This window comes from Scyliorhinus torazame, chromosome 13 (assembly GCF_047496885.1).
Source record: "Scyliorhinus torazame isolate Kashiwa2021f chromosome 13, sScyTor2.1, whole genome shotgun sequence".
NCBI lineage: Eukaryota > Metazoa > Chordata > Chondrichthyes > Carcharhiniformes > Scyliorhinidae > Scyliorhinus > Scyliorhinus torazame.
This window is the reverse complement of record NC_092719.1, coordinates 48126220-48270398: the sequence shown is the minus strand read 5'-3', so window position 1 is coordinate 48270398 and position 144179 is coordinate 48126220.

Below are 144179 nucleotides of genomic sequence, written 5' to 3'. Positions count from 1 at the left end.
AGCCATCCAGGACGTTAGAAGCCTCCCGGACCTGCCACATATCACAGTCAGAGCACTGCACCCCTCTAACTGACATTGCGTCAATTAGTTAGTAAATTAAAGTTGAAAGTTTTTTTAAAATTTAAAAAGTTACTGTTAACTATCTGTTTCCTAGCACTTGATTCTATTATAAATGTGAAAGCTAAATATAGTACTCTCCGATCTCTGGCTTAGATACCCCTCTAAACTATAATTAAGTAATTATGTTTAATTAGTTACCAATGCTTAATTTTTTAAATTTAGTGTAGATTCCCAACCAGCCACTCAGGTCACAGCTTTTCTGTGATGTCACTCCAGTTCCCCCCCCCCCCCCCCCCGCCCCCCCACACACACACAATTTGAAAAGGTAATAAAAGTAAAAATGAGTAAAAATCACTTACTTACCTTCTCAGGGTCTCAGATGTTCTCAGGTTCTCTCCCTGCTGATTAAAAGTTACAGGCCAGAGGAAAGAGAGAGAGCAAAACAGTAGGGAAAAAGCACCTTCTTCCACTCTTCACCGAATTACCTCACTGCACCAAATTACCAAGTTTCATATTCTCACTCTGTCTGTGTCTCTCTCACTCAGGCTGTGTCTTCTTGACCTGCGCAATGCTTACTAAGTGTGCTTTCTGTCTGTCTTTTATACAGACTTTAAGATGACTCACACTACTTTAACTTCAAAGAGAAGAATACAATGTGTACCTTTGTGCCCTTAAACAGGCCTCAGGTGACTGCCAGATAACTGCCTCTCATGAATTAGGGTGGGGGCAGCTTCAGCCAATCAGACACTAATCTACGCTGCACTTTTAACTGAAAAACAACAAAATTAGATTCATCACTTACCTTTCCTGGTTACCTCACTGCACCAAATTACCAAGTTTCAAATTCTCACTCTGTCTGTGTCTCACTCACTCAGGCTGTGTCTCCTTGACCTGAGCAATGCTTTATGGGGTTTTGAAAGAGAATTGGTGGGTTCACCAAGTTACATGCTAATTGAAGGACCCCAAGACATCTCGTACCTCAGAGAATAACAGGATGACTGAAAATAATTAAATTGAATTCCTGAAAGCTGTGGTGCACCTTGGTTTAGTAACAGGAGAGGTGAAGGAACCCTTATGTTCCAGTAAAGTATATGGGAACTCCAGTGGAAATAAAAGTTGCATGGGGAGTGTCCTGTTGAGATTTTCAGGTTTAATGTATATGTGCTGACAGGAAACTGAGAAAGGTTTAAATGATCTATATTTGTGTTGTTAAATATTAGAAACAAGGTATTGCTTTAAGGGAGTTTAATTTAGTATTTTTGTGTAAGAAAAGGTACAATTCTAGCTAGATTCATGCTGGACAAATGGTTTGCGGGGTTTTGGTTTCAGTTCAAACTGTGTTTCCACTGTGCTGAGAGAGTTTATGACGTGTACAGTAAATAAGCTCTCTGGGAAAGAATGAGGTGTTGCTTTGCAACCAGGTGCTACTTTGAGGGAAAAGGCCATTCAGTTTAGTTTTAACTGAAATTGAGGGTGGAAGGAGCTTCACAGTTAGAGAGGAATCAGCTTTCAGAGTCCTGCTCGAAGCAGGAAAGCCATTTAATGGAGTAATGAGCAAGAAAGCAAGTCCGAAAGCTAAAAGGCAGTTCGTTCTAGAAACCAGGGAATAAAAAAGAAGCTTCGGGAAGTTTGAAGTCAAAGGAACAAAGAGGAACTGGAATTTGAGCAAGTTAAAGGAACAGAGGAAGCTGCCATTGGAACCGGGTAGTGGTCAATGAAGCTAAAGACAGAGCTAGAAGAGTAGACCTGGGTGAAGTTGGCTAAAGAAAGGCCAGACACCTGAAGCAATTGTAAGTTTGCTGTCCTTATTTCCAGCCTTTGGAAACAATAGTATTCTGTTGGGGTCTGAGTGCCTGAGTTATTGTATAGAGGTTTGGATTCCGTGGCAATTCAAGACAAAGGAAATACTTGAAAGGAGAGTTGGAAAACCTAGATGTGGATCCTTGCTAAAACAGTGGAGAGAAAGCCTTGTTTGAAAGGATAGTTGGAAAACCTGGAGGCAGATCTTTGATGAAAACAGCTGAGGGAAGGTATTGGTTAAACAAATATATTAAAATATGCCTTTTCAAGGGTAGAGTTTGGAAACACTCCCGAGACACTAATCTGGAGGGAATATGATGAGAAATCTGCAGACGATCGATTCAGTGACAATCTCTCTGGCCCCGGCAGCTGTCCCTGCATGCAGGGGTATGGTGGCTGGGCTACCCATGCCAGCTGCACGCTCTGCGGCCCCCATCTGGCACCCTCCTGTGGGTGTCGTGCAGTGGGCAGTCAGTAGGGTGTGCAGCAAGATTGCTGCCTTGTAGGTCTGTGGCAATGTTGGTCCATGCCTGGACACCACGGTCCTGGGGGCATCACCCTGACCCCACAGCATATTTCCTAATCCTCTCCGGCCGTGGCATGCGCCCCCCACCTTCTCAGCCAGCCTTGCCAGCGGCAGGACTAATAACCCACGATCACACCTCTGAGAACATGTCCTACCTCCTCTCTCCCTCAGCAGCCATGGTGCCCTGTTTCCCGATTTTTAAAACCACAAGTGAACCTTGCCATCAGTAATTCCTCCTGGCAGAGACGGAACATCCCAGGAGCCCCGGAGATAATCGGCTGGGGCCCGTTAATGATATGCTTTTGGTGTTTAATGTATGCGGGGAGTAGAATGCATTGACGGCACTGTCGAGGCACTGGGGCATGGCATTCCATTGGGACTCCAGCGGCGGCCACGATTTTCAGCTCAAGCCGGATTCTCCGCCCAATCCGGCGTCGCTGGATGGACAATCCTGCCCAAAGTGTTCCTGTAAGGTTGTTCAGACTGCTGCTGTATAAAGGCATGAAGTGCCAGAGTGGAGATGGCTACTTCCTTCAGTCACCAAGAAATTAGGGCCCTGCAGATGTGAAAAAAGGTGTAAGCTGTCCATTCAGCAGCACAGGAAGTGAAACCTGCAGGAGATCTATCTTACAGTTGCCATGAGACAATGGCCTCATCAGTTCCAAGAGGTTGACTTTGACAGCCAATCGTCTTGCCACACAGCTCGCATCTCGTTGAAACACTTGTTTCGGGTTAAGATTTTACACTTCCTACATTAGCAGCAAATCAATACTGTATACAGTAAAACACAAGATTGGTTTTGATTATACTTGTGGCTGCACTAACAGTTTGGGTTGGGCGATATCTCAAAGGGCTTTTAATGGAGTGGAGTGATTGATGTGCACAGGGAAGCTCCATATGTGGTGGGAAGGAGGGAGGATAGACACACACATGAGCTGTGAAATTCGATAAAGCCCAAACAAGGGTGTAGATATCATGATGTGTGATTGCTTCTGACACAGGCAGCAAGCAAACCTCATGCTGTGGGTTGATTTACAAGACTGCAGTGCACTGTCAGCACTAAGCGTGCTGTTAAGTGGCTACACATTTGGAACAGTGGGTGCAAAATTGTGAGAGGTGAGCACAAGTTCAAGTTCACGTTTGCTACTTAAACCAGCCTACACCACTTAGAACAGGAGGTGTAGTTTGACTGGAGCAGTTCCTGGAAGTCATTTTAGAAATGATTTTGACCCAGAAAAGAGAGAAGAGTAGCAAATCAAGACAGAGAGCGAAACCGAAGGTTCTCAGGCAGAGCACTGGAGGCCTTAGTGCAGGCTGTGTTCAGGTGGAGTAGAGTCCTCTATCACAGGGGACCAGTACACACTCCAGACAAATGGCAGTGGGAATACATAGCTGCTCTGATCAATGCCAGCAGTCCTGAGGACTTGGATGGAATGTCAAAGTAAGTTCACTGACTTCATATGAGCGTTCAGGGCCGTGAATGCATCTTCAAATGCAGCTGAGGGCTGGTTTAGCTCAGTAGGCTAGACAGCTGGTTTGTGATGCAGAACAAGGCCAGCAGCGTGGGTTGAATTCCCGTATCAGCTGAGAATTCTGAATTCTCCCGCTGTGTACCCGAACAGGTGCCGGAATGTGGCGACTAGGGGCGTTTCACAGTAACTTCATTGCAATGTTAATGTAAGCCTACTTGTGACGATAAAGGTTATTTATATTTTATTATTTTATCTTCCACCAACTGCACTATTAGATTCAACCACTGCTCAATTCGCCACATCCCCATCACTCACCAATCAATAATCTCTATCAATCATGACTCAAATCTACCATTCATATGTTTCATCCCGTGCCCACCTGCTGTAAGACTCACAGCAACTCAACTTGCACACAGAGTCACTATTCACCCACGACAGGCATATTGCCCAAGAACAGTGCGTAATATTCACTGACACTCTTCTTGCCCTCTTGCAGGCAAAGATGACATACAACCACAAACAGCGCCACCTAACCAGTGGAGTACAGCTACAGCTGTACACCCTCGCCCTCATAGAGGACACGGTGCTCGCCATCAGTGGAGTGGCAATAGCTGAGGCTGTGACCAGCGGTGAAAGTGAAAACATCAAAGATGACTCTATCACCATTTCTTGTGTTTTATAAATTTCAGATGGTGTAAACATGCACCAATTGCTCTCCCCTCAATGCCTTCCCACGTTGGTTTCTGTTTTTTTCAGGAACAGACCAGGCAAGTGGTACCAGAGAAGTGGAAGAGGAAGAAGAAAATGATGATGAAACTCCATCAGTCACTCTCACACATGCGACGACCTGGTACTGTGCATACTTCAGAGGCAGGATCTACACAAGGTGAGGCACCAGGTATAAATGGCCTGCAGCCAGGCAAGGGGCAAAGATAGTGCAGGTGCCAGCTAGCCAGAGAGTGAGGTTACTCACAGGTTTTGCTGCAGAGCAGATGAAGACTTTGTGGAGCACAAACCTGCTGATCTCCCTCAGGATGACAACATCCATGCTCCTACTCTTGCCACTATCAATGCCCTTGCTGCTGCCATCCACTCAGCTAGCCTAGACAGTAACTGCTCATTCTCAAAAAGTCGAGTTCTGTTGTTATCGCTTTCTAGACTAATACAAATGAAGCAGGAGGGACTGCACTCCTAAACAATATGCTGCCCCGAACTCTGCATCAGCAATTCTGGTTGCTTTTCTCTGCCAGCTTGGGCAAATCCAGGAGTGTATTCGGTTACACTACTCACACAGCCACTCTCCGTTGTGAAAATGATGAACCGGCGGCAGCATTTCAGATAGGGCTTCAGATTTAAATGATTGCTTTCAGCTGCTGCTTGGTACTGTTGATTCACTGCAGCTGCCACCTATCTCTTTCTGGACTAATGCAAATGAAGCTGAAGGCAGGCCTAGAGGTGGAACACAAGTCTTTAATTGAGACTTCTTCTTACTACTGCTGCACTTGTGTTTGGATTTTGAAATGTCACCAGTCTGATTGCCACCTCAGGCTTGCTGTAGTCATGTGAACATGCCATGAGTCTGCCTCTGGAGGCAGATATCTTAGGTCAGTTCAATGAAGATCTCTTTCTGATGAAGACTGCTGTCCTTCCACGTGAAACAATGTGCTGTAAGTAAAATGTATGCTGCAAGATGTAAAATTGCATCACTTACTGTTAGCGTATAACTATTTACATAATCACATGTGTAAATGAATGTACTTTACATAATAGCGAGCATGCTATCACAACATCAAGGCCAGATCCACACAAGGCCATCTGTAGTCTCACCAATTAAATTCAGCAGCCTGCCATGAGCCATACTACATTCACTGGGACGTGACAGTGTGAGGAGCACTATGATAGGTAAAGACATACGGGAGGCAGCATGAGGGGAATGCACAAGGGTGCTTCGTTAACCTCGGTGTGGAACATTGAATGGCTTGTTTGGTAAAGTTGGTTTGGAATGTTTGTTTTCTGGTGGCTTTTCTTTTGGCATTGTGGCCAAGAGGCCACTGTGATGGTCAGTGAGGTAAGGTGTGAGACTGTTGGTGAATATGGAATCAGATTGTGTTTACTGGTATTGCAGTCAGGTGAACCAATGACAATCAGCCCCACTAAAAAGTAGCTGCGTTGATTAGTGGCAGCCTTCCTTTTCCAACTGTGTGTCATATACTTGTGCCAGGGGCAGTAGCCTTGTGATGGCGAGGGTTTGAAGGATGCAGCAGACCGCGATGATCACGGCATGTGTTCCAGGGAGTTCGAGAGTGGTCCAGGCAGTGTAAGCATTGCTTAAGTACCCCAGTGGTCTGCTCAATGGCATATCATGCAGTCCATGTGCATATTGGTTATTCACTGGTGTCATTAGCCAGGTGGTCAGTAGATAGCCCCTGTCACCCAGTAACCATCCTCTCGTTTCTCATGGAGGCTCAAATGTGGATGATGTAGTGGCAAAGAAAAAAGGCATTATGACTGCCATCAGGAGATCGGACATAGACCTCTATGAAATGCACAGTATGCTCCCAAAAGCTGGGCCTTGAAGGAGTGGACACTCATTGGTGCATCAGTACATCTTTGAATTTAAGTACAGCATCCGCAAACAGGCATGTTTGCAGTCAGTGGCGCCTGCACCATGGAAATGCCTGAAATTCTGGTGAAGCTGTGTGTTTGCCCCAGTTACATTTCCCTGGTGAGAGAGAATGCAATTTAATTCTTTTCCTTTGCACTGAGTGTCAGTGACCTCTCTCATAGAGCAGTGGACAGAGAACTATGAAATATCGGAGACACTGCCTGTTCCAGCCTCCTCTAGGAAGGAGAAGGACATTCAAAGCCACAGCCACATATATAGTGATTGGCACTGCCATCTCAACCTTGTCTAATTGGATGCAGGCCTGTTTGCAACAGGTGGCAGATTTCAGTGAGTATCTCCTAAGTGACATTTAGAGGTCACAGATGCTGCTCCCAATTCAAGTTGACAGGGGAGAACAGTTCCCTGACCACTCGAGGGTGGTTCTGGCCTGCTGACGAATGTCCTTCCTTCTCCCCCTCACCCCTCCTTTTCCCTCTTTTAGCAATGTACTTTCCTCTGTATCACCTCTGCTCATTATCACTGCCACATTGCAGGACAAGGTGGATGATTGGGAACAAGTGGTGTGATTATCATAGAATTTACAGTGCAGAAGGAGGCCATTCGGCCCATCGAGTCTGCACCGGCTCTTGGAAAGAGCACCCTACCCAAGTCCACACCTCCACCCTATCCCCATAACCCAGTAACCTCACCCAACACTAAGGGCAATTTTGGAAACTAAGGGCAATTTATCATGGCCAATCCACCTAACCTGTACATCTTTGGACTGTGGGAGGAAACCGGAGCACCCGGAGAAAACCCACGCACTCACAGGGAGGATGTGCAGACTCCGCACAGACAGTGACCCAAGCCGGAATCGAACCTGGGACCCTGGAGCTGGGAAGCAATTGTGCTATCCACAATGCTACTGTGCTGTGAGTCGAATCTTTGAAGTGAAAACCAAGTCCATCAACACATGGCACATCACCCACTGGCGACTTTGACAACTTTAGGTAGCAGTACAATATTTATGGTTAGCCAAAATGGCATCTGGCATAGCCACTGTCAGGAGTGTGCCCATTCAATATTGACCACTTTAATGGCCAAGGAAACCAACGGTAGAAAGAGGAATATTTATTCTCCTCATAACAATACTCTGCCCATGGCGGTAACTATTATACAGCCCCCGTTGGGACAACCAACATGTCGGCCCCTGCTCGGGCCGGCTTTTATGTTCTGTTCTAATGAGCCCCAGCTGGGTGGGCCTCCTAAATTGATGGTTTCCCCGTGTGCCTCATGGGGTTTATGACAACCACGTTTTGGACCCCAAATAACACACACAGCACCTAAAATACAGGCAATGTGCAACTGAATTGTGCGATTAGGGACTTTTTTTTCACTCTAGCTCAAGTGTGATAGTGAAAAGAATTGTTCATTGCATCGCGGTGAAAGTTGTGTGCTCCATCCCTTTTGGAATATCACGTTTCTGCTTCAGTATCTTAACCAATCCAATTTACATTGGAAATCTTTTTTCAGCAAAAGACAAATGTTGTGCCATATTACTGAAAACTATTAGTGTAACTGAGAATTTTGACAAATGATTGAGTTGGTTTGGTGAATTTATTTGCAGATGATACAAAGATATGCAGAGGGGAAGGTAGTATTGAGGAAGCAAGGGGCTGCAGAAGGACTTGGACAGGCTATGAGAGTAGGTAAAGCAGTGGCATATGGAATACAATGTGGAAAAGTGTGAGGTTATGCACTTTGGTAGGAAGAATGGAGGCATATTTTCTAAATGGGAAAAAGCTTAGGAAATTACAAGCACAACGATCTTAGAAGTCCTAGTTCAAGATTCTCTTAAAGTTAACCTGTTGGTTCAGTCGGCAATTAGCAAGGCAAATGCAATGTTAGCATTCATATCGAGAGGGCTAGAATACAAGAGCAGGAATGCACTTCTGAGGCTGTAGGAAGCTCTGGTCAGACCCCCAAATGGAGCATTAGGAGCTGTTTTGGGTCTCATATCTAAGGAAGGCTGTGCTGGGCTTGGAAAGGGTCCAGAGGAGATTCACAAGAATGATCCCTGGAATGAAGACCTTTTCATATGGGGAGCAGTTGAGGATGCTGGATCTGTACTCGTTGGAGTTTAGAAGGATGAGGGGGATCTGATTGAAACCTACAGGATACTGAGAGGCCTGGATAGAGTGGATGTGGAGAGGATGTTTCCACTAGTAGGAAAAACTAGAACCCGAGGGGACAGCCTCAGGTTGAAGGTACGATCCTTTAAAACAGAGACGAGGAAGAATTTCTTCAGCCAGAGGATGGTGAATCTGTGGAACACTTTGCTGCAGAAGGCTGTGGAGGCCAAATCACTGAGTGTCTTTAAGACAGAGATGGATAGGTTCTTGATTATTAAGGGGATCAGCGGTTATGGGAGAAGGCAGGAGAATAGGGATAAGAAAAATATCAGCCATGATTGAATGGAGGAGTAGACTCGATGGGCTGAGTGGCCTAATTCTGCTCCTATGTCTTATTGCCTTATGGTCTTACATAAATAGAACATAGAACATAGAACTGTACAGCACAGTACAGGCCCTTCGGGTCACGATGTTGTGCTGAACTAGTCTGAAACTAAGATCAAATCAACCTACTCCCAATCATTCTAGTGCACTCCATGTGCCTATCCAATAACCGCTTGCAAGTACCTAAAGTGTCCGACTCCACTACCATAGCTGGGAGTGCGTTCCATGCCCCAACCACTCTCTGAGTAAAGAACCTACCTCTGACATCCCTCCTATATCTTCTACCATGAACCTTATAGTTATGCCCCCTTGTAACAGCTACATCCACCCGAGGAAAAAGTCGCTGAACGTCCACTCTACCTATCCCTCTCATCATCTTATGCACCTCAATTAAGTCACCTCTCATCCTCCTTCGCTCCAACGAGAAAAGCCCTAGCTCCCTCAACCTTTCCTCACAAGACCTACCCTCCAATCCAGGCAGCATCCTGGTAAATCTCCTTTGCACCCTTTCCAATGCTTCCACATCCTTCCTATAATGAGGTGACCAGAACTGCACACATACTCCAAATGTGGTCTAACCAAGATCTTGTACAGTTGCAGCATAACCTCACGGCTCTTAAACTCAATCCCCCTGTTAATAAATGCTAACACACTATAGGCTTTTTTCACAGCTCTATCCACTTGGGTGGCAACTTTCAGAGATCGATGGACATGAACTCCGAGATCTCTCTGCTCCTCCACATTCTTCAGAACCCTGCCGTTAACCTTAAATATGAAGAAAAGGTCAGGAGTGTATTTTCTGGATACAGGTCAGGGAATTTGCAGAATTTGTTTAAACTCAAGAGAAAAGTGTTAACAGAATTGCTCAGATAAAAGTCACTAGTCCACAAATATTTTGTTGCTGAAAATCTGCAGGCGTGTGAAATACGTTACGGCTGATTAGGTTGGCAACTGAGTTTTCATTTGATGTTGCAATACATACACCAAAGAAGCCCATTTCATTGATATAAAAAGTGCCAGGACTTGCCACTACAGGAGTTCCAGCAATTCCTGAATCTCAATAAAAGCAAGAAACTGTGGGTCTGGGAATCTTAAATAAAAATAGAAAATGCTGGAAAAACCCAGCAGGTATGGTAGTATCTGTGGAGAGAGAAATAGATGCTAACTGTGTTTCTCCTGAGTGTTTACAGCATTTTCTGGGGGGGTTTCCAGCACCTCATTAATTTGTTTTATTCATGCATGGGATGTGGGCATCACTGGCTGGACCCGAATGTATTGCCCATCCCTAACTGCTCTTGAACTGAGTGGTTTCCTGGGCCATTTAAAAGTCAGCCACATTGCTGTGGATCTGGAGTCACTTGTTGGTCAGACCAGGTAAGGATTCCAAATTCCATTCCCTGAAAGGACATTGGTGAACGAGATGGGCTTTTATGACAATCAAAAGTGGTTTCATGGGGTGGGATTCTCTGACCCCCCCACTCCAGTTTCTCTGGAGGATGTTGCCTGTATGGAGGGCATTAGCTATGAGGCGCGGTTGAATAAACTCGGTTTGTTCTCACTGGAACGACGGAGGTTGAGGGGCGACCTGATAGAGGTCTACAAAATTATGAGGGGCATAGACAGAGTGGATAGTCAGATGCTTTTCCCCAGGGTAGAGGGGTCAATTACTAGGGGGCATAGGCTTAAGGTGCGAGGGGCAAGGTTTAGAGTAGATGTACGAGGCAAGTTTTTTACACAGAGGGTAGTGGGTGCCTGGAACCCACTGACGGAGGAGGTGGTGGAAGCAGGGCCGATAGTGACATTTAAGGGGCATCTTGACAAATACATGAATAGGATGGGAATAGAGGGATACGGACCCAGGAAGTGTCGAAGTTTGTAGTTTAGTCGGGCAGCATGGTCGGCATGGGCTTGGAGGGCCGAAGGGCCTGTTCCTGTGCTATACTTTTCTTTGTTCTTTGTTCCCCACCCCACCCTCATCCATGATTCCTCCTGTGGTTCCCCTGAGTGTCCTCCTCATTTCCACCCCCTCTCCCTTTTCTAACTTTTAGTGTTGTGTATTTCTGTCTGCTCTTCCCCATTTCTCACTATCTCCCTCTTTCCCTAGTCGCTCTTGGTCTTGGGACAGGCCGACGAATTATCCCCAATTCCAGATTTTTACTGAATTCAAAGTTCAACATCTGCCGCAGTAGATTCAAACCCAGGATTCAAACCCAGAGCATTACCCTGCATCCCTGGTCCAATGCCAATGACAGTACACCATTGTCTCCCCTCAAACAGTTAGATGAATAATTGACAGTCAATATATTTTATAAAACAAAGTTCAGTTAGATTCCAGGCAAGAAATCTAAATGAGAATTCAAGTTTTAAGGATACATTTCTGTCACTTACAATTCGAGGGAAGAGGACATCGCTCTCTCCATTCCTGGAGATCGGAGCCCCAGAGCTGGCTATCAATACCACGACTTGTGATCTACTATCGGCAGGCTCCCGAATACTCGAGTGAAAAAGGAACCCATCAACAGGGCATAAATGATGGAAATTCTCTCTAACTCTACCAGAGTCAAGAGCGGGGTTTCTAGATGGCTATATTGAGACACTTGTGTCAAGATGCAGACCTATGTATTTTGGGCTCCCTAATTTTCAATTCATGAGATAGTGACACAGAGAGACGTTTTAGTTTGTGTGACAACCTTTGACCCGGAAGCTGTATGTTAAGGACATGTTTTAACTTCTTTAAAGGGCCAAGTGAATCTACAATTGTTATGAAATTGACTTTGAAGAGTTTGCATCAATTACAAAAGGGTTTTTAGCATTGTCCTATGCACTGAAAACAACATATGGCACAGTTACAGAAATCTCAACAGGTGCTATAATTGCACAGCATGCAAAATCATCCAATATTTCACCCCTTATTGAAATTTGACACTAGAAACACCACATGTACATACAATCTATTTGTGCTCTTTATTAATGTTTCAGTGGTTGTTGTGTCACACTTGTCAACCCGAGATCCAAATATGTACAGAATATATTTTATGCTTCACTGATTGAATATTTCAGAAAAAAGCTGAATTTATTGAAGGTCTGCTTGTATGTTTTTTTAAACATTTGAATAAAAATGGAAATCTAACCAAATCAAAATGTCTTACAACTAAGATAATTTGAAGTCACATTCCATTTATTAATTCGCATTTAGATTTGGAACCACAGAATCCCTACAGTGCCATTCAGATGGCCATTCAGCCCATCAAGTCTGCACCGACCCTCTGGAAGTGCACCCTACCTAAGCCCACTCCCCCGCCCTAGCCCCATTACCCCACCTAACCTGAAAATCCCATGACATTAAGGAACAATTTTGTCATGGCCAATCCACCTAACCTGTACATTTTTGGATTGTGGGAGGAAACCAGATCACCCGGAGAAAACACATACAGACACAGGGAGAATGTGTAAACGCCACAGTCATCCAAGGCCAGAACTGAATCCGGGTCCCTGGAGCTGTGAGGAAGCAGTGCTAACCACTGTGCTACCGTGTTGCCCATTGTTTGTGTTTAAGCAGCCCAATGTCATCCCCTCAAGGAGATGGAGACAGCTGTACCCCACAGTAGAAATACCCCACAGCATCTTTTTGCTTGCAAAACTGAAGGGCAGGAACATCTTGCCCGACACAGCTATGGGGCGGGATACTCCCAGCCCCGCGCCGGGCTGGAGAATCCCCGCAACGCCGGCACGCGATTCTCTTCGGAGCGGAGAATCAGTGACATTGGCGCCGGCGCATTTGGCGCCGCGCCGGTCACAGGCCGCTCTACGCGGCCGGCCCGCCGATTCTCCAGCCCGGATGGGCCGAGCGGCCGCTCTAAAAAGGCAGAGTCCTGCCGACGCTGTCCACACCTGGTCGCAGCCGGCGGGAACTCTGCGCAGAGTCGGGGCGGCACGTAAGGGAGGGATGGGGGCTCCGACCCTGGGGAGTGCCTCCGATGGGGCCTGGCCCGCGATCAGGGCCCACCGATCGGCGGGCCGGCCTCTCGCTCCCCGGGCCTATTTTCTTACGCGCCGGCCCTTGAACTCCCGCGCCATGTTGCGTCGGGGCCGGCACATTGAGGGAGGCCACCGTGCATGCGCGGGTCGGCGCGGCACACAGTTCACGCCGAAATGGGAGGTTGGAGCGGCGTGAACCGCTCCAGCGCCGTGCTGGCCCCCCATAGGGGCCAGAATCAGTACTCCCAGCAGCCCGTTCACGCTGTCGTCAAACGCGACAGCGTTTCCGATGGCGTGGACATTCTGCCGCCGAATGGGGGAATCCCGCCCATGGTATGTCATGCACATAACATAGAATCATAGAATCACTACAGTGCAGAGGGGGGTCATTTGGCCCTTCCAGTCTGCACCAACACTCGGAAAGAGCATCGTACCTAGGCCTACTCCCTCACCCAAGAGCGCCGTAACCCCATCTAACCTGCAGATCTTTGGGCACTAAGGGACAATTTAGCGTGGCCGATCCACCTAACCTGCACATCTTTGGAGTGTGGGAGGCAGTCGGAGCACCCGGAGGAAACCCACGCAGACACGGGGAGAAAATGCAAACTCCACACAAACAGTGACCCAAGGCTGGAATCGAACTTGGGTCCCTGGCGAAGTAAGGCAGCAGTGCTAACCACCATGCCATCATCCCAGCTCCTTATCCATTCATCATGCAATCACCGATGGAAAGGCAGGATAGAACACTGGCCTGAATTTTATGGATCTCATGGACACATGATCGGCAGAATCTGGAGTAGATGCGTGGTCTGTTCCTGCTCATGATCGCAGCCCAGATGCAGTTTCACACTGGCCGTCTAAATAATGGGGTGACTTTGGTCAGTGCTAGTGGTGGGTGGGGGTGAGGGGGGGGGGTGCCTTTCGGCACCATATCCTATGGATTCCCGGTGGGAGTTTCAAATAGAGTATGCGAGTTTGGGTCAGCCGTGTGCCCGATCCGACAATGTAAAATTCTAGCCATTGGTTATTCCTCCAAAAATAATCAAGCAGATTCTGGGACATCATGAGTGGGGAGGGGGAGCATGGGGAAATTCAAATAGCCTCCGAGAAACAGGCCGGAATTTTCCACCCTCATTCGTGGCTGGGATTTTCCAGTGCCTCCGAAATTGAGTTTTCGCTGGAAGGCCAAACTTTCCATTCCCGCTCACAACGGGGCCCACGATGGATGAGAGGGAGAATCCCGCCCACAGTCATGAATTTACCCAGAAATGTACTCAAGTCCCCTTTGGATGCTTGCCACAAATCTGCACTCATTGCATTGGAGGAATGTGAAAGGTTACAGGGATGAGACGGCGGAGTGGGATGAGGAGAATGCTCTTTCAGAGAGCCAGTGCAGACTCGATGGGCCGAATGACCTCGATTCGCAATGTAAAGATTCTGTGCTTCGGTGAAATGAAATCTGAAACTTCTCCAGAGATTCAGAATGAACTGTGAAAGGAATATCTCCCAACATCTGACCTCGTTCTGTGCTTACATAACGTACACTTAAATTTGTCACTCTCCTTAATCTACCGAGCTTGAATACCCTATTCACTTTATCAAGTGTAAACGTTTCATAATTTATGAAATGTTAATACAATTATCATGAAGTCTCTGCTTGTCTGAAGCAAAGGTCCTGACTTTTAATCAAGTTTGCGCCTTAGAACATTTTCCCGAATCTTGGTATCGCCGCAATGTGAAGAGCAGTGCGCTAATATTTCAGCCAAGGCCATGTTCAGACACATAGGGCAGGATTTCCCTTCCACTCCGCGGTGTGTTCTGCAGCACGAAGGGTGGCTCGCCAGTGGCCAGTGGCGGAACTTTCAGGTCCCGTTGTCGTCAATGGAGTTTCCTGATGAACACACCCCTCCCCTCACTGCCGCGAAACCCCCGGTGGGGGTGCGCCATCGGCGGGACTGTAAGATCCCATCACCGTGAAACAGCAGAAAATCCCACCCGTAGCCTTGCTTTGCATTTAATTGTTCAGGCAATACATCCTAACACTTTTTCAATAGCCTTATGATATTAGTCATGGAACCATAATAATGCACGCACTATTCGACCCAGGGCAGTCTCCTCCAAATTGCAATTTGATCTACTTGCAATCCATCTTTCTCGCAGAGCATCCTTGGATCCACACGTATTTTGAGAGCTTGCAGAAAATTTCCCTGATGCCTTCATCGCACAATGGTCCCAAAATCCACTCACAAAGCCGACACCATTAATAGATACCTACGCTTATTAGAATAATTCTTGGCTATTAATCCTTAGGAAGCAATCGGATTTGGTACCTTCCGTGTGACACCTGGTTAAAAGCTTTTTGAATATTTACCTATTTGCTCATTACCATTATGAACTACCTTTAAAATCACTGGTATAGCGAAAAACTAAAATATTTTATTGTAATTATAAATAAATTATAGCCAATCTTAATATTCAAATTCAATGTTATCTTCCAGGACATCTTTATTTTCACTTTTGCTCTGCATCTAAGATCTTTGGTGGAATCTTGTGGAGGGGAGAGAGGTTTTGGCAATTAGCTGGGGTGGCTTTGAGACCCCATGCCACCTCTTTTTGCAAAGATCACTACATATTGTGCCAGTCAGGCACTTGACAGGCTAGTGGTGGGCCTTCCACCAGGATCAAGGACCCTGGGGATAGAAGTCTGACCTACTGATAATTGCTGGCCCCATAATGGCTGCCGGTTCTTGTGTACTCACCAGCACCACAAATGAGATAGAGTTTGCTGCCGGTATAACACCCATCCAAGGCCTTGTATTCTCTGGTCCTGCTGGTAGCTCACCCCTTCCAGTGGTTTTCCCGAAGGCATATGGTGGGTTCAATGGGAGTTCCCATTGATAATAGTGGGAGCAGAGAACCAAGCTGCCAGCGAATGGCGCGCTGCCTCCCGCCGTCGAGAAACACAAGGCTGGGAGGCCGGAGAATCCCGCCGAGTGGGGACCTGTCCGTGATCTCCCAAACCTCAGTGCACAGGTGCATCCGCGCCATCACGGAGGCCCTATATGCCCAGGCGGGTCAATGCATCGACTTCAATGTGGACCGAGCTCAACAGGATGCCTTGGCAGTGGGGTTCGCCACCAGCGTCGGGATGCCCCAGGTTCAGGGGGTGATCGACGGGATGCATGTCTCCCTATAGGCACCTGATAACCGGCTGCTCTGCACAACCTGAAAGGAGTTCTACTCAAAGAACTCGCAGCAGGTATATGACTATCAGCTGCGCATCAGACATGTCTGCGCCCGATACCCGAGTATTGTGCATTACGCCTTCATGCTGGCACATTTGATGATTCCTGACATGTTTGAGCCTCACACCCCGGCTGGGGGGGGGGGGTTGGCTCCTGGGTGACAGGGGTTATCCATCATGTTCGTGACTGATGACACCTATCCGGAGGCCACAGACTGATGCGGAGACCCGCTACAACATGTGGTGCTGTGGCACCTCACCTGCGGGAATCACCAGCTCGGGCTCCATCACCACCTCCTCCCTCAGAGTGCCCTCTGGCCTCTGAGCTATTCCATCTCTTGAGGCTCCCTTGCCACCTACCATTGCCAGTCCTGGAGGCCCGCTCTGGTCTCGACCAAGGTCTGCATGCTCGCAGCTTTGGAGCACAGGAAGTGGACCATCACCATCTGGGAGTGTGCCACATCACGGTGCGACTGTGCCATTACCTTCTGGGTTTGTCTCACATCAGCCATTGTTGGAGCCATCTTCCTCTTGGACTGCGCCACCTCCCACTGTGTCTGTGCCACGTTGGTGAACGCCTGGGTAATGCTGCCAATGTTCCCAGGTGTGGCCTACTGTGACTGGGCTACGCTCAGGAGCTGCAATTTCCAGGTGGCTCTGGGCCACGGTCGTCTGAGAGGCGGCAACCCTGTCCTGGGCCTCAACCAGTGTCTGTCCAGAATGCCCTAGGCCTTGCACATGTTGATCCATGGTCAAAACCGTCGCCCCCAATCCCTCCACCGAGGATGGCACACGTACGGTGTTGGCCTGGGTGACACGTATTGTTGGTGCCACCTCCTGCTGCTGCACGCAGTTGGACTCCTCCAACTGCACCTTCAGGTGCTGGATGCTCACCTACAACCCCTCATGTAGTCCCCAGCTCTGCAACTGCATCTTCACTGAGAATGGGACTGTCGGTTCCAGAATCTCGAGAACCATCTGAACAGTAGCTAATTCCTGGGGTCGGCTTGCTCTCCAACCATCCACCCCACTGGGTGTTCCTACCTCCACCTGCTGTACCAGGTCAACTGTGTGGTGCGCACCAGAGAGTGTCCCAGGAGCCACTTCTCGAACATGGAGACAGCTGTGAGAGAAAATCACTGTCATACTCCGACCGAGCTCCGAGGTCTCCTGAGTCTCAGGCGGAGGGCTGGTGTCCAAACTGGTCTCAGCGTCACTGCTCAGCTCACGGTGGGGTTCTGGCTGTGGCACTGGCCGGGGGCGGGGACGCCAGATAGACCCACCCCAAACCCAGCAGGTCCTGCAAGACACAAGGCATGACGCATGGTTAGACCATAGGCTGCGTTGAGTGGGGATGATCGGGTTGAGGGTGGGGGTGGTGGTGTGGGGGTGATTTTGAGGTAAGGACGGTGTAGAGGTGCTGTGGGGATGAGGGTGGTGCAGGGTGAGGATGGTGTGGAGGCGGTGTGAGGTTGAGGGTAGTGTAGGGTGGAGGGTGGGGTGGTGTAGGATGAAGGTGGTGTGCGGGTGGGAGTAGGGGTGGTGCAGAGTGGTGGGGGTGGTGTGGGGTGGGGGGGTTGGCACACATGTCATGGGGAGCAGCAACTAAGCGAGGTCTCACTCCACCGCAGCAACCTCCCTTTCTTCTGGGCCACCGACCACATCCAGGGCCCTCTGCATGGCCACAGTGAGGGAGCAGATCCGACGGTCCCCCTCCTGTCTTTCCCCGCTCCCGGTGGTTGTGCGTGCCTTCTCCTGGGTGTGGTGTTGGGTGTTCTGACACACAGATGAGCCAACACAGTTGCATATGGTACAACGCTTCTTTATTTGAACTCACTATTTACAGCTTGGTCTTTGCACTCTGCACGTGGGGGGCTCCCTGCTTGTGGTGTTTCAACAGCTCTTTCTTGTTCCCTTCTCCCCAGACCTACTGACCACCAGGTGTCGTGCTCGTGCTTTTTATGTGGTTGGTGTTCTTTTCTGTGATTGGTTGTGGTGTTGTGTACTCTGATTTGCCTGTTAGTGTGTCCATCATGATGTGTGTGTTTGAATATCATGACATCCCCCCTTTTTACAAAGATATGTGCCTACGTGGTATTAAATATGATCGTGACGTGAGTGCATCTAAGAGTGTGTGCGTGTCGTGTGCAGCATGTGTCTATGACGGAACTATGTACATGGGGCGATGTCGAGTGCGTCACATGAATCCAGTTGTACCATAACATAACAGAAATGCGAACGAGAGAAGAAGAAAAAAAAAAAACTTGAACAGTTGTCCAGTCAGACGACATCTGGAACGATAAACAACAACAGGTTATCATGTAAAATTGTGCAACTTATTAAACATATGAACTGTATTATAAGTCCATTCTAATGGGTTTGCGACTAATTCGGGTTGACCGTCAGGGTGGCACACCACTCATCGGCTGGATTGATGGCATTGACCTTGTTGACATCAATGACGGCAACTCGGAAGGCATCCTGGTCATCTGCATCACTTAACTGGAAGTCTTGATGCGTGGGCTGGACGGTCCTGACTCGTGTGCGAGGTTGTCGAGGATGCGCCGGATCCATGGGTTGAGCCGCACGACAGCGGGCTGCGTAGTGGCCCATCATGGCACATCTGTGGCACTGTCGGTTTTTTGCAGGACATTGCCCTTTTAAGTGTAGACCTCCACAATTGCTGCACGTCATGACGTCACGGCGTTCGTTGCGCCACTGCGCATGCGCAGTGCGATCTTGCGGTGGGCGCGCCTGCGCAGTGCGTCCCTCGTTGTGGCCGTTATTTTTGGCGCGCACCTGTGCGGGAGACCGCGAAAAGCGCGGGAAGCGGCCGCTGTCGTCCGGGCCGTGGGGCGGGAAGAAATCGACGGCCTGGATGCGTTCGACGTCGTGGGCGGCCTGGCTTGCCGATTCGACGGCTGGGGACCCCCTCCGTGCCAACTCGGACGCCTGAAATAGGGCAAAACGGCAGGTAGCATTTTCATGGAGGACACAGGCTTCCACAGCAGACGCTAAGGTGAGGCTTTTCATTTTAAGAAGCTGCTGGCGTAGGCCACTAGAGGCAACGCCAAAAACAATCTGGTCCCTGATCATGGACTCTGTAGTGGTGCCGTAACCGCAGGACTGCGCTAGAATCCGGAGGTGCGTCAAAAAGGGTTGAAAAAGCTCCTCCTTACCTTGCAGGCGTTGCTGAAAGATGTATCTTTCAAAACTTTCGTTTACTTCAACTTGAAAGTGCTGGTCCAGTTTGAGGATGACCGTGTCATATTTGGCCTGGTTTTCGCCTTCTTCGAACACCAGTGAGTTAAAGACATCGGTTGGGTGCGGGCCTGCGTAGAAGAGGAGCATTGCAATCTTCGAATCATCCGAGACATTCTGTTTTTCGGTGGCACGGATGTACAGGTCAAATCGCTGCCTGTAGAGCTTCCAGTTGGTACCTAGGTTCCCCGTGACTTGCATCGGCTGCGGTTTGCCGGTGTGGTCCATGTCCAGAATGGCAGGTTAGTAGGCAGGTGTCGATCCACTCCTGTACCATGTGGTGTTGGGTGTTCTGACACACAGATGAGCCAACACAGTTGCATATGGTACAACGCTTCTTTATTTGAACTCACTATTTACAGCTTGGTCTTTGCACTCTGCACGTGGGGGGCTCCCTGCTTGTGGTGTTTCAACAGCTCTTTCTTGTTCCCTTCTCCCCAGACCTACTGACCACCAGGTGTCGTGCTCGTGCTTTTTATGTGGTTGGTGTTCTTTTCTGTGATTGGTTGTGGTGTTGTGTACTCTGATTTGCCTGTTAGTGTGTCCATCATGATGTGTGTGTTTGAATATCATGACACTGGGGGGCAGAAACAGAAAGCCACTGTTAAAATGTCCAACGCATGCAGCCAGAGGGTGGGTAGCTGGTGGCCTCGGTTACCAGGGCACCTGGCCATGGTGGCCGGTATGTATGGCAGAATGTAGGGCAGGGTAGGGGTTCTGCCACCCTTTGGCTGGGGTGGGGGAGGGGGGGTGGGGGTGGTTAGGGTTACGGATATGTGGAATGTGGTAATGCCAGGGGCACAGTGCTGCCTACTCACTCTGGCTGCTCCTGAGGAGGTGGTGCAGTTTCTTCCGCCACTGCTGTCCGTTCCGGACAGTGTTGCTGGTGGCGCTCACTGCCTCTGCCATCTGCGCCCAGGCACGACAAACAGTGGAAGCATGGCAGCCTCTTTCCTGAGCTGGGGTACAGAGTCACCTTCCTCTCCCCCACAGCGTCCAAGAGGGTCTCCAGTTCAGCTGCTCTCCTCGCTGCCATCTTGTTGGTTGGGATGGTGTGTGTGGGGAGTGTGGTGTGTATATGCGGCTGCAGCTTGTCAGCTTCCTGAGTGTCAATCGTTTCTCATTTTTTGATTGTGCGCCATGCAGCGCCGGTGCTAGCCCCTTACCGGTAGCAGAATCGATCCAGGTATGGCGCCAGCTTTTTTGTCATGAAAGTCCACAAATTCTGCGTTGGTGTCAATATTTGGGGCTGGATTGTCAGATTTTGGGGCTATGTCCAGAGCATGTGTCTAGTCTTACGACCAAAAAGTCAGCGCTGCGCCCTCACCGATGCACTCCCATGAAGTAATTGGGTTGGCTTCGATGGGACCAGGAGATCCCACTGATGGGACCGGCTGAAAAATCCTGCCCATTATCTTTGATGGGTTTTGCAGAAATGCCATCTCCAGTCCAATAGATGGAACGTAGAATGCAGGTTGATAGAAATTGGGTGGCCATTTTGGTTTGTGAATTCAGGTCATCTTTATTTTTGCATTTTAAAATGTCTGATTTTAAAAGTTCAATTCAACTTTCCAGCTGGTGGATTAAAAGTTTATTACTTGGTAAAGCACATCTTCATGACAATATGTTTTCCTGATATTCGGTCAGAGGAAGTTACAGAAGGAAACTTGTGCTATTGTAGAGATAAAGGTAAAGAGCAGAATTGATTGCTGGCTACATTGTAATAGGCAGCAATGGAACCAATGGATCTGGAACCAAAGCAAGTACATGAAGTTAAGATATAGCCAACCATGACCAAATTCAATGAAGAAATAGCCTCAGGGGATTGAACAATCTATTCCTATTCGTAAGTTCCAAGTGAGACAAATTCAGCTGGAGGAGAGATGGTGGAGGAGCAAGGAAAGACTGACCATGTTAAATGGCACAGAGAGAGGGAGAGCAAGGAGACAAAGAGTGAGAATGCCTCATGCTGTATCACAGAAGATGTTGGCCATAACATCCATAACATTTGGTCATAACTCCTGAACGAGTGTCATAAAGCTGAACTTCAAAATGCAATTGTGAAAGAGGAAGCTGTCAAGGACATTGGAAAGGACCTTTGATACGGGGGGAGTTTGAGAGAATTGATGGATCCAGTGCACATTTTGTTACTGAGGGAAGTGGAGACTGTTGACTTGAAGGAGAGTGGATCAGTGTCTGTACTGGGAGAGCTATGCACAAAGTCAAACATTCTGATTCAAGTTATAATGCTTTGCTTGGCCATTATTTGATTACAATTTCATTTGCAAATCAACATCATTATTTTCTCAGTTGACCCACAAATTCATGAATATATTCACATTAATTATATCTGGCTCAACGCCTAATCCTTTTTATACAAATTAGTTTTCTTTGTTGTGCACATTAAATTCCATAAAATCGAACAAAGAAAACATGCCCATGTGCTTAAAAGATGATTGTTCTTAATGATATTTACAGCAGTACTACAGATAACCACTAAATTAACACTTTCTTTAACAAACGGCAGTTAACATTTTCCATAAATTTCAACCATATGCTATTGGGGTCAATATCCTGACGAGCTGTAATTTTAACACTGACATGCCACCTTTGGGAAAAGACAATGGCCTGGATTTATACAGTGACAGTAAGAGCAAGGTTATCAGTGGTTACTGTCATGAGAGATTAAGGGCGCGATTCACACCGAAAATGTATCATTTTGGGAAGGCTTGGCGGCGTGATTCGTGCTGAATTTTTGGCGCGATCCAGACCAGCATTCAACCACACTTAGGCCGCGATCTAACAGCGGTATCGCGCCCGGCGCGGATCTGGGAGAGCTGGTTAGATAACGAGAAAGGCCAAAATCGAGATTCGCGCCAGGCGTGAATCAGTTTGCTATCTCACCGACCTGTTCCCGATGGCAAGTTACGGATCTCGCCCAAAGGTGGCGAGAAAATTGTAAACCGCAATTTGCATTCTTTTCAATCTCATTAGCGACATTAAAATCAAATCTAGCAGCCTGTCAAGATCTAACTGGCTCCCCAGCAAGAAATCACATCGGCATCGTTTAGTACTCCTTTCCAAAAACGTGAAGCTGGCGCAATGTCTGCTGAGAGGACCTGAGGACATGAGTAGCCATTTCCATTCGGGGACATGGAGATCAAGGGCACGAGAGTTGCTGCCCCAGTGCTCAGGTGGGGGGGGTTGGAAATAACCCAGGGGGTTGCGCTTGGTGGGACGGTTGAAGACTTCCATCCTGGGGCTGGAGTGGGGGGAGCAGAAGGCAACAAGAGGTGGGTAGCAGGCAGGCCTGCTGTGAAAATTAACATGACAGAGACCTCACAGGTTTCAGGTGCAACATGACGGTGCACACAATAGGCATTTCCACTTCCCCTAGCTATAGATAGTGGCATTGTCCCCCCCTCAGTGCTCCCCAGTGCCCACTCAGTGCTCTTGAATCTCCTTCATCTTACGTGGTTTAATGCTACAATTAGGTGCGTCCCCAGGATGCACATCAGAGTTGGAGGCAGTCTGCTGCTTTCCGTGCCCTGTGGTCTTTGATGCCCTTCATAGTTTCATAGAATTTACAGTGCAGAAGGAGGCCATTCGGCCCATCAAGTCTGCACCGGCTCTTGGAAAGAGCACCCCCCTCAAGGTCAACACCTCCACCCTATCCCCATAACCCTGTAACCCCACCCAACACTAAGGGCAATTTTGGACACAAAGGGCAATTTATCATGGCCAATCCACCTACCCTGCACATCTTTGGACTGTGGGAGGAAACCGGAGCACCCGGAGGAAACCCACGCACACACGGGGAGGATGTGCAGACTCCACACAGACAGTGACCCAAGCCGGAATCGAACCTGGGACCCTGGAGCTGTGAAGCAATTGTGCTATCCACAATGCTACCGTGCTGCCCCTAGAGGGTCCTGGAGGGCCCGGCTGACTTGCCGGTGTGACTGACATTGCCGTACCACCCTGTCCTGCCCACTGCCCATGAGATGTTCAGTGTGAGGAGGGGAGGGTTCAGAAGAACAGGAGGCCGACTGTCCATGGTGGAAGGCCCCGGGTTGGCCTCCAGTGCTTCTTCCTCCCTGATGGTGCCTACTGGGACCTGGGGGACTCCATGGAATGGAAGGGCATCTGGAGTGTGCTCCAGAGGCTTCTGAGTCATCTGATGCTGCCAGTCCTGGAGACTCACCATTGTCTCCACCACGGTGTTGATACCCTCAGCGATGCTCCTCAGTGACTGGGACGTGCTGTTGGGAGGCTCGGACATTGCCATCACTGACTGAGCCATTCCTTGGACACCACCACTCATGGCACGTACCTCATGCACCAGACTTTCCACTGTGGTTGCCACCCTAGCAGTGTTGGTCTTGGTAACACGCCGGGCCGGCAGCATCTCCTGCACCTCTAACTTTTGGGACTCCTCCATTCAGCTATGGACTTAGAGGAGTGTTGCTGACATCCCCCTCTGAATAGCACGGCTGCACCCTAACATCTGCATCAGCTCCCGGATAGCTGGCCCAGAGGCTCGGCATCAGACTGGGACTCAGCTGAGTGCTGGGGTACTGCAGACCTCCGACTGCAGACTCATTTGGATGTTCCTGCCTCTTCACCAGTGACAGAGTGCCAGGCTGCTTGGCTGCCACTGCCTGGGTGCAATGGCAATGACCTCCGAAACCTCCAACATGGCAATAATGCCTGGTCTCCGCTTATGGAGACCAGTGCTAATCTGGCTCGAGTGAGGCCTCACTGGTGGCAACCAGGAGCCGAGAGAATGTGGCCTCAAATGGGCTATGCATATTTAAATGAACCTAATGTAACATTTAAATATGATGCCTTGGTCATACCCAGCGAGGGCGATATACAAGTCATGCTGGGTTTACTGTGTTGACCGACCTGCAGTCGGCTAGGCACCCGGCATGAAACCCATTGTGGACCTCTCACACTATGTACATGGCGCAATGGCATCGAAGCAGTCAAATACAGAAATCCTAAAGTTGCTGTCTGAATTGCCTCTCTCTTCCAGAAATGTCACTCTAACAGTGGATTCTCCGTCCCGCGATATAGAACATAGAACATAGGGCCTGTGCCGTACTGTTTGTTCTATCTGAAGTGTGATTCCCAATGGGAGAGAAAATCGGGCACCGGGGGAATATTGGGATTGGCGCCGATCCAAATGCGATGCTCTGACCCCCCCCCCCCCCCGTTGGCGGCAGGATCAAGTTTCACGACCGTGTGGCAGCAGGAGGATGTAATTGAATGCAAATGGGCCTGAGTGACTCATTTGTGTCCATTTACACAAACACAGGACAAATGTACAAACTCCACACGGACAGTGACTCAGAGGCACAATCGAACCTGGGACCTCGGTGTCGTGAGGCAGCAGCGCTAACCACTGTGCCACCGTGCTGCCCTATAAATGGTTAAATTTAATGATTTATTTCACTCAAGTAAGATAAGTAAGATAAAGTCCACTTAACTACAACACGCTCCCCTTTGGAATTTAAACTTTGGCAAATGATTTTGAATTGGGCCACCCACCATATAAATGTCTCAAGTGACATGAGTCCGCTTTCTGGTATTGGGATCATTGGTGTGCTGGAGGTGGTCTCTGTGGCTTGCACTGTGCTTTGGGCTGAACTGAAACCAGAAACTGAGGACTACTGCAGTGGATGGAATGCGGCAGCTTTCATTTTGATATTGTCAGCGTGCATCCTGTGGGGATATTGACTCACACAACATCTGTACCTCAATGCCTTGGGCAATTTGTGGGATCAACACACAATGAGTTCAAAAAGCTTACAGTTTTACCGAGCAAAGAATACTTTATGGAGCAGGCCTAAGGATGTGAAACTGAAGGAGTATGTGATGGTCATTAATCCATGCCTTGATGGTTCGGGGGGATGTTGATCTGATTACTGTGCCAGTAGTAATAATACAATTGAAGAGCTGAAGTGGATCATCATCTAACCATGGCAAGAGAATCATTGGGAGAAACTGAGGATGCAAATGTCTCTTTTTGGTTCTCTGTACATAAAATTGGGTGTCTTTTGAGGATTGCTATTTCGTGCTAGCATGCATGGAATGTAAAGATCAACAGAATTGATTTAAGAGTTTTGAGTAAACCACTGTATGTTATAGTCATGTAGAGGCTTTGGAGCATGACGTACCGGAGTTCTGACAGTGAATCGTGAATGCAAAAATAAAGAACGGTGTCATTATGCCAGAATCATGTAGTGTGCCTGAGTATTCACGTTGTGTCGAGTAACATGAACAAATAAGGAGCTGTCTCTATGGATGTTCCAACTGATCTGGCTATTCTGGTGTAACTAAATAACAAAAAAACAATAGAACAGCAAAACAGTCCAAAGATCCCAACCACATGTAAATGTAATGTAAATTGCTTATTGTCACAAGTAGGCTTCAAATGAAGTTACTGTGAAAAGCCCCTAGTCGCCACATTCCGGCGCCTGTTCGGGGAGGCTGTTACGGGAATTGAACCGTGCTGCTGGCCTGCCTTGGTCTGCTTTCAAAGCCAGCGATTTAGCCCTGTGCTAAACAGCACATATGGACAAGGGTATTCAATACCAATGTTCTGATAAAGAGGAAAAGAAGGGATGTGATGGTGCATGGCACTGAACAATTTTCAGGAAAGTCTTTGTAGTCAGACCGAATTGCATGCTGCTAAAAAGTGAGCAATTGTGAGAAGTCAAGTGACTCTACCCAAACATGATGTGGAGATGCCGGCGTTGAACTGGGGTGAGCACAGTACGAAGTCTTACAACACCAGGTTAAAGTCCAACAGGTTTGTTTCGATGTCACTAGCTTTCGGAGCGCTGCTCCTTCCTCAGGTGAATGCAGAGGTCTGTTCCAGAAACACATATATAGACAAATTCAAAGATGCCAGACAATGCTCGGAATGTGAGCATTAGCAGGTGATTAAATCTTTACAGATCCAGAGATGGGGTAAAGAGGTGTGAATTGTATCAAGCCAGGACAGTTGGTAGGATTTTGCAGGCCAGATGGTGGGGGATGAATGTAATGCGACATGAATCCCAGGTCCCGGTTGAGGCCGCACTCATGTGTGCGGAACTTGGCTATAAGTTTCTGCTCGGCGATTCTGCGTTGTCGCGGGTCCTGAAGGCCGCCTTGGAGAACGCTTACCCGGAGATCAGAGGCCTAATGCCCTTGACTGCTGAAGTGTTCCCCGACTGGAAGGGAACATTCCTGCCTGGTGATTGTTGCGCGATGTCCGTTCATTCGTTGTCGCAGCGTCTGCATGGTCTCGCCAATGTACCACGCTTCGGGACATCCTTTCCTGCAGCGTATGAGGTAGACAACGTTGGCCGAGTCGCACGAGTATGTACCACGTACCTGGTGGGTGGTGTTCTCACGTGTAATAGTGGTATCCATGTCGATGATCTGGCACGTCTTGCAGAGATTGCCATGGCAGGGTTGTGTGGTGTCGTGGTCACTGTTCTGAAGACTGGGTAGTTTGCTGCAAACAATGGTTCGTTTGAGGTTGCGCGGTTGTTTGAAGGCAAGTAGTGGGGGTGTGGGGATGACCTTGGCAAGATGTTCATCGTCATCAATGACGTGTTGAAGGCTGTGAAGAAGATGACGTAGTTTCTCCGCTCCGGGGAAGTACTGGACGACGAAGGGTATTCTGTCGGTTGTGTCCCATGTTTGTCTTCTGAGGAGGTCGGTCCGGTTTTTCGCTGTGGCGCGTTGGAACTGTCGATCGATGAGTCGAGTGCCATATCCCGTTCGTACGAGGGCATCTTTCAACATCTGTAGATGTCTGTTAAGCTCCTCCTCGTCTGAGCAGATCCTGTGTATACGGAGTGCTTGTCCATAGGGGATGGCTTCTTTAATGTGTTTAGGGTGGAAGCTGGAGAAGTGGAGCATCATGAGGTTATCCGTGGGTTTGCGGTAAAGCGAAGTGCTGAGGTGACCGTCCTTGATGGAGACGAGTGTGTCCAAGAATGCAACTGATTTTGGAGAGTAGTCCATGGTGAGTCTGATGGTTGGATGGAACTTATTAATGTCATCGTGTAGTCGTTTCAGTGATTCTTCGCCGTGGGTCCAAAGGAAAAAAATGTCATCGATGTATCTGGTGTATAACGTCGGTTGAAGGTCCTGTGCGGTGAGTAGGTCCTGTTCAAACTTGTGCATGAAGATGTTGGCGTAACCAGCAACAGCTGGCGGAAACGGCCTTTGGTGCCCCGCCAGCTGGCGCGGAAATGACATCTCGGGGCGGCGCATGCGCGGGAGCGTCAGCGGCCGCTGACAGTTTCCGCGCATGCGCAGTGGAGGGAGTCTCTTCCGCCTTCGCCATGGTGGAGACCGTAGCGGAGGTGGAAGGAAAAGAGTGCCCCCACGGCACAGGCCCGCCCGTGGATCGGTGGGCCCCGATCACGGGCCAGGCCACCGTGGGCGCACCCCCCGGGGCCAGATCGCCCCGCACCTCCCCCAGGACCCCGGAGCCCGCCCACGCTGCCTTCTCCCGCCGGTAAGGTAGGTGGTTCAATTTACGCCGGCGGGACAGGCAATTTATCGGCGGGACCTCGGCCCATTCGGGCCGGAGAATCGAGCGGGGGGGCCTGCCAACCGGCGCGGCGCGATTCCCGCCTCCGCCGAATCTCCGGTGCCGGAGACTTCGGCAACCGGCGGGGGCGGGATTCACGCCAGCCCCCGGCGATTCTCCGACCCGGATGGGTGGGACTGGCCGATACACTCGAGAAGCCGCGCATACGCAGTTGCGAAAAGAGCGCACAGTAAAGGAAACCCAAATTCCTACGCATGATGTCACGAGCGTCATGATGTCAGAGGACCTGGACCACGCCCACTTAAAAGGGAAATGCACGAAGATGAACAAAAATAAATTTAAAGCTGCAAAACCCAATTTTCTTACCTCAAAACACAGAAGTTGAAAATAACTTTCACAACACCCTGGAATAAGCAATCTGCGCCACCCAAAGTGAAGAGCACAATGATAAATCCGAAACCAAAGAAGATGATTTGTTCACTGGACATGAAGAGAACGATAACTCCGAAACAAAAAGAGATGATTTGTCTATTGAACAATACACACAATACTACTCAGACATGGTTGAGTTATTCAGATATGCTGATCTCAGTATCAGCAACACGGTTGCAAAGCTCAACACAACTCTACTCATGGTAGATGATTCCAATACCATGATGCCATGGCAGATCGTCGATATATTGGATGACAGCAACCTGTCAAATACCCAAGAAGAAGACAACGCCACACTGAGAGCACAGAACGACTCCATTGAGAAAGCACAGATCGACTCTACATTGATAACACTGCACCACTCCACAGAGAGAGCGATGAAAGATTCCACAGAGAAAGCGATGAAAGACTCCACAGAGAGAGCGATGAACGACTCCACAGAGAGAGCGATGAAAGACTCCACAGAGAGAGCGATGTTAGCCTCCACAGACAGCTCGGTGACAGACTCAAAAATGGAAGCAAGCAAACACTCCATAGCGAACGCCATGCATGAACAAGACTATGAAGGCCTATCCACCTTATCTGCGCATCCAACAGCAGACTATGAAAGTCTACCAAGCTGACTTGAACAACAAAAAGACTATGAAAGTCTGCCCAGCTTATTTGAGCCACCAGAAGAAGACTATGAAAGTCTACGCAGCTCATTTTGCCAACAAGAAGACACTGAATGTCTATCGCTGTTTGTGAGAAGAGTGACAATGTGATTACAATTGACATACAGAATGTGCAGGATCACAGCGAGACTGACAGATCTCAGCTCGTTCTGTACAGAAGCACTCAACAATCAGAGGAGGGCTACTCATGAGTCCAGAGAGACCATGTCAATAGAAATCCTGAAGATTTTGACTCCAGGAAGAGGAGCACAAAGAGTTCAAAGAGACCACATCAATAGAAATCCTGAAGATTTTGACCCCAGAAGAGGAGCACCAAGAAACCAAAGGTGATTCAAATGAACCAGAAATAACTCCAGAAGAGGAGCACAAATCACCTCTTACTTTTCTAAACTCCAGCAGGTACAAGCCTAATCTGCCAACCTTTCATCATTCCTCCCATTCCAGGTATCGATCTAGTAAACCTTGTCTGAACCATTTCCAACACATTCACATCCTTCCTTGAAAAAGGAGACCAGTACACACATACTCCAGATGCGATTTGGATTTGGATTTTGTTTATTGTCACGTGTACCGAGGCACAGTGAAAAGTATTTTTCTGCGAGCAGCTCACCAGATCATTAAGTATATGAAATGAAAAGGAAATAAAAGAAAATACATAATTGAAGCAGAACCTCCCTACTCTTGTATTCAATTCCCCTTGCAATAAACGAGAACATTCTATTCGCTTTCCTAATTACTTCCTGTACCTGTTTCCTAGCCTTTTGTAATTTCCGAACTGGGACATCCAAATCTTTCTGAATCCCAGAGCACTGTGATCTCTCACCATTTAGATAATTAGCTTATTTTTTTATTCTTCCTTACAAAATGGACAATTTCACATTCTCCCACATTGTACTGCATTTGCCAGATCTTTACCCACTCACTTAACCCATCTTCATCCCTTTGTAGCCTCCTTATGCCCTCTTCACAACTTACCTCGCTACCTATCTTTGTGTTGGTACAATGCAGCGCCACTTTTCTTGTCCCATTGCAGGTTTAAAACTCTGACCACTGCTTTCAGCTCCAGCCACTCACTGCTGCCCTACTGGTACATCATGAAGCTGGAGAGAAGGTTGAGGGGGCGGGATAGGCCAGGTCAATGGAGGCTCAGCAGTGGCATCTGTGCCAGCCAGTTTCCACTCCCAAGAGTCTCTTTGCCACAAGGCACCTAGGCACCAACTATGCACACCTCTCAACAACCCCCCCCCCCCCCTCACTTCCCGCAACATCCTACTCCCAATCCTAAGCCTCCCTTGCCTTCACTACTGATTCAGGCCAGTGTTCTGGATCAGGTACGGTTCAGCATTTTCTGGCAGGCTCCTGGTGGAATTTCTGACCATATTTTGGAGCCTTCATCATGGGAGTCTGAAGTAGTCTCATGCAAGACGGAAGCTTTTATGACAACTGAAAATAATCTTTTTCTATACAAAGTTACTTTAGAGAAAATGGCCCCAATGTGAATCGTGCGCAATGTTTGATGGCTCTCATCTGGAGTAGTTAAAATGTAAGTTCCCCTTTCCATATCTCCGCAATACAGAACAAAGCATTCTTGATGTCCAGTACTGCTGTGGGGCATGTCATGGGGAAACCTATTGATCCAGATTTAGCAGTAAGAATAATAGCACTTGACACTCACCATTCTGAAGAAATAAATCAGGCAGCAAAAAAAGCCCACATAAGTTGTAAACTACCATTATAGGGCCAGGTTAAAGTCCAACAGGGTTATTTTGAATCACTAGATTTCGGAGCACTGATCCTTTCTCAGGTGAATCAGGAGCAGTGCTCCGAAAGCTAGTGATTCGAAATAAACCTGTTGGACTTTAACCTGGTGTTGTAAAACTTCTTACTGTTCTCACCCCAGTCCAACGCCGGCTAGGGACAGTTTAAGGTGGCATGGTGGCACAATGGTTATCACTGCTGCCTCACAGCGCCAGGGACCCAGATACGATTCCGACCTCGGGTAATTATGTGGAGATTACACATTCTCCCAGTGTCTGCGTGGGTTTCCTCCGGGTGCTGCAGTTTCATCCCACAGTCCAAAGATATGCAGATTAGGTGGATTGGACATGCTAAATTGCCCCTGCGGGTGGTGTTGCAGGAATAGGGCAGCGGATTGGGCCTAGGTAGGGTCGGTGCAGACTCGATGGGTCAAAAGGCCTCTTCTGCACTATAGGGATTCTATGATTAATAAATGGCTGACTGCAGAATCCCAATTATTTTGTAATGTATTCCCCTTATTTACACCAATATGCCTAACATTGGAAGTCTGAGAAATAGCAGATAGTTGGCATTACTTCTGAGGAACATTGTGCATGAGCTCTTTAAATTGTCCAATTCTAAACCATACTTTCTGTTGAGCTTACATAATGTCCCACTGGCTTTAAGGGAATGTTTCTAAATTTAATTTCCCATAATAAGTATATTTTCAGTTCCGAGTTTGAATCCCAATGGACATAAATTAAATATTCTGCAGCTTTGTTTTAATCAAAAGGGTCAAAGTTAATGAATCTGCTCGAGCAAAACTTTTGTGAAAACAATTGACTTCAATAGCCAATCCAGCAAAGCATTTTCCATTTACTTTGTCACTGTGATCAAGCTGGTGGAGTAACAATCTATTTTAGATCACTGGCTCTATTATATGCATGACAAGTTACTGACTGCACCAACAACGGCAGAACAACAAATACTTCTGTTCTGAAAAGCACTGAATGATAAGTGAATATATATATGTATATATATATGATATGTGTGTATGTGAATAGTCAGAAAGGCTTGCTGCTCACAAGGTCATAAGTTTAATATTTTTTGTTTAAGTACATATGCAAATTAAAGTTTATTCGGTGTTATGTTTCCATAGCTGCAGATTGTGATTACGGTTTTGAAACAAAATTAACAGTCAGGTTTACTGACACTTTGATAGGCTCACTGGAATATCCCAAAAGACTTGTTTTTACATATATACATATATACCACTGGCATATGTTTCAACTATAATTGCTAAAAAAAAGTATCAAAATATTTAAAAAATACAATGATATTATTGTACTAAATTAAATTTGATAAGCTTGGAACAAATGTTCACAGCAACAAAATCCATGTACCCAAAAACTATTTAATTGTATTGATATTGCTTGATTAAATTTGATCAAATACTAATTTTTCCAACCCATTAAAGCATACTGTTCAAAATACTTTAAAAGTTTATTAGATAATTAAATATTGCACACGATGACAAGTGACAAACCTGCCAAAAACGTATGAATTAATTATTGCAGTGAGATGCCTATTTTAAAAACTCTTCTATCGTTACTATTTATCGGCTAGGCAATTTTGTTTCACCAAAATGAATAGCAATTTACCCTTTCTGGCCTTATTACCCTAGTAATTGGAGTAGTTCTCATTTTCTTTGAAAAATCAGTTGAATAATATCAGTTTGAAGTAATAATTCCTGCCTTTGAATATATTAATTAAGAGGTTTAATGAGATAAAAATAGTACCTAACCATGCTATTTTTTTCTGAATAAAAAAAACATCATAAGCTGTGACCCAAGTCTCCAGTAATTGAATACATTATGGGTTTTCTAATTCAGAAGGCAATTTTCATGGGTGGTTTCATTTACAAGGACTATCACAAATCCTGATATGAAGCTTGTTGCGATTGTTGTACTGCACAATATAAATGGAGTGTCCATATATATTGAACATTTTCTTTTTATTAAACAATATCTGAATAAGCTATGTAGAGTCATGTTCCAATAACCTTTCAAAGGCAAAATCTGGTTTGTAAGGTTACAGGATGCTCAAGTGGCATTCATATACTAACAGAAAGTCACATACTTTTCACTTTGCACCTCAGTGCCATCCTTCTTCATTTTGTTTGCTCTAGGGGGCTGAAAGCTGGAGTGAATGGCTGCAGAAGGATCAATATGATGATCTCAATATCACAGAGTGGATAGTCAGAGGCTTTTCCCCGGGGTAGAGGGGTCAATTACTAGGGGGCATAGGTTTAAGGTGAGAGGGGCAAGGTTTAGAGTAGATGTACGAGGCAAGTTTTTTACGCAGAGGGTAGTGGGTGCCTGGAACTCGCTACCGGAGGAGGTGGTGGAAGCAGGGACGATAGTGACATTTAAGGGGCATCTTGACAAATAGATGAATAGGATGGGAATAGAGGTATACAGACCCAGGAAGTGTAGAAGATTGTAGTTTAGTCGGGCAGCATGGTCGGCACGGGCTTGGAGGGCCGAAGGGCCTGTTCCTGTGCTGTACATTTCTTTGTTCTATATCGATGCCTCCCAAAGTTCCTCAAATATCGACCATTGGCCCTTCATCTGTATGCTGCCTTTTGGTAATCTCATTTAGGGAAAAGGCTGGCTTTAACTCTTTGCCACGTCAAGCAGCCTCCATGTTATCAGATTGCCTATCAGGCATCAATATAACAATAGGAGTAGATTATTTAGCTCTTCAATCTGTTCAAGTTGTGAATAAATCAGAGCTCCAAGGTCATTGACCACAAAAACTAAAATTCTGTTTTCAACCCATACCACCAGTTTCACCCTGTTGTCCCAACTCCGTATTTCACTTCAGCTTAACCAGACTCAGCAAAAAAAAAAAGCATGCTTTTTGATCTTGATGTGAGCTGTAAATCCATGATAAAGTTTAGTTATTTTTCCTTCAACAACATTTTCCCTCTCCCATTAAAACCCTTACCCATGCTTTTGACTTTTTTAGGCTCAATTTCCCGATGTCACTGGCCTCCCATCCTCTCTTTCAATAAACGGGAACTGGTCCCAAATTACAGATACCTGTGTCCTGCTCCAAACTAAATACACTGCCTATCAATTCTATCCTTGCTAAAGCACATTTGGCTATATTTTCACTTAGTTGGGATGACTTCAGATTCTTTCCAAAAATGTTGCACAGGTCCTGATTCCAGGATTCCTGATCCCATTATCGGGCTGACTGATTTTAAGGTCTTCTTCTAAAGGGTGTGGGCTGGTTCGAGTCACAATCCTGCACCTGGAATTCCTAACCGAGCTGGATCCATTATAGAGATAGGAATGCCTTACCCCTCCTCAATTTTGATGGAGTCAAGCAGGGTATTCAAAGAGTTGTGGTTCGTGGTTCCTCAGAGGTATTGTGGACTATAGTCAGCATGTGGAGACCTTTTTAAAGGTTAGTTCAAAAGTATCTACTCCTGTCCATTCCCATGCCAAGTATAGGCCCCACACCAAACCTTATGACCCCTTGTGCTAAGCCATGGTACTGCTCCCACCCGCATGGTCCCTCATGCCCCCCTTGCCAAACTATGGCACTCCATTCACCACCCACTATGGACCCCCATTTCCCCCGATGGAAAGCTATGACACCCTATCACCCACACTAGATGAAGGGGTGTGAGGAGTGAGGGATGGAGAGTTTTTTATCTTCATTATAACTGGGATAAATGTCCACAGTAGTGAGGCAGGACTTTTAAACAACCTGCCTCCACACCTGGCAGCCCCTATTGCTAGCTACAAACTCTTTCCCTGGTCAACTGATCTGAATCCACTCACACCTGCCCCCTGGCAATGGAGATCCCATTTTGCAGGAACTTTTCCCCAAGGTGAGCGGGCTGAGACAGGAATTTTCCCAACTCCCGCTACCTGCCTCAGTGATAAAATTCCAGGCCATCATCAGAGTACCCAAAACTTTAATTTTAAATCCGGATCCTTATCTTCAAATCCAGTCGATTGCTTTACACCATCCGTTTATCCTCAATCAATTACAGTTTTCTCTCAAACACCTATACTATTAGACTATTCCTGTACTTCGTACATAGGTTGGTATCCCTTGATGTCAAATCCAAAACTCTGGAACACCACCCTCTCAACCCGCACTCGCTCTCCTCTTCATTGTTAAAAACATGATTAAAATACATGTTTCTAACCAACGTTTTCATTCCCTCCATTTCCTTAAACATTCCCATTACTCTTTTGCCCCTCCCTTGACAAACTGCATTGGGATATTTTCACCATTAAACACATTGGGCGTCATTCTCTGACCCCCCAGCGGGTCGGAGAATGGCCGTTGGCCGCCATGAATCCCGCCCCCACCGGTTCCCGAAGTCTCCGGTACCGGATATTCGGCGGGGGCGGGAATCGGGCCACGCCGGTTGGCGGGCCCCCCCCGCTGGATTCTCCGGCCCTGATGGGCCGAAGTCCCGCCGATAAATTGCCTGTCCCGCCGGCGTAAATTAGAGTACCTATTTACCGGCGGGACAAGGCGGCGTGGGCGGGCTCCGGGGTCCTGGGGGGGGGGCGCGGGGCGATCTGGCCCCGGGGGGTGCCCCCACGGTGGCCTGGCCCGCGATCGGGGCCCACCGATCCGCGGGCGGGCCTGTGCCGTGGGGGCACTCTTTCCCTTCCGCCTCCGCAACGGTCTCCACCATGGCGGAGGCGGAAGAGACTCTCCCCACTACGCATGCGTGGGAAACTGTCAGCGGCCACTGACGCTCCCGCGCATGCGCCGCCCCGACATGTCATTTCCGCGCTAGCTGGCGGGGCAACAAAGGCCGTTTCCGCCAGCTGGCGGGGCGGAAATCCCTCCGGCGTCAGCCTAGCCCCTCAATGTTGGGGCTCGGCCCCCAAAGATGCCGTTTTGGGCGCCAGTCGGCGGACATCGCGCCATTTGGGGAGAATTTTGCCCAAGTTGTTCTGAGAAACCGAAAAGGTTTTTGTTGTCTTAAGCAAATAAAACACCTGTTCGATTGGATCTGAGGAAAAATCACAGCCTACAAAACAATTCAGACAGTTTGATAGGATCTGCCAGTCTATAAACAACAAAGCTTCATGATTGTGTCACATGGCCCTATTCGAAATGAAAACTGATACATTAAAATGACAAGGCTATAAAATGGAATGACATTTCCTCTGTCAAAGCTATGCCCTCCATAAACCATGCACAACTCTTGCACAGAAACTTCATCCAGCTGTATGCAAATTGAAGTGTTTCAAAGCAGTTAAAGTTATTGACTCCAGCACAAGTTCCCTTTTCTACTGTTAAGAACAGGTTCTCGTTTAGATTTGGGTGTAATTCTTGGTTTGAAGAAAAACTGATGCTTTCAAATTTCACATTGTTATATCAGATTTGTAATTGTTGCAGAGCACAGGAATAGCTTTCTTCAATTATGTTTCTGAGATACTTGAATTCTTTTAAATCGACGAATAAATGTGAAGAGTTAAATCCAACAGTGTCGGACACGACCAAGAGAATCGTAAATGAGTAAGAAGAGAGATGAGGTAGATCAACAGGATGTAATAAAGAAATGCCAAGTTTGAGTTTTAAAAGCCTGAAGAATGTATAAAGCAGAAAAGGTGGAAGTTTTGAAGTTTGAAGAAGGAATAGATACATGTAGGAGACGTACTGGATTTTAATTTCAATGCAGCAAAGATTGGAGGAAAAATATATAAGGCCAGATCTTTTCCGCCTTGAATGGCCTGGTGAGGGATGTTCAGAGGGTCATATTTTTTATCCAATTACTGGATGTTGGCGTTGCTGGTTAGGCCAGCATTTATTGCCCATTCCTGGTTGCCTGTCAGGTGGCGGTGAGTTCCATACCTGAACTGCAGCAGTCCTTGAGGTGTAGGTACACCCACTGTGCTGTTAGGGAGGGAGTTCCAGGATGTTGCCCCGGCAAAAGTGAAGGAACGGTAATATATTTCCAAATCAGAGTGGTGAGTGACTTGGGGGGTTTCCCAGGTATCTGCTGCTCTTGTCCTTCTAAATGGTCGATTATCATGAGTTTGGAAGGTGCTGTCTAAGGAACCTTATCGGAATGCAACTTGTAGACGGAACACACGGCTGCCACTGTTCGTCGGTGGTGGAGGTGCTGAACATTTGTGCAGTCATCCGCAAACATCCCCACTTCTGACCTTGTGATGGAAGTGAGATCATTGATGAAGCAGCTGAAGATGGTTGGGCTCAGGACAGTACCCTGAGGAACTCCTGCAGTGATGTCCCAGAGCTGTGATGATTGACCTCCAACCACCACAACCATCTTCCTTTGCGCTAGGTATGACTCCAACCAGAGGAGATTTTCCCCCCTGATTCCCACTGACTCCAGTTTAGCTAGGGTGCCTTAATGCCATAGTAGGTCAAATGCTGCCTTGATGTCAAGGGCAGTCATTCTTACCTCACCTCTGGCATTCAGATCTTTTGCCCATGATTGAATGAAGGCTGTAATGGGGCCAGGAGCTGAGTGACGTTGGCGGAACACAAACTGAGCGTCCGTGATCAGGTTATTGCTGAGTAAGTGCCACTTGATAGCACTGTTGATGACTCCTTCCATCATTTTACTGATGATGGAGAGTAGACTGATAGGGCGGTAATTGGCTGGGTTGGATTTGTCCTGTTTCTTTCGCACAGGACAGCTGGGCAATTTTCCACATTCCCAGGTAGATGCCAGTGTTGTAGCTTTACTGGAACAGCTTGGCTAGGGGTGCTGGAGCACAAGTCTTCTGTACTATTGCCAGAATATTGTCAGGGCCTATAGCCATTGAAGTATCCAGTGCCTTCAGCCATTTCTTGATATGACATGGAGTGAATCGTACTGGCTGAGGACTGCCATCTGTGATGCTGGGGACCTGCGGAGGAGACCGCGATGGATCATCCACTCGACACTTCTGACTAAAGATTGTTACAAATGCTTCAGTCTACTGGGTTCCTCCATCATTGAGAATAGGGATATTTGTGGAGCCTCCTCCTCCAGTGAGTTGACCATGAAAGGATTCATATCATAAATAAATACAAGGAAGATTGTAATGTTGAAAAGAAAATTGGTGAACATTCTCAGGATCATGCTTGCATCTGGTTCCGTGGCCCCTGAGACTTCACCAAACTTTCAAAACTCAATGGATGTCAGCTCCTTTAGTTGATATATGCCATGGCCGAGTGCCTGATTGCTAAGTTCTCCATAGCTGTTAATGACTCTTGGCACAAAAGCCCAATGCTGTGTCCTTCAGGAGGTCTTGGGCGCAATTCTCCCATCGGGAGACTAAGTCTCGACGCTGGAGTGAAAACCGGAGTGTTTCACTCCGGCGTCGGAGGCCATTCCCAGCCCCCTATTCTCCTGCCCCCGGAGGGCGAGGAGCGGCGCCGCGTCATTTACGCGCGCCAAACCTTGGCGCTGCGTAAAAGCGGCGCCGTGTAAATGACACGACCGGCGCCGCGTAAATGACGTCACCCGAGCATGCGCGGTTGCCGTCCTCCCTGCGGCCGCCCCGCAAGAAGATGGCGGATGGATCTTGCGGGGCAGCGGAGGAAAGGAGGTCCTCTTTCAGAGAGGCCGGCCCGCCGATCGGTGGGCACCGATCGCGGGCCAGACCCCTTTTGAGTCCCCCCCCCGGTGCAGGAACCCCCCTCGCCCTCCCACAGGCCGCCCCCCCCCCCCCCAACGTTCCCGTGCTGTTCCCGCCGGTAGCGACCAGGTGTGGATGGCGCCGGTGGGAACCTGTCGTATTGGGCAGGCCATCCGGGCCGGAGAATCGCCGCTCGCCCATTACCAACGGCAAGAGGCGATTCTCCCAGCGGCCAGTCAATGTTCGCGCCGCGCCGGTTTGGGGGGGGGGGGGGGTGGAACAATCGCGTGCAGGCGCCAGGACGGCGTGGCGGGACTCGCACGGCGCCCGGGCGATTCTCCCCCCCGGCGTGGGGGTGGGAGAATTCCGCCCTTTTTCAGATTTTGGAAAATTAAAAAACGTATAAGCCTGCAGGATGAAAACATTTATTTCCTTCATGTGGTTAGACCTCCCTGACGTTTTGTTCAAGAATAGTCACCGCCTGGTGTCTAGCAGAATCCTTAAGCACATTAATTGTCGATTTTGGCGTGAGAACAGCTGGTGAGTCAGTTTCAGCGGGAGTAGTGCGGAAGTGGTTGCTGGGAGGGGCAGGCCAGTCGATTTCGGCGGGAGAACAGCTGGTGAGTCAGTTTCAGCGGGAGCAGTGCGGAAGTGGTTGCTGGGAGGTAAGTCTGTCCTTTAAAAGCACTTGTTTTTGCAGGGGCAGGCCAGTCGATTTTGGCGGGAGTGGAGCTGGCTGGTTAGTCAATTTCAGCAGGAGCTGAGAATTTTTTTTTTTTAAATTAGTGTTTTAGGCTGGAACAGGGGGCGTCATTCTCCGACCCCCCGCCGGGTCGGAGAATGGCCGTTGGCCACCGTGAATCCCGCCCCCGCCCCCGCCGAAGTCTCCGAGGGGAGAAAAGTCGGCGGGGCGTTAATGGCGCCGCTGCCGCGGAGAATGTCACGGGTCTGCGCAAGGCAGCCGATTTTCGGCCTGCCGATATTCTCCCTTCCGGATGGGCCGAAGTCCCGTCGATGTGATGACCGTTCACGTCGACGTCAATCAAACCTCCTTTTCATCGGCGTGACCCGGTGCTCCAGGCTCACGCCGACCAGCGAGGAGGTGAGTGACGGCCTGGGGGGTTGGCTCTGGGCAGGAAATGGCGTGGCCGCAGACTGATTGCCTGAGGAGAGGTGTGTCTCGGCTTGTGTGTGTGTGCGGCGGGGGGGGGGGGGGTGGTTAGAGTAGGCTGGGCTCCGGGGGAGTGCCGGGAGGGGGTCCGTGCCGGGGTGGAGGTTGGGGGTTGTGGAGGGGGTCCGTGCCGGGGTGGAGGTTGGGGGGGGGGGTCCGTGCTGGGGTGGAGGTTGGGGGTTGGGGAGGGGGTCCGTGCCGGGTGGAGGTTGGGGGGGGGTCCGTGCTGGGGTGGAGGTTGGGGGTTGGGGAGGGGGTCCGTGCCGGGGTGGAGGTTGGGGGTTGGGGAGGGGGTCCGTGCCGGGGTGGAGGTTGGGGGTTGTGGAGGGGGTCCGTGCCGGGGTGGAGGTTGGGGGGGGGGGGGGTCCGTGCTGGGGTGGAGGTTGGGGGTTGGGGAGGGGGTCCGTGCCGGGGTGGAGGTTGGGGGGGGGTCCGTGCTGGGGTGGAGGTTGGGGGTTGGGGAGGGGGTCCGTGCCGGGGTGGAGGTTGGGGGTTGTGGAGGGGGTCCGTGCCGGGGTGGAGGTTGGGGGGGGGGGTCCGTGCTGGGGTGGAGGTTGGGGGTTGGGGAGGGGTTCCGTGCCGGGGTGGAGGTTGGGGGGGGTCCGTGCTGGGGTGGAGGTTGGGGGTTGGGGAGGGGGTCCGTGCCGGGGTGGAGGTTGGGGGTTGGGGAGGGGGTCCGTGCCGGGGTGGAGGTTGGGGGTTGTGGAGGGGGTCCGTGCCGGGGTGGAGGTTGGGGGGGGGGGTCCGTGCTGGGGTGGAGGTTGGGGCGGGGGGGGGTCCGTGCCGGAGTTGGTGATGGGAGGGCAAATGAGTTGGTCCACCTGGCCAGGTGCCAGCCTCCAACAGTTGGACCCATGCGGTCCATGCCACCTGGCTGGGGGGAGGAGGGGATATGGGCAATGATGACATATCGTCGTTCCCCTCCCCCCCACCAGGTCGTCATGTTTTCAGATCATCCAGCGATGTTGGCCGCCGTGGTGGCAGCCGCTCATGTCTATGTTGCCCTGGATGAGGAGGAGGAGGAGGAGGAGGAGGAGGAGGAGCGTGCCAGAGAGGCGGCGCAGGCTGCCGCAGAGGGGCAGGCGGCAGCCGCCCAGGCTGGAGGGACACCTGACCGACAGGACGAGGAGGGGGAGGAGGACGTTGCGGCCCCACGGCAACGGAGGCACCCGAGGGCGCCCCGTGTGTACCGGCCCCGGCAGTCATACCAGGACCTCACGGACCGGGAATGCAGGAGGAGACTCCGGATGAGCCGGGAAACCGTGGCACACATCTGCCACCTGCTGGCACACCTGTCACCGCGTGGCACTGGCGGGGGACACCCTCTCCCCGTGTCCGTCAAGGTTACGGTGGCCCTGAACTTTTATGCAACGGGGTCATTCCAGGCACCGAGTGGGGACCTGTCCGGCATATCGCATGCATCGGTGCATCTGGGCAGTGACAGATGCCCTTTATGCCATGGCGCACCGCTACATCCGCTTCCCCGTGGACCGGGCCAGCCAAGATGCCCGGGCCGTGGGCTTCTCTGCCATTGCCGGGTTCCCCATGGTCCAGGGCGCGATCGATGGGATGCACGTCGCCGTGCGGCCACCTGCAGATAACAGGGCCGTGTTCACTAATAGGAAGGGGACCTATTCGATGAACGTACAGGTGGTCTGCGACCACCGCATGATGATCCTGCACGTCTGCGCCCGTTACCCAGGCAGTGTACACGACTCATTCGTGTTGTCGCGGTCATCCATCCCCGGCATGTACGAGGGACGCCATCCCCGGCTGAGGGGCTGGTTGCTGGGCGACAGGGGCTACCCATTGCGATCGTGGCTGATGACGCCTATACGGAGGCCACGCAATGAGGCGGAGAACCGCTACAATGATGCCCATGTAGCGACAAGGGGAGTGATCGAGAGGTGCTTTGGCGTGCTGAAGATGCGTTTCAGGTGCCTGGACTTCTCTGGGGGCGCCCTCCAGTATCGGTCAGATAGGGTCGGCCGCATCATTGTGGTGTGCTGCGTCCTGCACAACATAGCCCAGCAGAGGGGCGATGTGCCGCAGGCAGAGGAGGGCGGAGTGGAGGAGCAGCAGGAAGAGGCCCAGTCCTCCCCAGATGAGGGGGATGGGGGCAATGGTCAGGGCAGACGGGGTAGACACAGACGGGTGGCTGTCCACCGTTACCGGCTGGCCCAGCGGGCACGGGACAGACTGATAGACGCCCGCTTCACTGACTAGATGGGCGTGGGAATCGGGTAGTATGGCCACAGACCGCACACCATGACAACAGCCGACCACCCACACCCCCCACCCATCCATCCACCCAGCACCATCACCCCCCTCCCCAACCCCACACATCCCACCCGCATGCACCACCCCCCCACTCCCAATTGCCGATCCACCGGCGGCACAACGGGCCGGGCTCACCCAGTTGCGGGTGGACGCGTGTCTATCGCAGGCCATGGAGAATGATGACAGCCCGCCTCCGATGAGCTCCTGGCTCTACATCGTTGGACTATGTCTGACCCATGGCCACAGTACCACCATCCACCCGGACCATCCCTGCATGCGGCTGTGACACTGCAGCGCACGGTCCCGTCCTCTGCCCGGGGGATGTTGATGGCGGCCCAGGGGGAAGGGGGCAGACTCACCTGGGGCTGAGGTAAGACCACCCCTCACACACACACTTGCGCTCAACGTACATGACACCCCCGCACACTTTGGACAGAGCACAAAGGCAGCTTCGGTAGGTGTAACATTGACTTTAATAACCAAAGGAGTTCATGCACGTGCCCTAGCGCCTAAAACTCATCTGTGCCCTGCACCCGTGCCAACTTACTCAGTGTCTAATTGTTTGGCCTTACGGGCCCTTTGACTACGTCTACGTGGTTCCCCAGACGGTACAGCAGAACTGGAGGTGGACTCCTGTGATTCCTGCCCTCTGACACTGGATCCCTTTGGCGGCCGTTTCCTGGGGCGTCCTGGCCTAGATGGGCCAGGCTGCGGCCCGGGCGACTGGGATGGCGAGCTGCCAGCCTGTCCTGCCCGTTGCCCACCCGATGCACCTGGGACGGAAGGGGGGGAGTCCGAGGTGTCGCGGTGTACCGGGACCTCCCCTACAGAGGGAGCCGGGACGGACCACACCACCTCCTCCTCCCTCGGGGTGCCCGATGGCCCCCAGGCCTCTACATGGGTGGGGGATGCGAACGGACTGGCCATCCGACGCGCCCCCGACATCTGGCGCTGCCAGTCCTGGAGGCCCGTGCTGGTATCGACAGGGGTCTGCAGGTTTGCAGCCATGGAGCCCAGGGGGTTGTCGAACCCTGTCTGCGACAGTGCGACGCCAGCTCGCACATGGCCACTGGCGCCGATGCCCTCAGCGATGGCCTGCTGAGACTGGGCCATGGCCTGCAGAGACTGGGCTATGACCTGCTGAGACTGGGCCATGGCCTGCTGAGACTGGGCTATGGCGTTGAGCGCCTCTGCCATCTGGCGCTGGCACTGGCTCATGGCCTCCTGTGAGAGGGCAGCCATTTCCTGGGCCACAGACGCCGCCTGCACGGAAGGCCCCAGGCCTCGCAAACCGTTCCCCATGTCTGACACCGTCGCACCCATTGCCTCCACCGCGGACGCCACCCGTGCGGTGTCAGCCTGGGTGGCACGCATGACCGGGACCACTCCCAGCTCCTGGACGCGGGTGGACTCCTCCACCTGCGACCGCAGCCGCCGCAAGCCACCCGTCACCCTATTCGCTCGTCTCCGTGTCGGTGGTTGCATCGGATCTATGTGTGGGTGTGGTAACTGCAGGAACCCGGGATCCATCTGGGCGGCAGATGTTCGCTTGGCCTGGGCTGCCCTCCGACCGCCCGGTCCCTCTGCTGCTCCTACCTCCACCTGCTGTACCGGGACGGCTGTGTTGTGCGCACCAGTGAGTGTACCAGACGTCTCATCACTAAAGTGCCCAACCGTGGTGAGTGTTTCTGCGATGGTGGAGGGTGTTGGTGACAGCAGTGGCGTTGTGTCGTGCTCTTCGTCCCACTCTGAGTCCATGGCACTTTGGGGTGGGGGTTCGTCTCCACCCATCCACTCTGAGTCACTGTCCGGTATTTCGTCTTCCCGGGTAGGGGTGTCCTGGGTAGTGCTGTCCCGGGTAGTGCTGTCCCGGGTAGGGGTGTCCTGGGTAGTGGTGTCCCGGGTAGGGGTGTCCTGGATAGTGGTGTCCTGGGTAGTGGTGTCCTGGCTCGGATGTGACGGGGGCCTGTGGCTGCCCCCCTCATCGCTGGGTGGTCGCTCCCGCACGTGACGGGGGTGTCGTCTCCCTGTTGCTCCAGGTCTCTCCGTCTCCCGTGGTCTCCGAGGGGCATCCTGCGGGCGTCGCATGCTGGAGGGTTCGGGTCTCTCTGTCTCCCGTGGTCTCCGAGGGGCATCCTGCGGGCGTCGCATGCTGGAGGGTTCGGGTCTCTCCGTCTCCCGTGGTCTCGGAGGGGCATCCTGTGGGCGTCGCATGCTGGAGGGTGCGGGTCTCTCCGTCTCCCGTGGTCTCGGAGGGGCATCCTGCGGGCGTCGCATGCTGGAGGGTGCGGGTCTCTCCGTCTCCCGTGGTCTCGGAGGGGCATCCTGCGGGCGGTCTGCATCTGCGGGGATGGGTGCCTGGACGTTTGGTCCTGCGATACACAATGAAGCATGCATGGTTAGACATCAGGCAGTGATCAGGTGATACGGGAGAGGGGGATATAGGGGAGGGGGGATATGGGGACGGGCTGTTGGTGGCTCACTTGCTCGTGGGGCCCCGACCTCTGCATCAGCAACCTCCCGGTCCTCAGGTCCGCCAGCCAGTTCCAGGGCCCTTTCATCGTGTACGGTCAGTGGCCTCTCATCAGCGGGCCCTCCTCCAGTCCTCACATGCTCCCTATTGTTGTGTGCGCGCTTCTCCTGGGGGGGGGGGGGGGGGTGGTGGCAGGGGTAAAAGGCAACAGTGTTAGGCAGGTATATGAATGCACGCCATCGGTTGCGCGTGCATTGCAGAGGTTAAGGTTAGGGCTGGATTCACTTGGGGATATGGGGGAGGGGGGATATGGGGGAGGGGGGATATGGGGGATATGGGGGAGGGGGGATATGGGGGATATGGGGGAGGGGGGATATGGGGGAGGGGGGGATATGGGGGATATGGGGGAGGGGGGATATGGGGGAGGGGGGATATGGGGGAGGGGGGGATATGGGGAATATGGGGGAGGGGGGATATGGGGAGGGGGGATATGGGGAGGGGGGATATGGGGGAGGGGGGGATATGGGGGAGGGGGGATATGGGGGAGGGGGGATATGGGGGATATGGGGGAGGGGGGAATATGGGGGGGGGAATATGGGGGATATGGGGGAGGGGGGATATGGGGGAGGGGGGGATATGGGGGAGGGGGGATATGGAGGATATGGGGGAGGGGGGATATGGGGGATATGGGGGAGGGGGGATATGGGGGATATGGGGGAGGGGGATATGGGGGATATGGGGGAGGGGGGAATATGGGGGATATGGGGGAGGGGGGATATGGGGGAGGGGGGGATATGGGGAATATGGGGGAGGGGGGATATGGGGGATATGGGGGAGGGGGGATATGGGGGAGGGGGGGATATGGGGAATATGGGGGAGGGGGGATATGGGGGAGGGGGGATATGGGGGATATGGGGGAGGGGGGATATGGGGGAGGGGGGGATATGGGGGATATGGGGGAGGGGGGGATATGGGGGATATGGGGAGGGGGAATATGGGGGATATGGTGGAGGGGGGATATGGGGGAGGGGGGATATGGGGGATATGGGGGAGGGGGATATGGGGGATATGGGGGAGGGGGGATATGGGGGAGGGGGGAATATGGGGGATATGTGGGATGGGGGATATGGGGGAGGGGGGATATGGGGAATATGGGGGAGGGGGGATATGGGGGATATGGGGGAGGGGGATATGGGGGAGGGGGGGATATGGGGAATATGGGGGAGGGGGGATATGGGGAGGGGGGGATATGGGGGAGGGGGGATATGGGGGAGGGGGGATATGGGGGATATGGGGGAGGGGGAATATGGGGGATATGGTGGAGGGGGGATATGGGGGAGGGGGAATATGGGGGATATGGTGGAGGGGGGATATGGGGGAGGGGGGATATGGGGGATATGGGGGAGGGGGGATATGTGGGAGGGGGGATATGTGGGAGGGGGGATATGGGGGAGGGGGGATATGGGGAATATGGGGGAGGGGGGATATGGGGGATATGGGGGAGGGGGGATATGGGGGAGGGGGGATATGGGGGAGGGGGGGATATGGGGGAGGGGGATATGGGGGATATGGGGGAGGGGGGGATATGGGGGAGGGGGGATATGGGGGAGGGGGGGATTTGGGGGAGAGGGGATATGGGGGATATGGGGGAGGGGGGATATGGGGGAGGGGGGGATATGGGGGAGAGGGGATATGGGGGATATGGGGGAGGGGGGATATGGGGGATATGGGGGATATGGGGGAGGGGGGATATGGGGGAGGGGGGATATGGGGGATATGGGGGAGGGGGGATATGGGGGAGGGGGGGATATGGGGGAGGGGGGATATGGGGGATATGGGGGAGGGGGGGATATGGGGGAGGGGGGATATGGGGGATATGGGGAGGGGGGATATGGGGGATATGGGGGAGGGGGGATATGGGGGAGGGGGGATTTGGGGGAGAGGGGATATGGGGGATATGGGGGACGCTCACCCTGCCTGCTCTGACGAGGTCGTTCACCTTCTTGTGGCACTGGGTGCCTGTCCGTGGTGTCAGGGCCACAGCGGTGACGGCCTCTGCCACCTCCCTCCACAGACGCCGGCTGTGGCGTGGGGCAACTCTGCGGCCGTGCCCGGGATACAGGGCGTCCCTCCTCTGCTCCACCGCATCCAGGAGCGCCTCCACATCGCGTGACTCGAACCTCGGGGCTGAGCGACGGCCAGCCATCAAGTCGGGTGTTGCGGTCGGCTGTTCCGGTCGGGTGGGGGGGAGCTGCGCGGCCTTATGAGCCGTCACGCCGTGCAGCGCGTATGACGCTGCACGGCGTGAACCACTGCGCAAGCGCGGATCCCGTTACGTCGCTGCTAGCCCATTTCGGGCCGCAGACTATCGGCCCATTTTTATGACGTGACGCAAGTGGGATTTGCGCCGTTTTTTGCGCCGATCGGCGGTGTTTCCGCCGATAACGGAGAATTTCGCCCAGGAAGTCGACCCGCAGACGTCTGGGAAGACCCTCACCAATAAATTCTGGTAGAGAGGAAACCCGAGACACGACACGTGTAGTGTCTCCCACCCACCCTCCTCCTCTAACCTAATAATAAAACCCATTGGTCTGAGGTAAGTACCATATTTTATTATATTATTATTATTTTTTATAAAAAATTTAATTTAGTTGTTATCCAGATCTTGGTAGAAAGTTAGAGGAATGGCAGGGAAGGGAGTGCAATATTCCTCCTGCAGGATGTTTGAGGTGAGGGATGCAGTTAGTGTCCTGCTGATTTTACCTGCAGGAAGTGCTGCCATCTCCAGCTCCTCCAAGACCGAGTTAGGGAACTGGAGCTGGAGTTGGAAGAACTTCGGATCATTCGGGAGGCAGAAGGGGTCATAGATAGCAGCTTCAGGGAATTAGTTACACCAAAGATTGGAGATAGGTGGGTAACTGTAAGAGGGACTGGGAAAAAGCAGTCAGTGCAAGGATCCCCTGCGGTCGTTCCCCTGAGAAACAAGTATACCGCTTTGGATACTTGTGGGGGGGATGACTTACCAGGGGTAAGCCATGGGGTATGGGCCTCTGGCACGGAGTCTGTCCCTGTTGCTCAGAAGGGAAGGGGGGAGAGGAGCAGAGCATTAGTAATTGGGGACTCTATAGTCAGGGGCACAGATAGGAGATTTTGTGGGAGCGTGAGAGACTCACGTTTGGTATGTTGCCTCCCAGGTGCAAGGGTACGTGATGTCTCGGATCGTGTTTTCCGGGTCCTTAGGGGGGAGGGGGAGCAGCCCCAAGTCGTGGTCCACATTGGCACTAACGACATAGGTAGGAAAGGGGACAAGGATGTCAGGCAGGCTTTCAGGGAGCTAGGATGGAAGCTCAGAACTAGAACAAACAGAGTTGTTATCTCTGGGTTGTTGCCCGTGCCACGTGATAGTGAGATGAGGAATAGGGAGAGAGAGCATTTAAACACGTGGCTACAGGGATGGTGCAGGCGGGAGGGATTCAGATTTCTGGATAACTGGGGCTCTTTCTGGGGAAGCTGGGACCTCTACAGACAGGATGGTCTACATCTGAACCTGAGGGGCACAAATATCCTGGGGGGGAGATTTGTTAGTGCTCTTTGGGGGGGTTTAAACTAATGCAGCAGGGGCATGGGAACCTGGATTGTAGTTTTAGGGTAAGGGAGAATGAGAGTATAGAGGTCAGGAGCACAGATTTGACGTCGCAGGAGGGGGCCAGTGTTCAGGTAGGTGGTTTGAAGTGTGTCTACTTCAATGCCAGGAGTATACGAAACAAGGTAGGGGAACTGGCAGCATGGGTGGTACCTGGGACTTCGATGTTGTGGCCATTTCGGAGACATGGATAGAGCAGGGACAGGAATGGATGTTGCAGGTTCCGGGGTTTAGGTGTTTTAGTAAGCTCAGAGAAGGAGGCAAAAGAGGGGGAGGTGTGGCGCTGCTAGTCAAGAGCAGTATTACGGTGGCGGAGAGGATGCTAGATGGGGACTCTTCTTCCGAGGTAGTATGGGCTGAAGTTAGAAACAGGAAAGGAGAGGTCACCCTGTTGTGAGTTTTTTATAGGCCTCCTAATAGTTCTAGGGATGTAGAGGAAAGGATGGCGAAGATGATTCTGGATAAGAGCGAAAGTAACAGGGTAGTTATTATGGGAGACTTTAACTTTCCAAATATTGACTGGAAAAGATATAGTTCGAGTACAATAGATGGGTCGTTTTTTGTACAGTGTGCGCAGGAGGGTTTCCTGAAACAATATGTTGACAGGCCAACAAGAGGCGAGGCCACGTTGGATTTGGTTTTGGGTAATGAACCAGGCCAGGTGTTGGATTTGGAGGTAGGAGAGCACTTTGGGGACAGTGACCACAATTCGGTGACGTTTACGTTAATGATGGAAAGGGATAAGTATACACCGCAGGGCAAGAGTTATAGCTGGGGGAAGGGCAATTATGATGCCATTAGACGTGACTTGGGGGGGGGGATAAGGTGGAGAAGTAGGCTGCAAGTGTTGGGCACACTGGATAAATGGGGCTTGTTCAAGGATCAGCTACTGCGTGTTCTTGATAAGTATGTACCGGTCAGACAGGGAGGAAGGCGTCGAGCGAGGGAACCGTGGTTTACCAAGGAAGTGGAATCTCTTGTTAAGAGGAAGAAGGAGGCCTATGTGAAGATGAGGTGTGAAGTTTTGGTTGGGGCAATGGATAGTTACATGGTAGCGAGGAAGGATCTAAAGAGAGAGCTAAGACGAGCAAGGAGGGGACATGAGAAGTATTTGGCAGGAAGGATCAAGGAAAACCCAAAAGCTTTCTATAGGTATGTCAGGAATAAGCGAATGACTAGGGAAAGAGTAGGACCAGTCAAGGACAGGGATGGGAAATTGTGTGTGGAGTCTGAAGAGATAGGCGAGATACTAAATGAATATTTTTCATCAGTATTCACTCAGGAAAAAGATAATGTTGTGGAGGAGAATGCTGAGCCCCAGGCTAATAGAATAGATGGCATTGAGGTACGTAGGGAAGAGGTGTTGGCAATTCTGGACAGGCTGAAAATAGATAAGTCCCCGGGACCTGATGGGATTTATCCTAGGATTCTCTGGGAGGCCAGGGAAGATTTTTGGCTTTAATTTTTATGTCATCATTGGCTACAGGAATAGTGCCAGAGGACTGGAGGACAGCAAATGTGGTCCCTTTGTTCAAAAAGGGGAGCAGAGACAACCCCGGCAACTATAGACCGGTGAGCCTCACGTCTGTAGTGGGTAAAGTCTTGGAGGGGATTATAAGAGACAAGATTTATAATCATCTAGATAGGAATAATATGATCAGGGATAGTCAGCATGGCTTTGTGAAGGGTAGGTCATGCCTCACAAACCTTATCGAGTTCTTTGAGAAGGTGACTGAACAGGTAGACGAGGGTAGAGCAGTTGATGTGGTGTATATGGATTTCAGCAAAGCGTTTGATAAGGTTCCCCACGGTAGGCTATTGCAAAAAATACGGAGGCTGGGGATTGAGGGTGATTTAGAGATGTGGATCAGAAATTGGCTAGCTGAAAGAAGACAGAGGGTGGTGGTTGATGGGAAATGTTCAGAATGGAGTACAGTCACAAGTGGAGTACCACAAGGATCTGTTCTGGGGCCGTTGCTGTTTGTCATTTTTATCAATGACCTAGAGGAAGGCGCAGAAGGGTGGGTGAGTAAATTTGCAGACGATACTAAAGTCAGTGGTGTTGTCGATAGTGTGGAAGGATGTAGCAGGTTACAGAGGGATATAGATAAGCTGCAGAGCTGGGCTGAGAGGTGGCAAATGGAGTTTAATGTAGAGAAGTGTGAGGTGATTCACTTTGGAAGGAATAACAGGAATGCGGAATATTTGGCTAATGGTAAAGTTCTTGAAAGTGTGGATGAGCAGAGGGATCTAGGTGTCCATGTACATAGATCCCTGAAAGTTGCCACCCAGGTTGATAGGGTTGTGAAGAAGGCCTATGGAGTGTTGGCCTTTATTGGTAGAGGGATTGAGTTCCGGAGTCGGGAGGTCATGTTGCAGCTGTACAGAACTCTGGTACGGCCGCATTTGGAGTATTGCGTACAGTTCTGGTCACCGCATTATAGGAAGGACGTGGAGGCTTTGGAGTGGGTGCAGAGGAGATTTACCAGGATGTTGCCTGGTATGGAGGGAAAATCTTATGAGGAAAGGCTGATGGACTTGAGGTTGTTTTCGTTGGAGAGAAGAAGGTTAAGAGGAGACTTAATAGAGGCATACAAAATGATCAGGGGGTTGGATAGGGTGGACAGTGAGAGCCTTCTCCCGCGGATGGATATGGCTGGCACGAGGGGACATAACTTTAAACAGAGGGGTAATAGATATAGGACAGAGGTCAGAGGTAGGTTCTTTACGCAAAGAGTAGTGAGGCCGTGGAATGCCCTACCTGCTACAGTAGTGAACTCGCCAACATTGAGGGCATTTAAAAGTTTATTGGATAAACATATGGATGATAATGGCATAGTGTAGGTTAGATGGCTTTTGTTTCGGTGCAACATCATTGGCCGAAGGGCCTGTACTGCGCTGTATTGTTCTATGTTCTATGTTCTAATTCCCAGCTATAGGGCTCGATCTAAACAAATCCCCATTTGCAGAGACCAACACTGAACAGCGATCACCTGAGGTCTTCAAGGCGAAGGAGTTAGATCCCAGGGTTTCAGTAGATCAGATGGGTGCATATTAGAGTGAGACTAGCTGCCTCACTCTAATATGCAGATTTGCTAAATACTGATCTCGCCTACAATGGGATTCAGATCATGACAGCTCACCAGATTGCGTCAGATTTCAAGGGGAGTGGTGAGCTGGGTAGATCTCCTGATATCTCTCGGCTGGTAGATCGAGCCCATAGTTACAGGAACATCTTTAGTTGCTAATAAGTATGAGTCCAGGTCGAATTAATCATTTCGATTATATTGATTAAGAAAGATTTTGCCGATGTGTTCACATGTCATATCTTCAAAAAATTTAAATCATGACCTTCTATTCAGACTTTAAGATTCAGCAATAGATCTGTGAGCAAATTCAACTACCTTCACACTACTCTTTCTATGAGAAGCAATGATTAAGTTATGCCTTCTTCAATCAGGGTTAACAGATCTTAATGGCATACCAAGTCATAATTTCTTCGGAACAACCTTTTAGACACTGTAAAATCTATTTTACAGGAGTACAATCTCATTCACTGAGAAGTGTATTTTAAATTACAGATTTTAATATATTTTTTAATTCTTTAATATTTTTCTGATATTCATTTTTTATCCTTTGGTGGCACATGTATCTCCTAATCTTTCATTTGATTGCTGTACTTCTCCATGCCATTTTTTTCCCTGCTTTGCTGTCTGTGAGAATTTGTCAATCAGAATGGCCAGTCAGCTTGCTTGCTGCTGTTGCTAACTTTTGGTTGGCTCTTAATTTGGCTCTATTTAATCCCGTTTGCTCAAGAGTCGCCAGGTATCTTTCGACACCGCCACAAGGTTCAGAACCAAATACTGCTCAATGACTCGATACACCAGTTAGTAAGTTCAAAAGCAATGGTCATTTATTTACACACAGTCAAATCTACTCATGCATAAACTCTATGAACTAAACTACCACTATTACTAAAGTCTATACTTAGCTTTGGGCGCCCACTCAGTCAGAGGAACAATGGCCGGTGCTCGGTTCTGAGGCTGCTGGGTTGAGCTGTTTACAGGGTAGCAACTAGGAGCGTCTATCTCGTAGCGTGCGTTGACTTGGGACTTACTTGGTCTGATGCAGCTGCTAGGCTGGTCTCTCTCTTCGCTGAGAGCCAAAGCCAAAGGAGGAAGATTCTCCCTTGGGTGATACCTCTTATACTGAAAAGGGCTTTGCGCTCTTTTGGGCAGGCCTTGAACTTGGCCTCAACTAATTGGGTCTTTCTCAATCAGTTGTATCGATTTTCCTCCAATAGAGGGGTGGTTCCCTGATCGCTGGGCGTGTCCTGGTGAGTGTCAGTCTGCTTTGTCTTAGTTTCTTCTGGCGCCGGGGAGTCTGTCCCAACATTGTGTATCTAAATGTTTCCCTTTTGTCCCCGGAGATGGCTCATTAGTATGTAGATCGTTTGGTATTTTCTGTCCAGTCTGAGCGTTTAAAGTTCTAATCAACAGACAGAGCTTGCACCTGCTTGTTTCTTAGCATTGTCCAATTTTCTCTGCATTCTTTGTGGGCGTCCATTTTGTAATCGGGACGTGGCCATCCCAGATGGCTACACTGCCTTCCCTGTTGTTGAATGTTGTAGATATCCTATAGAAAGTGCCCAGTTTTATTGGATGTGTCCTTTAGAGTCGGCTAAGTCTTTGTAGGCAGTTATGTCAAAGTCAGTAGTGAGCGCCGGACCTTTGCTGTTGACCACAAAATCTGGGCCAATGTCTTTGGAAGCGAAGCAGTGGGTGCGATTCTCTGGCCTCGTTGCACTTTCGTTCGAGCAAAGCGATACCTGTGAGTAACGGGAGAGGCTGAAACCGAGAACCAGGTGCCAAACAGTTTGTGATGCAACTGGATCGCTCCTGTAGGCGAAATCGGGATCCCCCCGTAGCTTGCCGAGAAACCAATTATCACCACTCAAGCCCTTTTTTTATACTACTAATGGGAGCCACTGGCTCTGTACTCGTTGGAGTTTAGAAGGATGAGGGGGATCTTATTGAAACTTACAGGATACTACGAGGCCTGGATAGAGTGGACATGGAGAGCATGTTTCCATTAGTCGGAAAAACTAGGACCAGAGGGCACAACCTCAGACTAAAGGGACAATCCTTTAAAACTGAGATGAGGAGGAAGTTCTTCAGCCAGAGGGTGGTGAATCTGCGGAACTCTTTGCCGCAGAAGGCTGTGGAGGCCAAATCACTGAGTGGTCATGTGGTCAGTTGTTGGGACGGATCAGTCAGTATGACAATAACAACTCATGTTTGACAGGTCCTCGGGTGTGTCGGTTGTTCCTCATCTCTGCGACATCTGCCAGCCTCCACTTTGGTGACTGCCCTCTGCCATCCCATCACCCTCTGGACATACTCCTTGAATGAGGTAAGCATTCTTATGTCTGGTACACCTCCACCAGTCTGGGCTCTCTCCCGATGGTTGTGGGAGAGCTGTTCCTGAGGAGATACAGAGAGGGCATCATTTTTTTTTAATAAACATTTTATTGAGGTATTTTTGGTATAGAAACAACAACAAAATAGACAAGATACATGAAACCATAAACATAGTGCAAAAACCGTTTACCTTTCGTACAGATCCCACCCTTATTACCCCCTACTCTAACCTAAACTATCCCCCCCCCCCCCCCACCCATCCGCTGACTATTAATTTTCCGGAAGGAAGTCGACGAACGGTTGCCACCTCCGGGTGAACCCTAACAGTGAACTTCTCAAGGCGAACTTAATTTTCTCCATACAGAGAAAGCTAGCCATGCCCGATAGCCAGGTCTCTGACTTTGGGGGCTTTGGGTCCCTCCACGCCAATAGTATCCGTCTTCGGGCTATCAGGGAAGCAAAGGCCAGAACATCTGCCTCTTTCTCCTCCTGGATTCCCGGATCTTCCGACACCCCGAAAATCGCCACCTCTGGACTCAGTGCCACCCTTGTTTTTAAAACCTTGGACATGAAATCCGCAAACCCCTGCCAAAATCCCCTAAGCTTTGCACATGTCCAAAACATATGGTCATGGTTCATTGGTCCTCCCGCGCATTTTGTGCACCTGTCCTCCACCCCAAAGAATCTGCTCATCCGGGCCACTGTCATGTGAGCCCAGTGCACAACCTTAAATTGTATCAGGCTGAGCCTGACACATGTTGCAGACGCATTGACTCTACTCAACGCGTCTGCCCATAAACCTTCCTCTATCGCACCTCCCAGCTCCTCCTCCCACTTATGCTTCAGCTCCTCGGTCTGCATCTCCTCCGACTCCATAAGCTCCTTTTGGGATGTCCGAGATGCTCCCCTCCCCTACCCACCCTCTGGAAATTACCCTGTCCTGAATCCCCCTCAGCGGTAGGAGGGGGAAGGTTGCCACCTGATAACGAAGGAAGTCCCACACTTGCAAGTATCTGAATTTGTTTCCCCTCGCCAGCCCAAACTTTTCCTCCAGCGCCCTCATACTTGGAAAGCTCCCCTCTATGAACACATCCCCCATCCTCTCAATCCCCGCTCTCCCCCATACCTGGAACCCCGCATCCATACTCCTCAGGGCCAACCGGTGGTTATCACAAATTGGGGCCCAGACCGATGCTCCCACTGCTCCCACATGCCGCCTCCACTGGCCTCAAACTCTCAGGCCGCCACCACCATGGGTAGTACCGCGCCGGCGGGAGCGGCAGAGGTGCAGTTACAACGCCCCCAGACTGGTGCCCTTACAAGAAGGGGCCTGCATACGCACCCACGCCGAACCCTGCCCCACCACCCATTTCCTGATCATGGCAATGTTAGCCACCCAGTAATAATTGCTAAAATTTGGCAGCGCCAGCCCGCCCTCTCCCCGGCTCCGCTCGAGCATTACCTTCCTTACCCGCGGGGTCTTGCCCGCCCAGCCGAAGCCTGTGATCACCCTGTTGAGCCGCTTAAAAAAGGACCGTGGGATAAAAGTGGGGAGACATTGAAATACAAATAGGAATCTCGGGAGATGGCTCGATGATTCTGGAGAATCGCGCCCAGTAGATTCACTTGAATTATGCTGGGTTTAAAGGGTTAAATTAAAGGAACAGGTTGAATCGGAAGTTTGGGACTGCATAATAGGCCCTAGATCAGATTCAGTACTTGCGAGTTCAGAGTTGGCTGGACAGGGAAGAAGCCATGGGCTGGATGAGCTGAAGGGATTCCCTGGTTAATTCCAATTTCACCATGAGAAGGATAAGGAAACACAATCTTCAAGCAGATTTTCATGTGAGAGTACCTTTAAGAAATGGATGTTTAAGCAATGTACCTTTACGAAATGGAGCTGATCATATTACTGAAGTGATGTCAGAGGGTGGGGGGAGCTGAGCTCACTTCTGCTTTTTGAGTTTAAGTTTGAGAAGGCAGCTGGGAGTGCCTGTGTGTTTTGCTGAGAGCTGCAGGAAGAAACACAGAACTGGTCTGTTGATTTCTGCAATCCAAAGACTATAAATATATTGAATGTAACCTAACGTGCTCCTATTTTTGAAGGTTTGAAGTCTTTTGGATGCTTAAAGGAACAGTTTGAAGGATTATTTAGTGTTGTAGTCTTTTGGGGTTATCTTTGAAGTAATGGGTGTTATGATATTCAATGTTTGTTTTAAAAGGGTGAACTTGAGTTCCTGGAATAAACATTGTTTTGTTTTAAAAGCCACTTGTCCATTTCTGCTGTATCACACCTGGAGAGTACGCCGTATGCTTCCCACACCATAATCTATTAAAAGTTGTGGGTCGGTTGAACTCCATTAAACACTTTGGGGTTCTGTAAACCCGGACCCATAACAAGATTGAAAAGGAGAAAGGGGTCAGAAAGCTGAAGAGTTGCTGTGGAAATTAAAAGTAAGAAACTACAAAAACAAAGGCAAAAGTAAATGGAACAATTTGCCAGGCAGAGTAGTTTAGGAGACAAAATTCAATCGGTTCACAATAATTCATATTGTTAAACATAGGAAGATAGGCTTAGGAGCAGGAGTAGACCATTCAGCCCTTCTAGCCTGATCCACTGTTATTCTTCTTGGGCAGTCCCTATGCGTCAAGGATGACTTGCTCCCACTCTGGGGTGGTGGGATTTGTGGTGGTTGAATAGTCCAATCCTGGATCCGCAGACTGCCGCAGGTTTGGTAGATGGTTTGTGATGTGGTGGGTGAGTGGGACGCTCTGGATTCTGTGCTCTCCTTCCACTATTTATGATATGGAACTGAAAAATAGGGAGCAGAGGATCTGTAGAAGTTGGATTCCGGTTTGAGAGCCTGTGGACCCCGTTTTCCTGCTTAAAAATGAAGACTGCTGGGGGAGTTAGGCGTCAAAATGAAGAATTGCTATGGAGACACTGAGACAGAGAGTAAGGTTCAAATTGGAAGATAATGCCATCCTGCTGGAAGTGCACAGTGGCATCACGCACATCTGCATCCATACCCCCGACAGACAGAATGATTTCCAGACCAGCCAATGCATCAAACTAGTTTGTTTTGACCATTGACCCTAAGATGTTGGGAATATTTGAAGTGAAGCAGCTTCTTGGAGGTTCAGGGTTCCATCCCCACGGATCTACACAATCCAACTAATATAGCTTGGCCTGCCGTCCTGTTGATCAGTAGAAACTCAGATTCAGGACACAAAACAAATGTCATTGCCTGTAATACTTCCTTCTCTCTGAATGCCAACCTGCATTACACTTTCAGTTAGTCTTCCTCAGAGGCCTGTTTATATAGGTAAAAAGATACAAGAGAAGTGTTCTCGCCCATAAATTTCTTACGGGGTGGGAACAATTAACTTACACGTGAACCTTGCAGAATACAAGCTCTCCTGTTAAAGGATCAGGGGACCTCTAAACAATATCTAGTTACATGGTATATAAAGCTGTTGGGATCTACCACGTGATGTATACAATTATTGTAAATAAACTAAGTTCTTTGAACTACTCGGTGTGGACTCCTTTGTGGCCTTACAAAAAGCAGTCTTGCCAAGCACCTGCAGTGTTCAATGATTAAATTGTTCTGTGTTCAAGCATGTGAGTCTGGTAACCAATCTATGTTCATGGTGCTTGATTGATTAAGCCTGGGTGTAGCCTCAGAGCAAGGTAAGGGGACACCACAGAAACTTCCAGAAGCTGAGCTGTAAACATGAGTGCAGGCATTTTGTGATTGCAGAGATATATTAAAACTCTTTTAACTAAACTTGTTTCACACTTAGAAACTAGTGTCAGCTCCGCATTGTGCTGAGATACGTAAAATATACAACACCTACAAGTGTCAAAATAGGCTGGGGTTCTCCATTCAGAAGTCTAAGTGCTCCCCCTATTGGAGAATTGCAGCAAGGTCATGCTGCCGCTGGGAGCATCGGTGAGGAGCGATTCACAGTATGTAAATAGGCCAGAAGGCTAGCCATGTGCATCCCATCCAAGTCCTGGACCCGAGGCATCTGACTAGGGTTATGAGGCTGACAAATTGGATTAGTTTTAAGTGCTCCACACAGCCCATACACTCATTACAGTTAACAGCATGGCTGGGGAAAGGCCTGCTCCCAGGTTTCGGGATGCTGATATCAACAGGGTTCTGGGTGCCATCGAGGGGAGGAGAGACACCCTCTTCCCCAGGGTGGGGTGGAAACAATAGCCATCTATAATGAACATAGCCTGGAAGGAGGTGGCACAGGCAGTGAGCACTGCCAGCCTCACGAAGAGGACCGCCATGCAATGCCAGCAAAGATGAGCAATCTCCTTTAAGCAGCCTCTGGTATCACTCCCATCTTTGACCTCTCATATCTGTCCCCATCCCCAAGATGCCAGTAACACCCCACATGACTGCATCCCTCCGAGCCCACCCTCCAGAAACCGCCAGCAATGTTCTGCCCTCTTTAGGTTGGAGCCTTGCCCTCACATTCCACCAGCCAGAAACGACCCACCAAACTGGCGTGCCGGTGTCTCGTTATGTCCTTTATATGTCCCCCAAGATAAAGCTGGCCATAATAGATGGGAGTATCAAAAGACAGGCGGGGCATCTCAGGTATTCGGGTCCATGACCTTTTTGGAGAAAGGGCCATGGAACTCGGGGAGGGGGGGGGGGGGGGGGGGGTGGTGGCAGAGGCCAATGGGGAGATGGCAATGGCTGGCATGGTGTTCGGCATGTGACAAGGAAGTGAAAGTCCAAAGCAACTCAAATTTCCCTATCTCTAAGTCTATCCTCTTCCACAGACCAGTCCTTTCCAAGATTTGAACCCATATCTTTTGTCTTCCAGAATCCTCATTAGTTGAGGCCGGGCTTTTGGTGGTCATAGCGTCCCCCTCCATTACCCCCCCCCCCCCCCCCCCCCCCCGAGATCAGGAGAGCCCAGCCACAAACTAACATGTCCCCCAGAACCTCTAAGCACCAACATCTCGACACTGCTTTCACTAGCATCATTCACCTTTGCAGAGACGATCACCCCAGTGGTTAATGTTAGTGATCAGGTTCCTGAGTCACCCTCTGGTAAGCACCACATCCATGCTGCAGCACATCAGGTGGTGGAAGGGACTCCCAAGGGAGTGGCCGGTTGAAGGGCTGGTCGATCCCGGGGAACAGATCAAGACAGCTGTCGAGCTTTGGAAAAGATGACCCCATCACTGGTACAGATGCAGATTCAGACCCGGAATCGACAGAAGGGAGTGCCAGCAACATTACGGCACCTGAAAGTACAGCTGGAGGAGTCCACTCATCTTCAGGTGCAAGAGATGTTGCCAACTATGCGTGGCACTCAGGCCAACAATGGAAGGGTGGCATGCGTGTTGGAAAGCCTGAGGCAAGAAGTCAGAGCCATGTGTCAAGACGTTCTTGGCTGAGGTGCAGGACAGAAGAAGCCAGCCACAGACGGACATGTCCTATTGCAGCGACGCTCTAGAGCTTGGCTCATTCACAAAGGGCCGTGGCTGAGGGCAATCCTCCAGGATTGGCCAGGAACTGACTGACCTTGACCAGTCTCAGAGGGGCATGTCACAGGCACAGAGGGAAATGATCGAGGCAGTGAGGGACACAGCTCACTCACTGAGGGACAGATCCCAGGCACAGAGCTCCTGGGCTGAGGGCATCTACACCATGGTTCAGACGAGGTTGGGCCTCCAGGCCTGGCAGAGCCAGGTGAGTCTCCGGAGCTGACCTCGGCGTCTCCTCCGTACCATGGAGTAGCCCGGGGGCCGGCGTACACCCCGAGGGAGGACAAAGTGATGGGGCCCATGCTGGCGACTTTCTCAGGGCAGGCGCTGGAACACTTCACCCTTTCCGAATCTCCCCGCCACCTGACACAGGTGCTGCTGCTGGGCAGCAAGCAAACAGGCTGACACATTGTCACCTGTGACTCCCGAAACTCAGTCAGGCCCATCCAGGTCCAAGTCCTCCAGAGGACAGCCATCAAGAGCATCGCAGAGCAAAGGATGGGAATAGCCTGCACTACTGATTTGCTGTCTGGGGAAGCACCTAGAAGGAGGGGCAGAGCACGAAAGACAAGAAACACAGAGGACATTTAAGTTGGCATGGGTGTAGTCGATCTTAGATAGTCAGGGGAAAGAAGGCACATGTTGCAATCATGCATCATTAAATAGTTTTGCTCCACCATTCCGATCTGCCTTAACCGCTCTGGGAAGTGGGAAGAAAAGACTGTGTTTGGCAGTGGCCGGGTCAGGGGGGGAGGCTGCTCACATGGTGTCCCACATCCCACATGCTTACACCCACCACTAGTTTGTCTAAGATGATTTGCGAGGGATTTAAACCTCTTTGAGCAAGCATGTCCTGAAATTAAATGAGGTGGCAGTCACCATGACTGACACCTCCCTGCACAAGGTGAGTATCAAGGTCATGGCCTGTTTCCTGTCCCTGATCTGTGTTTTATTGAAGGACATGCTGGTCCAGCTCCATGACGGCTGCATCTCATTTCAAGGTTTTATGGCCTGTTGCTGCAATATGGTTCAACCTCCATTTCCCTGACACTCTAATATTGCTTCTCCCACATAAGGGCCAGATTTTTCCAGTCGTTCGCTGGCAGCAGCGTTCTCTGGTCCCCGTCGGCCGGGCACCCCCGCCCATTGGGTATCACATCGATAAGTGGCGGGAGTAGAGAATCCCTCCAACAGATAGCGGCGCGGTCAAATTCTCCATCCTCGCTACCAGCGATAGCGGCGCAAATTCGCAAAAGAGAATCTAGCCCAAGGTACTTTCCAGCTCCCTACTCCCTCTTCCATAGTTGGGGAACATTTTGGAGCCAATGTGCACTTGTGGCATTGCAGGCTGTGCCGAGGCAGTCAGCCTATCTCTGTCTCGTCCAGTGTATCTGTGGCCTTTGCACACTTTCTATTAGCAGTCAGTATACTTCTGTCTATTTAAATAGCCAGTATCACAAGCTCAAGGCAAATACAAGGCCAGCTCCAGTGCAATCCTAGCAGTACTGTGGGAATTTCAAGCTCAATATTATCTTTGTTCTAAATAAAATATGTTGAGAAATTTCAGACTGCACGAACACAATCTTTTATAAAAACCTGCAAAATGATACAGCCAGACAGATTGCATTTTAACCCTTAGCCTGCAAAGTATAGATTTCTACAGTGTATAGAAATGGATTTTTAGATTTTCAACAGGCTAAAGGTTAATTTAGCTAAAGTCCCAGAAGCAAGTTCAGGCATGCAGTTGTCGGAGACTATAACAGAGTTTGATGCATGAAAGTTCAGCAGTTAGTGAGAAAGCACGTGTGCTGTACCTGAGAAGGTAGAGGTCAGTACAGCTTGGTTAGAGAATGTATCAGAAACATTTTGTGCCATTCTTAAAAGAGCAAGAACAAGAAGTGAAATATTACTGAAATATTTAAGTGCTAGCAATACTGAATAACAGAAGAAATTCTGAGGGTGCATAGGCAAGACTTGTATGGAAGATTAAACAGAGATTTAACTGAGGTGATTAAATAGGTTAAGTATAGTTAAATATTTCCTTTCGTCATGGAATCTAGAATGGGGGTGAATAACCTTAAAATATGAGCTTGGCTCTTTAGAGGTGATGTGAAGAAACACTTACTAGTTGGTACAAAAGGTAGTAAACTTCTGAAACTCTCCCCCCCCCCTAAAAGTTATTGAGGCTAGTGTAATTTAGAATTTACCAAACTGAGTTTGAGAGACTTTTATTAGCTGTGGGTATGAAAGTATATGGGAACAAAGCAGGGAAATGGAGTTTAGATACAGGTCAGCCATGATCTGATTGAATGCTGGAACTAGCTCAAGGGGTTGAGTGGCCCACTATTTTTCCCAATAAAATTAGAATAATTCTGTTCCAACCAGTTACAACCCAAATGATAATTTCATTGCTTCAGTGGGTACAGGACCCATGGCATTTCATAGTGTGTGTATTATCCAGTCTATGTTTATCGTAACAAGCTTCCAGCATCTTCTTAACCACATATGCATCCTGTTCATTTAACAAAAGATAAACAGGTGTTAATCAACATCACATTTCATGCTTTTGATGGCATTCTATTCATATATCCAATACTGTGAGCGGAAAAAATATAATTTATTTTCCTCTCTAGTCTTGCTCCAGGCTTGTTAATTTCATTCTCATCTCCTTTAGTTCTGCAATCACAGTTTAAACTGAATTACCTTTGCAGACCTACTTTGCCCATGCCTTATGGCATTTGAAAAATCAAAATCATCTCTCTCAATCTTAATTTTCCAGTAGAAACACGTACTTTTGAGAGCTATGCTTCAAAACCTGGCTCACAAAATTGTGATCAAGGCTTAAGTCAGGGTTAGCACCGGTCAAAGGACAGGGAACAAAAACAGATCTTGGTTCTGCCAAGGCCCCACCTCACTGTGCAAGTTTGGGAGGACAGGGAATGAGGTGAGAGGCTTAACTGGAAATTCCTCATGATATACCCGTAAATGGGCAGACGGTGGTGCAGTGGTTAGCACTGCTGCCTCACGGCGCCGAGGACCCGGGTTCAATCCTGGCCCCGGGTCACTGTCCGTGTGGAGTTTGCACATTTTCCCTGTGTCTGCATGGGTCTCACCCCTACAACCCAAAAAGATGTGCATGGTAGGTGAATTGGCCATGCTAAATTGCGCCTTAATTGGAAAAAAGGAATCTAAATTTTTTTTTTAAAATGATACACCTATAAAAGGTCATAGTAGAACCTTATGCTGGCTAAGAGTTGGCACTCATTCTGCTCAAGAAAGGCCACTAAACTCTTCCAACCAAAGATCTCAGAAGGGGATCAATTAGTTGAAGAAGATGCATCCATGGCTCAAATCGCTATAAAAATTAAAATGATAAACTTTGGAACCGTTGGAACCGTTCCAGACCTCCCTAACGGTGGGTCAGCTGCGCAATGCTGGTACAATTCTCCCATCCTGAGTTTGAAAATGATCTCTTGCTCGTCATTTTGAATGAGGTGTGAGGTGGCTCCGCTTAGTGGAGGTTGGCCTGTTCTGTCTCGCATCCACTAGCATACCAAGGTAATTGGAATTTCAAGCTGGTAGAACTTTAAGTCCCAGTGCCTTCAATATTTATGAGCATTGCTTGTCCAAGCATTGTACACAATGTTCCATTTGGAATATTATTGATAAACCGAGCGCTACAGTGAAGTAACCTTTCCTGGCTACTGATCAAATTCCCTTAAAATGAATGTCACGACCACGTAAAAGGCGTTTCCTCAGAGTAATAATAATAATAATCTTTATTGTCACAAGTAGGCTTACATTAACACTGCAATGAAGTTACTGTGGAAAGCCCCTCGTCACCATATTCAGGCACCTGTTCGGGTACACAGGGAGAATTTAGAAAGTGATCTGTGAGCTCAGAATTTGTGTTTGTCTATGTGTTAGTCCTTTTTAATTTGCCAGTGATTCAATTGAAAAACAATCTAGCAGACAATCTTTAATCTTAAACAAGATTAGTTCATTACAAAACTACTGCTGAATTCCTGAAATACAAGTAATAGTTACTAACTAAAGTACAGATACAAAGATTAAAATGCAGATAAAGGAAAAATAGATACCTAAAGACGAGGGACGTGATTTAACACCCAAAACAGAGTCCCCTTTGGAACGCAAATAACAGGGAGTTTCCCAGCATCGAGAACAACCCCACTACCAAACGGGACTCTTTTTTTTTCCTGTCGAGGATGCACTTATCTAACTTCCTGCTTGCCATTGCAGGAAGAGATTGAGGCATCCTTTTTAAATGTCTCTCGCAGGATTTAACAGCCTCATCGCGTCACCGAGACAGGCGCGATGAGGCCATTCGATTGCGACCAAGATTTCAAATCAGTCTCTGTGAAATATCATTGTGTTAGGTTGCTTGAATTCCTTCTTTTCAATGTGAAGGGGTTAAAACTTGAGGTTTGGTTCAGGGCTATTTGAATATTCAGAGGTTTGCCTTTTCCGATGTGCTCAGCAGGTCACTAGTTGTTTGGGACAGAGAGAGAGCGAGAGAGAAGAGATTACTATTCTTCACTGATTCTGCAGTTACAGCACTTGCAGATTACCTGGACTCATTTGGCAGAACAGCATTTGATTTCTTAATACTTTTCTCTTTGTCTTCCCTTGGGCAAGAACCCTCCCTGATGCTGTTTCTCAGAGTTCTTCCTGGAGTTCTGCACACTACCTTAGAATCTGAATTTCTATAACGCAGAAGGAAGCCATTTGGCCCACCAGGTCTGCACTGGCCCTCTAAAAGAGCACTCTACCTAGGCACACTCCCCTGCCCTATCCCTGGAACCCTACATAACCTGCACATCTCAGGGGAAATTTAGCATGGGCAATCCACCTAACCTGCACATCTTTGGACTGTGGGATGAAACCAGAGCATCCAGAGGAAACCCATGCAGACACGGGGAGAACGTGCAAACTCCACACGGTCCCCCAAAGCCGGAATTGAACCCAGGTCCCTGATGCCACAGCAGTGCTGACCATTGTGCCACCATGCCCATCTAAGATACCCTCTTAAAGCTTCCTTATATGGTTCAGAAAATACAAAAATCGCTTCAACGTTAATTTTTATGGAGTCGCCGCTTCACCTCGCAAAGAAATTACTTACACGGTGATCCGTTGAAGTCCCTTCCTGTCTCTTGTTCCCTCAGAATTAAAAGGGTTTATCCACACCTTTTAGAAGACTCAATTAACATCCCCTGGAGAAGTCTTTCACATTTTAGTGGCATTTTGTAGCTATTGTAGCCATCTCTTTGTAGAGATATGAGTTCTTAAAACAGTTGTCCTTAAAATCTGTAATATCATAATTAAACTTTTGTTGCATGCACCTTACGACTCAACTTACTACATCAGTTACTGATGTAACTGGTCGATAGCGACTGGTTTGAATGCTCAACAATAAAATCCAAATCACTCTTCACTTTGACAATGGGCATCCACTCATCGTGTCCCCCAACGTTGATTCATTTACATGTATCTATTATAAAATCCACCTTCAGTCCATTAATTTAATTTGTTCTGATCAGTTCCAGCAACATTAATCTTCCCGACATAGCCGGCAACAGAACCATCAGCAGAGTTTACACTCTTCCATGTGAGCAAGTTTACTTAATCTGCAGATTATCTAATCATAGCTTAATCGACAAAGTTGCAAAATCAAAATAACAGTATTAGATGAAAAATAGAGAGGGTCTGCGCTCTTTACTTGTGTTTCACTCCTTCTGTATTCGCTACTGCAGTAACTGGAGTGCCCCCTACTGTTAAACATGTAAAAGAAAACCGGCAACGACTGGATTGTAGGCTCCAGACCAACTTGTTGCAGTCTGTGCTTGATATGACTGATGGGAGACCAGAACATGCTTCAGAAGAACTCGATGAATCACTGCTACTGAATCTCATCAGGCAGAACATTGCAGATTTATCATCTCTGTTCTCTGATGCCAAATTAGTTTTCAATCCAGGTTACTGGTTTGCCATCAATTCATCCATCCACCTTAAAAGCATCTTTAAAAGCTTCACATGTCAAATGTTATCAAATGCCTACCGAAAATCCAAGTACATTAACTTCCAGTGGATTGTTCCTGTCTCGATTTGTTTACCTCCTGGAAACCTGGAGATTCATGAAGCATGACCTATAACTTTTAAAAACTCTGCTGGCTACGCCACCTTTTGATCTTAATGTTGATAGATTTGCGTAGAGTGATATCTTTCCTATGGGAGATGGTAGAATGTTCGACTGATAATCCTGAGGATTCATTTATCACACACTTCTATTTTAAATACTTGGATAAAACCACATTTTCTATGTGATGTTTCTTACTTTGGTTGAGATGACAGTTAAGTAGCTGAATAGATGTTGCCATTTTCACATCGGAATTATCTTATAAGAAGACCAAGGCTTGGATAGACACAAAGGGGTCAATTTCAAGGTCCCATCCGCTGCAGGAATCAAAGTGGGCGGAGCAGAAAATGTGGTGACAATTTAAAGGTCGTTGACCTCAGACCGGGATTTCCAGTCTCTGGTCGCGACCAGAATATCTAACCCATATAACATAACCAGTGTGATCTCAATAAACGCAAGAAGATAATAACAAAATGACAGAAATAATGTTTTTTTAAATGAAATTAGAAATGTCCAGGAAATGTATCATATTGTTCTGTGCAAGAATGAGAAAAACCATGCAGCTTCTTACTAAAATCTATTCTCCCAATCTGACAATTTTACATTTGAGGACCTACGTCTATTGACTGTTAATTAATTCGTAGCAGTTCAAAAACCTCTTGAACACTTTTTTTAAAAATGTGAACAGTGAAATTATCTGTGCCGGCTCTGTCAGAGTTCCGATTTGTGGCTTGTATCAAATATTTCTTGCTCCTCTTTATAGAAGTTGAAAAGCGAACTGTGGTTTTCCAGCATTTCAGGGTGTTATTTTTAAACTTTAATACTTGACTTGGACTGTCTATAGATTCAAAATTATGCCGCCTTGGGGAAAATGACGAAGTGAGAGCATAACGCATTCGTGAGAAATGGTGGGTTGGGAGTGATCAGTGTGCAACAGATGGGGAAATAAACAAAACACAAGAATTAGCACTAGCAGGAGACTATTTGGCCGCTCGAGACTGCCCTACCATAAGAACATTGTTGATTTGAAATAAATGAAATAAAGCAATCTGGATAAAACTAATAGTCGGTAACCACAGGATCAGTGTTATCAGCACGAGACGAATAATGAGAAACCATATGCCTGTATATATCTTTAAAAAACACATAAACCATCAAAGGCTGGCCAGCATGGATTGGTTCAAGGCAAATTGCATTTAACAAACTTGATTTGAGATTTTTGATGAGGTACCAGAGAGGAATGATGAAGGTAATGTAGTTGGTGTGATGTACATCAACCTCCAAAAGGCATTTGATAAAGTGCCATGTAACGATCAGGAAAGTCAAAACCCATGGAACAAAAAGGACAGTGGCTGCATCAGTACAATGCTGCCTGAGTGACAGAAATAGTGAGCAGGAGTGGGTGGTTTTGGCGCCGTAAGAAGGTATGTTGTATTACGGTTCCCGAAGGATCAGCATTAGAACTCCTGATTTTCTTAATTTATACCTTGATTTAAAATATGCAGATGAAACAAAACTATGAACTGTGAGGAGGGTAACTAGATATTTGAAGAGGACATAAAGAGGCAGATGGACTGGATAGAGAAATGGCAGACAAACCTTAATGCAGAGAAGTGTGAAGTAATTCATTTTGGCAGAAAGAACAAAGTGAAATTAAGGGTGCAATCTACCCAAACAAAATAGGTATTTACTGGGTGGGATTAGTGGGATACAAGCACCGGGAATGACCCCACCATCTAATGTGATGTTCAACCACCGCGTTTCGCCTGGCGCGGATTTGGACATACCGGTTAAATAGTGGGAAAGGCAAAAATCGAGATTTGCATCGCGTGTTAATCAGTGGGGGGTGGATTGAGAGGCTTTGACTATGAGCAGCCTCTAGATTCACAGCTGAAGGCTATTGCTAATAAGGAATTGGCTTTGTTAGTTGTGAACAGCTGAAGGCTGTGTTTGCTGCTGCTTGTGGCTACAAATGCCTGAAGGTTGCTGTTACTGTTTTCTATCTTTTCTGTAGCTGGAAAGAAGGACAATTTTTCCTAAGATACCTGGGTCCTGAAACACCGGGCTCAGGGGGGCATATGGATCTGGAACGCAATTGGGTTTGAAGCAAGAAGACGCCGTGGGACCTGGTGGGCAACATTGATCCAAACGGGCCACCTGATGATGCTATTGAAGAAATGCTTTCACAGATTGTTGATGCTTTTGTTGCTGGTGTGGTAAGTGCTGCATGTCACTCTCACATCACCACGGGTTAAACACGCTGAAAGTCAAGTATGTTCTACTACACCTTGAGCACCAGTGGATGCCAGGATTTGGTTCCGGTGAGATTGGGCCGTGTGGGAGGGACTGCACAACCGTGGCTCCAGGATGGAGAATGGCACTGAGACATGGAACAAGCAACACATTGATGGACAGATCTTTTCCATGACAAAGTCCTGGTCATGATAACACATTCTCAGGCTTATCCTCCGTTTCTGTTGTGGAACATGCGAGGGGTGATACCATGTGTTTTTTTGTGTGAAAATGAGCTGATATAGCTTTGAATTGATACCAATATGGAACGGTAACGTTTCCTTGTTGTTGAAGGGTTAATGTGATATGTGGAATGGTATGTGGTTAATGTTCAAATCTTTGTTGCTGTTGACCGTTTAATAAACAAAATATTCTCAAGTGGCTTCTCGGGGTTACATGTGCCATGTCTCAGACGATGATTATTGCATCGCACTTCAAGCAAACTTTGAAACCTGACCACTTTGCCTGACCTCTAGAAGTGTCAGCACCATAGAGGCAGCAGCCAACAATCAAACACTCAGGAGCTGGGCTTCAGCACTGGGAATATCCTCGTGACCAAAGGATGAATATGTGGATCAGGGGAGGGCACCTGAGCTCGGTCACCCTAATGTTCCTGGCAGGGGTCTAGGGTCTGTGGTCTAGGGGCTCCTGCTGTGGCCTGGGGTGAGTGTGCACAGCAACATTATCCAGCACAACTGGCTCGGTGGATGGCACTCTGAGAGAAAGGGGGGACACATAAGGGTGGGGGAGGCTTGGGGAAACCTGAGGGTCCTGGATTGATACCCTAACTGATTGTCAGTCTCTCCCCATCCCCAATTCCTGACAGATACTAAAATGGATGGTGGTGTTGGTCATGCAGAGGATGCCCACACGGTGCTGGTGGAAGTCCAGGCAGCCAGACTTTCCGGGGAACCAGCAGCATCAATGCAGGCTGCAGGCGGCAAACCATGTGCAGGGGGCTGACGTCACTCTGAAGACCCGGACGCCCATCAGGCTTTGTAGGAACCCAGAAGGGGACACCGGCAATGGCCCAAGGTTTACAGGCGTAATTGGTCTTTCGAGGAGATGATGGGCAGCATGTGCCACAGGAGACTCTGTCTCAGCAAAGAGACTTTGCGGCACCTGTGCCATGTCCTCGCGGATGTGGCACCCTGTGTAGGAGGAGGACACCTGCTTCCGGTGGCCTTGAGGTAACCGTAGCCCTGAACATTTATGCAAACGGTTCATTCCAGGGCTCGAGCAGGGATTTGCGCGATATTTTCCAAGCTACAGCCCACAAGTGCATCCGTGAAGTCACGAATGCCCTGTATGCCCGCTATTTGTATTGGACCAAAATCACCAAGATGCCTGGGTTGCATGATTCCCTGCCACCGCTGGGATGCCCCAGATCCCGAGGGTAATTGATGACACGCATGTCCCCTTACATGCACCGGGGCATCAGGGAGTGCCCTTCATTATGAGAAAGGGGTTCCATTCCCTGAATGTTCAATCGTGTGCGATCACCACATCCGGAGATCATGCATGTGTGTGCATGCTTCCCAGGGAGTGTGCATGACACCTCGGAGACACTTGTAGATCCCCAGCGTTTTCGAGAACCACCCACGATGCTAGGTTGGGGGATCAGGTGTACCCGCTGAGGTCCTGGCTGATGACGCCATTGTGGATGCCAGAGACCAAGGCGTAGACATGATATAACAAGGCCTATGTTGCCACCGGTGCTGTTATTGGACGGTGCATTGGACTGCTAAAAATGCGGATCTAATGCTTGGACCACTCCGGTGGTGCACTGCAGTTCACCCCCCCCCTCCCCCCCCCCTCCCAAGAGGGTCTCCTGCATTGTGGTGGTCTGCTGTGCCCTCCATAACCTGGCATAACAGTAGGACTTCATGCTGGAGGAGGAGTAGAAGGAGGATCAGGAGGAGCTGGAGGACAAGCACAGGGAGGACCAGCGAGAGCAGGTGGAGGCTGGATCCTGGCGGCGGCAAGGATCCAGCATGCCCGGAGACCAGAGAGGCCCTCATAATCGCTTGCCTCTCATTGGACGAGGTATTGTATGTCAGCTCCCCACCTCCACATTCCCCATCATTCCCCCCCCCATTCCCTCTTTCCCCCCATTCGCTGCCCCCCCCCCAACCCCGTTCCCCAACCCGGCATGTGTGACTCCTGTCTACTCTGGGGAAGAGGGTGTCTCGCCTCTCCTCCACCACATGCGGTCCAGGTCCCCACCCGCTCCTCGATGCCATGTTCTTGGCTGGACTGAGAGTGTGTGGGGAGTGGACTGCTTATGAGTAGCTCCAGCTTGTGAAGCTCTCAGTGCCTATTGCAGCCCCATTGAATCCGACTCCAGCGCTAATAAGAATTGCACTTGTTTCACATGGGCAAAATTATGGCCCAATAGCAAGTCCTGAATTGCTCTGGAACTAGCGACCCCAACTGGAATGTAAAACTCCCTCAATTCAGTCCCAGGGTCAACATGTAGGGGTGAATTATCTGCCGTTCCTCCGGCAGCGTACCCCAGCCTGTGGGTTTCCCAACCGCGTTGGGTGGCCACAATGGGAAGCCCCCATTGGCCGGCAGTGGGAACAGAGAATCACTGCTGCCAGCATTGGCATGCTGCCGAGGAATACGCGGGTGGGGTGGAGGAGAATTCACCCCTTAGCCTCTCAAACAGAGAATTCCAATATGTCTTCAAAAGCTCAGTTTGGTTTTCCAGCTGGTGGATTACAAATCATCATTTGGTGCAAAGAATGTCTTTGTGACACATGAGGAAAGCTAATATTTCATGCAGCAGTTGTTTAGAATCTGAAATGGATAACCTGAAGTTGGTGCAGGCTGATTCAATTATGGTTTCAGAAAAATAATTGGATAATTATCTGAAGAGAAAGAAAAAATATAGGTTGAAGGAAAAAGGGAGCGGAGTGAAGCTGGGTAAGTAACTCTTGCATGGACATAACAGGCCTCATGTTCTTATTCATGTAATCATTCGATGAAATGGTTTCAATCCAATAACATTGTCAAGAACGCCGGGCTGAGATGCAGGAGGGCTGGTAAAATGCTGGCAATGGAAGTAGCCCAATCTTTGCTGGTTACCACTTGTTGGGAACCTCCATGCCATGGGTTGGGTGGCACATTGGCACAGTGGCTGGCACTGCTGCCTCACAGCGCCAAGGACCCAGATTCAATTCCTGTCTGGGGTGACTGTGGAGTTTGCACATTCTCCCGTGTCAGCGTGGGTTTCCTCCGGATGCTCTGGTTTCCTTCCACAATCCAAAGATGTGCAGGTTAGGTAAATTGGCCGTGCTAAATTGCCCCTTAGTGTCCAAAATGTGAGGTGGCGTTACAGGAATAGGGCAGGGGTCTGACCATAGGTAGGGCGCCCTTTCAGAGGGTCGGTGCAAACTCAATGGACCGAATGGCCTCCTTCTGCACTGAAGGGATTCTAAGGCTGCACAGCCATTAAGTGTTCTATTATTGATCACTTCTCCCTTTACTGCGTGGGGATGGTGCAGTACTGGCACCTGACATCCTGGCACTATGAGATCTCCTTTATGGCCACTCCAAGTTCCAAAACCAGGTGTCCCTGCATGACCTCCCCAGCAGCTCTGGTACTGCAAGAACTCCTCCTGACCAATGGGACCAGTACATTGAGTAAAATAACTTTTAGGTTTCTTCAGCATAGAGGCTGTCTCTTCTTCTGTTGGCCACCTCAGCTTCAGCCATCATTATTGGTGACACTGCCGAGACTGCAGGGAGGGGGGGGGGGGGGGGAATATAGTTTCCAAGGATGGTGAAGGCAGGTCGGGGCGGGTTGGGGTAACAGGAACCTTGCAGAAAATTAGGTGGGTTGGGCCTGCCCCCTTCTGGCTTTTCCAGGGCTAGGTTGGGCGTGCAGCAGATCCCATTTGGCTGAAGGGGAAAGCCAATTTATAAGGTAATTAAGAATTAATTTACAAATTATTTCCCTTTTTCCTGATGACTGATGAGCTCTATGCTGCATTTGCAACCTGACCGAATGTCGTAGGTGAGTGCATGGCAGGAAAAGCTTCCTCAATGAAACTTACAAGCTGTGAAGGCTTTGATCAGTTACACTGAAGAACTAAAGTCATGGCCAAGTTAGAGACTGCTGTTCAAAGCATTCTTTGTACCTGACTGCAACCTCCTTAAGTCCTCTTCACAACATACGTTCCTACCTATCTTTATGTTGTCTGCAAATTTAGCTAAGGTGCCTTCGCTCCCCTCATCTACGTCATTGATAGAAATTGCAAAAAGTTGAGGTCCTAGCACAGATCCCTGTGGTGCTCCACTCATCACATCCTGCCAATCACATAAAGACCAATTTATGCATACTCTTTGTTTTCTGTCAACCAGCTAATCTACTGTCCAGTCTATATGTATGTTACCCAAATGTTCACAAATTCTGCTGTCTTTCTCGCTTCGCTTTGCAATGCTACTGTTTCCATCTGAATTTTGAATTGCTCATCGATGTCTTTCAGCTGCAAAAATAATTCCCCGCTTTAAAAGGAGCTTCAGTGAGCATTATACCAATGGTAGATTTGGGATGGTCTTTGAGAAGGTGGAAGCCAGGAAGGATTCAATGACAGACAGGTTCATGGGTGCGAGCTTCATAGCTAATTGTGGTGTTTACAGGGAAAATAGATGAATACATCTCATCCTGGTGAACAGAAAGATAACATCCAGGACAAAGTATTTACTTTGTTATCATCACTAAAACTTTTCTTTCATTGCATTTTACGTTAAATATTCAGGATTAGTGAACAAAATCAGCAAATAAGTCAGTTTTTAAGGCCAAATGGATAAAATTAAGCTTAGTAATGATTTAATCTTGTGCTAATTGTGTGCTATTAAGATTCATTTGAACTGGGGTTTTAATTGGTTCTTTCTGTAAGAGAAATACTTCATTACAAATTTAAAAGGTGTCCTCTGCCACGCAGTACCCAGATTTAAAGAATGGCATACTTTACCAATAGTGACTATCTTGCAATTACAGAAAAGTTTGATCATGTCAACAACATTAATAAACAACAATGTGTCGCTAACAGTGTGTCTTTAACCCGTATGCAGTGGACAAATGACAGCAAGTCTATTTGTAACAGTATTTATTCGCAATGTTACAGTTATACAATCACACCATCAACACAAGTTACACCACAGGGTGCTACAAGTTCACACAGACCTTAAATTAACTTTGGAGTGACTAGCAAGTACCAGACAGGTATTGGCCTTTGTCTGTGTGCTGAATCCTGTAGTCCTCGATATCTGGGGCGGGATTCTCTCAGCCCTGGGCCGGAGAATCCCTGCGACCGACGAGAATCGGCGTGGTTGGCGCGGCACGCGTTGGGGGCCGCTCTCCGCGTCTGGCCCGCCGTTTCTCGGCCCGGGATGGGCCGAGCAGCTGTCGTAAAAAACGTCGAGTCCCGCCGGCGCCGTCCACACCTGCTCTCAGCCGGCGGGACCTCGGCGTGGAAGGGGCAGGGGGCGGCCTGTGGGAGGGGGGAGGGGGGGTCCAACCCCGGGGGGGGGCCTCCGATGAGGACTGGCCCGCAATCGGGTCCACCGATCGGCGGGCCGGCCTCTCTGGCTGGGGGCCTTGTTTCTTCTGCATCGGCCCCTGTAGTCCTGCACCATGTTACATCGGGGCCGGAGCGTTGAAAGAAGGCACTGCGCATGTGCATGTTGGCACCGGCACCACTGTGCATGTGCAGATCCCGCAGCGCCCAGTTCACTCCGGGTAGCAGCTGGAGCAGCGTGAACCGCTCCAGTGCTGTGCTGGCCCCTTTTGCGGGCCAGAATTAGTCGTCGGGTCGGGCCGTTCGCGCCATCGTAAAACGCGACGGCATTTACGACGGCATGGACACTCTGCCACGGGATTAGACAATCCCTCCCCTGGTCCATGGTCTGGTCTATTCTTGGCTCTGGTCATTCTTCTGATGGTAGGGTGATGGTCCTCCTCAGGTTGGCCGGTGAAGGTCACCGTTGTTTCATTGCTGCTGTACAGAGAGAAATTCGAAGGTGGTGCAGCACCTTTTAATCTGCTTGGAATTTGTGTCCTTTTGGGCAGTCTCTGGGTTATTGCCAATCAATTAATCAGGGTTCGATCACCCTGATCAATCAAGTCCATTCAGGGGCTGCCACGTCGATTTTGTTCCTCAGATGGCCTGGAAATTGCATTTTCCCTGTGTTTTGTGATGTCTAAGCTGCACCTTGCTCATCAATGTTATTTAAACTGCAGCCTGCTTGTCCAGAAACATGGCAAATTCTCCCAGCATCCTCTGCAGGACACCATCTTAGTGTGGCAAACCACTGTATTGTATTGTTTTGTATTGTACTGTTGTATTGTTACATGCCTGGGTTTGTCCCTGCTGGCTCCGCCTGTGGCTCCTCCCCTTGGGCTCATGTATAAAGGTGACCAACCTCCAGCCCTGCCCTCATTCTGGAACTGACTGCCAGCAGGTGTCTTTAAGCTGATTAAAGCCACAGTTTTTCTCCCGACTCCTCATCTGTCATCAATTGATGGTACATCAATTTAATCAGTTCAAAATTTTCAGATGGATCCATCGCTAAAACCCGATCACCTGGAGCTGGACCCCCAAGCAGCCGACGCCACTATTACGTTTGAACACTGGCTACGCTGCTTCGACTCGTACGTCGAGTCCTCCGCGATCGCCGCCGCCGAGACCCACAAGCTGCGAATCCTCAACTCCCGGGTGAGCCGGCAAGTATTCCTTATCATCAGGGATGCTGACTCGTACGAGGATCCGATAACGCTGTTGAAAGGACAGTATGTTAAGGGAGTCAACGAGGTGTATGCTAGGCACCTCCTTGCCACAAGGCTACAGCGCCCCGGAGAATCGCAAGCCGAATTTCTGCGCGCATTACGAGTACTCGGCCGGAACTGCAGTTGTAAGGCGGTATCGGCTGCCGAGCACACACAGTTGCTGATCCGGGACGCCTATATCACAGGCATAAAATCGAATTACATCCGCCAGCGCCTACTAGAAGGGGGTACACTCGACCCCCAAGAAACAGTACGGATTTCGGATTCATTAGAAGTGGCCTTCCGCAACTTGGATGCCTACACCTCCGACCACGCGGCACCCTCGTGGACGTCGTGGGCACCGCCATCACCCGACCTGGGGGCGCCGCAAGCCTGTGCCGCACAGCAACCTGCCAATCCCGGAGGCCCAAAATGCTACTTCAGTGGCCAGGGTAAGCACCCCAGGCAATGCTGCCCAGCGAGGAGCGTGATCTGCAACCGGTGCAGTAAGAAGGGCCACTTCTCTAAGGTCTGCCAGGCCCGACCTGTTTGTAAGCCCAGCAGCGCTGCGTGTAACTTGTGGGAGCCGCCTTCTTCAACACCACCCGCCACATGCGACCCGTGGGGACTGCCACCTTTGCCGCCATCTTCAACGCCACCTGCCACTTACGACTCATGGGGGCAGCCATCTTGGCTCCCATTTTCGACGCCACCCGCCACGTGCGACCTGTGGGGGCCACAATCTTGGCCGCCATCTTCGACGCCACCCGCCACGTGTGACTCAGGGGGGCCGCCATCTTTGATTCAACCCGCCGCCTCCCGGAATCCCTGTCCATCCGATCGGCCCGGCACTTTCCGAAGATCGCCTCCATTACCCTCGACCAGTCTCGACATCATCATGTCGCCAAATCCATGATGGCAGTCCTTGATCAACGGTCACAAGACAACCTGCCTGTTCGACTCCGGGAGCACAGAGAGTTTTATTCACCCAGATACGGTACGCCGTTGCTCCCTCCCAATCTTACCCGTGACCCAGAAAATCTCCCTGGCTTCCGAATCTCATTCCGTGGAAGTCCATGGGTATTGTGTTGCAACCCTTACAGTGCGAGGCGTTGAGTTCAAAGGGTTCAAACTCTACGTCCTCCCACAACTCGGAGCTGCCGTGCTACTATGTCATGACTTTCAGTGCCACCTCAAAAGTCTTACCCTGGAGTTCGATGGACCTCTGCCCCCCCTCACCTTATGTAGCCTCTCAACCCTTAAAGTCGCCCCACCTACGCTCTTCGCTAAACTTACCCCGGACTGTAAGCCCATCGCCACTAGGAGCAGATGATACAGTGCTCCGGACAAGGCCTTTATCAGGTCGGAGGTCCAGCGACTTCTGCGAGAAGGGATCATAGAGGCCAGTACTAGCCCTGGAGAGCCCAAGTAGTGGTCGTCAAAACTGGGGAGAAGCACCGAATGATCATCGACTACAGTCAGACCATCAACCGGTACAGGCAGCTCGATGAATACCCTCTTGCCCACACATTTGACATGGTCAACCAGATTGCGCAGTACCGAGTCTTCTCCAACATCGACTTGAAGTCCGCGTACCACCAGCTCCCTATCCGCCCGGAGGACCGCCAATACACTGCCTTCGAGGCAGATGGACGCCTCTACCACTTCCTCAGGGTCCCCTTCGGCGTCACCAATGGGGTCTCGGTCTTCCAACAGGAGATGGACTGAATGGTTCACCAGTACGGGCTGCGGGCCACGTTCCCTTTTCTGATAATGTCACCATCTGCGGCCATGACCAGCAGAACCATGACGCCAACCTCCAAAAATTCCTCCACACCGCCAAGCTCCTTAACCTCACGTACAATATGGAGAAATGTGTTTTCCGCACAACCCGCTTAGCCATCCTTGGCTACGTTGTGGAAAACGGAGTCCGAGGGCCCGACCCCCACCGCATGCGCCCCCTCCTGGAACTTTCCCTTCCCCACTGCCCCAAGGCCCTGAAGAGATGTGTGGGGTTCATCTCCTACTATGCCCAATGGGTCCCCAATTCTGCGGACAAGGCCCTCCCACTCATTAAATCCACCCTTTTTCCCCTGTCGGCTGAGGTCCGCCTGGCCTTCAACTGCATCAAGGCAGATATTGCTAAAGCCGTGATGCACACAGGAGATGAGTCCATCCCGTTCCAGGTGGAGAGCGATGCGTCCGACATTGCCCTGGCTGCTACCCTCAACCAGGCGGGCAGGCCGTGGCTTTCTTCACCCGTACCCTCCAAGGCTCCGAAATTCGACACTCCTCCGTCGAAAAGGAAGCCCAAGCCATTGTGGAAGCTGTGCGACATTGGAGACATAACCTGGCCGGCAGGCGATTCACTCTCCTCACTGACCAACAGTCGGTTGCCTTCATGTTCAATAACACACAGCGGGGCAAGATCAAGAATGACAAGATCCTAAGGTGGAGGATCGAACTCTCCACCTATAATTATGATATCTTGTATCGACCTGGGAAGCTCAATGAGCCCCCAGATGCCCTATTCCGCGATACATGTGCCAGCGTACAAGTAGACCGAATTTGGGCCCTCCGCAATGACCTCTGTCAGCCAGGGGTCACCCGGTTCTTCCAGTTCATCAAGGCCCGCAACCTGACTTACTCCATCGAGGAGATCGGGACCATGACCAGGGACTGCCAGGTCTGCGCGGAGTGCAAACCGCACTTCTGTCAGCCAGACAGAGCACACCTGGTAAAGGACTCCTGTCCCTTCGAGCGCCTCAGCGTCGATTTCAAAGGGCCCCTGCCCTCCACTGACCGTAACGTGTACTTCCTCAACATCATTGATGAGTACTCACGTTTCCCTTTCACCATCCCATGCCCTGACACGACCTCTGCCACAGTCATCAAGACCCTGCACATTCTCTTGTTCGGTTTCCCCACTTATATCCTTGTGATCGGGGTTCCTCTTTCATGAGTGATGAGCTGCGGCAGTTCCTGCTTAGCAAGGGCATCGCCTCAAGCAGGACTACCAGCGCCAACCCCCGGGGGAACAGACAGGTGGAGAGGGAGAACGCGATGGTCTGGAAGGCCGTCCTTCTTGCCCTACGGTCTAGAAGTCTCCCTGTCTCCTGCTGGCAGGAGGTCCTTCCTGATGCGCTCTACACTATCCGGTCGCTCCTGTGTACCGCCACCAATGTGACCCCTCATGAGAGGATGTTTGTTTTCCCCAGGAAATCAACCTTAGGGGTCTCGCTCGCAGGGCCCGTCCTCCTCCGGAAGCATGCGAGGAGCCATAAGTCAGATCCACTGGTCGAAAAGGTCCTTCTCCTCCATGCTAACCCCCAGTAAACCTACGTGGCTCACCATGATGGGCGGGAGGACACAGTCTCCCTTCGGGATTTGGCACCCGCAGGTTCCCCAGTGACCATTACCACTACCCCGACCCTACACCATCTCCCCCCATTGCTACTCATCTACTACAAGACGCAGAAAACGACACGCTCCTGGACATGCAGGCCTCAACACCCCATCCGACACCAATATCCACACCACAGCCGGGACCGAGGCAGTCACAGTCGAAAGTAAAAGCTCCCGACAGACTCGATCTATAACTCAACCCGTCCACTTCACTCTCTTTTTAACAGGGGGTGAATGTGATAAACCACTGTATTGTATTGTACTGTTGTATTGTTACATGCCTGGGCTTGTCCCTGCTGGCTCCGCTTGTGGCTCCTCCCCTCGGGCTCATGTATAAAGGTGGCCAACCTCCAGCCCTACCCTCATTCTGGGACCGGCTGCCAGCAGGTGTCTTTAAGCTGATTAAAGCCACAGTTTTTCTCCCGACTCCTCGTCTGTCGTCAATTGATGGTACATCACTTCGGTGGCCATTCGGCCACAAATGATTATAGAGTAGTTAAGGAAACAATGATCTATCAAAAGAAAAATGCTGCAGATGCTGGAAATTTAAAATCAAAAATAGTGTAAAATGCTGGAACCTAATGCAAAATGCAGGTTCGATTCCGGTTTGGGTCACTGTCTGTGTGGAGTTTGCACATTCTCCCCCTGTTTGCCTGGCTTTTGCCCCGACAACCCAAAGATGTGCTGGGTAGGTGGATTGGACACATTAAATTGCCCCTTAATTGGAAAAAATGAATTGGCCACTCTAAATTTATTTAAAAAACCTTTCACCCCCGTTGGAAATTACAATTGTGCTCTATTAATTTGCTTGGATCACATGAAATATTACCAACATGGTAGTCAATCAACTACATAGCTCACTTTCTTGGCAAATATTACAATCTCATGAAGATAGACCTCCTCCATATAATTCAGAAATGAAAATTGTGGGGGGGCCAGAACAGATCGTTACAGAAATGCAGTAATTATTGATTCTCACATGCAACCTTTTTTATTTATCTTCCTTAAAAAGTTTCATTTCAACTAGCTAATTTTCTCTTAATTGAATGAGTCTTAATCTTCTTTGTGAGCCTCTGTGTAGCACTTTACAAACTGCCTTCAAAAATCCAAGTAAATTTCAAATGCTGGGTAGTCCTAACCGCTAATTCAACTACATATTTAAAGAATTCAAGTAAATTCACGAGGTATGACTTGAAGCTTCTAAAATCCCATTGAATATATGTCATCCCCTCTTTGCTTTTCAAACAAACAATGAATGCATCTCCTAAAACGTGAAGAATTTCCTTCTTTCATCGAATGCGAGGTTAGCTACCCTCGTATTCCCTGTTTCATGAATTGCTCCTGTTTGATTGAAAATCTATTTCATTACTTATCAGTTCAAAGGGACAGTACAGGCATTATAGACCCAATCCAAATATTAAATAAGGGGCTGGTTTAGCACAGTGGGCTAAACAGCTGGCTTGTAATGCAGAACAAGGCCAGCTGCGCAGGTTCAATTCCCGTACCGGCCTCCCCGAACAGGCGCCGGAATGTGGCGACGAGGGGCTTTTCACAGTAACTTCATTGAAGCCTACTTGTGACAATAAGCGATTAATTATTATTATTATTCTGTTATTATTAAATAGAAATGTACCTGCCTCCTTGTTCATTTGCTTGAGGATTCTTATTTTATTTAGGTGCCCTTGCTGGTGGATGTGAGGGGCTGTGGGGTGTATGAGAAGGCATGTAGAGAATATGGCACAGAGGATATGGGGCATCACAAAGGAGGCATGATGATGGGTGAAGGGTGAGGACTGAGATTTGGAGGAATAAGAATAATGTTGGGAGTTGGGCTGCGATCCCTGAGAACTGAGGTGAGTCTTCTACCCAGTCCGCCTCCGCACCCACACTCCTCCTACACTACAGTGCAACTCCCAAACTGTACATGAAACCTGCTTGGAAAAAAGTGGAAATCCTAGGCAAAATCAGATATAAGTTGCTTGTGTCTTTGCGAAGTCACAAAGGCTGATGTGCATTTTGCATGTCTGGAGGAAAATATTGGCCCTTGGTGTTAAAAATGTGACTGTTGAGGGTACACTCTTCAGAACCTGGGATGGATTTTCATCCGCTTGTCGAGGAGGGTATTGGGAATTTAGAATTTTCTGGGTCTTCCGGGCCCCACCCTAATTTTTCCATGGGGTCATCTCACAATCAGCAATGGTTTTGAGTTGCAAGCCCACACACATGTCTGCTGATGTCAGCATTGCCATTGTAAGAGGCCCAGCAAAGCAATTTTTCCTCCCCTCCACTGTTTTCGTCTGCCTGTGTGCTTTCTGGAGGCCACCAAAAAGCAGATCTCTTCCATCGAGTCAGAAACAATTCTAAAAGGTCAGCAGGGTGTGCAGCAATATTTTGATAAGTCTTTTCATCCACTTTGAAAACTCAATGGTTTCTTGCCAGCAAATAAACTCTCTGTCAGGGAGATTGGGGAATATGAGGCAGCCACACTCAGCCCACCTACTTAGTTGGAAGCAATAGGGCCTCACTCCTGCCTCAAAGTCAGCAACGTCCTTTGGAATTATCCCTTTGGCAACCGGTGTGGTACCAGGCCATCTCCAAGCCATAGAACCTCAGGTTGCAGCAGCAACTGAAGCATGTCATGTGTCATGCGGATGAGTCCATAGGCAGGAGGAACGTTGATGTCAGGTGCCCGCAAGAAAAAAGTGCCAAAGAACAAGATATTATCCACCAGAAATGATTTGCAGCAACGGGGTCACTTACCTTGCCATGAGTAAAAGTCAATGAAGGAAGAAGCTGCTTTTATCTAGAGTTTGTGGATGAGCTGTGCGCCCTTCTTCAGGAAGACCTGCAGCTGAGGCCAGTGGCATTGATGCTCATTGTGCCCTTAACTTTTTTACAATCGTCCATTTCCATGTTCCGTAGTCAACTTGTGTGGAATCTTCCCCTCAGCTGTACACAGTTGTATCCACACAGGCTCTGATGCCGTTTCTGCCAGGGTGGCGCAGTTCACCTGTCTCAACATCACTCCTCCGTGTCTCAGATTTAGAGGGTGACATGGTTTCCCTTCCTGAACGGTTTTCCCACATGTGCAGAGCATGGTCAACTACTTGCATGTGGCAATAAGGACTCCCATGCAGAATACAGACTGGTACATTAACAGGAAGGGCAACCACTCTTTGAATATGTAGCTATACCGTGACAACTGCAAGAGTTGCCTGCATGTCTGCACCTGTGGCAACTGCCAATCCAACAATTTATTTAGTTTACGGCCCTCAGGGCATCTGCAACTGTTTTGACTAACCCGACAGGGATAGATACTTGGGAATAATGACTAGCCCCTGAAGAGGTGGTTGCTCTCTCCGACAGCAACTGCAGACAAAAACAGCGAAGATAAAATGAAGACTCTGATTTATTGGCCTTGGCCTGATTGGGATGTGATTCTCACCACTTAGCAGTGAGCGTTACAGTATTCACAGTATGCCTCTTACAGGGTGTCCAGAATAATTGTAACATGCTGCATGCACCTGAACTTGATACAGCTTATGGAGTTTATGCAGCTGGTGCTGGAGGAAGGTGAGGAAAGGAGACTCTCCTGGATGAGGCGGAAGAATTTCAGGAGGAGGAACAGAGTGAGGAGGAAGGCGCTCTAGAGGTACCCTAGAGACAAGGAGTTGAGAATCCATAGAACCCTTACAATGCAGAAGGAGGTCATTTGGTCCATTGAATCTGCATTGGCCTTCTGAAAGAGCACCCTACCCAGGTCCACTCCTCTACCCTATCCCCACAACCTAATCTGCATATCCCTGGGCACTAAGGGGCAATTTAGCTAATCCACCTCATTTACACATCTTTGGACTGTGGGAGGAAACCAGAGCACCCGGAGGAAACTAGAGCACCCAGAGGAAACCCCACAGCCATGGGGCGAATGTACAAACTCCACACACAGAGTCAGCCAAGGCCAGAATCAAACCCGGTTCCCTGGTGCTTTGAGACATCAGTGATAACCACTGTGCCACCATGCCACCCCATGAGAAATCCATGCAGGGCACTATCATGGCTAGATATCTGCTCATCCAATGTCCCTATACATAATGTTTATCTTGCAGGAGTGTGATTCAAGAGCTGGAAGGCAGAGGAGGGAGTTGAAGACACTAAGGGCAGAGCATTGGAAACATCTTGGGCTGGATTCTCCACTGTCAAGATTCTCCGTTGTGCCGGTAGCGCACCCACAGGTTCGATGGGCCAAAGAGCCTCCTTCTGCTCTGTAACTTCTATGATTCTTTGATAGTTGATACGCTGGTCTTAATTTTCCAAACTTCACTAGATCCTGGGAAGTTTTCATTCGATTGGAAGATAGCAAATGTGACTCCTTTGTTCAAGAAGAGGGGGAGACAGAAAGCAGGATACCTCCGGCCCTTCTGCCATCGAGTCTGTACTCTTCTTATTGAAATATCTGTAGAAACTCTTCCTATCTGTCTTTGTCTTTCTAGCTGGCTTTCTCTCATACTTTAATTTTTCCCTCCTTATTTATCTTTTTGTCATTCTTTGCTATTCTTTACATTTTCTCCAATCTTCTGACTTGCATTCCAGCTTTGTTGCTTCGTCTTTCAGTTAGTCTAATATTATCATTGAGAAAATGTTAGGAGCTATTAGTAAAGTCGCTATAGCAGGGCACTTGGAAAACTTCAAGGCAATCAGGCAGAATCAGCTTGGTTTTGTGAAAGGGAAATCATGTTCAACTAACTTATTGGAGTTCTTTGAAGTAGTCACATCCTCCATTGATAAACGAGACCAGTGGATGTACTGTATTCACATTCCCTGAAGGCGTTTGATAAGGTGTCACATCAAAGGGTATTGTGGAAAGTAAAAGCTTATGGTGTAGAGGGTAACATATTGGCATGGATTGAAGATTGCCTAGCTAACAGATAACCGAGAGTAGGCATAAAGGAGTCTCTTTCTGGTTGGCAGGATATAACAAGTGGCATGCCAAAGGGATAAGTGCTGGGGGCCCAACATTTTACAACTTATGCAAATATTTTGGATGAGGGGATAAAAGCTAAATTTGCCAATGACGCAAAAATTAGGTAGGAAAGTAAATTGTGAACAGTACACAGAGGTATATAGACATGTTATGTGAGTTGGAAAAGATCTGATAAATGGAGTAGCATGTGGGAAAATATCAATATTGGCAAGAAGAATACAAAATAAGCATATTATGTATTTGACGAGAGATTACAGAGCAAAAGGCTAGTATTCAGGTTCAGCAAGTAGGGAATTGAATATAAAATTAGGGAGGTTGTGCTTCATTTGTACAAGGCATTGGTGAGACCACATCTGGAGTATTGTGCACAGCATTGTTCTCCTTATTTAACATAGGATGTAAATGCTTCGAAAGCAGTTCAGAGAAGGTTTACTTGATTAATACCAGGAATTGGTGAGTTGGCTTCTGAGGAAATATTGGACAGGTTAAGCTTGTATTCACTGAGGTTTAAACATATAGGGCAGGATCCCCCATCCCGCCAGCTGGTTAATGGGGTTTTCCATTTTGGGCACACCCACGCCATCAGGAAATCCGCGGGCGTGAAAGCGCTACTGGTGAAACAGAGTATCCCGGCAATGGAGAACTCAGCCCAAAAAATTCAGAGTGTTCTTGACATGGTGGATGTGGAAAGAATGTTTCCTCTTGTGGGAGATTCTGGAATTCGGGGCCATTGTTCAGAATTAAGGGGTCACCCATTTAAGATAGAGATGAAGAAAATATTTTTCTCTTCAAGGTAGTGAGTCTTTGGAACTCTCCACCTGAATAGGCGGTGGAGCCAGATAGATTCTTGATTATCATGGGGATGATGTTATCAGGATAGGTGGGAGGTTACAATCAGATCAGCTGTGGTGATAGGCCTGTGAATAGTACATAGTTAGTAATGCAACCTCCAACCAACTGGTGGCGTCAGACATCAGTCACGAGATGTGAAAGACTCACCAGTTGATAGTAAGGCATACAACAGGACAGTGGCACATAGAGTAGATCCAAGAGAGTTCATTGAACTTATTTAGTAACATTATCTGTATGGTAATCCGTTTGTTATCTTTCCACGTGTTCATCAATAAATCATCGTTCTAGTTAAACAACTAGATGTTTAGTGTGCATCATTGCAATGGCAAGACCACAGAACACAACATGGTACCAGGAATGATGAACATTTAAAAATAGCAACAGAAAAAAAGAGGCGAAACAGGCCGAAGAACAAAAAAAAGAAGATTCCTCCGCTGACCTGGTGAACTATGGCTATTTGCAATTTTAACGCACAAACAATGGTGAATTTCGAGATGGAAGGTTTAAAGGCACCCCACCAGCTTCAGGTCTCAGGTAACATATACGAAAACTGCCGCGTTTTCAAACAGCAGTTTAAACTCTATGTTTCCACGCTTGGCCTGCAGACATAGCCTGACGAGAGCGCATTGCGTTGCTGCTCATGGTAGCAGGTCCTCAAGCAATCAAAATTTACAATAATAGCGAAGAGGAAAGCAAGAGCTACAATGAGGTGATAAAGTAATTCGATGACATTGCCGTCCAAGAAAAAAATGAGACATTTGAAAGGTACATATTTCATACGCGCACCCAAAAACCAGGTAAACCTTTTGATAGTTTTGTAAATGACTTGAGGCTGAAGGACCAGTCCTGCAATTTCAGTAATCTAAAGTCATCGATGATCCGTGACCAAATAGTGTTTGGACTATCGAATGACAAGCTCCGTGAGAGATTGTTACGGGAAGAAGACCTGAAATTGGAAAATGCTATTAAGATCTGCCATGCAAGTGAGCTGGCTGCAGAACAGATCAGTACACTCAGTTTGAAACATTTTGGCGTCAACATGGAAGAAGATGCCAGCACCATCAGCATTGTGGCGCAGTTCAATCAAAATCCTTGGTCTCAGTACGGGCAGCCATTTTAAAAGGCCAACAGGGTCTGTCATTTTGTGCCAGAAATGTGGCAATTGACATGGGCCATGGCAATGTCCAGCATATGGAAAAGTATCTTCCAAGCTGTGGCCGCACAAATCATTTTGCAAAACAATGCTTTTCGTGTCCTACAGTGGACCACATTAGATCAGTTAATGCAGTTGATGAGATGCCCTCGGAAGAACAGTTCTTCATTGATTTTCAACCAAGGACACGATGAATCCGACCATGAAAGGTGAAGAAGTTTTACTGACCAGTTGTCACAATAGTAATGACAAAGCTGATGCCATCAAAAGCAGATGGACAACTCTAGTGTGGATGAACGACACATTGATAAACTGCAACCTCGCCATGGGAACGAGGGCCAACCTCCTCAGTCTGTCTGATTTGCACAGGCTGCAGGTTAAACCGAACGTTGTTGATAACCGAGACTGCTGATACACCATGGTGGGAAGGAGATTGAGATGTGGGTGTATGTGAACTTGAATTATGGGTGCACGACAGAACTCACATGTTACCATTTTCCATTCTGGACACGAAAAGCAAGTCCATCATAGGAGAGGATGCGTGTGAGACCCTGATCTTCGTTGAGCGGCAGTATGTTGCAGACAGCGAATTGCCACACGATTACTGTGACTCTCAATGAGATATGTTGGCGCAGTTATTCGATGAGAAACAAGCAAAAGTTCAACGCATGACGACAAATCAGATGAAGAGATGGAAGAGCCAAAAGGAATTCCAGACTTCTGGTTGACAGTCTTTAAGAATTTATACGTACTCAGTGGCATGATACAGGAGCGTGATTAGCTTACATTAAAGCATCTGCAAGATGTGAACGTTAAATGTTCAGAGCTTGAACAACCAATGAGCTTCACTCTGGAGTTTAAGTTTGAGCCAAATGAGTATTTCACAAATGAGGTAATTACGAAAGTATACCAGATGGAATCACGGCCTGACAAATTTGAATTCTCATTCTTTGATGAACCAAAAATCACGGATGCACAGGGTGCCAGATTGACTGGAAGGAGGCACATGAGTCAGCAGTCACCATCTGTGGTTGTCATGGCTTTCCTTGGCATTAACCTCATTGGATTTATGTTTGTGAGGGAAGATACTGCTCTTTCTCTGACATGGGAGGAAAGAGTTTGGCTGGTGCAGACTTGATGGCCTGAGCATTGCGTTGCAAGTGACAAGTCATGCCCCAGTTCACAATTGGTTTCCGAAGGGGTTTTCGGAGCATTTGAGTCATATTTGCTATGGTTTCTGGGGCTCACCATGGGAGTGCTCAATTTGTGTCCTTTGAACGGGAATACTTTGAGTTGGGTGTTCTGAGTTGGAGCGAGGGGCGCAGCAGCGAAGCTGTGTTGCTATGGTGATTTGCAGAGCTGTTGCATGATATTTATGATTTTTAGGGGTGGGCAACAAAAGAGTTGTGCAGTGGGGTACTCAATGGGTAGGCTAGAATGGCAGGATTGGCTTATGGGCACATCAGTAGCTCCTGGCTACACCAAGGATATGCAGTCAATGCGCCAGCTCAGACAAGGAAGCAATGTTTCAGCCAACATGTAAATCAGTAGGACTTACGGTGAAAAGATTACAGTTCACCTCTAGTAGCCTGTCAGGGACATCACCGGGCACACATTGGGAATAGTGCGGTTTCTTTCTTTTTATCGGGCAGAGGATGGAAGAACACCTTTGCACAGGAACTCTTCTGGGCCGGAAACTGAATAATATTTTCCCTCGAATCTTGTGTTCCAGTCCAATTAACATAGTTACGTAAATGTAAACAGTCTGCCCATAAAATGTCTCCAATTGATCACCAATTACATTCTTTGTACAAAAACACTCGGGTTACACTTACCTATTTTAAAGTTTTGAAAAGGCTATCGCGCCTGTCTTCCTTTCACAGAGTTTACATCAGCAAAAATAAACTTGCACATGATGTTTATTTTGTCTTCACAAATGAGTCTAGCCACCGGAGTAACAAATATAATTTCCAAGAGGACTGCTGTTGGGACATATTAGGGCAAGAATTCATTGGTGAGAAGGAATTATTACTTACAGGGACCAATGTCTATGAGATGAATGTACAATCTGCTTCACGGCGATGGGTACGGTTTCTTCAGTTAAATGCTCCAAATGACCTGCCTGGATGTAAAGCTTTTCGAAGGTTCTGCTCTGCTAAGCAAAGGAATGTACTAGCCACAGTGAACAGCTGTTAGCCTTGTTACGCAACGCCCACTCCCGAGATCCCAGAGCCTTGTCGAGCAAGATATACAGCTGTTGAAGCCAGAAAATATTCGTACCAGTTTGCAATCTGGGATTACCAATGTGCGCGCTGACAAGGTTCACCTGCATATCGTTGTTCAGTTGGGACTGGCACAGTTGGCAAAGCAGATGGAGGTCTCTTGTCAACCTGCTCAAAGCACTAATGTAAATTCAGCAATCTTTGTATTCCTGATTCTGGAGTATAACCAGAGAGAGCTCCTCGAAGATATCATCGGGCTTTTCGGCTTCGAGTGCAATATTTATACTATTTGCCTCATTAACTGAGGGAACAACTTAAATTCCAAGGACACAGTCATCAGTGGATGGTTTCTCCTAACCATAGCAATAATCATTCGAAAAGCAAAATAATACAATGTATTCAGTACATTCTTCAAGTACACATGTCCAATGCAATAATGATTCTAGAATTTTGTATTTGATTAGCATGGAATATTTACATTAAAAATACAAAACAATGACAGGCATTGTAGTGAGATATCTTTAACAATTTTCACTACCATCTATTCACTCTAAATTAAGTCAGGTTATAATGGAAATAGCTATAATTAAAATTTAATTACTTTTCTATGTAGGTGTTTTATTTGTCTGTAGTAATCTTTTAGCTGGGATGATTAAAGCCAGACATTCTTGTAATTTACATCCCCACTGTCTTTAAATCTATATTTCAAACCCAATTCATATTCATAGATTAGATCTCATCATCACTGGTAGCTCTAAACTTCCTGAGTGGAATTGGAACAGTTCCTACTTTCTCCTGCTGGGTCCAGATGACATTCCAATATTCATGTTGAGATTGTCCTGTCTAATACCAGTTGGATAGTGCAATTCTATCCTCCATGATAAATGTTGCACATACATATATATGTGTGTGTGTGTTTAGAATGCAATGTATTGTAGTTTCATCTCACTGGAGCAATAACAAGAACTGACTTTTAGCATTTATATCGATACATGACACCTCCACTTAAATCAAAATGCGATAGTTACTTCCTTTCATTGACATATTATGCCAGATGATTAAAGTGAGTGTCATAACACTGACATTTCTTTCTGATCTTAAATTAAACCCAGACCTGAGTGAAACTAACAAATATCCAAATAAGTGCTGCATGTAACCATTTGGGAATTATAGCCTGGCTAAATAGATCCATCCCCCAGTAATTGGCTTAATTGCTATTGTGACCCCACAAGACTTCGAATGTTACTGACTTGTTAAATATATGCCATGAAATGTGAATCAGCCTTACTACTGCCAACTGTACTTTTACACTTAGATGAACATTATTCCCATGGAGGTGAATGTTAAAATTGCTACCAGATGAATTATCTCTAATGTACAAACATATAGCTTAAATACCTGGGCATCCATATTATATTCCTGAGGATATCCGGAATGTATTGATAGTTCTGATTTGTTAAGATCAGGATAAAGATCTCATTTAACACACATGCAATTTTCTCCCTTTAATATTTCCACTCAATCTATAATGCTTATTGTTGCGGGGGAAAAGTACAACTATTTGACTTTAGTGTCCTTCACTCTCCTACTCACAAAAAAAAGACAAAGATTAAAAACTTTTGGAGTTATAAGCAAGGCCTTTATTGCAATGCTGTCACGTGGGCTACTGGCATTCCAAGTTGGAAAGCCAGAAGCAGTGATTCAAGAATTGTATTGACAGGTATACTGCAGATTAGGGATTTAGTTACAAGAATTTAACGCAAACCAAACAGTTATTGCTAGATTAGTCGATTACATTATGCATAGTATGTGAAACCAACTAACCAATTACAACCGGTGTATGTTTATTGATTTATAGTATGCAATCAGTACAAAGACATGTGCATGCTGTCTCCTAATTTTATCACCAGTTCCCCATCATGAAGAATGTGGTCATCAGTCTATCTCAGTATAGTTTTCTTCCCAAGGTAAATGGCCTACTACAATAACAATTCTGTCTTTTCCCCAGACAACTTGACACTGGTACAAAAATGGTGAAAAAACCCTACATTGTTTATTGCTATTTTTGAGAACGACCATCTGTGGCTTTTTCCTGGTGCCACATCACCAGTGAGATGTGTCCTGTGCAGACTTCCTGCAGCTAACAGCTTCAGCTAAACAGCTTGTGCGTGTGTGATACAGATCGATACAGAAGCGTTTAAACCCCTTCAGCAATTATTGGATAACTCAGACTTTTAAAGCTAATTTCAATATAAGGTCTAAAACCTACACCCTGTCACTTATATTTTAACAGCTAGATTTCAATTATAACGTAAAAAATACATATAACTCGCCAAAGAAACGAGCAAGGCTAGAGATGTAAAGATCCTGCAAAACCAAAGGCAGAAATTGTTATGAATTAGTGCTTTCATTTTCCACCTAGAACCACACGAATTGGCAGCCTGGTGGTAGGGGGGAAGAGCTAGGTAGCAGAAAGCCACAGTCTTGGAACATTGGCAATGGTCCACAGCGATCGGAAGGGAATAAGGGCGGCACTCATAATTGGGGGAGTGGAATCAGGGAGAGAGGCCGCGATTGTCAGTGAAAAGAGAAGTCAGGCCCTGCAGAGGGAGGTTGATTCCTTACTTGTGGGGATGGGAAGCATTCATGCTCAACTTGGATCACAAGGAGTGAAGGAAAAGGTACTTCTCTCGTAGATGTTGTGCTGGAGAAGCAGTTGCCTGCCACACCCAGCTACTCGTGCCACCTTTCAGCTGTTGGGTTTCCAAAGCCCTGTGAAATATGTGTGCAGTTGTTAAATCTAAAAACCTGCTGAAATTTGAGGCTGGCATCAATCTGAAAGTATGTTTTAAATCACAAACTTTGGATCGTTCCAACAGAGTTACACCAGTAGTTACTCAGAACAGGTTAGAAGAATTAAAACTTTTTCTGGCCTCTGGATAACTATTGTAAAGTCCCAAACTGATGGGACTCTCCTCACCCCTGTGAGTCACTAGAAGGCGCCCCACCACGACTCATCACCATCGTCCCACAGTAATACCCTCACCCTCCACCTCACAGGGTGTTCCCCACCCACGGACCTGAATTTAACTCCCCACCCCACTACCACAGGCCTGACACCCTCACGACCTGACCCAAACACATTGACTCGATGTGACGGCTCCCCACTGCAGGTCGGACGCAACCTGACATCTCCCCTTCATCAGACCTGAGCCAACCTATCCAGATGTGAGCACATCCTCCCTACTCCGACCCCCCAGCAGACACTTACCACCACCCTCCCTCCACTGTAGCCATCTAAAATGGCCACCTTGCGAAGGACCATGGGAATTATGGTCAACCTGGGGCACAGACAAGTACACGGTCTCTGTGTATTGTGCAAAGAAGCCAGACCTGACATAAACCTGCACCTATTAAAGGTCAATCACCATTTTCCCCAGGACAATAGAACTCAAATCAAGGAAAGACAACAGTAGCAGACCAACTGGCGCCACTTCCCCTTCTTTGGAAAGGCATACGTGCCTGGGACAATGATAGCTAGGACCCGTCCAGCCATCGAGGTATCTGCCCCGCAATTGGCCAGAATCGATTAGGGTGATCAAGATACTATTAATCCATTAGACCCTGAGGTAGCACCGCCCAAAAGGGCACAAAAGGGAAGCAGGATAAGAAGCCCTGCGCAATTAAGGATCGGCCTCTTTTGGACCGGCCTCTATGCGACCAACTGCAGCATATCAACCAGTCAACCAGCCAAGTTCAAGGACCCTTGATCGCTACCTGAAGGGCGAGCCCAGCCGAGACGAACCTGACGACTTCCAACCGACACAGATAAAAAAAGCCTTATCTCCTGCACAGAGCCGGTCACCCCGAAGTTAAGTAAAGGTCATCTTCGTTATTAGGTCCAGTTTAGTGCGTAGCCACGTGTATCATTGCGTATAGAAATAAGTCTTGTGTTTATTAATGAACTGTCTTTTGAACTAATATACCGGTTGTGTGGCCATTCGATCAATATAAGAAACAGCTTGTGGTTCACATAGAAATAACGAAGTCAACGCGACTCCAACAGGACCTCGATTAGAAGTGACTTTGTTACTCTGAGAGAACCCACAACTTTGAATTAAATTGGAGAAAAGAAAAACGAACCACAAGAGTAAGTTTCACATCGACCAAATAACCGAATTTCGGAAGTGTGCACTAACCGCATGCGTAACTAACAGAGAAGGGTAAGGTAATCTCGCCAGACTTGCATGCAAATCTAGATGGATTGGGAACCGAAATATAGCCGTAAACCGTACCCATTGTTCGATCAACTCCTTATTCTCCCTGTTCCAAATTATAAGTAGAGAAGAGATGGCAGCTCAAATGTTAGAGAAGGTGATGAATCCACAGCAGCAACCCAAGGTCGCAGGAGTTGACAAATCAGCGCAGTGCCCCATATGGGAGGATGTATTGAGGAAATATTTAAAGGGGAAAGGATGGCCCCTTTGAAAGAATTTTTGTGAAAACATTGAGAATTTATGTGAGATCTGTAAGAAAAACGTAGTGAAGTTCAGAAAGCCAATGGCACTAGTGTGCTGCTTGGCACAGTTGCAAGGCACCGAGGAGGTGGTCGAGACGCTCCGCAGTCAGTAAAGAAGGAGGAGGAGAATGAGGGAAACAGTAAGGAAAGCGAGAAAATTATTGAGGAACTCCGGGAGAAGTTAGCCGCTAAAGATAGGGAAATCGCCGGTGTTAAACGTGCCCACCAGTCTTGCATAGTACACCTCAGCAGCTTCCAAACCCAGTACGACGAGGCCTATCAAGACACACAGCGCACAGTCTTGGTAAGAGAGGAGACTGAACATCAGGTCACTCAGTTAACAAAAAATGTGCCGATTTACAGGCAGCTTTAAGAACGTTCCACCAATCCACTAAAGAACAGCGCTAAGTGCCAGCGAAAGATAGATAAGCTCCAGTCGTTACTTTCCGTTCAGAATGGTTTTATGTGTACCTTCGGGACAAACAAGATAGATGAAGAAGCAATGGCAGATTGGGAAGAGTTAATTGAAAGCGCGCACATGTATGTAAAGAGAACGGAGAGTCAAAAAAACCGCCACGCATCCCAAAAAGAAAGGCACCAGCAGCACCGGCTGCACAGGTCGCACCAGCCCTCACAACTGCCCCGACACCCATGAATCCGGTCACTACATAAAGAAGGCGAAGGGATCAAGCAGGCCCAGATATCACCTACATCACCCCACTTTCGGTAACCCAGTTAAGGGACGCTTTCAGTAAAATTAGTCCATTTCAGCCCACCGCAAACCCGCATATCTTCTTTGAGGAGGTGCGCCAGCAAAAGGTTATGTACGGTCTAGATTGAGAGGGAGGAAGTCAAATTGATTGTCATGAGTCTCAGCCAGACCATACGGTCAGCTTTGCCAGACCCCCAAAACGTAGGAGGAGGAACCCTAGAGGAAATGAAGGCCGCAATATCAGACGCTATCGGATACAACAAAGGGGAACTGGTAGAGGGTTTAAACAAATGCAGACGGAAGGAAGGGGAACACTCGACCGCCTTTGCTGGTCGCCTCTGGATACATTTCAAGGCAGTATATGGAAACTTAAAACCGCGCTCACCTAAATGAGGAAGAAACCACTAAATGGTCCCGTACTTTAGTTTTGCATGCCAGTGAAGCAGGTAAAAGGCCTTGCGCAAATTATGACCTGACAGAAAACACACACAATGAGATTTGGGTATTCAGACATCTATCTAGGGCATGGGAGCAGCCACTACAGGATCAGATGGACCAGAACGGATTAGAAGCCACAATGCACCAATTAGAACTAGCCAGGAACCCGCATGGACAAATTAGGGCAGAAGAGAGGAACACGACCCCCGAGAACAGTACCCCAGAGCACAAGGCCCAACCCACGTACTACGAGGTTCATGTTACAATTGTGGACAAGTAGGACATTTCGCCCGCGATTGCAGACAAAATGCCCCACACAATCAACAACCTCAACAGCCCAACCCCCCCACCCAGAAACAATAGGTTAGACCACGATCGCCAGCCACCACAGCTAGAAGGCAACATTCGCCCCATGCATACCATAAATGCCTGCTCAGATAACCCTGCTTATAACTCCTTAGATTGACGGTGTCCAGCGTTTCCAACGTGGGTCCATGACACGCGCTGGGATAATGTCGGAAGACCGGTAGTCACAGGCACAGTCCGGGGACATGCAGTTGATTTTCTCTGGGACACAGGAGGGTCCCGAACCACACTAATCTCCTCAAACCGGTTCCAAAAAACACCCTGGCCAACCACAGATACCATTACACTCAGCGGATTCACAGGCCACATGCAAGAGGGATATATTACAGCCCCTATACCTGTCCGATAGAAAATGTAGCCACTAAACACCCTGTTGTTTTAGTCGACCTACACCCAACTGCAGAACACATCCTAGGTATCGATTTTGTGAACTTCCATAACCTCTCCTTTGACCCAGTAAACAAGTGTGTCTGGCAGATGTCAAAAGCAGCTAGGGTTCCCGCTACGCTCTCAGTAGGAGATTATGAAAACAGGATTTGCTCAGTAGGGGACTATTGGTTTAACCTTTCAGCAATTAGCACAGACGCAACGATTAAAAAGGTGCTCAACAAACACAAAGATGCTTTTGCACAGCACAAACATGATTGTGGGCAGATTCCAGGCACAGTTATGATTTCAGGTCCCAATCGCAAACCGCAGAAACAGTACGGATTCCCACAGCAGGCTGAGAGCGAAATTTTAAAAGTCATTCACAGTCTTTTAAAATAAGGAGTGATTTGATCCATAGCTTCCACTAATAATGCCCCGATTTGGCCAGTAAAGAAACCAGATGGCTCATGGTGACTCACAATTGACTATCGCAAATTAAATACCGTTACCCCTTTAACAGTCCCCACCGTTGCCACGGGTCCTGCGACCGTGCTTAAACAGGGAGTGCAAGTAAAGTATTTCACCGTGTTGGATATTAGCAATGGTTTCTGGTCCATTCCCCTAGACCGAGCTTGCCAATGTAAATTTGCGTTCACTTTTCAAGGCCAACAGTACACATGGACGTGTCTCCCCCAAGGATTCCATAACTCCTCCTCCATTTTCCACAGACAGCTGGCTGCTGGTCTCTCTAAATTCTCCCGCCCCGAATGCCTAGTTCAGTATGTAGACGACCTGCTCTTGCAAATGGATACCAAGGAAGAGCATGTGGCTTTGTTAGGTGAATTACTAACCTGCTCCAGTCCATCGGATGTAAGGTAAACCCCAAAAAGGCACAGATACTGAGGGGAAAGGTACTCTATTTCGGCACCATTATCACCCATGGCAAACGCGAGATTGAACAGAAGCGAATTCACTCTATTGTGAAATTGCCCCTGCCCCGTAATGTAAGTGCACTCCCTTCGTTCCTCGGTTTAGTGGGATACTGTAGGAATTACATGGATGGTTTTGCCACCAAGGCCGCCCCCCTCTCAGAGCTTCTAAAAAAGAACACCCCATGGAATTGGCTTCCACAGCACACAGGTGCCATCGACGATTTAAAACGCACCCTAGCCATAGCTCCCGCTTTACAAGTTCCCGACCCTGACTTGCCCTATGCTATAAAAGTAGAAACCACTGACCGGAACCTATCAGCAGTGCTCCTACAGGAACGCCATGACCAACTAGGACCGGTAGCCTATGCTTCTAGAGTTTTAGACCCCGTAGAACAAGGATTGTCTGCATGTGAACGACACTTGCTTGCAGTCTTCTGGGCAGTTCAGTATTTTGCTTATATTGCAGGCCTCAACCCAGTCACGATCTTGACCAAGCACACCCCCACTCAACTTTTGTTAGACGGCAGACTAAAAGATGGTTCAGATAGCCAGATCAGAGCAGCTCGCTGGACACTATTACTACAAGGCAGGGACATCTCTGTGAAATGCACCAAGACCCACACATTCTTGGCAGACAATTTGCAATACGCAGGGACCCCACATGAATGCCAGATAATTGCAGCCACACAGGACCCTTTGTTCCCAAGTCACTACAACCACGTGTAGGCTGTGAGAAACCAGGTTCCCAAGACACAGGGGACACATTTAAAATCTATGTAAATGGCTCCTCCACTGTTGAGGACGGTGGAAGAATCACTGGATGCGGAATTTATATGGAGGATTCACAGGGACACCCACTAGAAGAGGTATATTTAAAATTGCCCACCCACTTAGGTTCGCAAGCAGAAGAGCACGCAGCCATAGCTTATGTAATTGACCACCCTTTTCCAACGCCTGCGGACATACACTCAGACAGCTTGTATGTTTGTAACAGTTTGACCGAATTCCTCCCCCTATGGGTATCTCGAGGTTTTGTATCCGTCGACGGAAAACCCCTACCCTTTGCCCCTTTACTGAAACACATTCTTAAAGAAGCCACCGGCCGCACATATGGCATCATTAAAGTAAAGAGCCATCACTGCACCTACCCACCTGGTAATCGCAAGGCAGACGCCTTAGCAAAAGCTGGCTCACGCAATGGTCACTTCTGGCAACCACCCGAAGGCGAACAGATGCATTCAATGCAGGTATCCCAAACCAATATTGAGGATTTGTCCTAAGCACAGAAAGCCGACGACTCCCTTAAACAGGTACTGAATGGCACCCATCCAGCCCCTATGATAAATGGAAGGACACACTCACAATACAGGACTGCATAATTTTAAAGAACGGAAATTATGTGGTCCCCACCCAAGACAGAAACCAATTAATCTACCAGTTCCATGACAGACATGGACATCAGGGAATAGACACCACCATTGCCCATTTAAGACCTTTGTTCTGGTGGCCAGATTTGAAAAGCGATGTCATACATTATGTTGAGAATTGCCTCGTTTGCGCTCAGAACAATCCCGAACATTATGCAAAGAAGGGACAATTAAGACACACCCGACCAGTAGAAGGCCCCGGGCCAAATCTGCAAATCGATTACATTGGTCCCCTCCCCCCTGCAGAAATGGGTTCAAGTAGGTGCTGGTTGTTATAGATACATTTACAAAATGGGTTGAAGCATTCCCCACACGTTCAAACACAGCAAAGGCCACCGCTAAAACTTTGACCCATCAGATATTTACGCGCTGGGGTCTTCCACGCAGCATTGACCGAGGTTCCCACTTCACCGGCAGGGTAATGCAAAACGTTATGACTATTTTCGGCATCAAATAGAAATTCCACATAGCATACCACCCCCAGTCCAGCGGTATAGTAGAGCGCATGAATCACATTTTAAAAACGACTATTAGGAAAACGGTACAGCAGAACAACACCACTTGGGACACAGTATGACCCTTCGCTCTCATGTTTATCAGGAACACAGTTTCCAGTTCCACAGGTTTCACCCCTACACACACTTATGACAGGGAGACCCATGAAAGGCATTGAATATTTATTAGGGCTCCATTTGACAAATCCCGCAGTAACCGCTCTCACCCACGAAAAAGCAGTTCAACAGCTCACAGAGAACATTAAAGCGGCACAACTGGCTGCAGCTGTCTGACTAGGTGCTAGAAAGAAGCAGAGTAAAGCCAGCTTCGACAAAAATGTTCACCCCATAACTTGCTGGCCGACTGTGCATTCTATGATCTCGTTGTACAACCCCAGTTCCTTTCTATCCCCTAAATCTGCAGGCCCCTACTCCATTTCTGACAAAGTAAGCCCGTCCGTGTACAAAATAGCGTACCCTAACGGTAAGACTGGTTGGTTCCACATCAACCAACTCAAACTCTATGGATCACAACGTAGCCATGCCCACCACTTAACCTTGGCAATGGGAGAGGATGACGCTCTGCCCACTGATGATTCAGCCCGACGCCCGCTCCAACCCTCCCCCCCCCCCCCCTCCCCATGACGACACCTATCCCTCGACTCCGCCCATAGTCACAGGTTTCAACCTCGAACTTGACTCTGAGCCTCCCGGATTTGACTGACATCCCTGGCAACTGGCGTGATCTCTCCGCCATCTGCTACCCTAGCCCCCGGAATGACGCCTTGAATCTATTCAACCCCTTGTATGACCGTCCCCACCCACTGACTGATCCTCCGCCCAACCCCAGCAACATTGCTTCCACTTCCAGTACACTAGTTCCCGACTACCCTCCATCACACCACTGACCCTAACCCCGATACTCCTCTTTGGCACTGTGACAATTCCTACAGGTTGGTAAGACATGACGAATTTCGGTCACCCAGGTCGGGAGTAACGGCACTAATCCCCGCCCTACATGAGGGCCCCAGAATTATCCGGTCAATTCAAGCTCGGGTAGTGGAGTAATGGCACTAACCCCCGCCCTACCTGGGGATCCCACCCATTCTTCTCCCGCAGCGGCCCACACGCACCTCATGTTCCCTTCACGCTCCCTGGAATGGTTTAATATACGCTTCACTGATTTAGGCAGATCTTGAATCTTCCTTTCGCTCCACAGTCTAAACCGTTACCTTTACCACTTTTCTTTAGACCCCTTCGGATCCCTTCGAAATGCTATTTCCAACAATAGTTGTTGATCACTGCTGCTACCTCTGTGCCCCTGGGCCAAAACTTTATGAAGCTGGCCGCACTGAAATTCGGCTGGTTAAGCAAAGCCTCAACCTCCCATGGTTGTTAGTAAAGATGGAGACTGGTCGAAGAAAGCATCCGCCCATCCTAGCATCGACCACACAAGCTCTGAGACACTTGAATACTTGAATTGAGACACTTGGATTAGTACCTCTCAAAAAAAATTGTTTTAAAAACAAAATGTGGGAGTCACACATGGTGACAATCAAAAAGGGTAATTGGAACCATGAGAGAAAGACTAATACACACAAATATTAATCAACGATAATGATTACACGGAAAACAGACACACCGCAGGATGAATCCAGGGCACCTATTCTTATTGAACATCACTGGACTTACCGAACTCCGAGCACAAAACACCAAAGACTCTCCACAGCCCGGTGGCTTATGGTACAAACCCCCAGATGCAGGAGAATGTGATGACGGGACAGTGTGGGTCAAACCCAACAGAAGCATCCTATTTGGGTGTAATAACCAAAGGACAATGGATAGAAAGTCCAAAGGGACCACATCAGAATGTTACATCAGCAAAGCTGGGAAAGGAGATTGGTGGGAACCTACTAATGAAGGGTGTCCTGAAATTGGATGTTTAAAGAGAAGTGCAGGGAACATATTCAGAATCGGACAAAATTGCCCCGGGACACCCACTAAAGTTAACTTGGTAATACACATAATTAGATTAGGACATAAGCCAGTCCCAAACGCCACCACACAACAGACCACCTCCAGTCAGGATACCACCCAGCAACTGTTAGAGATCAAGACCGAAAGGTGGGAACACATTGCAAAATGGAACCCACTCTCATACATAGTAGAGGCTCTCTTCCTGATTGCGATAATATAGATTAACATCCTCACATTCCGACTCCGTAAATGGAAGGCAAAAGCCTCCCCCCCCCCGTATATACACAGTTCGAGCTCCCCTCTTTGGAATTCAATAAAGCTATCATAAGAATGTACAACTTACAAACAACTGTAACAACCACTGCTAAAATGGGCCATTTGTGCCTGTGTACTGATGAAATATGATAAGGAGAAGGAATGTGATGCTGCTGTTTTAAATTTTTGTGTTGTAAATAAGTTCTTTATGGAGAAGCAGCAGCGTGAGTGTAGTATTGAAAGTTTTGTTAGAAACCAAATGTCTTCTATGAATTTAAGATAAAATATTTTATATGAATCTAATTTTAGGAATGAAATAGCCATTAGTAGTGAATTGATTTAATGAATGTATGTAATGATGAACTAGGTAAGATTGTGCAATGACTTTAGAACAGAGCAAAGCAGGACCTTTACTGGCCGAAGGGTGACCAACACCAACAATTCAGATATGGGATCAATACTGTGATCCACCACGCTTCGTGTTCAGGATCAAGAAGACAGAATGTAGCCATCTAAAATGGCCACCTGCGAAGGACCATGGGAATTGTGGTCAACTTGGGGCACAGACATGTAAACAACATCTGTGTATTGTGCAAAGAAGCCAGACCTGACAGAAACTTGCACCTATTAAAGGTCAATCACCATTTTCCCCAGGACAATAGAACTCAAATCAAGGAACGCCAACAGTAACAGACTAACCGGTGCCACTTCCCCTTATTTGGAAAGGCATACGTGCCTGGGACAATGATAGCTAGGGCCCGCCCAACCATCGAGGTATCCGCCCCCTAATTGGCCAGAATCGATTAGGGTGATCAAAATACTATTGATCCGTTGGACCCTGATGTAGCACCACCAAAAATGGTGCGAAAGGGGAGCAGGATAAGAAGCCCTGTGCAACTAAGGATCGGCCTTTTTTGGACTGGCCTGTGTGCGACCAATTGCAGCATATCAACCAGCCAAGTTCAAGGACCCGCGATCGCTACCTGAAGGACGAGCCCAGCCTAGACGAACCTGACAACTTCCAACCGACCCACGTGGACACAGATAAAGGCCTTATCTCCCGCACAGAGCCGGTCACCCCGAAGTTAAGTAAAGGTCATCTTAGTTATTAGGTCCAGTTTAGTGCGTAGCCGCGTGTATCATTGCATATAGAAATAAGTCTTGCGTTTATTAATAAACTGTCATTTGAACTAATATACTGGTTGTGCTGTCATTCGGTCAATATAAGAAACAGCTTGGGTTCACATAGATATAAAGAAGTCAACACCACACACACACATTGGTCCAATATTTCACCCTGAGCTCCAAGGCCCCAACCTCCCTTAACCCTCAGAGGTCTGTCCTACTCTACACTCCCCAACCCGTTCACAGGTTCTACCCTCCCACCTCCCAGTGTGCACACTGGGCTAAATCGCTGGCTATTAAAGCAGACCAAGGCAGGCCAGCAGCACGGTTCGATTCCCGTACCAGCCTCCCTGAACAGGCGTCGGAATGTGGCGACTAGGGGCTTTTCACAGTAACTTCATTTGAAGCCTACTTGTGACAATAAGCGATTTTCATTTCATTCCATTTCATCCCCATGGTCCAAACCCCACGCCCACCAAGGTCCCATCCAAACCACCCCCCCCCCCCCCCCAAGCCCTGATCCCCCTCATCCCTCATATCCTATCCACTTACCTTCTCCCTGGACTTTCCATTTCAATGGGACCTTTATTTGACCTGGTTTATGGCAGTGCCGTAAAAAAAAGTCCTTCTTCAACCTGACAGAACTGTACTGTGAGGCTTAGCCTCGTGGACAAACTGTGCTGCCTGAATCGCTCCCAAAGGGAGTCAGAAGGTCGCACAAGACAAGCACGGAAGAAATTTGATCAAGATATTTGGCACAAATATATGGCTCATTCACTGAGGTTCTCTCTCTACAGTTGTTGCCAGACTTGTTGAATTTTCCTACATTTTTCTGTTTTTATTTCAGATTTCCAGCATCTGCAGTATCTTGGTTTTACTTTCTGGATGATTTTGCGGTGGGTTGCGGTTATATTTCAGTCTTAGGGCGGTAGGGTGCACTACTGACTATTGTGCTGAGGACCCGGGTTCGATCCCGGCCCCGGGTCACTGTCTGTGTGGACTTTGCACATTCCCCCCGTGTCTACGTGGGTTTCGCCCCCATAACCCAAAAATATGCTGGTGAGGTGCATTGGCTACACCAAATTGCCGCTTAATTGGAAAAAATAACTGCATACTCTAAATTTATTTTTAAAAAAAGATTTCAGACTTTTCAGAATTTAACCTTCTATACCAACCCTCTCGTACTCAGCTGGCGTGTTAAAACTCCCTTCACCCTATCCAATCTGTACATCAGTCCCTGCTTGCATTATATTCTTTTGATATTGCGTTGTTTGATATTGCGTTGTACAGTGTAATTTTTGGAAAGATGCTGGTATATTAAATACTGCAAATTAATTTATTGATTTTGATTATATGAGCCACACGTCTGGAGCTTAAATAGTGTATGGATGTGTCAGCTGAATTCCGAGATGGGAAAACTGTCCTAATAATTCATTGCCTGCCCTTGTGTTTATTACTATTTTGGGTTGCAAATTTTTGACAAATTGCCCTGAGAGTGGTCAGTTCATTTCATATTTTGGGTATCTCCATTAAAGGTATTGATTGTGTGTCAGGCCTCCGAAAACGCAACTTTTTTGTGTTGTAGGACCTCAGAGATTATCCACTTACAAAGGAAATACAGTTTATCTTCAGCACTGTATTATGAATGTGGTCAATTTACCTCATTTGTTATACTGACATAATTGCTCATTTTAGAAATCACTTAAAGCTTTTACTCAAAATCAGACATAATTGCCATCTGCATTTTATTGACCAGATTGTGACGTTCTGATGCACCTTTTAACAAAACGTGGCTTTTGCATTTGCCTATACTGAACAAATATGAAAGTACAGGGCAGAGATAAAGAGTGAGTTGTCAAGATATCCGACAGCATTTCACAGCCAGTGAGTTGCTTTGAAGTGTAGCCACTGTCTTTATGTTAGTAAATGCTACAGCCAGTTTTCCCATATATTTAGTTTGACAGACAGCAATAGTTAAATGGCAGTTGGTCATGTCAACACCAACAAATGGTATTGTTTCAACGAAGGTAACACATGATTAAGGCGCAAGTGACAAGCCAGTTGAAAATGAGATTAACAACATGAACTATAACCACTGCTACACTTAGTTTAATGTATCTCATATTTGGCCATTCTTTCATTCTAGATGAAACAATGTCAAACAGTAAATCAAAATTAACCTGTGCAATCTGATGTGTTAGGCAGGTTGGTTCGGTGTGGACTGCACTTGATGCAGCGATGCGAGAAACAGACCTCTAACACTGTAGAAGATCCAACACAGTTTTATTGAACAATAGAACTAACATACATATTTAACTGTGGGTCGACACTATACTGAACTGACTGGAGACCTTGTACTAGCCTGACCAGACTTACTAGCTACCGCATGGTGTTTGTACTGTGCTAGCTCGTGGACTCTGACTGTCTCAGTGGCTGGGTCCCGAGAGAGCGGGAAACCTAGTGCCCTCTGACTTTATAGTGGTGGTGTCCTATCTGGTGATTGGCTGCACTGTGCATTGTGCTCACTGGTCATCCTGTGTGTCAATCACTGCCTGTCTGCACTTCATTATATACATGCGTGGTTATTATGACATCTGCCCCTTTTTAAGAAAAATAAATACTAAGGTGTGGATGCTTATAAATATATATATATATTATATGTGCCTGACTATATACAGAAAGATGTCTAAACGAACGTATATACATAGGAAGGTTGCGAAGGTTCAGATACATGGCAAACAAAACGATATTTACCGAGGTCCAATTGGTTAAGTCACAAAAATGTACAAAAGCTCAGTCTACAGATTTAGTCTTTGTGGTGGGTGACAAATTCTTGTTGATCGCCGCCCAGGCAGATTAGGAGCCGCTTGCGCTTGGAGAGGCGTGATCGCTGGCATTGTGGTGGGCGCGTGGACCGGCAGGATTGCTGGTAGATCGGTGGCCTCGTGGTAGGGTACGTCTGGAGGAGGCATTGTAGGCGGCGGGGCACGCCGGTCAGGTAGCGGGCGTGGAACTGTTCGCAGTACCCGTCTGTTGCGCCGTAGCAGGGAGCCATCTGCCATGCGGACAAGGAATGATCTTGGGACCACTTGTTTGAGCACAACAGCTGTGGCTGACCAGCCGCCCTCAGGCAACTGTACGCGAATATGATCAGTTGGGGCCAGCTCGGGCAGATCCGTGGCATGGGCATCGTACATGGCTTTCTGTTGGGCCCGTGACTGCTGCATTTTCTGTAGGACCGTGAGGTGGTCAAGGTCGGGAACGTTGATGGCTGGAACTGTGGTCCTCAGAGTGCGATTCATGAGCATCTGGGCTGGAGACAATCCAGTGGACAGTGGGGTTGCCCTGTATGCCAGCATCGCCAGGTTAAAATTGGAGCCTGAAACTGCAGCTTTGCACAGCAGCCGCTTTACAATGTGGACCCCTTTTTCGGCCTTCCTGTTTGACTGCGGGTCACGGGGGCTGGAGGTGACCTGACGGAGGTTGTAGGACTGTGCGAAGTCAGACCATTACTTGCTATAAAAGCAAGTATCCCATGCCTGGCGAACGTTTCTTTGCAGGCTTTTATTACCGCCTTCAACGTGAGGTCGGACAGTTTCTCTACTTCTGTGTAACTGGAGAAGTAGTGGACCAGGAGTACGTAGTCACGCCCCTTGGCGTGGAAAACGTCTACACCGACTTTGGACCACAGAGAGGTCACAATCTCGTGCTGCTGCAATGTTCCTTTGGGTTGAGCTGGCTGAAACTTCTGACAGGTGGGGCAATTGAGGACTGTGTCGGCAATGTCCTGGCTGATGCCCGGCCAGTAAACCGCCTCCTGAGCTCTGCGTCGGCATTTCTCGACCCCAAGGTGACCCTCATGGAGTTGGCCCAGCACCATAGCACGCATACTCTGAGGAATTACGATCCTGTCGAGTTTCAGAAGGATTCCGTCCACCACCGTCAGGTCGGCTTTGACGTTAGAGAACTGGGGACATTGTCCCTTCTGCCAGCCATTGCTGAGGTGCTGCATCATGCGCTGCAGCAGAGGATCCTTGGCTGTCTCCTCACGAATTTGGATCACCCATTCGTCGGAAGCCGGAAGGTTCGAGGCACACAACTGCACTTGGGCTTCTATGTGGCAGATGAAGTCACTGTGTTCATGTGGTGTGGTAATGGGCCTGGACAGGGCATCTGCAACAATCAGCTCTTTACCTGGCGTGTAGACCAGTTCAAAGTCGCAGCAGCGTAGCTTTTGAAGAATACGCTGTAACCGAGGTGTCATGTTGTTTAAATCCTTCTGGATTATGTGGACTAGAGGCCTGAATTTTGGCAGGCCATAAACATAGTCGTGGAACTTGACTATCCCTGTTAGGAGGCCCAGACACTCCTTCTCAATCTGAGCGTACCGTTGCTCAGTGGGCGTCATGGCCCTGGAGGCATATGTCACTGGAGCCCAGGACGTGGAGTCATCCCGCTGGAGGCGCACCGCCCCAATGCCGTCCTGGCTTGCATCAGTTGATATCTTGGTTTCCTTGGTTGAGTCGAAGCACGCTAGGACCGGGGCTGTCGTGAGTTTTGCTTTCAGCTCGCGCTATTTCTCTTCATGCGTGGGCAGCCACTGGAATTCCGTCGACTTTTTGACGAGATGGCGGAGGGCCGTTGTGTGGGATGCCATATTGGGAATGAATTTCCCGAGGAAGTTGACCATTCCGAGCAAGCGGAGGGCTGCCTTTTTGTCCTCCAGGGTCTTCGTGGCTTTGATCGCCGAGACCTTGTTGGCATCTGGCCGTACGCCCTGCTGCGAGATGTGGTCACCTAGGAATTTGATCTCCGATTGACCAAATGAGCATTTGGCCCTGTTGAGCTGAAGACCATGTTCATGAATTTCTGGAGTACCTTCTTGAGGCGAGCGATGTGTTCCTGGGGAGTTGTGGACCAGATAATGACATCGTCAACGTACACTCGCACCCCCTCGATGCCCTCCATCATCTGTTCCATGATGCAATGAAGTACTTCGGAGGCAGATATGATGCCAAAAGGTATCCGGTTGTAGCAGCAACGACCAAACGGGGTGTTGAACGCGCACAACTTGCGACTGGACGCGTCCAGTTGTATTTGCCAAAAACCCTTGGAGGCGTCGAGCTTAGTAAAGAATTTGGCATGAGCCATCTCACTGGTCAACTCTTCTCGTTTTGGTATCAGGTAATGCTCCCTCCTGATGTTGCGGTTGAGATCCTTCGGGTCAATGCAAATGCGAAGCACCCCTGACGGCTTCTTGATGCAGACCATGGAGCTGACCCAGTCTGTGGGCTCTGTAACCTTTGATATGATGCCCTGGTCTTGGAGGTCCTGTAATTGCTTCTTCAGACGATCCTTGAGGGGCGCCGGCACCCGGCGAGGTGAATGAATTACAGGGGTAACGTTCGGCTTGAGCAGGATTTTGTATCGGTATGGGAGCGTGCCCATTCCGTCGAACACGCTGTGGTACTGCGTGATGATGTCATCTATGTCGGCTTGCAAGTTTCCAACGGGCGAGGCCGTCGCCGGTGATGATGACATGGTGTGAACGCGTTGAACAAGGTTCAGGAGCTGGCAGGCACGAGCACCGAGGATAGATGCTCTGTCAGGCCCGACGATTTCAAACCGCAGGGGAGTCGCCTTGATCGCCTTATTGGATACCCCCAGTTGACACGAGCCACTGGCAGCTATGGCGTTGCCATTGTAGTCAAGGAGCTGGCAGGCCGGTGGACGAATGCTTGGTTTGGCGTGGATGGTGTCGAGGTCGGATTTCGAGATGAGGTTCGCCGATGCGCCGGTGTCCAGTTTGAACCGGATGCGGGCTTTGTTCACTTTGAGGACAGACCACTCGTCGTCGGGATCCACACTGAGGATCGAGAGGCGTTGCGTAGGTGTGGTGGAAGGCAGCGCATGTGTGGTTATGATGCCCACCTGGTCTGGGGACTTGAGGCACTCAGCATCAGGGTCCGTTGGGCTGTCGGGATCGTAATCTGACATGCCTTGTTATCGAGCGGACACTTCTGCACCGCAGCTGGGATCACTGACTGCTGAGTGATGGAGCAGATCTGCAAAGGACTGCATAGTGGCCAAGCTTGCCACACTGTAGACACCGGCGTCCTTTTGCTGGATATTGCCGCTTTAAATGGGCAGAGCCACAATTCGGACATGTCATGACGCCGACGTCAGCGCGTTCCGTGCGCCATCGCGCATGCGCTGTGCGGTCGGTTGACGTACGCACCTGCGCAGTCGGGCTCGTCATCCACTCAGTCGTGGCGCGCATGCCCAGGGACCCGGGAAAAGCGCGCAAAATGGCCACTCTCCTCGATGCTCAGGCCCTGCATTTGAGCAATGGCCTGCACCCGTTCCGCCTCGTGGGAGGCCAGCTTCGCAGTTTCTGCCGCCCTGATGTGGGAGTAACAATTCTTAGCATGCTCATGGAAAACGCACGTCTCGATAGTGACAGAGAGGGTCAACTGTTTGACTATCAGGAGCTGCTGCCGAAGGGAGTCGGAGTGGACCCCGAAAATGATCTTATCCCGGATCATGGAATCAGCCATCGAGTCATAGTTACATGACTGCGCAAGGGTGCGGGGATGGGTGACGAAGGACTGAAAAGGTTCATCCTTACCCTGAAGCCTCTGCAGGAAAATGTACTGTTCAAAGCACTCATTCACCTCAATGTCGCAGTGGCTGTCAAACTTCAGCAGGACTGTTTTGAATTTTGTTTTGTCTTCGCCGTCAGCGAACGTGAGGGAGTTGTAGATGTGGATGGCGTGGTCCCCCGCGGCGGAGAGAAATAGCGCAATCTTCCTGCCATCCGATGCTGCTTCGTGGTCGGAGGCCTCGATGGATCAGAGGAACTTTTGCTTGAAGAGTTTCCAATTTGCGCCGAGGTTGCCGGAGATGCGGAGCTGCGGAGGAGGCTGGATGTCTTCCATGTCACCGGATGGCTGCTTGCTGGTCAATGCTGATTCACTCGAGGTAGGTCCGTCAATTTTCAGTATCACTCCGTAGTACCATGATGTGTTCGGCAGGTCTGTTCGGTGCCTGTTCACTTGATGCAGCAATGCGAGAAACAGACCTCTAACACTGTAGAAGATCCAACACGGTTTTATTAAACGTTAGAACTAACATCCATATTTAACTGTGGGTCGACACTATACTGAACTGACTGGAGACCTTGTACTAGCCTGACCAGACTTACTAGCTACCGCATGGTGTTTGTACTGTGCTAGCTCGTGGACTCTGACTGTCTCAGTGGCTGGGTCCCGAGAGAGCGGGAAACCTAGTGTCCTCTGACTTTATAGTAGTGGTGTCCTGTCTGGTGATTGGCTGCACTGTGCTGTGTGCTTACTGGTCATCCTGTGTGTCAATCACTGCCTGTCTGCACTTCATTATACACATGCGTGGATATTATGACACAATCTTGTATCAAAATCAAAAGCAATTCTACAATTGGAAATATATCGAAGAAGCTAACAGTTCACAATTTTGAACTTCACTGGGGACATGTGCTTGGCTTCCTGACCACAGTGACTGGTCTGCTGTCTACTATTACCCACTTACCCCAAGTTAATTGTGGATCTTAATTTCTCAGAGAGTTATAAATTGCTTAAGAATTAAACATTGTGTGATCTCCCGTTTACTTCCAGAAGCTATGAAAAAAATGCATTATTTTCTGGTGGTATCTTTTCTACATCAACACAATATGTAACTGATGGTAGACAGTTATCTCTACCCTGCACCATTAGGAAGCCACTAAACTGCTTGTATCTCTATTATTGCTCACTGCTGAGTTTGGCTGCATCGAGTTTCAGTTATCCAAGTATCATGCACAAAAGCAGTTAACTTCTGTGCCCGGAAGATTAGTAGTATGGAATGTTATTGAAAATATTCTGGGACCAACTAGTGTTACTCAATTCCAGCCATTCCGCTGAACCTGAACCTCCTCATGCACTGCTTATCTGTTGTGCCAAGGAGCTCATCATGAACTCTTTCCTCTCTGTCTGTCTGTCAAAATGTGGAGGAAGCTTGCCACCGAGTGCATCCAATGGCAGGAAGCTGTGCATGGAGTATTTTGTCTTGGGGGAGAATATTGTGCTACTATGAGCCTTCTGGCTGACCATGAGACTCTTGTACTGTTACCGCCTGCCATGGGCATTGGAAGGATTTACAGGTTGATAATTGTGATAACCCTCAGGAGGCCCACGGGGATATACTGATCGATCTCCTTGTGGGACTCATAGAATTCGAGCCTCCGCACTAATGGGAGGAGGTGCACCAGCTGGTGCTCATTACTTAGCCCTTTCTAATACAGGCCCAAACCAGGACCGAGATTCTCGTGAGTCCCCGACTGAGACCCTATTGTTGTATGCCACGGTAGCCGCCTTATCCTTTAAGTTCATAATAAACTTAAGTGAACCTTCCTTCTCGGGTCATAGACAATAGAATTTACAGTGCAGAAGGAGGCCATTCGGCCCATCGAGTCTGCACCGGCCCTTGGAAAATAGCACCCCACTTAAGCCCACACCCGTAACCCAGTAACCCCACCTAACCTTTGTTGGACACTAAGGGCAATTGAGCATGGCCAATCCACCTAAACTGCGTATTTTTGGACTGTCGGAGGAAACCGGAGCATCCGGAGGAAAAACACGCAGACACGGGTAGAACGTGCAGACAGACAGTGACCCAAGCCGAGAATCAAACCTGGGACCCTGGAGCTGTGAGGCAACTGTGCTAACCACTGTGCTAACATGCTGCCCTTCTAAATCATTATAATAATCAACTTGTTTCACCAAGTTATCAACACATCTGTGGCCAACAAGTCCCAGTGTGGCACTGAAGCCCAGAGCTTTGGTTCAGAGGCAGGGGCACGACCGACTGCACCACAGGATCTCTTTCCTGCTGAACCCTATCTCATAGAATCAGCATAGAATCCCAAAAGTGCAGAAGAGGCTATTTGGCCCATCAAGTGTGCACCGACCCTTCAAAAAACCATCCTACCTTTGCCGAATACCCTGTCCTATTCTTGCAACCCAACCCTAAGGGGAAATTTAGCATGACCACACCATCTAATCCACCATCTTTCCAAAATTGGAGGCATCCTACACTGGCTGATGGGAAGAAAACTATTCATTCATGTGAATACTGTCTGGATAGTGCTCGCTTAACTGTACGTTTACTCAGTCTGACCTGGAGTAAATATTTCTTGAAACGTCCATTGTTGAGTAATTTGTAGATTAGTTTTCAATTGAGGCCTTTAAAGGGTTAATTATCCTTTATCCTCACTTTCAGAAATGTTCATTAATCTATCTTTAAGAGGAGTGGGAATTCTCAGAGCGACATTAAATCTGGACTGGAAGTTAGTTAGAAACCTTTAACTATGTTTTTGACTCTGCTCTCTTGTCAACAATTCGACTAAAATGCTGAAAGTCAAGACTGCCACCGCCGGACTCTCTTTCTGTGAAATGGGACTCCAGTCAGACATATCAGTGTCACAAAATGACCTTTTCATTTTACAGTGTGAAACAAGTTCTTAATGATTACCAACTTGACAATTGTAAAGCGCAATGAGAATAAAAAAAGACAGGTGTATGCAGGCGACCACTCAAATCTTCTTATGTGAGGCTTATGTGTTTGCTAATGGGCTCTGCTATGACAATTAGCTTACACCATCAAATACTACTTTGTAAAGCTAACTTCATTTGTCAAGGTTAACAACTCCAAAGAGACACCTCAAAATGAGCTGCACTATAAGTTCACAATCATTTATTTCCACATCTCTGGTGATTTACTTGCCCAGACTAACTTCAGAGCTTTGCCCTCTTTCGTGTAAGAGTCAACTATTTAAACTTACGGTGCTGCACGGTGGACGGCCATCTTCCCTGCGACGACTGTGCGTGGGGGATACGTTTTTTTAAGGCGCCGCGCCATCACATCAATGACGCGACCCGCGTTCAGACGCCAATTGCAAGCTGCTCCCCCGGGCGCTTCTCATGGCGCCCGTGCTGGCCTCTTGTGGGCCGCTGAATTGGTGGGCTATGAGGCCCATTGACGCCATCGTAAAACACCTCAGTATTTACGAGGCCGTCAACACTTAGCCCCATTATCGGAGAATCCCACCCCACATTTAAAGAAGAGCGGCCGGATTCTCCATTCCTGAGACTGGTCCCAGGCTGGTCCCATTTCAGTTCATGTGCAACCAGTCCGCCTTGTACAGGTCCCATAATGTTTAGTCAGTTTTCTCGACCATCGAACAAAATTCTTAATTTATCAAGAGGCAAAAAATGGTGCATCCCCGTGTTGCTTTCTCAAACTGCTATTCTATTTATCAAATATTAACAGTTCTTGATTGTTTATTTAAAACCGTTAAGGTAATATAAATTACACCTTTGGACATAATCGGATGCATTGGTGCAAGTCAGTGATGCAAAATGAACGCAGAGAATCAGCAACCAATTTTACATCCAAAAGAGAAAATTCTGGAAAATCTCAGCAGGTCTGGCAGCTTCTGTAAGGAGAGAAAAGAGCTAACGTTTTGAATCCAGATGACCCTTTGTCCTTTTCTCTTTCTGTTTTAGATTCCAGCAACCGCAGTAATTTGCTTTTAACCAATTTTACATGCTCCTCATTTACTTTTTCATTGAAAAGAGCCGGCTGGTTCACTATGAGCTGCTTTCACTCTATTAGTAAAGACCAACTTCACCCCGATGGGTGTCAGGCAGAAAAATATGACGGAATTATAATGATATACAAAAATGAAGACACAATTGTGGCAGGAGCATGAAACATAAGTGGACCAATCAATACTGTAGTCCTTATTTAAAGAAACTGATGTGGTATGCATTCAGTGCCTGGAGAATCAGAATCAGACCAAAGCCTTTAATTAAATGTATATAAGGAATCACAAACCTGCAGAACCTTGATTTATTTTTTTTGTCTTCTCAGTCCAAGAACAGTAGGTTGTGATAAGTTGTCAGAAGCTTCTAAATACAGCATCAGATATTCCTGAAGATAAAACAACTAAAGCAATGAAGGAGAAATTCAACTCCATGGAGACCTTGGGTTCTGACAGCCAATGTGTTTCTAAGCTTTCTGTTAAAATTAATGACTTGTGCATCATTCAGGATGCAATTATCAGGCTCCTGTAGAGGTATGCCTGATTACACTTTAGGCTGTTTAGCCTGTCTGTTTTCAGTATCTAGCAAAGAGATGCACTCAATACTTTAAATCTTGTAACCTCTGCTCTCCTCGATGCAACATTTACATTCTGATATTATCTAAAGGCTTATTAACAGAGAGAGTGAGAAATTGATTCACTCTTAACAGATGCTGACGGCTTCCTCCTTGAGAATGCTTATATTTAACAATTTTATCTCTGTAACCTGGATTAGCAAATATTAATGCAGTGACCTGATGATAGGAATCTGTAAAGCACCATGTTTAATGTGTTATTTGATGCTGGTTTTGGTTTGTAGGGCACTTGTAATGTGCTACAAACTATGTTAAATATCAAAGCATCTAATTACTTACAAACCAATTGATCCATTTATCACACGCACCCAATTGAAATTAAATTCTTGTGTTGATTCTGCAAAAAAAAAAATGTCTTGCTGTTAACAGGAGGATGTCGGCTGGATTCAGGGTGCATCTGACTTTCTGAAGTGCAGAAATAAAAGGAAAAGAATATGACCTTGTAACGCTTGCCCAGTTCTGAATCATTTGCAGGTCTAATTGTAGGTGATGGACTCTGCCTTTACCTTACACCAAAAAATGAATCACACTTTAGCTTTTTGCTTCAGTGATATCTCTAACAGTTCAAAAGGGAGGGGGAAAAACGTTAGGTCTGCAATGAAAGAGAAAATGCTGGAAAATCTCAGCAGGTCTGGCAGCATCTGTAGGGAGAGAAAAGAGCTAACGTTTCGAGTGCGATGACTCTTTGTCAAAGCTGGCTTGAGGGTACGCAGGTACGAGGGTGCTACGCAGAGGGTAGTGGGTGCCTGGAACTCGCTACCGGAGGAGGTAGTGGAAGCAGGGACGATAGGGACATTTAAGGGGCATCTTGACAAATATATGAATAGGATGGGAATAGAAGGATACGGACCCAGGAAGTGTAGAAGATTGTAGTTTAGTCGGGCAGTATGGTCGGCACGGGCTTGGAGGGCCGAAGGGCCTGTTCCTGTGCTGTACATTTCTTTGTTCTTTGTTCTTTGTTCTTTGATACCAAAATGAAGAGCATTAAGGAGCGCATCAGCAGACTTGGGATAGTTGAGTAGTAACAAATGAGCATAATTTGAGTGGGGAAAAAGTATATTGATAATGCAGTAGAAGGAACCTTTGGAAAGATCTGAGGATCCAGGAAGGTGGCACGGTGACACAGTGGTTAGCACTGCCACCTCACAGTTCCAGGGTCCTCGGTTCTATTCTGGCCTTGGGTGACTGTCGGTGTGGAGTTTACACGTTCTCCCCGTGCCTGCGTGGATTTCCTCCAGATACTTTGGTTTCCTCCCACAGTCCAAAGATGTGCACGTTAGGTGGATTGGCTATGCTAAATTGCTCCTTCGTGTCCAAAAGGTTAGGTGGAGTTACTGGGTTACAAAGATAGGGTGGAGGCTTGAACAGAAGTAGGGTGCTCTTTCCAAAGGCTGGTGCAGACTCGATGGGCCGACTGGCCTCCTTCTGCAATGTAAATTCTATGATTCTATGAAAACCGAATGTCCAAAAATCTGGAAATCCTGTTCAATCTGCAGGATTACATCTGAGGAGAATATTTACTGACCTATAGGCAGCAACACAGTCCCCATTGAAAAGTGTCAGGATTGGTCTATTACCATGAGGGTAATTGGGTGGCCTACATGGATATGTAAGAGAAACCCATCCTGATTGAAGAAATGAAGGTCAGGGTGGTGCAACCTGGCTTTAATTGGAATTAAAGAGGCCTTGACGGGCCAAAGATTCAGGGGTATTAAAATGTATCTTCTTCCTGTGGGATAACCGATTCCCTTTGAGACCAATCTCCTTTCACTCATGTGTATTGAAGCCAGTCCAAGTTCCGTGAAGGAGCTAATTGCATCTCTTAGCTTGTGAAATATCCATTTGACTTATTGCAGATGTAATGGGTGGAATTTCTGGGCTTATATAAGAACACCCAAAACTTATCCTAAAGCATTCTTTAAAAGGTAGGCAAAAGACTTTCCGATCAATCCCCAACTGGAAATAGAAATAGAGCAGGATGGGTGCAGAAACCTGGGAGGTTCAAGATCTGTCCCATACTTTGTGCTTGTCACTTGTATGGTAAGTATTTTTTCATGTTTAACTTTGGAATTTGTTCACCTAGATTTCAATTTTCAGACATGTTTTCCACTAAGCTGGACAAGCAGCAGAATCTTAAGAAGCTAAACGTGCGGTTGTTAGCATGGAATAACAGGAAATGTTGCAAGTTTGTGAGGCAAGTGGAAAAAAATAAGGGCAATATTATAATAACAACATTAGAAAAATGGACAGTATTGAAGATGGAGCGCAGACTTAAGAGTAAATTTCGATAAGAGTTCTCCTATTCATGTGCCATCAATTTCGAGGTAGCTAAGTGGGGGAGACAGTGGACCGTTAACTTTGTAAGAAATGAACCAGCAAATAGAAAAACTTCAGCCTCAATACGGGGCAGCTATTAAAATGTGAAAAAGATATGTCACTGAGACATCTTTACAAGGACTGGGACTGGAATAGCCAAGGATACACAGTATTTCAGAAGGATAGACAGAAAGGAAAATAAGGAGGCATAACTTGATTGGGAAAGGAAGGCATCAGTGCTGTAGTGAGAAATGATATAGACATTGGAGATCAAGACATGGAATCGACCTGGGTAGAGGTAAGAAATTGCAAAGGAAAGAAGTCCCTGGTGGTGTCATAATATGCACCCATGCACATCATGAGGTAAAAGCAGGCAGTGACAGACACCCAGGTGAACCAATCAACATACAGAACAGAACACGACCAATCACCAAACAGAACACCAGAGGGGGGGGCTTCCAACTATAAAACACACGAGGCATCAGCACTCTGCCTCTTTTCACTGGTGACAACTGTAGTGACAGTCAGGGTGTACAAGTCATTCAACACCTTCTGCACGTGGATCAGAGCTAGCCTGGTCTAGATAGTTAATGTTAGTTTACTTAGAGTAGTAGAGAGTCAACCCACAGGCAGCTTTGTGCTTCGTTACTGAAATTCAATAAATCCTATTGAACCAACGCCTACGTTTTGTGTATGCTTGATCATTTCACTGCATTGTGTTGCAGTCCGTGTTACCCCAGGGTGAATAACGCAACATGATACCAGGTGTGGCTACTGCTTCTAAGTAATTAATTCTCAGTAAAATTCACTGACGACCAGCAACTGCCTTCCAGCGGCATGGAAAACATCCAGGCACCTCCACAGCTCGGGAACTCCGGGAACCTTGGTGCCAGCTGGCGGGTCCTCAAGCAAAAATTCAGTCTATACCTTGAGGCCTCGGGCCTCAAACGTGCGTCTGATGCCTGAAAAATCGCGCTGCTACTATCGACTGCGGGGGACCAGTCCATCCAAATCTTCAATTCGCTCACTTTTGCCGACGGTGAGGACAAGACCAAGTTCCAGACCGCCTTAGCCAAATTCGACAGTCACTGTGAGGTCAACACAAACGAAAGCTTCGAGCATTATGTCTTCCAGAAGCGCCTTCAGGGTAAGGATGAGCCTTTCCAGTCTTTTCTCACTCATCTTCGCATTCTAGCGCAATCCTGTAACTGCGGTGACACCGCTGACTCCATCATCAGTGATCAGATCGTGTTTGGCATCCACTCCGACGCCCTGCGGGAGCAGCTCCTAAAAATAAAAAATATGACCCTGCCAGTGGCCATCGAAACGTGAAAAGTCCACGAACAGGCTAAAAGTGGCTATTCCCGCCTTAAGTCGGCAGAGCAGGACCAACTTGCCTCCCACGAGGCTGGGAGTGTACAGGCCATCGCCCGAATGCTGCGCCTGAGCATCGATGAAGGCGACCATATTGCGCGCTTTTCCAGGGGTCCCACGCATGCGCACTACGATCGGGAGAACGAAGCGGCCGAAGACTACACTGCGCAGGTGCGACCGGTGGCTGACCGCACTGCGCATGTGCGAGGACGCACCGAGCGTCACGACGTCGACGTGATGACGTGCCCCAACTGCGACACCGCCCATTTAAAGCGGCAATGCCCTGCAAGAGGCAGGCGATGTCTCAACTGCAAGAAGCCTGGCCATTATGTGGCCTTGTGCAGGTCTGCACCTCCGATAGGGGGCCAGCAATCCCAGTTCCAACGCAGACGCGTTCGAAGTGTGCAGCAAGGGCTGCTGGATTTGGAACCTGATCCCGTCACGGATCCAGAGGATGACTGCCGGAGTCCCCATATCGAGTAGGCATCATCACCATGCATGACAAGGCCTCCTCGCATTCAGCAACACACACGTCCATCCTCAATGTGGATTATGCGGACAAGTGGCGTGCCACAGTACAAGTCAATGATTGTAGCATCCAGTTCAAGCTGGACACCGGTGCTTCGGTCAATCTAATATTCCAAGCAGATCTTGCTCGTATCCAAAGGCAGCCAACAATTCTTCCGCCGGCCTGCCAGTTGCTCGACTACAATGGCAATGCCATCACTGCGTTAGGGTCCTGTCACCTGCATGTATCCAACAAGGCCATCAAGGCCTCTTTGAGGTTTGAGATTGTCAAGCCCAGCAAGGCTTCTCTGCTTGGTGCCCATGCATGCAAGCTACTCCATCTCGTCCAGCGTGTACATGCCATGTCCTCTGCCAACAGCACTCTTCAGGCTGACATTGCGGAGCTACTATTGCAATACCCGGATGTGTTCAGTGGGATGGGTACGCTGCCCTACCGCTATAAAATTCTGCTCAGGCCTGATGCCACACCTGTCATCCATGCGCCACGCCGGGTGCCGGCACCCCTAAAAGATCGTCTAAAAGCGCAGCTGCAGGAGCTCCAAGATCAGGGAATAATATCCAAGGTGACGGAACCAACTGATTGGGTCAGCTCAATGGTCTGTGTCAAGAAGCCCTCTGGAGAACTGCGCATTTGTATCGATCCCAAGGATCTGAACCACAACATTATGAGGGAACACTCCCCGATCCCAAAACGAGAGGAGCAGACGAGTGAGATGGCACATGCCAAATTCTTTACAAAGCTGGATGCATCGCGTGGCTTCTGGCAGATACAACTGGACGAGTCTAGCAGGAAGCTCTGCACGTTTAATACACCCTTCGGCAGATATTGCTACAACAGCATGCCGTTTGGTATTGTTTCGGCCTCCAAAGTCTTTCATCGAATAATGGAGCAAATGCTAGAGGACGTTGACGGTGTGCGGGTTTATGTCAACGACGTCATCATATGGTCCACGACCCCGGAGGAACATATTTCTCGTTTGCAACAAGTCTTCAGGCGCATACATGCCAACGGCCTGAAATTAAATAAAACCAAATGCTCCTTTGGCATGTCGTCAATTAAGTTTCTGGGTGATCAGATATCCCAGCAGGGCGTGCAACCAGACTTGGACAAAGTCAAGGCCATCAACACAATGAAGACCCCAGAGGACAAGAAGGCGGTTCTCCGCTTCCTGGGTATGGTAAATTTTTGAGGAAGTTCATTCCCAACCTTGCGTCACACACCACGGCCCTCAGGCACCTGGTGAAGTAGTCCACCACTTTCCAGTGGCTACCTGCACATCAAGCAGAGTGGCTTGAGTTCAAAGAGAAGCTAACCACCATGCCTGCTCTCGTTTTTTTTGACCCACGAGGGCGATGCTCCTCCAGAAGGACGACACCTCGTCCTGGGCTCCAGTGGCCTATGCGTCAAGGGCCATGACTCCCACTGAGCAACGATATGCTCAAATAGAGAAAGAATGCCTGGGCCTTCTCACTGGCATCGTGAAATTCCACGATTATGTCTATGGTCTCCCGACCTTTACAGTAGAGACGGACCACAGACCCATAGTGCACATTGTACACAAGGACTTAAATGACATGATGCCCAGGCTCCAGTGCATTCTCCTTCGACTCCGCAGGTATGATTTTGAACTGGTTTATACACCTGGAAAGGAGCTAATCATCGTGGATGCCCTGTCGCGTGCCATCACCCCGTCATGTGAGCAGGTAGACTTCATACACGACATTGAGGCACAGGTGCAACTGTGTGCCAGCACCCTCTCGACATCCGACGAATGCCTCGTCATCATTCGAGAAGAGACTGCCAAGGACCCTCTTCTGCAGCGGGTGATACATCACCTCACGAATGGCTGGCAGAAAGGGCAATGCCCCCAATACTATAATGTAAAGGATGACCTAACTGTTGTTGAGGGGATCCTCCTGAAATTGGATCGCATCATCATTCCGCGCAGCATCCAGAGCTTGGTGCTTCCGCAGATACACGAGGGACACCTCGGCATTGAGAAGTGCAGGTGCAGGGCCCGGCAGGCTGTCTATTGGCCCGGCATCAATGAGGATATATCAAACATGGTCTTCAATTGCGTGACCTGCCAGCGCTTCCAGCCTGCTCAGCCCAAAGAAACGCTCCAGCAGCACGAGATCGTGACCTCTCCGTGGTCTAAGGTCGCCGTTGACCTTTTTCACGCCAACGGGCGTGACTACGTCCTGATAATTGATTACTTCTCCAGTTACCCCGAGGAGTGAAACTGTCTGACCTAACATCCAGGACTGTCATAAAGGCCTGCAAGGAGGCATTTGCCAGGCATGGAATCCCGCTCACAGTTATGATCGACAGCGGTTCCTCTTTCTATAGTCAAGAATGGTCCAACTTTGCAAAGCAATACCACTTCCAGCTCATCGCCTCGAGCCCGCATTACCCGCAATCTAATGGAAAGGTCGAAAAAAAGGTCCATATCGTGAAGCAGATGCTCTGTAAGGCTGCGGACTCAGCTTCGGACTTTAATCTTGCTCTTCTGGCGTACAGGGCAACCCCTCTGTCCAACTGTATGTCTCCGGCACAGTTCCTTATGAATCTTACCCTGCGGACGATGGTTCCGGCCATTCATGTACCTGACCTGGATCACCTTCCAGTGCTGCAAAAGATGCAGCAGATCAGAACTCGGCAAAAGCTGATATACGATGCTCATGCTACTGATCTGCCCGTGCTCTCTCCGAAGGATGCTGTTCGCGTCAAGTTGCCTGGTGGAGGCTGGTCAGCTCCAGCTGTTGTTCGACAGGCTGCTCCCAGGTCGTTTGTGGTTCGCATGGCTGATGGATCTATTGTCCGGCGCAACAGAAGGGCACTATGCAAACTTGCTTGCCCACCACCGGATCTCACGTTCCCAGATGTCGTTCTGCCTTATCCGGACACCTCGCTCCACGAGGCCACCAATCTGGCTGCATGCCAACCTGTCAAGACACCATCATCCCCGCCTCCACCTCTCAGGCGGTCCACAAGAATCCGATGACAGCCCCAACGACTGGACTTATACATAGTTCCTTTGTATATATGCTGTTATGTTTCTGCACGCTAGACACCTTACATGTCCATGTCCATTCACTCACCAATTGCTGTATATATATTGCTGTATATAGTTACTTTTGTAAATATGTCGTATATGCTCTAAGCAGCCAATATTTTTTTTTAAAAGGGGGGGATTTCATAATATGCACCCATGCACATCATGAGGTAAAAGCAGGCAGTGACAGACACCCAGGTGAGCCAATCAACATACAGAACAGAACATGACCAATCACCAGACAGAACACCAGAGGGGGGCTTCCAACTATAAAACACACGAGGCATCAGCGCACTACCTCTTTTCACTGGTGACAACTGTAGTGACAGTCAGGGTGTATAAATCATTCAACACCTTCTACACGTGGATCAGAGTTAGCCTGGTCTAGACAGTTAATGTTAGTTTATTTAGAGTAGTAGAGAGTCAACCCACAGGCAGCTCTGTGCTTCGTTACTGAAGTTCAATAAACCTCATTGAACCAACGCCTATGTTTGGTGTATGCTTGATCATTTCACTGCATTGTGTTGCAGTCTGTGTTACCCCAGGGTGAATAACACGACAAGTGGGAGAAATCTATAGGTCCCCAAACCAGTAGTTCTGCAGTGGGACACAGTATAAGCTAGGAAATATTGGAGTTTGTCAGAAAGGTACAATCAGTAATCATGTGTGATTTTAATATGCATATGGACTGGATCAATCAAATTGGCAAGGGTAGCCTTGAAGTAGAGTTCATTGAATTTATTAGGATCGTTTCTTGGAGCAATACGTTGTGGAACCAACCAGGCAGCAGGCTATTCTGGATTTGGTATTGTGTCATGAGGAGGGATTAATTAATGACCTCGTAGTTAAGGATCCTTTGAGTAAGATTAATCATAGCAGTGATAGAATTTCAGATTCAGTTTGAGGATGAGAAACTGGAGTCCCATACTCGCTGTCTGGAGTTAAACAAAGGTAATTATGTCAGCCTGAAGACAGATTTGACCCGAGTGGACTGGGCAGCAAAAACTAAAAGGTAAGAAATTTGATGAACAGTAGCAGTTGTTTAAGGAGACAATGTAATATTTTATCCTGCCACCAGATAGAGCTGGGGAGCAGACCTATAAAAAGGAATCCCTCTCAGACTTCTGGGAGAAGGGGGAAGAAGGTTAGAGAGAGTAGGAGGAGAGCAGAGAACAAGTAGAGATCGTGGGTTGGATTCTCCATTTCAGGAACTTTTTCCCCACACAGTCGTAACAACTGTGGCCTTTCACGCCAGAAAAACTGGTGTGAAAATGCCACATATTCATAGCCCTGCAAGAGGCTAGCAGGGACCCATTGTGAATCTAGCAGCTTTTGCTGCAGATACGGGCCCCTGCACCTCCGGATCAGAGGTCGCGTATGAGCACGGCGGCGGCCTCCAGCGGCCGTGCCGTGCTCCATGGCGGACTCAGACTGCGGAGCTGGTCCTCCCAAATAGTGCCCCCGATCGGCCAGGCACCTGAATGGGACCACCCGCCCAAAATTAGCCCAGTACCATATGAGGCCCCCCCGACCATGGCGGCTGCGGGCTCAGTTCGTATCCTGACCGGCAGGACCATGTTAGATCCACGCCATTGGGACTGGTTATCGATGGGACCACCATTTCCATAAGCCCGAAACCCATCGGGACGGCAGCTAATCTATGGGGTCGGGCCTCTGACCATCCGCCCCCCTCGGGGGGTTCCTGCCTCCACCACAGCATGTGTGTGATGCACACCAGATAGTGCTCCAGGAGCTCCTTCACTAACATGCACAACCGAGGTGAGTGTCTCTGGGATGATGGAGGGTGATGAGACAGCTGGGATGGGAAATCCATGTCGTCACCGGACCGATGCTCCGGGGTGTCTCGGGCTGCGGGTCGAGGCCTTCCGCCTGTGTCCGTGTTCTCCTCCTCCTCGCTGCTCTCCTCCTGGGATTGGGGTTGGGGGTGGGGAAATACAAGAGGGGCCTGCCTCATCGCCAGGTGAACCAAAAAGATATAAGACAAGATGCATGATTGGCCCGCGGGTTAGGGCGGTGGTGGAGGGGACAGTGTTGGGGGAGCTGTGTTTCCCGACTCTGGAGAATCAGACACTGTTGATATTGGAATCGGTTGTGTTCCACTTGGTGTTGGTACTAGTCCATTAACAGTCGATGGATTGGTCTGGGAATGGTGCCAATTTTGCTGTTGTAGAACACCACCGACTCAGTCCCATCAACACTTCGAATTCTTTGTGCCAGAAACTACCAGAGGGGTATGTCTCATGAAGGAAATTGACACTGTCCATGTGGTGTTTGGACATTCTCCCCTGTCTGTGTGGGTCTCACCGCCACAACCCAAAGATGTGCAGGGGAGGTGAATTGGTCACGCTGAATTGCACTAAATTTAATAAAAAGGAATTGGGTACTTTAAATTTATTGTTGAAATGAAGGAAGATTGAGTAGTTTTTGGCCTATACTTTCTTAAGTTTAGAAGAATGAGAGGAGATTTAATTGAGGTATATAAGGTAATAAAAATTGGGCAGCACGGTAGCATGATGGTTAGCACAATTGCTTCACAGCTCCAGGGTCCCAGGTTCGATTCCCGGCTTGGGTCACTGTCTGTGCGGAGTCTGCACGTTCTCCCCGTGTGTACGTGGGTTTCCTCCGGGTGCTCCGGTTTCCTCCCGCAGTCCAAAGATGTGCAGGTTAGGTGGATTGGCCATGCTAAATTTCCCTCAGTGTCCAAAATTGCCCTTAGTGTTGGGTGGGGTTACTGGGTTATAGGGTGGAGGTGTGGGCTTGGGTAGGGTGCTCTTTCAAAGAGCCGGTGCAGACTCGATGGGCCGAATGGCCTCCTTCTGCACGGTTGATTCTATGAAAAACTAATGACAAAGTAGACGTGGAGCGGATGCTTCCTCTTGTTGGGCATTCTAGAATGAGAGTTAATAGTTTTAGAATAAGGGGTAGCAGATTTAAAACCGAGATGAGGAAAATTTACTTCTCTCAAAGGGTGTGAATCTGTAGAATCCATTACCCCAGAGTGCAGTGGATGCCAGGACATTGAGTAAATTTAAGGAGTAGATTGACAGATTTTTAGTTGGTAATGGGTTCAAGGGTTCTGGAGAATGGACAGGAAAGTGGAGTTGAGGCTGAGAGGAGATTAGCTATGATCGCAGTGAATGGCGGAGCGGGATTGAGGGGCTGAATTGCCTACTCCTGCTCCCAGTTCTTATGCTCTTATCTTGTTAATTCAAGTCGCTATTGAAAGTAGTAAGAATGTCACGGGGGCCACATGTTGGAATGTTTTCTAGGCCTTTATGTCAGAAGTTCAATGAGGAATGATGCAGTATTTACTTCCCATTGTAGAAGGAACTGGAGCAATTAACCTGAAATTGTGACCATTTAGCAGTTACTGATCACATTATATTTACAGTAAGAATAGATTAAATTTTAAAAATGAATCAGAACTAAATATGATGAACTTGAAAAGATTGAGGGCTGGATTCTCCGATCCTGCAGCTATGTCTGCAGATTCCATCTGGTCTTACAACCAGATGGTCGGTGCCGCCCCCATATCGATGTTCTACCCCGTGGGGGGATAGCAGCCGGGCAGCGTAAAGCCCCCGGCTTTATCTGCGGATACAGCCGCAGAATGGCTGGGTTCGTGGCCGAGCATGCGCAGCCCGGCGGCCTGCGGCGGCCACGCCGTGCGACATGGTGCCGGCCGCGCGCGGACCCGGCCTGTCAAAACCTCCACCCCTGTAACTCACCTCACCATCCCCCACCAGTCTCCCCCCCCCACCCCCCCCTCCAAAGTCCCTCCTGCCAGCAGAACGACTCCACCCAACTGTGGTGGTGCTGGACACAGTCCGCAGCCACCACTGGACGTCCCCGAACGTTGTGAGGACATGCGCCCTACGCCGTCGGGGAATCGGCCCATCAGGAGCATAGCATTGGGGGAAGGCCTCAGGTGGCATCCTGAGGCCGTCCATATGGCATGCGGCCTACTCCCAGAGTGCACCATTTTTTGATGGGGTGAGGCATCGCACAAACGGCGCCACCCCTGATTCCAGTGTAAATGTGAATTCTCCGGCCGATTGCCGAAATCGCCAGCGATCGGAGAATCCCACCCCGGTTCCAAACGGATGTAAGGTGATCTAGGTCAGATGATTTCAGTGGAAATGTTAGCAGATAGCAGCAATGGTGCCAAAATGGTTAGCACTGCTGCCTCAGAGCACCAGGGACCCAGGTTCTATTCCGGCCTTGGGTGACTGTGTGGAGTTTGCATGTTCTCCCCGTGTCTGCGTGAGTTTTCTCCAGGTGCTCTGGTTTCCTCCCACAGTCCAATAATGTGAAGGGTGGATTGGCCATGATCAATGCACGTGGATAGGGTGGGGGATTATATCTCAGGGTAACACAACCACTAGAGGGCACCACTAGTTCCCACTATAAATATGAGAACTCAAAGGATCTTGGCTACTTCTCACCAGGAGATTCTTGACAGTAGAATCGAAGAGAGATAGATCACAGCATAGGTAAAGCAGCATGTGTAGTTTAAATCCGTTATTACTTTAATATAGATTACTTGATTACTAGTTATAATTCTGTGGAGTGTGTGAATTCAATATTAATCAATCGTTATTCAATAAATCAGTTTTGCTTCATGTTAGAGATCGGTGGTTCATTTCTAATTGCACCATCAGACCATTCTGGATTGCAAAGCAAAGAGTAACGATATATTACCAAAGAGTAATATAACAAACTGCAGTGCAATATTGAAGCTGCTCTGATCAGGGCAAAGAGATATTCCTTGTTGTATTTCAGTGTTTTACAGAAATATCAAAATTGACACTTCTGCTAAATTGTGATTTATGCTCACCGTGAAAAGCCCCAGATCATAGGGCATGATTTAGAAAACTCAGTGCCATTTTGAGAGTCTTGCTATCAAACGGGACTCTTCTTTTTTTCCTGACCTCGTTTAGTGCAGGAAGAGATTGGGGCACCATTTAGAAATGCTGCCCCGTTCTCTCGACATGTCCCCTCACTCGGACTCCCAACTGCAGCCTCTGGACCCCCCCAAATGCGCTTAGCTACCTCGAGTCCCTCCTCACCCCAGGTTTGAAGAGCAGGGCACCCCCATGGCTTGATACCTTGCACGGGAAACCTGGCACCTGGGCACCTTGGCACTGCCAGACTGGCACCATGGCAGTGTCACTGCCAGCCTGCCAGAGAAACCTGGACATCCTGGCAGTGCCCTGCCAGCCTGGCAGTGTCACCTGGGTACCCTGGCAGTTCCAGCATGGCACTGCCAGGGTGCCCAGATATCGCTGTCAGGGTGCCTGGGTGGCACTTCCGATGTGCCCGGGTGGAAGTGGGTGTGCTAGAGTAAAATCCTACCCAGAGCCCGACCACTTCGGGACTTCTGATGGCCTGGGAAATCCCACGGTTGTGTGGACCAGTGCTAAACGGCACCATGGCATAGTCTCCCAGGTGTGGGCATTCGTTCCCAGGCCTCGGGAGAATCGGGTGCCGACATATTTAAATGAGCCTAACGGCTCACTTAAATATGTAAATGTGGATCGGCCTCGTCACGTTGCCGAGTCGGGCTCGACGAGGCCATTCGATTGCGCCCATAGTCATTCGTTGTGCCAACAGTCTTGGTCCAGAGGACTTCACTGAAGCCAGGGTCTGTCGGAAGCTGGAACACTGGGTGACCTAGAAAGGAAAAGCATATCCATTTATAACTGCCTCTGAATTTCTATCCCTCGCTCTGCCAGAAGGAAGCAGAAAGGCCACCCTTTCCTCATCACAATTTTGAGCACTCCCTCCAAATAGTGAATCTTTTCATAGAATTAGTATGTTTTTAAAAGTTTGTGATATTGCTATCAGTGTTGTAAGGCAGTTAAACAGCTGGTTCAAGACAATCCCGTGCCAAGATAATGGAAAGAACTGAACCTACACTGAAGATGCAGATATATTAGATATAACTGGTGAACAGATGTGCCGCAGTTGATACCTAATTTTTTGAAAGTGAGTTTCCCAAAAGTTAACTCGAATCAGTAATAAGCAGTGTCACCCATTATATTTAATTCATTATGGTGCAAAGTCTCAAAGACTAAATTTGTTGCTTCAGTGCTTCTGTCCATTTTATTATGCAATATATTGCAATACTTATTTATATTTGGGTTTTTCCAGAAGAATCTTAGATAATCTTTGACCAATTGTACTGCGGTCACTATAGATGAAAAGCACCTTTCTAAACGATCAAACATAATCCACAATTGACTGATTCTTCAAGGAAAAAGGTAAGATTTGTAAAGCAATAGCAATCGGAATGCCGACAGAGTTCCTGGTCGTGCATTTATCTTGCCCCGCTGTGCATTATCAAACATGAAAGCCACCGACAGTTGGTCAGTGAGGAGAGTGAATCTCCTGCCGGCCAGGTAATGCCTCCAATATCACACAGCTTCTACAATGGCCTGGGCCTCCTTTTCAACTGAGGAGTGGCGGATTTCGGAAGCATGGAGGGTACGGGAGAAGAAGGCCAAGGGTCTGCCCGCTTGGTTGAGGGTGGCTGCCAGAGCTACGTCGGACGCATTGCCCTCGACCTGGAAGGGGAGGGACTCGTCGATGGCATGCATCGTGGCCTTTGCAATGTCTGCTTTGATGCGGTTAAAGGCCTGGCGGGCCTCTATCGAAAGGGGAAAAACTGTGGATTGGATCGGCGACGGGCCTTGTCTGCGTATTTGGGGACCCACTGAGTGTAGTAGCTAAAAAACCCTAGGCAGCGTTTCAGGGTCTTGGAGCAGTGAGGGATGGGGAACTCCATACGGGGGCGCATGCATTTAGTGTCGGGGCCTATAACTTCATTTCGCACTACGTAGCCGAGGATGGCTAGACGGTCGGTGCTAAACACGCATTTATCCTTGTTGTATGTAAGGTTAAGGATTTTTGCGGTCTGGGGGAATTTTCGGAGGTTGGTGTCGTGGTCCTGCTGGTCGTGGCCGCAGATGGTGACATTATCGAGATACGGGAATGTTGCCCGTAACCCGTACTGACCATTCGGTCCATCTCGCGCTGGAAGACCGAGACCCCGTTGGTGACACCGAAGGGAACCCTTAAGAAGTGATAGAGCCGCCCATCTGCCTCGAAGGCAGTTTATTTAAGGTCACTAGTACGGATGGGGAGCTGGTGGTAGGCGAACTTGAGAACCACCGTGGAGAAGGCATTATAATGCGCAATCCTGTTTACCAGGTCGGATATGCGGGGGAGAGGGTACGCGTCCAGCTGTGTAAACCTGTTGATGGTCTGACTGTCGTCTATGACCATCCTATGCTTCTCCCTGGTCTTTACCATCACTACTTGACCTCTCCAGGGGCTGTTACTGGCTTCAATGACCCCTTCCCTCAATGACCCCTTCCCTTTTTGATTGACGGGGTGGATGAGGAGAGAACAGCGCCTTACTGTGTCGGGGTGTATGAAGCTCTCCGTGCTCCCAGAGTCGATTAGGCAGGACGTCTCGTGCTCGTTGATGAATACGGTCGTCGTAGCAGTTGAGAGTGTTCGAGGCCGAGACTGATCCAGAGTCACCGAGGCCAATCGCAGCAGTTGAGAGTTCTGTTCGGGAAGTGTGTGGTCAGCCGAGCTGGGGTCCTGGGGGTTCATCCAAGATGCATCTCCCATTGGTCGCACATGGCTGGGGGTGCACAAAATGGCGGCGCCATCCCTCCAACATGGCATCCGTGGAACAAGATGGCGGCGCCCGGGGTCCGCACGTGGCCCTAGGATATGGAGGTGGCGGCGACCGCTGGCCGCACAGGGCCCATGGAGAAGTTTGTGGTTGTGGTCCGCATTCGCCGCCAGAGACCGCGGAAACCACCCGGGCCTGGCATACCCCCACGAAATGGCCCTTTTTGCCGCATCCCTTGCAGGTGGATGCGCGGGCCGGGCAGCGCTGGCGGGGGTGCTTGGCCTGCCCGCTAAAGTAGCAGCAGGGCCCCTCGGGGTTACCAGGCCACCTTGCAGCGCAGGCCTGTGGGAGAATGGGGGAAGTCTCGGGGTCGGCCTCGGAGGTGTTCTATGCTGCCCAGGGGGCTGCCGCGCGGTCGGGAATGTAAGAACGGGCGTTCCTGGAGGCCACGTCCAGGGAGCCTGCAAGGGCCCGTGCCTCCTTGAGACCCAGGGTGTCCTTTTCTAACAGTCACTGGCGGATTTGTGATGACAGCATACCTGCCACGAAAGCGTGCTGGACTAAGAGTTCCGTGTGTTCGCTCGCCGAAACTTGCGGGCAGCCTTGGCTTCTGCCCAACACCAGGAGTGCCCGGTAGAATTCCTCCAGCGATTCCCCTTGTTGCAAGCAGGTGCCGGGCGTAGACCTGGTTTTCCGGGCGAATATAGTATCCTTTTAGCAGCTCTATTGCTGCATCAAAGTCTTCCGCTTCCTTGATGAGGGTGTAAATCTCCGGGCTCACCTTTGAGTGCAGGACGTGCAGTTTCTGCTCTCCCGTGAGTGCGTTTTCGGCCGTCTTCAGATACCCTTTAAAGCACGCCAGCCAGTGCTTAAAGATTGCCGCTGAGTTCGCCGTGTGGGGGCTAAGTTGCAGACACTCCGGCTTGATTCGGAGCTCCATCCTTTCTTCTTAAAAAAAACTAGCTTATTAAATTGATGCACGATCAATGACCACTAAAGCGAGGTTGTAGTCCAACTGAAGGCTTTAATAAGCTAGATGTTTCCCCCAGCAGCTCAGGTACAGAATGAGGGCTGCAACTCAGCCCCCACGCGGCAAACTCAGCGGCAACCTTCAAACACTGGCTGGCGTGCTTCAAAGAGTACCTCAGGACGGCCACAACTGCACCTATGGAGGACCAGAAACTGCAAGCTCTCTACTCGAGCGTGAGCCCAGAGATCTACACTCTCATCGAGGATGCGGACGATTTCGAGGCCACAATGACCCTGCTGAAAGGACACTGTATTCACCCAGTTAACCAGGTCTATGCCCGACATCTGCTAGCGACGAGGCGACAAATCCCTCGGGAATTGCTGGAGGAATTCTACCGTGCGCTCCTGGTGTTAGGTAGGAACTGTGGCTGCCCGCAAGTTTCAGCCAGCGAACACACAGAACCTTTGATCCAGGATGCGTTCGTTGCAGGTATGCTATCCTCCAAAATCCGCCAGCTGCTGCTAGAAAAAGAGATACTAGGCCTCAAGGAGGCATGGGCCCTTGCTAGCTCCCTGGATGTGGCCTCCCGAAATGCCCGCGCTTATGTACCTGACCGCGCGGCGGCCCCTTGGGCAGGGTGGAACCCCCCCACGGCCGACTCCGATGCAACCCCCATCCCCCCACAAGCTTGTGCTGCGCGACTACCAGGCAACCCCGGGGGCCCCGCTGCTGTTTTTGCGGGCAAGCCAAACACCCCCGGCAGCACTGTCTGGCCCACTCTGCCATCTGCAAAGGGTGCGGCAAAAGATTCATTTTGTGGTGGTATGCCAAGCCCGGGAGGTCGCCGCGGTCTCTGGGGGTGAACCTGGACCACCACCCCAACTCTCTCCATGCGGCCAACGGGCGCCGCCATCTTCCTGCTCCAGAGCCACGTGCGGCCCTGGATGCCACCATTTTGTTCCCCAGGGATCACGTGCGACGGATGGGCGTCGCCATCTTGTACCCCCACAGCCATGTGCGACCAGTGGGCGCCACACTCTTGGCTGGAGCCTCAGGACCCCGATTCGACACCGGCTCATCAATGGGCACAAAACATCCTGCCTGATCGACTCCGGGAGCACAGAGAGCTTCATACACCCCAACAGGGTAAGGCGCTGTTCTCTTCCCATCCACCCAGTTAATCAAAAAATCTCCCTGGCCTACGGGTCTCACTCTGTAGAGATCAAAGGGTTCTGCGTAGTGACCCTCACGGTCCAGGGAAGGGAATTAAAACATTTCCCCCTCTACGCCCTCCCTCACCTCTGCGCTGCCACGCTCCTAGGGTTAGATTTCCAATGTAACCTCCAGAGTTTAACTTTTAAATTTGGCGGCCCTGTACCCCCGCCTCGCTGTCTGCAGCCTCGCGACCCTCAAGGTCGATCCACCTTCCCTTTTTGCGAACCTCACCCCGGATTGCAAACCCGTCGCCACCAGGAGCAGACTGTACAGTGCCCAGGACCGGACCTTCATTAGGTCGGAAGTCCAGCAGTTACTGAAAGAAGGTGTTATTAAGGCTAGCAACAGTCCCTGGAGAGCGGTTGTAAAGACCGGGGAGAAGCATAGGATGGTCATCGATTATAGTCAGACCATCAACGGGTATACGCAGCTCGACGTGTACCCTCTCCCCCGCATATCTGATCTGGTCAATCAGATTGCACAATACAAGATCTTTTCCACGGTGGATCTAAAATCCGTCTACCACCAGCTCTCCATCCGCCCTAATGACCGCAAATACACTGCATTCGAAGCAGTTGGGCGGCTCTACCACATCCTAAGGGTTCCCTTCGGTGTCACAAATGGAGTCTTGGTCTTCCAACGGGAGATGGACCGAATGGTTGACCGGTACGGTTTGCGGGCCACATTCCCGTACCTCAATAATGTCACCATCTGCGGCCACGACTAGCAGGGCCACGACACCAACCTCCGAAAATTCCTCCATACCGCAAAAATCCTTAATCTAATCTATAACAAGGACAAATGCTGTTCAGCACCGACCGTCTAGCCATCCTCGGCTACGTAGTGCATGATGTAGTTATAGGCCCAGATCCCGAACGCATGCGCCCCCTCATGGAGTTTACCCTCCCCCACTGCTCCAAGGCCCTGAAACGCTGCCTGGAATTTTTTTCACATTATGCCCAGTGGGTCCCCAACTATGCGGACAAGGCCCGTCCTCTAATTCAATCCACGGTTTTTCTCCTGCCGGCAGAGGCCCGCCAGGCCTTCAGCCGCATCAAAGCGGACATTGCAAAGGCCATGATGCACGCAATCGATGAATCCCTTCCCTTCCAAGTCGAGAGCGACGCGTCCGACGTAGCTCTGGCGGCCACCCTCAACCAAGCGGGCAGACCCGTGGCCTTCTTCTCACGCACCCTCCATGCTTCAGAAATCCGCCATTCCTCAGTTGAAAAGGAGGCCCAGGCCTCAGTAGAAGCTGTGCGACATTGGAGGCATTACCTGGCCGGCAGGAGATTCACTCTCCTCACTGACCAATGGTCGGTTGCTTTCATGTTCAATAATGCACAGCGGGGCAAGATAAAGAATGATAAGATCTTACGGTGGAGGATCGAGCTCTCCCCCTACAACTATGAGATCTTACATCGTTCGGGGAAGCTAAACGAGCCTCCTGATGCCCTATCCCGCGGCACATGTGCCAATGCAAAAGTGGACCGACTCCGGGCCCTCCACGAGGACCTCTGCCACTCGGGGGTCACTTGATTCTTCCATTTTATTAAGACCCGCAACCTGCCCTACTCCATCGAGGACGTCAGGACAGCCACCAGGGATTGCCAAATCTGCGCGGAGTGCAAACCGCACTTCTACAGGCCAGAGAAAGCGCACCTGATAAAGGCTTCCCGTCCATTTGAATGCCTCAGCATGGACTTCAAAGGGCCCCTCCCCTCCACCGACCTCAACACGTACTTCCTGAACGTGATTGACGAGTACTCCCGGTTCCCATTCGCCATCCCCTGCCCCGACATGACCGCAGCCACCGTCATAAAAGCCCTCCACAGTATCCTTACCCTGTTCGGCTTCCCCGCCTACATACACAGCGATAGGGGATCCTACTTTATGAGCGACGAACTGCGTCAATTCCTGCTTAGCAAGGGCATTGCCTCGAGCAGGACGACCAGTTACAACCTTCGGGGAAACGGACAGGTAGAGAGGGAGAACAGAACGGTCTGAAAGACCGTCTTACTGGCCCTACGGTCAAGGAATCTCCCAGTCTCCCGCTGGCAGGAGGTCCTTCCGGATGCTCTCTCACTCTATCCGACCAACCAGACACCTCAAGAACGTCGCCTTGACTTCGCTAGGAAGTCCTCCTCCGGGACCTCGCTCCCAACCTGGATGGCAGCTCCTGGACCCATCCTGCTCTGCAAACACGTGCGGGCGCACAAGTCGAACCCATTGGTCGAGAGGGTCCACCTCCTTTATGCTAACCCTCAATACGCCTACGTGGCGTACCCCGACGTCCGACAGGATACGGTCTCCCTACGGGACCTGGCACCCGCTGGATCCCCACCCACACCCCCACCACCAACCCCACCCTCCCTCCCACCGGTGCACCCCATCGCCGCCCCCTTCCCAGGTGGATCAGTTCTCCCACTGGCCCCATCTAGGGGTGATGAAGCTGCCGAAGCCACGCACCCAGAGCCACGGATGCATCACTGCCGAAACTGCGACGATCGCAGAGGACGACCAGGGCCCCTGACCGACTAATTGCTTCATTTTGAATGTAAATAAATACTGTAAATAGTTGCGACATGTAACAAGGCAAAACACTGTACTAATGTAAACCGGGTACCACCATAACCTCAACCTCTACCACTGTATAACACGAGACCACCACCCCCGCCGGACTCTTTTTTTTAACAGTGGGTGAATGTGGTCGTCGGTATTAGGGGTATTACGGTACCCAGGTTGATGCTGCAAGACCATGGGTGTGGGAGGTACCTGAGACAGCAATATCATTGGTGAAGCCTGCCTGCTGGTTCCGCCCAGTAAGGCGGAGTATAAGAGTCTGTGTCTCCCCAGCAGCTGCATTTTGTACCTGCGCTGCTGGGGGAAATATCTGGTCCAATAAAGCCTTCAATTGTCAACCAATTTCGCTTCTGGAGTTATTGATCGAGCACCAGGTACATGTGACAATAAATCAATCAATTAATCAATCAATAAAGTGAGAATGAAATCAGTGTTAAAATGAGTTTCCAGAGCTTTGAAAAGTTTCAGATAAGTAGCTAGCTGTTCTTTGGGGGAGATTGATCCAGGTTTTATTCTGTGACTGTGTTTGCATTACTTCCAACAATATTCTGATGTTCACTTTATCACAAGCAAAGGGCAATGCAAAATTCATAAAAACACCTGCAGATATTCATTTACCAATGTCACTCCTTAATAATCTACTATTCCAAAGAATAAAATAACTGCGCACAGAAAAGGTAATGTGGTTCACTCATAAAATGAGGTTTTGTACACACTAGAGTTTATAACATAAAGATGGAAAAATAAGTGATTTTTTTTCTGATTCAGTTTTAAAGCATAAATCTGTTTCACAACTGTGTCTGTTCTTTTAAAGAACTGGCTTTTAATCAGCTCTGTCCTGGGAATGATGAAATGCACCCTGATTAACACAGGTGTAGTCAAAGTTAATTTCTCTTGGAATGGTGTGTGCCATGGTGGATGTTGGTACAAGACTGTTAAAATAGTGGACTGACAATGCCAATACATTAAGAGCTGAATTTTACGTCCCCTGTACGGTGGCCTGGTAAGCAGGTGGTGGCATAAAATGCCATGTACTCTGTACCTACCACCTATCCACTCACCTCCGACCTGCTGCAATTTTGCCAGTCCAGGGGAACCTTGGCTGGCATTCTCTGGGACCACTTAAATGGCTGCAGGGTGAACCCATTAACCAGAGACAGGTTTGCCAAGGAATTTATGTGTGGGGGCAGATCACTGCTCTCAACGTAAAATTCCATGTGCCTGCCACTTACCTGATCACCTTTGACCTGCTGCCAAAAGTGTTTGCCTTGTGTTACAATGCAGTTTCCAAGTTTCCTATTTTTACTGTGCAGTATTTAGATTGGTTGGCCGAAATTCTCCTCCGCGAGATGCCACAAACGCGAACCACGATCAGGTGGAGCATCGGGTGTCGGCCAAACCCGAGGACAGTGCCCGCGCCGATTCGGGAGCCATGCTCCGATCCCTCCCTGGTGGCGATAGCGAGGTTCACACCCCGCGCCGTCGGGGGCATACAAAACCAGCATTTTCATGCAGTTAAATATATTTAGCACATTTGACCCACTATGCTCTGGCCTGTCGCGATGCTCCCAGGCAGAAGTCACGTGGGCACGATTTACTGTCGGTATTTATAAATGGGAACATGGCTGCTGAGGGGGAGAGAGAAGGTAAGTAAAGTTCAAAAACTGCTGAAAAGTGTAGCGCTTGCTGGGGGTGGCTGCCAGGGCCAGGGGGAGTAGCAAGGAGCGACTTGGTGAAAGCTCCGTGGATTCCGGCTGGCCTGGCTCAGGCTGCCATTGCTGCAGTATTTGTTTCAAACGCACCCATTTAGTACAAGTAACAGGCCCCTGGCTGCTCGCTCTGCTGACTGTGTCCTGTGAATATTCACAGACCCGCTGGCCATTTGGGAGCCCACCCAGGCCACCCCTCTGGAAACCCTCGGACCCCAGCTGACCCATCACCGGGATGGGAATGCCAAGCTCAATCAACGGCACACTCCTTGGCACATCGCCCCTCTCAGGGCAGAGGTGTCAACAGTGACACGATCAGCTAGCCCACTCTGCAGGATCACCAGCTGTCTCCAAGCCCTGCCTACCCATTGTGCCCCTGCTCCCATCCATCCTGCCCCCAGTCAGGCTATCACAACCTGTCATCACACCTAGGACCACATCACACTGCAGCTATGCTCCCAGCAGCTGCACATGTCCCTGCCTCACCCCCACCTGGAAGACCTCCCCACAAACAAGTCTTTAAGCATACGGTGGTGGCACACGGTGACCCTCTCCACCGCACAACCAGGTACCACCCTGCTGGTGGGATAACACATGGCCCACCCAATGAGGACACCCACAGTAGACCCCACTGGGGAAACAGGACAGGCCACCGCTGACACGTGTTGTGGCAGCCACCGGTACCCCTGTTTACAAGGATAGGTGGTGAGGATAGAGGCTCCCCACATCACAAGCCCAGTGCCAATCTCTGATGGGACAAGGGTGCAGGATGGAAGGCAACATATCGGGGAGAATGGCTGAGGGGTGGGTGGGGGTGGGTTTGGGGGGCGAACGTGTTGAGATGGAGCTAAAGTGCAAGTCAGGGTCATCATGTAGTCTGTTGAATTTAGATGGGCAAGGGAATAGTCATCTCGCTGACATGTTTTTTTTCCCCCTGCGGAGAATGAATTTTGGAGCACAGTGGAAATTCTTGCCATCTACCTGGCCGCAGCTGCCATTATGGAGGCTGGTGGCACAGGGCCTGCTCGGGATGATCCTGCACATGAGAGCCTGCCCCAAAGGAGCCAGGCCAGCCGGTGAGGCTCAAGTGGCGGCACGGTAGCACAGTGGTTAGCAGAGTTGCTTCACAGCTCCAGGATCCCAGGTTCGATTCCCGGCTTGGGTCACTGTCTGAACGGAGCCTGCACGTTCTCCCCGTGTCTGCGTGGGATTCCTCCGGGTGCTTTGATTTACTCCCACAGTCCAAAGATATGCAGATAAGGTGGATTGGCGATGATAAATTGCCCTTAAGTTAGATGGGATTGCTGGGTTACGGGATAGGGTGGAGGTGTGGGCTCTTTCCAAGAGCCGGTGCAGACTCGATGGGCCAAATGGCACTGTAAATTCTATGATTCTATGGAGTGCTAGCTGTTCAACAGGCCGAGGAGCGCCGCAGCAATGTCTATATGGGCCAATTACACGGCTGCCTGTGACTGGGTTCCCCTGTCCTTAGACTCACACATCGGTTGCACAGTGTGCCCGAGACCTTGGCGTCTTGACCCAGGACTGTGAACTTTTGACCCAAAGCTTCCACCGTGGACACCACCCAATCAGTGTTGACCTGGGTACCATGCAGTGTCGGCATAATCTCCTGCACCTGAGGTGATTGGACTCCTCCAGCTGCACTTGCAGGTGCTGGAAAGATGCTGACACCCTTTCCTATAGATCCTGGCTCTGCCTCTGCATCTCCAACAATGAGGGCTCATACTTTCCAGAAATGCCATACCTGCTCGGACTACTGTTGTTTCCTGGGATTCTCCGTTTGTTTGCTCTCTCTGATGTCCTGACTTCCACCTAATGTGCTGCAGCATGTGTGACGTATGCACCAGAAGGTGAACCAGGAGCCTCATCACTAAAATGGCCCATCAAGGTGATAATATCTGCGATGGTGGAGGGTGGAGGTGACAGCAGGGACAAGACATTGGTGTCTTCCCTGGACTGGTGCTCCCGGGTTTGCTGGGGATATGGCTGGGTGTGAGGCACCCCAGATGGCCCAGCTTGGTCTGATGGTGATCCTGCAAGACAAAAGGCAAGACACATGGTGAGATCTTGGGTAGGAGTGGTCTGGTGGAGAGGGGTGACTCACTTGCTACTGGGACATCACTTGATATTGAGAGCTCAGTTGGTTGTCACATGCCAACCTCCGCCTCAGAGATAGCCCTCTCCCACACTTATCAGCTAACTCCATCGCGCTCTACTCCATGGCAGTTAGAGCCCTGAAGTCCGGGGTGCCCCCTCTGGTCTTCTCCTACTCCCTTCTGTTGTGGGCTGCCTTTTCCTAGGGTACATATGAAGGACATGGTAAGACACATGGAAGTGAGTCAGGCAGGGGTGTCTGTAGCTGGTGGCATGTGTGTGCAAGGCACATGGTCAAAGGGGACCACACAGATGTTGTGATTTGGTGCAGGGTAGGATGTAAGGAAGATGCAAGCAGGTGGGTTTGATTGGCCTCCATGGAAGTGGGAGTGTGATGTGAGGAGTGAGGGACAGGAGTGATGCTAGGGGAACATAGATGGTAACTCACCTGAGCTGCTCTAAGGAGGTTGTTCATCTTTTTTCTTCACTCCGTGCCGGCCTGCCGAATGAGGCTGACACACTGACAGCCCCTGCCACGTCCGCCCAGGCCCAGTTAAGGATAGCGGCTGGAGCCTCCTGCCCACCCTGGGGAAGAGGGTGTGCCTCCTCTGCTCCACCGCCTCCAACATTCAACCAAGTTCCAACTCTGTGAAGCTCAGGGGCAGCTCTACTTTGTGCCATCTTCTTGACTGGAAGGAGATTGTGTGGAAAGTGGAGTACTTATAGGCAGCTCCAGCTTGTCAAACTCTCCAGCATCAATTCCAGCCCCAGCAAATCCATGCTGGCGGGAATAAGAATTGCTCTAGATTCACGTGGACAGAGTGCTGGCCCATTAGCTTGTCCTGAATTGCTCCACAAATAGTGCCCCCAATGGGAATGTGAACAACATGCAATTCAGTCTGGGCATCAATGCCTAGGGCTGGGTTCTCCATCCCGGAATGCCCAGATCATGTTCCCCATGGGATGGAGGATCAAGCATTGGGGCGAAATCAGGATCGACCCAGGCGCAGAACCAAACGTGATGCTCCGAACCCCCAAATCGACATCCACATCGCACGTGGAGTGCACTTAGTTCTTGAAATGTACTGACTTCTCTTTGATGTGGTCAATGCTTGTAAACATTGGGGTTTCACCACTTAGGCCAATGACCCATGAAGGTAAATGAATCAAAACTGCAGATGTTTGTAGCAAGCTGTCAATCACAGACCACCAATAGAAAGCTATGAATGGCTTGCAACTAATGAATATGTGGGAACTAGACACAGGTCACAACTGTTCTCCTTCGATAATTGGCCTTGTGGAGTTTCAAGGTAAGTGTTAGAGCTGTAATTCTTCTCACTGCCCCTGTCTGGACTCCTCTAAAGCTTTCAAACAGGAGTCCCTTATCTGGGTAGAGAGGTCTGTGTTGCAAGGGTTCTGTGAGGTGAGGTGGGGTGTTAAGTAATGGGTTAAGAGTCATTCCAATTAGTTGTCTCATTTATGTTAAGTATCCAATAATTGACACTGATATGTAAAGAGGCTTCAGGTGGCCTTTGTGTCAGGTGATATGAAGATAGAGTTTTGTGCAGAGTCTGTTAAAGTGAAATAAAGGTGTTTGTGAAAAGGAGCAGAACCTTTGACTCTTTATACAACAGCAGCTAAATGTCTCCTTGAGGGTGGGAGTACCTGTGGGGCGATTTCTTGTGGGGGACCCTTTGGTCAGGGGGGCCCTGGAGGGTCTCCTGAATACCCGGACCCCAACACCCCCCATACTGGGGGTGTGTGGGATGTACCCGGGTAATCCGGGTTGGGGGGCTGCTGTGTGGTGTGGGGGTATCTCTACTACAGGGGACCCTGGGGGGGGGGGGGGTTCTCCCTATTACAGGGATTCAGGGGGTCTCCCTACTACAGGGTCATGGCACACCCATATTTGGGGGTGGGGGGTATCCAGATAATCAGGGTTAGGCGACTGTTGTGCAGTGCGGGGGAGGGGGTTTGTGGCTGCAGGCTGCGGGACCTCGCTATCAGACCTTCTGCTCAAAATGGCGGCCCGATATTGGGATTCCCTCAGAAATCCCTTGTGTTTCATGCCATGCATAAACTTGCATGGCAAGGAATACGGAATTGCTTGCCGGTTTGCGCTCCCAACAGAATCGTAAACTGGTTGCAATCCGGCTGTAGAACAAGTCTCCCAAACTGAGAATTCAGCCCATAGTCTCCCAAACGGAAAACTTTGCCCATTATTTTTCCCCTGTTCAAACCTCACATTGAGCACTGTATTATATCGGGGGGTATTCTCCGCCAGCGGGATTCTCTGTTCCGCCGGCAGCGCACCCACGTCCGTGGGTTTACTGGCGGCGTGGGCTGGCCACATTGGGGAATCCCATTGGCCAGTGGCGGGAATGGAGAGTCCTGCTGCTGGCGAGGGAGCACCGCCGAGGAACATGCGGCTGGGGGGGGCCAGAGAATCCAGCCCATTATTGATCACAACACTTTGAAACAAAAGCTGCTTATGTAGAATGATCATGTTCCTAACATTCCTCTCTTTCTGGAAGTTCAGATTGTGCCATGTTTGTTTTCTTCACCTATTTTTCCAACAAAATTTATTCTGAAATTTTTGAGCTCCAGACTGCTGCTTTCTGCTGCTAATCATTCAAAAGATAATGACATTTAAAAATAATACTCTGCATGCAATTTGAACAGTGATCGAGTGTCTCAATTTTAAGAAGGATAAATCATTAGAATGTTGACTAAAAGTTAACCATTGTTCTATGCTACAGGCACTGTCAACATGGTTGTATCCTGGAATGCATTAAAGCTGAGCTGATTACTGTTACAGAGAACACCTCCAGCTATGTTCCATCTTATTCATTGCAAATGCAGAGGAATAGGGAAGACTGACATTTCAGATCACTGGTCTTTCCTTCCATTCCACTGTTAATTACTAGCTGACAAACTCTTGAGCACTTAGATAGCTCAGAACAGAGAGCAAGACCGATAAAGACGAGAGGAGTCACGCATTTCTTTGGAGACTACTTGACAAGTTAGAATTTAAAGGTAAATGTGCGTACGAGCGGCACAAAGGTCTTTACGACAGTAAATTTGTATCACGAAGCACGCTGACATTATCTGCCAGGGTATTCCAAACTGGAACATCGGTTTGAGTGGGTGTGTAGCTTTGTTTTGTTTTGGTGTGAGGAGAAAAGGGAAACCGCAGTGAGAATAAACAGTCTAGTTATGGTGTAACAATTTTCAAGGACTATTTATTAAAGTAAAGGCAAATACACACAAGCAGGGCTACTCTTCTCCACTCTCACGCAATGAAGATGTCTGAATTACTAAACACACACAGTTTCGATAGATTGTATCCCTTGTTACCAAAGATATCTACGATATCTGAGCTCTGTTCCGCTGTTTCCCGAACAACATCCAAATTGAATAACCAGCTAGATTTGCCACACAGTACAGGGATGATACTCAAATCTGGGAAGTGCATTTTTCCTGATTCAGCAAAGATATTTTAAAATTGCTTGACAAAGATTTTCTGAACTGCCTTGGAACTAAGATTTCGAAGATTTGTTTGCTGTGAACTTGGCCTTCAGGCTTGGTGACTGGAAACTAGCTTGTCTGCTTTCTGAGACTGCGAGATGGTAATTAACTCCCTTCCTTCTCAGGCTCTGGACAATTATACCTTTGTTGTTCTTTGATTATGCTTTCTCTGTATGTCTGTCCCTATCAACTTCCTTGACTATACATTGACATATGTATATCTCAGGGACCTTCCCAATTGTTTGTAATCTGTTTCTCCTCCAAAAAGGTTATTCACATTTGATTATTATCTAAACTGCCGCTCTAAACCTGTTACGGGAGAGACACATACCAATTGAAGTCCTTTGAATACAGTCTATTGCTGTGTCCAGGCAGATTCATGACAGTTTGAAACATAGTGAAATCTCTCTGTTTGGACAAAGATGAAAGTAATATTAAAAAGATCAATAAATACCTCAGTTTTGGTTTTTCTATTTGACCTGTGTGTTCCTACCAGCTTAATTGGAACTCCCACAAGTAGCTGTAAGGAATTAATTATCTGTACCTCATTGTGGATTGGGTACAGATGACATACAGAATATGTGGAGTATTTGACAACTCATAGAACGTACTTGTTTTGTGTCTGTTAAGTACTGTAGCAAGTGCTGATTTGAAAGAAGAGGAATTATTCATTGATACACTTCCCCCTCATACTTACCAAGAAGAGCTTAGGTGTATGTCAAGTAGCTAATAAACTGCATGTTTGCACTAATTAATCTAGTAAACACTGAGGAACTTAGAAGATTTCCATCACTTTCAACAGCTAAAGTTGCGATTATGATATGGGCTCAATCATTAGTTAGACAAAAGTGCTACCATGGAAAATATTAAAAATTAGAAGATTCTAATTCATCCTCATGCTTCCTAAGTCTGAATTCTTATCAATAACAGAGGAAGAGGTGACTGACCAGACTTTTATTCTTTTTTTTTTTAATTTAGAGTACCCAATTACTTTTTTCCAATTAAGGGGCAATTTAGCGTGGCCAATCCATCTAACCTGCACATCTTTGGGTTGTGGGGCTGAAACCCATGCAGTCATGGGGAGAACGTGCAAACTCCACATGGCCAGTGACCCAGGGCCTGGATTTGAACCCAGGTCCTCTGCACCACAGTCCCAGTGCTAACCACTGCGCCACATGCCACCCTCAGACTTCTATTCTAACCTGTTCCAAAATTCCTTGACCCTTTGATTAGCAATTGCAAGCCAATAATGCAACATGGATAAAGTGGTATGAATAGGAGATGCACATGGCCTCGAATTCAACAACACTAACTTGCATTTATATAGTGTCTTTAATAAAACATTTCAATTTGCTCACAAGAGAGTTGTTAAATCAAATTAAATTAAAGTGACCAAAAAATTGAGTTAAAGCAGTGGGTCTTAAGGAGCTTCTTTAAGGAGATTAGAGGGAGCGAGGCAGAGAGCTTTAGGGCGGGAATTCTATGTAAGTGAACAAATGGCTGTAAATGGTGAAGTGATTTTTTAAAAAAGCGAGATGAGCAAGAAGCCAGAATCGTAGGACTGCCGTGATGGCAGAGAAATGTTGGATAAGACAAGATTACAGACATGAGGAGGGTAACACACGATGAAAAAGAGACTAATGAGCAGCATTGTCACAACAATGCGTTGAACTACAATTCACATTGAAAAAGTCATAAACTTGGAGAACTTGGCGATCAGACCAAATGAGAACGATGTCCCATAGTGAGCACGTTTCGCCGCATGTTTCCCGGTGCTCGCAGCATATTCTAATGCGATTCTGGTTAGACTCGGGGCATCAGCGGGGAATGCGCAGCTGAGGTCGCACTTATCTCTGTTTCCTGCACTGAGGAGCCCCACATGCTGTAAGTCTTCAGTTCAAAATGGCATCCCGATCTCTCGAGCACCTGACACGAACTCTGAACACACCCCAAGCCTCAACTCACATATGCCCCCCCCCCCCCCCCCCCGCGCCAACTCTACACCCTACACCCAACAGGGCACCCAATGGCTTGATCTCCACCATGCAAAAAGTGCCAGCTTGGCACCTTGGCAGTGCCAGGCCAGCACCCGGGTGGTACTGCCAGCATGCCAGACTGGCAGTGTTAGGGTGCCACGCTGCCCAGATGGAAAGCACCTGGGGGACACCAATCCACTAGGAGACCTCCACAAGTGCAATTCTAGCTGGTCCCCATCCGGGGTCTCCAAGGCAAAGGGGATAGATACCCTTGGTGACTTGGTTACCTCAGGGAGATCCCATTAGACCTTGCGAAGCATGGCAAGCCAGGTAGATCTCGGGAGTGGGGTCTCCTGGCATTTATGGGCTGCATTGCGCCACGGCGTGCTGCTTTTCGAGCACAGCGTGGCCGGTAGATTGTGCCCAGGATGTTGAATTTGATGTAAATATTCTGATGTTATTTTGTATACTTGGTAGCACTCCAACATGATACACTGATCACAGACTGTAAGAACAACAGTCATCTCATAACAGAGAGAATTTAAAAAGAGCTACAGATTAAAAATGTATTTATTACTTTTTGCACACTGGTTCGCATACTTGTCTAAAATTCCACAGTAGAAGTCAGCAACTTTCTTATTTTAAATGGGTTAATACTGAAATTAAAGTAACACATGTTGGAATTTTACATAAGTCTGTTAACTAGTATGCTAGAAATAGAGCACAGTGGATTTCAAACTCCTGGAGAATTTCCACTGGATTATTAAAAGAGAAAGCAGAATTTCTGAAAGCTGAATGTGTCTCCCACAACCCCAGAGGACAGAGATCAGTTCCACCCCTGTGGTGTTGACTGATGGATTGTGCAAAGTGCTGACCATTTTTCTCTCCTGCACTGATCTGAATAACTTTTAAATTGTTCGAAGAACAATTTTTTCCATGGTTGCTTAAGAAAAGGAACTATTTATCATTATTGTCACAATTAAAGAAATGTTCACATGTTTTAAGAGATTAGGGTAAGACAGTTGAAGCTTAACAGGAAGGTGAAAGGAAAAATGGTGTGGTTGAATTTTGGGGGTTGATGCAAAGCAGGAGGGCCAAAAGGTAGAGTCAAAGAGAAAGATTTTGTCAGATGTTTTTAAAAGTAAGGAAGAAGCAGGGATTTCCGGATTGTAGGAGTGCAGTAGCTCAATAAACAGTGAAGCAGAGTCAGGGAGCAGGCCAGTGAGTGAAAAATGCATGTGGAAAAATGCAACACGAGTGAACACTAAGGGAGATGGAGAGATAAGGGCAAAGGCAGTGTTATGGAAAGGAACAGGAGAGAAAACCCTTGTTCCCTTTCCCTGACTCAATAAGCTTTGTGTTTTGGAATGGAAAGCATGTATGCTTCTCTAACATGTGCAGGTGGTCAATTTTTAAAATTAAGCAGCAGCTTAAAGGATTATTTATTCATACATTCAACCCAAAAGCCTAATGGTACGTAAATTGCTTAGTGCACGTACACACACACAGATAAAGTTAGAGAGGATAGGGCACTTTTACATGTTGTAAACAGGAGAATAGTTAAAAGGTTTGCATTTCTGGATCATCTGACTGAAAAGCTGCCCATTGAAGGTATTTTCACTCCTGAAGAGTTTGTCTAGGTAGATTCAGATAGTTGAGCCAGAGTTGTTGCAGGATTCCCTCAAATAGATGGGCTTTTCCGGCAGGTCACGAAGTTATGTTTTTCGGACCAGAAGGTCAAGTTTCTTTACAGGTGGAACAAATCTGGGAGAATTTTAAGATGCAGCCGTTGAAGGTTTAAAAAGGCATGGGTCCTCTTAGAACATAGAACATAGAACAATACAGCGCAGTACAGGCCCTTCGGCCCACGATGTTGCACCGAAACAAAAGCCATCTAACCTACACTATGCCATTATCATCCATATGTTTATCCAATAAACTTTTAAATGCCCTCAATGTTGGCGAGTTCACTACTGTAGCAGGTAGGGCATTCCACGGCCTCACTACTCTTTGCGTAAAGAACCTACCTCTGACCTCTGTCCTATATCTATTACCCCTCAGTTTAAAGTTATGTCCCCTCGTGCCAGCCATATCCATCCGCGGGAGAAGGCTCTCACTGTCCACCCTATCCAACCCCCTGATCATTTTGTATGCCTCTATTAAGTCTCCTCTTAACCTTCTTCTCTCCAACGAAAACAACCTCAAGTCCATCAGCCTTTCCTCATAAGATTTTCCCTCCATACCAGGCAACATCCTGGTAAATCTCCTCTGCACCCGCTCCAAAGCCTCCACGTCCTTCCTATAATGCGGTGACCAGAACTGTACGCAATACTCCAAATGCGGCCGTACCAGAGTTCTGTACAGCTGCAACATGACCTCCCGACTCCGGAACTCAATCCCTCTACCAATAAAGGCCAACACTCCATAGGCCTTCTTCACAACCCTATCAACCTGGGTGGCAACTTTCAGGGATCTATGTACATGGACACCTAGATCCCTCTGCTCATCCACACTTTCAAGAACTTTACTATTAGCCAAATATTCCGCATTCCTGTTATTCCTCCCAAAGTGAATCACCTCACACTTCTCTACATTAAACTCCATTTGCCACCTCTCAGCCCAGCTCTGCAGCTTATCTATATCCCTCTGTAACCTGCTACATCCTTCCACACTATCGACAACACCACCGACTTTAGTATCGTCTGCAAATTTACTCACCCACCCTTCTGCGCCTTCCTCTAGGTCATTGATAAAAATGACAAACAGCAACGGCCCCAGAACAGATCCTTGTGGTACTCCACTTGTGACTGTACTCCATTCTGAACATTTCCCATCAACCACCACCCTCTGTCTTCTTTCAGCTAGCCAATTTCTGATCCACATCTCTAAATCACCCTCAATCCCCAGCCTCCGTATTTTTTGCAATAGCCTACCGTGGGGAACCTTATCAAACGCTTTGTTTTGTTGTCTTCTTTTGTTGTTGCTGATGTCCTGCAGATGGTGTTCTTTATAGACTGACTAGTTTCTCTCTCGTTCTTTAGATAAAATAATTTGTTATCTGATGTCAGTTTCAGCCACATGATCAATTGTTACTTTCCACCAAGAATGGTTTGGAAGTCTGAAATCACTGCTACATAATGTGAGCTAGATGAGAGCTATCCACACCTATTTTTGATAAACTGATTTTGTTAAATGTTGAGTTCAGAGAGGGTAGGTTTAGGAGTCTGTAGATTTTGAGTTGCAGGTGAATCACAAACAATAGCAGTTGCAAATCCCACGAATGGGATTTGTCTTGGGATGCACATTCAATCAAGAAGCCCCCACCCATGGTTATTCAATCAAGAATCTTTTGGAGACTAAAGGCAAAAATTGCAAAAGGTACCTGACCTTTGGCAACCATATTAGCTGTTTTGTCAGTGGCATTTATAAATAAAACATCGTGCTGCATGCGGAGTATGTTTAAAGTTATGACAAAAGCAACGTGAATGTAGAAAATATTAATGGGTGTTACCAGTTCTTTAACCCTCCTTGACCAATATTTATTTATTTTTTCTCCCTAAATCAAAAGTCTGTGTTGTACCACGTAAAGCAACAGGCTTCTGATACTTTGCACAAGTGATGACTTTTCATTTCCCGAGTGTCATCAGGCTATTTAAGCGTGGATGAGACATCACACTGATGCTTTCACTGATGTTTACACATACATTATCCAGAAAAAAATGATCATTGGAGGTTTATTTCCATTCATCATGCAAAATGTAACACATCTTACATCATTTGAGTTCAGTCAAGAACAGGTTCGGGAGCAAATCTTTCACCTTTGCAGTTCCTCCTGCACTGAACATAATCAAATCATGCATCAAGTATGTAATTTATCAGGTAATATTTCACAATTGCTTTTACTTTTGTTTTAATAACATGTGCAGTCAAGAGTGTGTTCACCTGAAGAACAGGACTTGAAGGTTGAGAATTGTTAGATTATAATGACAACATGATTCATTTTCTGTTAGATGTGAAGATGTTATTAAGTCACACAACATATAAATGTAAACTTAATCAGAACAGTTTAACATTTATATATGCACCATTTCTTTTCACATTATCGATGAGATATCAAATAGGACAGCGCGGTGGCACAGTGGTTAGCACTGTTGCTTCACAGCTCCAGGGTCCCAGGTTGAATTCCAGGCTTGGGTCACTGTCTGTGCGGAGTCTGCACGTTCTCCCCGTGTCTGCGTGGGTTTCCTCCGGGTGCTTCGGTTTTCTCCCATAGTCCAAAGATGTGTAGGCTAGGTGGATTGGCCATGTTAAATTGCCCTGAGTGTCCAAAAAAAACGTTAGATGGGGTTACCGGGTTACGGGGATAGAGGAGGTGTGGACTTCAATAGGGTGCTCTTTCCAAGGGCCGGTGCAGACACAATGGGCTGAA